Source organism: Convolutriloba macropyga, chromosome 4 (assembly GCF_964194025.1).
Source record: "Convolutriloba macropyga chromosome 4, txConMacr16.3, whole genome shotgun sequence".
NCBI lineage: Eukaryota > Metazoa > Xenacoelomorpha > Acoela > Convolutidae > Convolutriloba > Convolutriloba macropyga.
This window is the reverse complement of record NC_134471.1, coordinates 1,167,829-1,312,007: the sequence shown is the minus strand read 5'-3', so window position 1 is coordinate 1,312,007 and position 144,179 is coordinate 1,167,829. Positions and strand designations below refer to the sequence as shown.

The following is a 144,179-nucleotide window of genomic DNA, read 5'->3' as shown; positions in this document are numbered from 1 at the left end:
TAGAAAAATGCAAATACGGAAACAGCGGAGAAAAAGGGTAAAATTGAATCAAATGGCAAACCGAGAATAAATATTTGCAATCTCATATGAGTCCTTCGAGTTCTCATAAGGGTTTGAGTTCTTAGAGTTAAGTTCGGATTCTTAGCTCAGTCTGCAGCACCTGTTTGAGGAATTGAAAACAGTGAGAATATATCATTTTTGGCCCTATATATCAGTTCTTGATAAAAAGTACTGAAGCGGAATAGCTTGCAGGATATGAAAAATGTGACTTGTGCCACCTCTTATCTATTGCACCTTAATCCAATAATCATACTCATGTGTCAAATTCCAAACTTAAGTTCCATCTTGACTCTGGTCTTCCCTCTTTCACAGCTGAAGATTATCTTCAATGGTTCTCCTTAATTTACAGTTATCTTTAATGAGCCCTGAAAACTTTTGACAATGTATCCTATTCTTATAAGGTCTTCCAAGATAGCCCTCGATGTTTAACTAAAACTCATTTAGTGTAGCTGCTTTTTAATGTTCTAGTAGTTTCAGTGAGGAGTTAGTTAATGCATGCAGGTTGAAACCTGAACTTGAACCTTTTGAAAAATTTCATAATTTGTCAAGTTGCAACTAATCATGGACATATCTAAAACGCAGGCAAACAGAAAGAACTTGAGCAGTGCTTGTTGAGTGAATACTATCTCTATTTGTTCTGCAGAATTTTGGAATAAATATTATTTAATCATCAAAACAAGACGATTTCATGGTGTACATTTGTAATTTTATGCCTTCTCCGTAGACAAAGGAATCGTGATGGGTGACATAAATATATCAAACAAAAAAGGCGGTTGAAGTGACATGCACTAAGAAATGAAGTAAAAAAATAAAGAAACTAAATTGAAGTATTGCTTGCTATTATAGTTGAACAGCTTTAGATTAAAAGTCGTTAGCCATTGATTGGGAGCCTCCATTGCAGTAATAATTCAAGGCTGATTTTGGATTTCATGGGAAATCCGGAAAAAAAACTTAGGAACTAATGGGAAAAGTTGTTGGAGTTTTTGGTAGACTTACAGTGCAAAAAATCATTTTTCTCGAGACAAGATAGCATTTAAAACAGCACTTTGTGAAAACTAAATGTTCAATAGCCAAGATTTGCGTAGGTATAAATGAGTTACGAAATAAGGTTGATATCAACCGCATAATCTTTTATTGTTTAGAAGCCTTTATGAGACTAATTGAAACGCACTGAAGAACGGAAGAGTGGTTTGGAAATTTTTAGCGGAAAACAATTTTTTAAGAATACAAGGCCCGTTTTTTCGCCACCCCAACCGCGCCCCTCTAAAAATGGTACCTCCCAATGTCCGGTTTGCAGCAAATTTTGCCAAAGTCTGCACTGAACAATGAGGTACACAATAACAAAAACAGCGAGCTATTTCAGCTATACGAACGCATCTCATTTTGTCTCATTAAGACATACAAAAAATCAAAACTGATATTTTATAAGTTTACGAAGGAAGCAACTTTTTTACTATGATCATAAAACCTACATATCTACTGGTGGGCAGAACTTGGAGTTTCTTGGGTTAGACAGTCAGTTGAATGAGATTTGAATACTTATTGATAGATTGATTGAACAATTTTGAATTGTTGTGAACCATTGTTTAGTTTTCATAGAAAAATTATTCTTGAATTGTTGATGTTACCCAATTATATGTTTCTGGCTATCCCTTTACCAGTTGCTGGTATTACATTTTCTTCGTTAAGTCATTTATACAGAGTGAAGTTTTCAAGTAGCCCAGAGAGCAATTTTTTGGGGGATAACACATTACACTCACAAGGACAAGAGAAACCCCTAAACAAAACTTTTGGAATTTGAAGCCCTCCAACGAAGTCCCCCTATGAAAAAATACAAAATTCGGCATCCAGGATGCTCAATTTATTGATATAGTTTTTACTTATGTCAATATTGTACAAAACAGTCTGAGAGGCATTGGTCTGTGCAGCAAAAAAATAGCAGAACAAATCTCAAAACTGATTTCTAAGAATTTTCTATTTGATTATTGTCATTCTTTCTGACACTTACAGATAATTAGCACGGAAAATTTGGGTTTTTTCCTGTCCAATGAACCAGAACGATATAAGCGATAGAACCACTTCCGCGTCTCCAAGTGAAGGCAGGCGTAAATCTTTTGTATGAGGTATCAGAACTATTAAGTATAATTAGATTAGTATCAACACGAAACTCCTGCTTTGTAACAGTAAAAAAGGCATCACAATTGAGGATCAGTGAGGTACATTTTTTGAGGTTGTTCAAAGCTTTGATTGGCGAAAAAACTGGTAAAAAGATTTTGATTTCGGTGGGGTGGATAGGGTGCAAGAACCTGTAAAGTTTCTGACAGCAAGTAAGTTACATCCAAAATTAATTTTCATAGTTGTTGAGTTATTCGTATAATTGCAAAACTTTTTAACAATTTTTGGAGCGAGGGGCAGTTTGTTCAAAAAGTTTTGTCAAACCTTTGGTAGAAGTCAAAATTTTGTTAATTTTTGAATCAAATTTGGCAGGAACATGAAACCGGCTTTAATTCTATGTCGGATTAAATTGAGGGTTATATTAAGTATTAATGATTAGTTCGGCCATGTTCCAGCTTTCCGTATGCCAGTTTCCTGGAATTCATCCGACATTATCGCAACTGAACTTGATATTTAACTAACAGCTTAAGTATGATAGAAACATGCTTGTTATAACAAATACAATGTTTATTTATAATTTATAAAAATTTATAGTTTTTACAATTTATAAAATGTTTATTTCTGATGAAAATAAAGATAAAATGGAACTAATAGGCGATAATGCAAATGGGTTTTTTGTCAAGGGGGCACTTTGGCTCTGGGTTAAAAGTCTTGTAACTATAATAGTAGTCTACTTTAATAAATTTTCTTACAATTTGGTCCAAGAATTATCAGGATATCCATTATAACAATTAATTTGAAAAGTAGTTCCGAAATGAGATATGAATGAATAGTTTAGTGAGACTATACAGGCCAGACCCACAAAATTAACCAACTCTATTTTTATGTGAGATGACGCAACTTTCCTAACGGAAGAGAAAATTTGCAGATGAACATTAGAATGGAAAACGATATCACTTGAAAAACTCTATAAAGATTGATTTTGAGGTTTGGGAATGCAGCAAAAGCTGGTTTATTCATGGTGCGAACAATGTTTATATTAAGCATCTGTTATCACTTTTAAACTTTCGTCAATGTTCTGATTTTCGTAAACGTATGAAACTATGCAAGCTGAGAATGATTTTCCAAAAGTAAAACAGAATGCCGGCATTACGATTGGTGTTAAAAAATTAGAACTGTAGAGTAGATGTTATCGGGGATAAATTAGTAGAGTATATCCAGTCGTTTTTCATACTACGAAACGTTTAGAAATTAGTAATCGATTATTAGTTATAGAAAGCTGGCGTTGGGGTCTCTGTCACTAGAAGATGTCTTAAAAACTACAGAAATATGATAAACTTATCTTGTCTCTTTTCAATGCATGAGCAGGAAAATTTTTCAACGGAGTTCTTTTTACAAAATAATTTTATTTTGCGAAAAGACAGGTTTATTAATATTCATTTATAATTGGATGTGAAAACAATAAATTAGTGTGAAATTGCATGTTAGGAGGATTATCAAAATTTAAAAAACAATCTATAATTTATGTTGTCAGAAATCGAAATTTAAAGTCATTCCAAGCAACGTTGCTGTATATAGCGACTGTGGGATCATTATCAGAAAGTGTTTATTTTTTATTTTTGTTAAATTTTGCGTTACTTGAATCCTTGAGTAGACTCCAAAATATACAACATTGTGTGAAAAAACTGTTTTCGAGCGATGAGGTTTGAGAAATGTAGTACAAAATATCATGCCACCTGTTACTCTGTAGATTTGTGGTGGGATAGCTGTTATTAATGTAAACAGGTGACCTTTTATTTAATACCAAAAAATCCAAAAAATGTGTTCTGGTAAAGTGTCCTTTCTCTACCAGATTTTTAATGCCACTTTTACCTCCCCCCCCCAAGAACGTGACTTTCACTGCTAAGTATATTTTTTCCCTACAGGGTTACAATATTATCATACAAAACGGTAAGAGATTCATAATTCAAGGATCATTCATTATTCAAAACTTCAAAAAAGCAAAACGTCAAATACTTCATATATGCCAGCTCAAATATTCATTTTATGAAATATTCTAAAACTAAGTTCCATATTTTCTAATTGACAACATGCGATAAAAGCGTATTTGCAAAATTTTATCTTTCCAAAAAATTCAAAAACCTGTGTTCTAAGTTTGTGTAATATTTCATTCAGAATAAATGCAGCGAAATGTAGATAGTTTTCTTCTAGGGTGCTTAGCAAGAGCAATCTCAATTTTTTGAGAAAAACTTAAAGAAACACTTGATTTTTAGATCACGTGTGTTTTTTCCAAATGCTTTTCATATTTTGAATGACATTCACGTCAACAAATTTGAAAAAAACGGCTTGGCCCTATTTGGTTGGAACCAATTTTCAATACAGCGTTTTAAGTTCTGCAAACTAGATATTTTTTAAAAAATTATGCAATCCCGTTTTTTCCCGATTAGGACAATAATGCTTGTAAAGTGAAGACAAGTTTTGTTCATAAGAACATGTTGCCATGAAAAGAAGAAATTTAACACTTCAAACTGTAAGAGATTCATAATTCAAGGAACGATCATTATACAAAAATTCAAATCAACAAAATTTCATATTCTTCATGTATAAGAGCTCAAGTAATCATCTAGTGAAATATTCTGAAACTAAGATCTCTTAAACTTGCTTTTTAAACGATAATCTGGATCAGAAATTACGACAATTTTTTAATAGAAATTAAAATGCCTGCAAAATCAAGGGCACTTTTTGAAAAAAAAATTACGTTTGCATACCGGTTTTTTTGGAAATTACTACTATTGCAGATCCAGTCATAGAAATCACTCTGAATAGAAAATTTAACTGTTTTGAAAAAAGCAATGACCCTGGATTCATTGTCCTCATTAGTTAGCCTGTAAATTTTTGCTCAAAACTTTCGGGGATAATCAGGGTAAACAGGTGCTGGTTTTTTGTTTTTAGGTTCTTTTTTGATAAATGAACTCTGAACTTAAAGCTGTTGCCCAATAGTTACATATTTTCTAATTGGTAACATGAGATAAAATAAAAAGTGCAAAAATTTTAACTCGAGTGTAAGTTAAGATCTCAGCGTATGTTTATACTTATCTCCTTAAACACGTTTGTGAATTACTCTCACGCTGACGGTTTTGATCGAATTAACAGTTTTAGCATCAAGAAAATATAGATTGAAATCACACCAGTAACAAATGATATCGGATTACTTATGTGTGCATGAATAAGTACAACACGAAATCATTTTCAACAAAATAGAAGGTGAACTTTTCACATATCAAATTTTCTTTTTTTTTGTTTGAAGACTTTGCAAAATTTTACTCCCCGAGCGCTACGGCGTTGAAAACGGAGAAACTGCCTCAATTTTAAGTAATGTTTGCAAGCTGAAATCATAGAATGAATAGCACATAGAGCAAACTTTACTTACAAGAAATTTACCTTAACTCAAAACCTAAAATAGAAAACGATGCGGATTGTTGTAGGAATTTTTTGAAACATTTGAAGTAAAAAAATTGCGAAATTCACTTCCAACTATTTGCATGATTTTCGGCAGTTTTTGTGCAAATGATAATATCTATCAAAAAATGCACTTTTGTAGAAACATATTGGTTGGTTTCCTATTCCGTAGTATGGCCCTTTTAGGTTAAAAAACGCCAGCTCTAACATTCACAAGTTTGGCCATTTAAAACCGGCTCAATGGTGACAAAATTTGCTCAAGGTGACACATAATTAAGTACTTTTTGCAGATAACATTTTATAATTAGAACTTTCTTGCAAACTCTTTCAGCCGCTGAGTACGCTAAAACCAACGCAATTGTTACCACACTGCTTGTATTCATTATTATCCATTTACGAGACTACACGATTGATAATTTTCCTGAGAATTGAAGGGTTTGGAAATTGAAAAGATTCTTGTGTCAGCAAATTCAGTTTTCTATCCTTCAATAAATCACTATAACCAAATTGAATCCGACGCTAGTAATTGAATGGTAACTAATTGTAAATCAAAAATTGTTACGCCAAATGGAACAGAACTTAACACAAGTAAAGGCGAGAAAGTTTACGATAAACGAGCGCCCAAGAGCAAACATCTGTAATGCACTTGAGAGTTTGTGCGAAAGAACAAGCCAATTTCATCAGGTAATCTGAAGCTAATTTTTAATAACCAAAAAGTTACTTCGAATTCAGCTTGACTATTGAAGACACTTACAGCATCTGTAACATAATTTGGAGAAAAGCTTTTAAAAACTGTTGTGGCGATGGGATTGGCTAAGACGAGAAAAAATGTAAGAATGTAACTTGTGTCACAATTGAAAGGTCACTAGGACCTAACGGCAAGTCAATATCAGCACTGGCCACGTTTAGTTGCAATTCTGTTCTGGTTTTTCATTTCGGGCAAGTCTAAATGCAAGTCTTACAAATCATGGCCAAGACTTGGATAACACTTGCAAGTTGATTCTCAAGTCAAAACCAACTTTTCAAAAATTTGGACTGAAAATTTCGAATTTCGAGGGCTTTGCAGGTACTAATATTTACTTTCCGTTATGTCCGGATGCCTTCTTTCTATTTTCGACGTTTTTCTGGGCTATTTTTGACGTTTTGGGGGTTATTTTTGACAATTTTTGGTAAAGTTTGACGTTTTCAAGACTTACCAAGTCTTGGTCACGACTTGGATTCAGACTTGCACGTCGTGACTAAGACTTGTACTTAGACTGGCGAGTGTAAAAAGTGACATGATCATACCTCTGAATCAGCAATGATAAGACTTGCAATTTGACGTGTCCAGTACTGATATTTACTTGGCGTTCGCTACGGGCACGAAAGTGCAACGATAGTAATTTACGAAATTGTCTAGATAGGAATCTTATCCTTCAAAAAATCATTTTAATTTAAAACAAATGTGAAGAAATAAATACGAATACCTGAGTCCCAGGTGAACAATTAATAATTTAACACAATTAACAAGTTGAATAAATTATATCGCGGTCGTAGCGCGTGTTTTATACAACACGTAAGGTCAAAATCCCAAGAGATATTTTTCTACAGGTATTTCTAAGGTTTATGAAGGTTAAACTGTTTTAGAATGTTATAAAGATGATTCGCGTTTCCATTTCAAGCGATCGTAAAAAAATAATTATGCAAATTTGCGCCTCTATCTTTCAAATTGCTCTTTTTTGTGAAATAATTTACGTAAAGCAAAGTTATGCAAGCTATGTGCTTTTGAAAATTTGTTGATAAAAATATGTTGAAAGAACATTAATAGGAAATGGGTAACGAAGAATTTATGAACGGGCAAACATTTTCCTATTCATGAAATCATCAAGGAAAATGTTCACTTTTGTCAATATAATTTCAAGTTTGAAGGCAGGATTTGGGATTAATGTTTGATCTTTTCCGATTAATTTGAATAATTGAGAGAGCGGAAATTGCAGCATCAAATAGCATTTTAAATGAATCAAATCGTGCAATATGGAATACCATTTAACAGAAATTTCCTCAAAAAATTGGGGGGGGGGGGGGTGGGGGCATTACCTTTGAAACTATATCCCAGTTCATAGTAACATAATGAATCATGGTATTTCCATTCTGTGTTTTTACAATGCAAGATTCTGATCATGTCCTTTTTAATATATCAATTTGAAAAATCAGAGTACGAACTTAGTATCAGTGAGATAAAATCTTATCAAAGCTCATGTCAATTCTTGGGTTTTGATGAACAGGCACTTTTCGAATTCTGCAAAAATTTTCCGTGTATCATTTTACTTACTAAACTAATCATGAACAACACAATAAGCTCTTAATGAACAGCATATGGTAACTTTGAAAGATTCAAAAAACCAAAAATTGGTAAGGCAATAAATTTGACTCTGGACATTAAAAATGTGTCTTTTTGTATTATTTTTCTGGACTCAAAATGTTTGCTCTGGCATATTGCTACAATGTCTATTAGTACAAACAATCTTTCCCTAAGTTTAATTAATTTTTATTGACAAAGACGGAACTGGGGAGGTCTCTGCTCTAACACAGATATAATTTGGGAGCCTTCTTGTCAACTAAATATTTATTATCCAAGTAATGTACCATATGGAAATTGATAGTATGGATAAAAAGAAGTTTACAGATTAATTGTCTCATTTTTCCTCCTGTGCCAAATAACGCAAGCAGATTCGCCCAAGAAGATAAAAACTCGTAATTACAACACTTTTTCCTTTCTTATTAAATGGGATAAGATGAAAGAATAACCTTCGCTGGAATCACTATTAGGAAATTTCACATTTTCCAGAGAACGCTGACGTACACTTTTGCCATGAAACTTAAATTTTGAGGGTTTTGTGGACAACAGTGACAACTGTTTGAGCTAGCGTATTTGATTTCGCGAAAAATTTCAAATAGGATTTCAAATGAATCAAATTGTGCAATATGATTGTTTTTTGAGTGGAGAGGGCGACGGGCGTGAAAATTCAATATCCCAGAGATAGTTAGGTGGTAAATCACCATTGAATAGATTTACCGCGACTGGAGTCTCAGAGCATTTCAGGGCTGAACCAGCATATATAAATGATTTAACCCTAATTCAGTTCTGAAACATTGAATGTGAAGTTTAACTTAAGTTTCTTTATTCGAAGTTTATCCTTATCATAATAAAAATGAGGTAATTGAGTTCACTGAGTTTATCCTGTACAGTCTGAAATGATACTCATGCACCGAAATTACTTCTGAGCGGCATAATGTCATACTTTTCTAATAACTAGTAACTAGTAATAACTACAGTACTATACATGCCCTTTATACTTAAGCTAGTTAGTTGTTAATTGCTACAAAGCTCACTTAGTTTAGTGGTTCCGACTTGTTACAAAAATTACAAGTACGTGGAAGTTCGAATCACGGATGCAAAACTTGTTGGTGGCAATTAAGCTGAAATGTTATTTTTCATGCACTGGAAATCCACAAAATCCAGAATGTCTGGTGACTGATTCAGCACTGATTTGCTTAGCCACCCAACTCAAGGGAGTTCAATTCTCTGCACTAACCATGTGGAGAATAAGGTAGTTATGAAAGATTGAAAAGAGCAAATAGTAACGGGGAATAATTTTGACTTAGGACACTAAAATTGTGTTTTCATTTATGTTTTTTTTCTGGATTCACAATGTTTGCTCCGACGTATTGCTACAATGTTTAAATAAAAATAGTCTGGCTCAACGTTCAATTAATTATTATTAAAGAGGGAACTGGGGAGGTCTGTGTTTCAACAAAAAAAATATTTTGGGAGTCTTCTTGTCAATAAAATAATTATTATCCAAACTGTCGGCCAAAACATGGCAATCTATAAAATGGATAAAATGCAAAGTTTACAAACTAGCTTTGCTGATCCCTTACCAAATAAACACAAGAAGATATGTCGCAGAAGATTATTAGTATTATACTGCCTTTTCCAGTCTCCTTACTAGAGATAATATGTAAGACCAACCGTCAATAGAGCACGATTAAGGAAATTCACATTTTCTAGATTATACTGACAACCATTACACAACAAAACAAACATTTTTGAATTAAAAAGTAAATCTTAGGGATTTTGTGGGCAATAGTGACAATTTTGTCAATGAGCGAAGACTGATTTCACGAAACAGTGATTTTCACTACCAAATAAACACAAGAAGATTCGTCACAGAAGATTATTAGTATTATACTGCCTTATCCTTTCTCCTTACTAGAGAAATTATGTGAGAACAACCGTCAATAGCTCTTTTGAGCAAATATCAAACACAAAAAGTTAAAATTTATCTGGTATAATGGTATTAATTTGTTTTTAATGGCTGTTTGCAGCAATTAACTGCGGCCGTTGTGATTTAGAGTATTGAAGCTTCTCGCTAAACTTATGATTTTCGTTTCTGTATTTGGTTTTTAAACGCTATAAATTGTCGGTATGCCTGAGATTAAAGACAAGAAATCGTCAGTATGTTTATTTTCTTAGTTTCGAAATGTTCAGTTATAGACGTAATCGTTTGTCAGTTCGGTTTCTTGGATTCGGAGTGGTTCGTATTTATCATAAAATAAATCAACGGTCAATCGTTTAATCAAATAGGCAAGGCAAGTCCATTACTTACAATTTAGGTTTTTCGCCATTCACATTTAATTCATAGGTATTGTAATTAACAACTACCTTGGAAACAGTGCCATATTTTTTATGACACTTATCAGTATTAAATAATTTTGTCATATGTTTTTCTAATCATCTTTTGGAATGATTTCTCACGCTAACCTTAAACTTCTGATATCGTGAAAAAAATGAACAAAATAGTCATAAATTAAATTTCTAAAGAGGCAAGTTTTGTGATTTTCTTAGCAATTAAGCATACACAATTTCTTTTAAAGAAAGAATAAAATCTTGCGCCGCTAAAATACAGAGCTTGTTTAAGATCTAAGCAGGCCCTTATGTTGTTCTTTTTTGCTTGTGTCTGCAAGCAGCAATCATTTTAAATGTGGCAGCTTCTTATAGGTGTTTCCTTCTTCTGGAGTTAGTTATTCCTTTTTAGCCTGTAAAGGGTACCGCTTGCCAACCCACTTGTTAATGCCAATCGATGCCAAGCATTACTTGGTTAATGTCCAAAGATACATGTTCAATTTTGTCGGGCTTTTTCTTGACGGACCTTTACTATTAGAGTTGTTCCCTTGTGTGAAAACGATTGACACTCGGCCAATTTAGTCCAATTTTGATTAAAAATACCAATTTCCAATGGATAATGTACCTAAAAACGTAATGAAAGATAACTAATTAGTTATTAAGTTCAACAACTTCCCTCGCAATAATTATGGTCGATTTAGAAGACAATTAGCCATTACGCAGTTGCCCATGGCACTGTTCACAATAAGTATTAATTAATTTTTTTGGAACAGTACCATGGGTAACTTCAAAACTGCTAATCGTCTTATAAATCCACAATTATTATTGACAGGGACGTTTCTGAAGTTAATCACCAATTAGGTTTACTTTCATTTTGATACTTAGATTCTTTAGATACTTAGATAATACTCAACTTTGTCTGGCTTTTTCTAGACGGATGCTTTACTGTTTGAGTTGTTCACATGTGTGAAAACAAATAAAACTCGGCTATTATAGTCCAAATTTGTTTAAATTTACCATTTCCAACGGATAAAGTACCTAAGAACGTAATGAAAGATAACTAAATAGTGATTAATTTCAGAAACTTCCCTCGCAATCCTTATTATGGATTTAAAAGACAATTAGCCATTATGCAGTTGCCCACGGCACTGTTCACAAGAATAATTAATTATTTTTTTGGATCAGTAACATGGGTAACTTCAAAACTGCTAATTGTCTTTTAAATCCACAATAAGTATTGCCTGGGACGTTCTGAAGTTAATCACCAATTAGGTTTACTTTCTATTTGATACTTAGATTCTTTAGCCAGTGGAAATTGGTAATTAAAAACAAAATTGGATTAATTTAGCCGGGTGTCAGTCTTTTCTGAAAAGCAAATTTTATTTATTTCAGATTTTGTGGAAACAAAACCATTCAATTAGCATTCAATTAGCTCAAATCTTTTTGCCCAAATTTTATTAGTAATTATTTCAAACCGAACTCATAGGTTTAAATCTTTCAATTTGGTCTAAAATATTTACTAGTAAGTTTTGGGCAACAAAGTTTTGATTTAATTATATGCTCAAAAAGGTTTTGTTTCCGCAAAACGCAAAAGTAATGAAATTTTATTTCGGAAACTTGAAACGTAGTGCAAGCACATGTGAAAGCAAACCACTAATGATTTTGAAAATAATCTTAGGTTAAACGTGCAGAAACACCCGATTTATTTTATTAAGACTAACAACTAGGTTCATAGGGATACTTAGATAAAAAATCAGTCAAATTATTTTTCTTGCTAGTCAAGGTATGCGTCTAAATTAATCGAATTGGTTGTTCTCAGTTAAAATGCGAAATGAATTGTCAATTGCCATTCGATATAACACCGAAAAGCAGTTTTTGCATCATAGACTGAAAGACTATGACGACCAATGAATCAGAACGTCTAGAAATGAGCATTTTGCGAATGAAAAAAGATATTGTTGATAACTGTTTCAAGACCACATGCTACTGACAAAATCTGCAAAGATAAACTTTTTCTATCAATCAGATGCAAAATTCTCTCCGCTCAACTTTTTTCACAGAATCATACAAGGCAGTAATTTTGCCATTTTTACGAAAAAGAAAGAACACCTGCTATGATCTATGTTTTCTCAAAACAAAAAGCTCAATTTGATTGTACGCATAATCTGAAGATTGGTGAACGAACAGAAAAGCACAAGAAAAAAAACTGAAACCTAAATTAAATCAGCTTTTTTGTTTCAAATATCTAATATACGGAACTTTTAGCCAAGTCGAACAGCGCCAGAAATACATTGAAGATCAAAATACGCATGTGATTAAGCCATTTTTACGTACCGTAAAAAAGGAAAAAATGTTAACATAATCGAGCTGTAGGGGGAACAGACAAAACAATCCTAGACAAAACAGCCCGCATACCCAAATAGGACAAAAAATTCCCCAACTAAATATAGAGTCAATTATTTAAAAACCAAATGAACAAGAAACCCGTTAATTTAATCTCATGATTGTTATTCAATGAACAAATATTTAGTTGATTAAAAAATATTTTTTACTAAGTACGGTTTTTTGATATATTGACGACAATAATTTATGGTTTTTTTTCTCAGACGCCACTGGAATTGAAGTGAGAAACAATAAGAATCCAACTTTATTCACTACATGACAATAGGTTGCAGCAATCTTATACATTTCAAAAAAATTTAACTGTTTTTGCCCAAATTATTCTACCAATTAGTTTGATACTTGACCTTCAACATAGATGGAGAGTATAAAAGACAATTTTTAGGAAATTCAATCTGTCTTTTTAATATTTGGCTGAGGCTTACCTAAAATAGCTGTCTAGAATGATATACACTAAATAAGCATTCTGTTTCATAGTTTTCATATTACCTTTTTAATGTTAACTAAGCAATCCTTAGTTTCATAGGTTAAGAATTTGGAAATCAGAGAACAACACTTTGGAAGATATAATTTCCATAATTGGTTCTTAAATATCAATACTTGATGCCATTTGATCCTATTTGCCTAAATTGTATTTTCTTGCAAAATTATCGATGATAACTTTGCTTGACAAAAGTGTCTGAACACGAGAGAATAAAAATAGCAGAGCACAATAGCACGCTATTTTCTCTTCTGAGCAAATATCACAAAATTTGAAAGTTTATCCCGTGCAATGCTATTAACCTGTTTCAACGGCCGTTTGCAGCAATAAACTGCGGCTGTTGCGATTTAGAGCATTTAATCATTGCGCTAAACGTATGCTTTTGTTTCTATATTTGGTAAACCTAATAAATTGTCGGTATGCTTAAGATTAAAGTCAAGAAATCGTCAGTATGTTTATTTTCTTAGTTTTGAAACGTTAATTTTTAGACGTAGTCGTTTGCCAGTTCGGTTTGTTGGATTCGATGTGGTTCGTATTTATCATAAAATAAATCAACGGTCAATCGTTTAATCAAATAGGCAAGGCAAGTCCATTACTTACAATTTAGGTTTTTCGCCATTCACATTTAATTCATAGGTATTGTAATTAACAACTACCTTGGAAACAGTGCCATATTTTTTATGACACTTATCAGTATTAAATAATTTTGTCATATGTTTTTCTAATCATCTTTTGGAATGATTTCTCACGCTAACCTTAAACTTCTGATATCGTGAAAAAAATGAACAAAATAGTCATAAATTAAATTTCTAAAGAGGCAAGTTTTGTGATTTTCTTAGCAATTAAGCATACACAATTTCTTTTAAAGAAAGAATAAAATCTTGCGCCGCTAAAATACAGAGCTTGTTTAAGATCTAAGCAGGCCCTTATGTTGTTCTTTTTTGCTTGTGTCTGCAAGCAGCAATCATTTTAAATGTGGCAGCTTCTTATAGGTGTTTCCTTCTTCTGGAGTTAGTTATTCCTTTTTAGCCTGTAAAGGGTACCGCTTGCCAACCCACTTGTTAATGCCAATCGATGCCAAGCATTACTTGGTTAATGTCCAAAGATACATGTTCAATTTTGTCGGGCTTTTTCTTGACGGACCTTTACTATTAGAGTTGTTCCCTTGTGTGAAAACGATTGACACTCGGCCAATTTAGTCCAATTTTGATTAAAAATACCAATTTCCAACGGTTAAAGTACCTAAGTAACGTAATGAAAGAAAACCTAATCAGTGATTATTTTCGAAAACGTCCCTTGCAAAACTTATTGTGGATTTAGCAGAAAATTAGCCATTATGCAATTACCCATGGTACTGTTCACAAGAATAATTAAATAATTTGTTTTGGATCAGAACCATGGGTAACTTCAGAACTGCTAATCGTCTTATAAATCCACAATTATTATTGACAGGGACGTTTCTGAAGTTAATCACCAATTAGGTTTACTTTCATTTTGATACTTAGATTCTTTAGCCAGTGGAAGTTGGTAATTAAAAACAAAATTGGATTAAATTAGCCGGGTGTCAGTCTTTTCTGAAAATCAAATTTCATTAATTTTAGATTTTGTGGAAACAAAACCACTGGAGCATTCAATTAGCTCATATCATTGTTGCCCAAACTTTATAAGTAATTATTTCAGACCTCAGTCATAGGTTTAAATTTTTCAATTTGGTCACAAATAATTACTAGTTTTTTTTGGGCAACAAAGTTTTGATTCAATTATATGCTCAAAAAGGTTTCGTTTCCACAAAATGCACAATTAATGAAATTTTATTTCGGAAACTTAAAACGTAGTGCAAGCACATGTGAAAGCGAACCACTAATGATTTTGAAATTAATCTATAGGTTAAAACTGCAGAAACCCACGATTTATTTCACTAAGACTAACAAACAAGTTCACAGAGATACTTAGACAGAAAAATCAGTCAAATTATTTTTCTTGCTAGTCAAGGTATGCGTCTAAATTAATCAAAATGGTTCTTCTCAGGTAAAAAGCGAAATGAAATGTCAGTTGTCATTCGATATAACACCACAAAATAGTTTTGGCATTATAGGTTGACAGACTATGGCGACCAATGAATAAAAACGTCTAGAATTGGGCACTATGCGAATGAAAAAAGAATCGTTGATACCCCTTTCAAAACCACACGTCACCCTTTAAAAACCACACGTCACTGACCAAAATAAATAAAAAGATAAATTTTTCTATCAATAAGATATTCAAAAGTCTTTCCGCACAACTTTTTTCACAGAATCATTCAAGGTAGTCATTTTGCCATTTGTTGCGAAAAAGAAAAAACATCTGCTATTATTTATGTATTCTCACAACAAAAATCTCAGTTCATTTATAAGCATAATTTGAAGATTGCTGAACGAACGAAAAACTACTAGAAAAAAAGCTGAAGCCTAAATTAAATAACTTTTTGTTTCAAATAACTATTTTCTAGAACTTTTTGCCAAGTTGAACAGCGTGAGAAATACATTAAAGATCAAAATATGCAGCTGATTAAGCAGTTTTCACTCACCGTAACAAAAAAAGAAAAATAGATAACACAATCGAGCTGTAGGTTGAACAGACAAAACAGTCCCAGACAAAAGAGTCTCGTATAGCAAAATATTCCTAGACAAAAAAGTTCAAAGAAATAAGACAGAAGAGTCCCTGACCAAATAGTTGGATTTACATATAGAATTAATCAAATTCACAAAAAATAATCAAAAAACCCCTTAAGTTATTCCCAGGATTGTAATTCATTGAACAAATATTTAGTTGATTACAACATTATTTTCACTATATAAGGTATTTTGATATAGTGACGACAAAAATTTATGGTTTTCTTTCTCAGATGTCACTGGAATTAAGTGAGAAACAATAAGAATCCAACTTTATTCATTAGATGACATAAGGTTGCAACAATTTTATATATTTCAAAAAAAGTTTAACTGGTCGTTTCCCAAATTATTATACTAGTTAGTTTGATACTTGACCTTCTACTTATATGGAGATTATACCAGACAATTTTTTTTTAAATCAAACCGCTTTTTAATATTTTACTGTGGCTTATCTAAATTAGCTGTCTAGCTTGATATACACTAAAAAGCAATCTGTTTTATGGTTTTTAATTTACGTTTTACATGTTAACTCTGCAATCTTTAGTTTTTTTAGTTAACTGCGCAAGAACTTAGCAACCAGAGGACAACACTTTGGAAGACATAATTTTGATTTTTAGTTCGCAAATATCAATAAGTGATGCCATTTGATTCGATGTGTCTAAATTGTAACTTCTTGTAAAAATATCGCCAATAACATTGCTTGAAAAGTGTTCGAACACGCAAGAATAGTAACAGCAGAAAAGAATAGCACGTTTTTGGCTCTGTTGAGCAAACATCAAACAATAAAAATTAATAAATATCTGGTACAATGCTATTTTTTGTGTTAATGGCTGTTTGTATCAATTAACTGTTGCCGTTGTGATTTAGAGTTTTGAAGCTTCTCGCTAAACGTATGATTTGCGTTTCTATATTTGGTTTTTAAACGTTATAAATTGTGGGTATGCCTAAGATTAAAGACAAGAAATCGTCAGCATGTTTTTTTCTTAGTTTCGAAATGTTCAGTTTTAGACTTAATCGTTTGTCAGTTGGGTTTCTTGGATTCAGTGCGGGCAGTTTTTATTGTAATATAAATCAATGGTCAATTGCAAATCACGGGAACTCATGAAAAAATTGAATTAAGTAATTGAGGTCTCAGGAGCATATCAAGACTCAGTGAGTGTGATTTAATGAAGTGAAACCCCTCCAGCGTTGAACGCCCAGCGATAAGTCTGCGATATACAAAATTTGAAAAATAAACAAAAAAAATCAAAATTGTTGATTTATTTTTTATAAAGGAAGAAACTCAATCAATTTTGCTTTTTTCGGATAAATTGTCTCCCAGACTTATTTTTGAAAGTCTTGTGATATAGAAGCTATCATAACATTTGTCTATTTTATAAACCAAAAAAAGTTTTGTACAAAAAAGCTTACGATTACAAACGCTTCATACAAAACATTCCGAATTTTTCTTAGGTTCAAAACTGATCATACCTAATCTAAGAAACCAAAAACACGGAATCTAAGAGACCGGGGTAACCAACAATTTCTTGCTTCTGAAACCAAAGACTTCGAACAAAGCAAACGTACAGTCGATATCTTACGTTGAAAACCATACATACCGATATTTCTTAGAACGTTTCTGATTGGTCGTTCGGACTAGGGTAATCAATAGAGCGCGAGAAACTCAAAACTATTGATTGCAAATCGTGCGTGGGTCTGTCATCAATAGTTTTTCAAAATTTAGAGTTCTATAAGCACCAGAAAACTTATATAGAATTCTCGGTGCGAATTCACTCTTAAATAAAATTCGGTTACTTCGAGTATTTAAAGTTTAGATTTCTCGATGCGAAAGACTCAAGTCCTATTCAAAAGTGAGATTTAACAGAACAGATTCGCAACTATTATCTAGCTGATAAAACGAAGAAAACGCAATTAAAACAATTGTTTGAATAAAAAAATAAATGATCGCATGTTGATCCAGCAACTGGCAACACAGAATATTTCGTTTATACTAAGAACAAATTATGCGTCACCAAAACGAATATGATTATATGATGAGCAAGAAACCACGAAATGCCTGTCTGGATATGTGAACGGATTAATATGACCTTAATATACAAAAATAGTAATGACATTGAATGTAGGACGTAATTACAAACGAAATTGAATATCCGTATGACAACAATGTTCGAAAATTTTGAAAACAATCTTTTAAGAAAATTGGTTTTTTGGTCTGCTGAGGCCGTGAATAAAAATGCATTTTTGTCTTATGTTAGTTATGGACTGGACTACACAGTTAAGGATTGTTATGGCCCGTTATCAAGACAACGATATCGCTGCATTTCTATTTCACTTAACTGATTTTAGCATAGAAACATGAGGCTTCGAACTCTTTTCCTTTGCAAAAGTTATCAACTAAGTTGCTTACTTGCATTTCTTGAGTGGATATTGAACTCATGAAGCTAAAAATTTGGAAAAAAATCAAGTTAAGAATAAAATTAAGAAAGATAAGAAAAATTGTCGAATCAAATTTAACAAATTATTTGGCTTTCAGAGAGCTCAGCAATGCAAAGCACGTTCTATATAACAAGAATGTTGGCGCAGTTTAATTTCAAACACACTGAGTGACAACTAAAATTGAAAAAGGGTTGCTGACATAATTTGCCTGATGTGAACCTAACTTCGGTGCAGTATTGTAGGAACAGTCCTCTTTTTATCATGACAGTGGGTGAAGGAAGTGTATCACGTAATATATCATCACTGAATCAGAATATTTTCATACTCTAATTTTTGCTGACTATATACACTCTGATCATGGCATCATGGCACTTTTTACTAGTCCAGAAAAAAATAACGAGAATAAAAATTTTGTGATATGTGAGAAAACTTTGCTCGGTGCTCTTTTCAATTTTTGGATTTTCGTGACCAGGCACTTTGCGAATTCTAGAAAAATTTTTGGTCATAACATTTTCATATAAAAATATTGCATGTCTGAAAAAACTCTGATCATTGCCCTTTTCCTTTTCATGTTGTATCAAAATGGTAGAGAGTCAGTCTGAAAAGTACGCCGCAAAATTCACATTTTGATAAATTAAGTGTACTTGGTGATTTCATTGTTTTCCACGACACATGGTATCAATATTTCACTGGACAGAAATGATACTATCAAAATGAAATTCACTAATAAATTACTGTCCTAGTGATGAGTGAAAATAAAACAAGCAAGAATCTTGAATGCTGATTCAGAACTCGTAAGATTCGTGCAAAAATCTTACAAGACATCAATTCAAGCAAAAAATAGATCAGTGTAATATTGTTTTACAAAAGAACTATGGAGCAAATTACTGTTTACTAAGCACAAAAACCTTTTAATTAAATAATAAAACTGGACTAAAGACTGAATTATAATTCACTTGAAAAAAATATTCTATTTTCAATGAGACTATGCTAACAAGCTGCAGCAAAAAGATTCAAATTGGCAAATCTATAAAAAAAAAGAATTATTATTTTTGATAACAACGTCGCTAAAACCGTAAGACCTTACACCTGTAACTAAAAATGGTAAATAGTTTAGCTTGTGACTGTTTAGGAAGCCAATTGTTCTTGTCATTAGTGAGACTACGTTAAAAGATTGCAGAATAACACTAAATACAGACAGAAATCAAAACTTCACGAACAATTTTAAGCAAACGGTGTTGAAGCCATAAAACCATATAATTTTTTGCTGAAATTGTTATGTATATTTATTGACCTCCCTTTGTAAGTAAATTTGACCTGCCATTAATTCGGATTTAAATTTTTTTTGATCGTTAACTAACATAAAAAGACAAAAAAGCAAAAGTCGTATAAAATACATATACAGTGCCCCAAACAACCCAAATGCTTTTCGAACTATAAAGATCCTCAAATAGACCAAACTTAGTCGTGCTCTTGTTGCTCCTCCATTGAAACACAAAATGTTCCAAATGTTACCGAAATAGCTAACTTGACACAAAAGCAATTATATCAAATACAAAATATAATTTTTCATCCTTATCGAGTTATATTACCAAAAAAAGGATCATTTATCAACTAAAAACTTTACATAGTTTCTTCAATAACCACCTAGATACTGAGTTAGAACACTGATTAAGTGAACTCAGTGATAGGACTATAAAAACAACATCAATTGCTGGAAATTCCGAAAAATTCATAAAAACTGTGAACTTAACTCATAAAACACAATTTTGTTTCATTTGTTTTGATTGGAGCATGCAAAAAACCATTTATTAGGTAAACTTTCAACTGAAAAAAATCTGGTTTCTAATTGGGATGCAAAAATTGCTAAAAAAAACATTTCAAAAAGACAGACCCAAGATAACATCCCAAACTTTTTGATTGAAAAATTGAATAATTGTATCAAAGCTGGCCTTGCTCTTGCTGTCCGGCTGTTAAAAAACGGAATTGTTCTTAAATATTTTGTAATAATTTTTGCTAACAAAAATTTTATTACATCAAAAGAACTCTGCGTTATTTATAAATATTGGTAAGATAGTAAAAGCAGTTTTTCTGGACCAACCGTCAAACTAAACAAAGTGGGCCTAGTGGAAATAATTCATGCAATTTTCAGTTTAAAAAAGGAGACACTTTAAGGAAAAAAGTTTAAAAATGGAAAAGAAGGGAAAATGAGCTGAAGCTTCAAAAATTTTGGTGAAAATTTTTCCAAAACAGTTGGTTCTAGCAAGTCACTAACTCTTTCCTGTTTTTAAATGTAAAACCAATCAGATTATAGCTTACTTACATTTTTGTCAAAATTTAGCCAAGAGTGATCAACATTTAGGCGAGAATTTAGAAACATAACCGACTAATGTCGGGCGAATTGCTCTCAAACAACCGGCGAGCGGTTACTTTCGTCATTAGCTAGCCACAATTGAGTGAGTCTAGCTTTAGCTTGAATCGACCCGTCAATTTTTAGTTTTCTATCCTTGTTAGTAAACAAATCAAATAAAATTGATAATTCTAAAAATTGTAAAATGTTGCAAACTTAAAAGAAAAGCTTCCAGATTTCGCAGTGACAAAATTCAAAAACTTTTTTTGTCTCTAGAGTTTTATCAGGTAACCCATTTGTAAGAATTGAAAAGCTTTGTTGGTCAGTAATGATCGTTAAACTCAGAAAAGGACAAAAATATTCTAAAGTTTTGAAGAGTCGCACATTTTAACAAAATCTTGCTAATATTTGGGTTATTAATACCTTCAAAACCATTTCCTTGTCTCAAGAGACTATCCAGTATGCCTATATCAAGCTTTAAATAGTTTCACTGGCTCATAAAGATCTATAAACTTGGAACATGATAATAATTTTCCGAAATACTGAAAAAAATTGCTAAAACTGTTGTCATTAAAAATTTGATAAACATTCCATTAACTCTAGAAACTTTGCGGTTGATTATCATCAAGCCTTTTTGAAGGTCTCTAGGACCCTGGTGCCGGAGAAAATGATAACAAATTATTTAAAAAAAATACAAAATTTTGGAAAAATTGCAAATATGTTTTAAGAACTGCTAATATTAAAACCTTGAAAAACATTCCACTGATTCTACAAGCTATGCAGCAACCTATTATCAAACTCTAGAGGACGTTAAGTTGCTCTTGAGACTGGAGAAATCTAAAAACTGACCAAATCTTTTAAAAAACTTTAAAAAAAGTCCAAGTTGTATAAAAAACTGCTAAAATTTGAGATAATAAAAATTCAAAACTTATTATCAAACCGTAATGGAGATTTTCTCCTCAGCTGAAAACCTGATTCATGACAAAAAAATGTTGAGAAACATTTCATTACATTTAGTAACCCATTATCAAACCCTAGAGATAGTTCTTTGGCGCTTGAGGCGAGAGAAAACTAAATTACTACAAAAGTCTTCGAAAAATTAAAAAAAAAAACGATGACATATTTATCGAATAATTGCTAAAATTTGTGATAATAAAAAGTTCAAAACTATTCCAAGGCCTATAAAAATTTTTCAATGACTTACTACTAAACCCTTAAGGAGCTTTTCTGGCTCTTGGGTCTGTAAAAATTTGAATAATGAAAACTAAATGTCAAACATTTGCACGTTTTGTCAAAAAAAGCTTAAATTTGTGATGTTAAAATGTTGAAACCAATCCACTACCTCTAGAAACTATGTAGTAACCTATTATAAAACCCTATAGGAGGTTCCTTGACACCTAGTGCCGGAATAACTAAAAAAATGACAAAAATTTGCAAAAGGTTGAAAAAAATAGTTAAAATTAGTATACAATTGCGTGTTTTTAGCGATCCGTTGTTCGAACGTAGACACGGTGGGGAGGGGAGTGCACGGGGGGGGGGGCTGATGGAGAGGGAGGGGGGTCGGCAACAGTGGGGTGGGGGGAGGCAACAGCGTGGTGGGGGGGTTGAAGCAATAGTTGCAGGAGGGGGTCAACATTGGGGGGTGTCTTCAACCTCTCTTCCGCTCTTCACACGATAAGTATAAGTCCCAAAACAGTTTGAGCTGAAACAGAGCTGAAAGTTTCTAAGAGCACTTAATGCCCACTGGGCGCTACCTGTTATCCCGTTTTTGAGGACGAAAAGTCAAAAGTGACAGACAAAAAATCGGCCAGGCTAAAAATCGCAAAAAAAGACCGACAGGACTAATATAATTGCTACAAACTTCGTTTGAGAGCAATTGAAAATGTAAACAATACAACGGAAGTTGAGCTAACGTTCACAAATGTTCAAATCTCTGTAATTCCCTGGAAAACGCGAAATTTAAAAAGAAAGTGCCTTTAACTTGAAGTTCTATGCCTGACAATCTTTCTAATGATACTACTCACAATCCTGTACGATGAACATATCGATCGGCGAAAATTGACTAAACAAAAAAACAGTTCAGTACATTGTTCCGCACCCATCAAAGTGGGTCGAAACAAAAATTTTTTGAAAGGGTATCAAGACCTCCGAAATAATGTCAGTTAAAATATCTTAAACACTGAAATAGCAGAGAAAGTATTAGTTCTTGAACACTTGCCAAAAATATGCACTCTAATTCATAAAAACTATATCTGTTTAAAAAACTGTTCAACTTTATCAACAAAACTTGCTTTTTGATCAGCTCGGTTCAGATTCAGTACTTGTTTGTGTCTGCCATGAAACGTTCTTGAAACAACTTTACAAGAAGGCGGTTCATTAGGTATATCAAAATGTTATTAGTGATTGCACGGTCAACTATTGCCCAATGTTTGCTTTTTAAAGGTGGATTCAACCAACAAAACTTAGCACAATCTGTCGAAACAAGCCACCTTGTTGAAACTATAGTTACAGGAATATTGTGAGACAAAACTTTTTATTACTTCCTTCATTGATAAGATTTCAAAACATAATAAATGAATTTCTGCCGATGAAACATTGATCCAATAAAATATTGTAATAAGTATTTTTTCAGCTATGCGCTACGAAATCAATGTTAGATATTAGTTAACACAACACCTGGTCTATGTTGAATTTAATCAGAAGGTATGTAAACTGAAACCAGTAATGTCACTCAAATGTCTTCGATTCTTCAGAAGATCGCTTTCGCCAAAATTGGTCCCATGACAAGAAATGCAGCGATGAGGTTATCAGGAGCGCTGAAAATTAAAACTAAACTGGTCATTCATAACTTTCCCAGTGATTCTAGAATTTTTATTGTGTAAGATCTGATAAGATGCTGATCAGAAATCTTTATCGTGTAAGATCTTATCTGGTCATACACGATAAAAATTCTGCCCTATGTGAATTTTAATCTTGTAAGATAACAATTATTGTCTTATAAGATAACAATTCTGCAAAATTGAAATATTGTTTTATAAGATCTGATAAGTATCTTATCAGATCTTATAAGACAATAATTCCATTTTGCAGAATTGTTATCTTATAAGATCTGATAAGTATCTTATCAGATCTTACACGATAAAAGTTCACGTAGGGCAGAATTTTTATCGTCTAAGATCTGATAAGACATGTTTTAATGATTTCAATATAGCCGTATAACGTAGTCAAGTTCCTATGGAAGTAAAAAACAATTCGATCAATTAACCAATTCTGAAACAAAAAATTGTTTGTCAAATCTATTTTGGCGGCATTTTTATTCTGAGTGTTAACTAGGTACTATGGTTAAACTTAGCATTCCAATATAGTTTTGGTCTTTGAAGAAATTTTTCAGCCTAGTTTGATAATCACCGCCTCAGAAAAAGCCCCTAACACTCGAATAATCTTTTTACAATAATTTACAGGTCTCAAAAAACAATGTAAGTTGTCGCTCTGACACTTAAGTGTTGCATATTGTAGCTTTTTGGCTAACGCTTGAAAGCAACACTGAATTGTCTTCAATATGAAGAACATGCCATACTTAAAGAATTTTTATCGTATAACATCTGATAAAAATCTTTCTTAGATCTGATAAGACAAACTTTCTGAGTTCTGATAAGATCTAAGAAAGTTTATCTTACAAGATCTTATAAGATGCTTGTACGATCTTACAAGATAAACATTTTTTGTCTGGCAAAAAATATCGTGCTCGACCTGATAAGTTGTTTTACAAAGTCTTAGTCAGGCGACGCATAATCTTATAAATACTTATAAGACGATTTTGTAAGAAATTTGTAAGTTCGTACACAATAAAAATTCTCAAATGTCGGGGTTATCAAAATGAATATTGAAAATTCATTGAGTTGTCGCGCAACTGAAAGCATATGTTAATTTTAAAAAATGAATTATGAGAGTTTCATTTTCTTTAGACCTTTCAGAAGATTTCAAAATCTTTCAAACAGCCCCCAACCAATCCCGGTAAACAAAAAACGAATCTTTTTTAGAAAACGGTTTTTCCTAATGTTTTGGTTAGTTGGCTCAACTTGAAATATTCTATCCCTATTGTTTGAGCATTTTTGCAATTAAGTTAATGTTTATAATCAATGGAACCTTTCCGTGGCTTGAAACTGCTGTTGGATGATGTGCTCACTTCTCAACAACAACCATGAGTTTCACAACCAAAAATTTTTTTTGAATTAAGATCAGGAAAAAATAGAGAAGTTTTAGAGTTGAAAACCTGCATCTGTCCATCTCCTCTCCACTTGCAATCAACTTATCGTAATTCTCGATGGCAAACATTGGCTCTCCTTTCATGTTGCCAGCTGGTTTATACTGACACGTGACCATGAAGGTGTCCTGGCTAGAACACTTACCAAAACCACACCCAACCTCAGTAGTCGCCGACCACATCATCTGAAAGAAAATCAGAAAAATTTGAATGTTATTGGACATTTTTGGTTAAAAAGTAACCCTAGATCAATATTTGTTCCGAGCCACCTCAGTCGGGGGAGGAACTATAAACTCCAATGTGTTTTTGTTCTGTCAAATTTGGCCGATCTTATAATTTCAGAGTTAAGCTCAATGTTTAAATGGTTTGACAAAACATTTTTGTGAAAATTAAGAGTTTTCTTATGTTTTTCTCCCGCTTACTATGAGTTTAATAGTTCAATATTTTAGTGACCCAATCAAGGATGCCATCGGCCTCTAGAAGAGGTTTAAATGAACCTAGAGATTGCTTTCAGTTGTTATCTCAGGTCTCTTTTGACTTTGAAAATATTTGTTCTGAGAGAATGTCAATCAATTTTTGAACTTTGCCACTTTTTTATCTTATTTCTTTCAATTTCTTGCGTAGTCTGAGTAAAGTGAGTTAAGAATGTCTGTAGCAGAATTATCTTTAACTAATGATTTCTTGGTTTTGATAGTACGAGCTTTCAAAATTTTTTTGATCTTTGAGCATAAATGTTCAACTTATAGATTCATTTTGTTTCCTTGTCGAATTGCAAACTATTGGCAGGTGCAACATTTTTGGAGTCAAAAAGGTCCAACTGATTATGTTAATTGTTTTTGTCGAATAACTCATGCTTTAATTGGCTGAGACACAGTTCTTTTGCGAAATTTAATGTTTTTTTTTACTTTTGCCTGTTTGTCTTTCGTTTTGTTGTTGCACAACATTTATCTCATACTGATAGGTCACAAATGCTTCACAATGAATTGAGTAAAAATAAAGTTTTTTAAAGATTTCAGTTTGTACTTAACTTTAAGTCACTTACAAACGAATTTTTTAAGAACGAAAATGAAAAACTTTTTAAATTGTCTCCTTTTGGCTATCACTTTGGTTATCTTGTAAGTTAACTTCATTAGCAAGAAGTCTCGACTACTTTCTTTTGTTGATTCAAATGTTAATTTCTCTGTTGGTTATATATTTTTTACTGATAGCATCGATCATTTAATAAATTTTCGGATTCATTTTGATCAAAATTTGGGATTCATTTTCTTGTCATTTTGCGTAGTTCTTTTATAAATATGACCCGTTGACGTGAAACAAATATTAATTTACAGTTTTTGCAGATAACATCATATAATTATAGAGACTTCAACACTGGTGTTGTAAAACTGTTTGTGAAGATTTGACACCTGCCTGTTTTTTGATATTTTGTAGTGTTGTGACTTAGTCTCATTATTAACGGGCACAGTTGGCATCTTTAAGTGCTGCAATTTAAATCATCTTTTTTAGTTGAAATTTTAATTGAAACTATGTTTATATTTTTGAGCTTCGCCTATTTTTAGACCATTTGAGCGGTAGATCTGTGGCTTATTCTGTAAAAACAGTTCAAAACCAGTTTCCACTGAGCTATAAATTAATCTGTATAATGGTTTTAGTTTCAAATAATAGGTTCGCGGGTTTCCTACTACGAAATTTTATAAATTTTTTGTAATTTTTACGTATTAGTACAATTTACATGATTTTTCTTTTCATTTTAAACTATGACATTAATCGTTGGTCCCATTAGCTTTGAAAAAAACTGCACAATTGAACATTTTAAATGTTCTTAGTGACAAGCTTATGGCTTTGACGGCTTCAAAGCCATTTTTGGTCAAGTTTAATTGAATTTTGTAAATTTGCCGCCATTTGTCTTTCGTTTTGTAACCGTATCACGTACGCTGAATAATGAGAGATCTCAATTGCTTTCTACGGAGATATATTTGAACAATTTATTGAAATAAATTAATATCTAATGATTTTAATCACTTGGAAAATAATTGTTATGTATTTTTTGAACTTCGCCCTTTTTTTGTTTTTTTTTCGACCTGTTATCCATTTGCATTTAGGACCGGTCCCATATTTTGGTATTAAACTATAGTTCAGTCTGTTTTATTTAGGTTTTATCTGATGCGAGTTTGATTTGGTTATTATTGTTTTTTTTTAAAAAAAAAGACATCGATTCTTTGGTCTTAATTAATGTTTGTTATTTGGTTTTTGTGACTGTCTTTTCTAGTAGTCCTACTAACAACAAGTTTCATCGGCCACTTAACTTGGCATTAATTGTTCCATCAGTGGTTTGGTGAACGATATAAAGTTTTTTGGACGATTTCCATCTCTTTTTCATTTGGCAGCCAATTAAGTAAAAAATATGGCTGAGCGGGCTCGGAACCTTATGTGCAAACGCACATTACCGAGCTTCCTTGTTTCATTATGAAAAACTAGATGACAACGTAAACAGAGCTTTGGTGAAGATGTCGTGGTGAATGTGGTCAAACAAACGGTAAGCTGTGTGACCAAATTTCTGGAAGCAAGCAAAAATGTAGAAATCAGTTGAATCAAAACAGCAAAAGAAGTCTAATTAAACCTTACAAACAAAACCATACTATACACTGTTAAAATTAAATTTATTCAGAAAAAACTCTGAGTTGAACATTAGTTTCTAATATCAAACTTTGTTGATATAATAAAATTTATAAAACATAAGTTTCCGGTTTTCATTTTTGTGTACTGCATAATTGTCTGATATTGCAATAATATAAACAGTCTTTGCTGTTTTTTTAACTTTCTTGACTTTGTCCTTAAACATTTTTAGAGAAAGCTGCAAGAAATTGTAGAGAAATAGGTAGAAATTTTGAAAAAAGAGTTTCAATGACGAGCAGAAATAAACTCTAAGAAAGTGAGGGATAGTCCTAATGATAATCCAAAAAACGTAGCCGGTAGATTGCTTGAAAATAGCCACCGTTAACGCCCTTTGTGGTCAATCATTATTGAAACGAAAAAAAAAGATCAAAACAATTTACAGGCTATCAGTCTATTTGTTCTAATTTGCCGTAGAATTCTCTTTTTATTACAAAAATCTACTTAATTCAGCTTCCAAACTGATGACTATTAAATAGATCGCCAGATATCAACCGATCTAATGAATTTTGATAACTTAAAAAAACTTTGCCTTGTAGACCGGGCTTTACTTGACCGTTTAGTTTGATTTCGCAACTTTGCTTTTGACCATTGCGTAGCTGGTATTAACTACTACAATGCGCAACTCAATGAGTGAACTAGATTATTATCTATTTGGAAGAAATAGTGACTGAGGCAAGTCAGAAGTTAAGAGTGAAAGCTATTGCTTGTGTAAACGAAAAACACGGTCCAAAATTTTATTGAATTTAAAAACGGATAAAATGAAAATTCCTGAAGAGCTAGTTCAAGGAATTGTCACTGACTATTAAAACACTAGACCTAGAAACTAATAATGCTTGTTTTGGAAGTCAATTTAAACAACCGATAGAAACACGACAAAACATTCACAACAAATGTATCCAATTGGTGAACCTGAACAAAAATACAATCGAGAAAAAAAGTTTTCTTCAAACACATTTTTCTGATTCCACCCTATGATGAGAGTGAAATCCATTAAAGTTATGATAGAGATCACAGTTATTTCATAAAAAACCACCATGAGAAAATGGTACGTGAGCTTGGGTGTTGCAAATAAAATGCACCCAATAAATTGTTGGGGCTCATACTGAAAATTTCTCGAAAATTCATTAATAGTCCATGATGGCAAAGGGCGACAACCAGATTTGGATGCCCATTCAGGGATGGAGGTATATGCAATTAAAGACATTTATAACACATTTAAATCATTTTAATAGCAATTAAGAGAAACCACACAACCAACAGAAGTCATTTTGCCGCACGTGCAAAACATTTCCTCTCAAAAACCGCACAAAAACCAATTTTTCACGTCATCTTAAAAGCAGTTTGAAAAATAATCCCACTTTAAACCTACTCGGCTGTTTGCTCCTTATTGTACTTTGGCGTGACTAAAATCACCTCTCTAGTTTGAACTCTCACTGACATTAAAATAACGAAAAACTGCTGAAAGATCTTAAAGATACAATCCAAACACAATCCTAGCCTGGGTCGAGGTTTTCAGCGCAAAAAAAATGCTAGAATGGCGGTGAGTGCGACCAATTATTGCAAGAATTAAAATTGTAGCGCTTCTTTTAATCTTACATAATTTCGACGCACAGGTTTTACATAAAGTGTAGTGAATCTGAATGAAAATCAAAAAGGTGATACGTGAAACCACAAAATCTTCACCGCTAAAAACCTCTATTCTTTATTATTTTTACAACAATATCTCGACCTGGGAATCCCTCGAATTGTAAAAAAAAGCAGAGCGCCTAAATATTAGCCTTTGAGGGGCTGACGGTAGCTATCAATAAAGAACAGACAGTGTAAATTAGAAACATCGCAATTAGGAGTAACACCCATTTGTACTAATAATCAACTTGCATTGATTCAGTGTTGATTTGAATCAAACAGGCTAATTATTCCAGAGCTATACCTCGCCCCAGCATAGTTTGTTTTTGTATAATAAAGGAAAACACTTCTTATTAGTATTTACGTTTACAGGCTTAAAATGTTTTATTCTTTTTACCTGTGTGAAATGTCCGACATCTTCAAAGTCGACGCACAGGTCAAATGTCTGAGCAGGGTCACTTGGATATTCATAATCTTCTATCTCACTGTACCACGAAGAGCTCGCTTTGTCCCCCAAATCACTGTCCGAATAACTTGATCCAGTAATCATGTAGAGATTTTCACCTTCATAAATCAATACTAAGTCTCCCTTTTGTGCTTCTATAGACTAATAGACAGTAAGTTAAGATCCTTTTCGCAAAATTATATCAAAACATTAATAGAGTTTGTCTTCGATAAAGATGTCGTACCGGATCCAGTAGTCCCCAAAAATTTCTTAACAACCAAAAATTCTTTTCAAAAATTCTTGTGGTACGTACGACACAAATTATTTGCTTTTCAGTTGCTTTCACTGTTTCTCTTCCTGTTAAAGACAATAAAATTTTGATTGGATTGAAAAAATTTTCTAAGCTTAAAATCAAGATATGAGCAAAAAAAAGTGAAAAACAAATGTTGGATTTTTTCCCTTTGTGCTCCCCACTCAATACCTTATGTTCCCCCAGTTACAGAGCTCGTGCCATTAAAAAGTAGATCAATATTTATAATTATGGCACGTGCCTCTGCTGGTGCAAATAATATGCTCCTACTGGGCTAGGGGCGCAAACGGATAAAACCCCGAAAATCAATATTTTGTTATTTTTGTATATAACCTTAGCATTAACTAATTAGTCATCGTAAAAAGAGTCAATTTAATAATCAACGAAGATGACAAGTTTTTCTAAAGAAAATTGCTGTTTTTGTCTTCACCAATTTTTTACCGGTTCCGGAAAGAAACCCCCCCCCCCCGGGAAAAAAATCCCACTTCGTTTTAGATAGGAAATAAACACCCACGGAAATAAACCCCCACTTTACTATTAAAGAGCTGCGCATTTAGCGCGTTTGGCCATGCCTCGCGGGCCATGGCCATGCCTCAGCGGCCCGTGGGACTTGATATGAAACTATCACAACCGAACAAATTATCACAACCGAAATTCTACTTTAAAATGGGTGTTTATTTCCGTGGGGGTTTATTTCCGTGGGGGTTTATTTCCTAGACCCATTTTTTAATCACTTTTAACAATCATCAAAGGAATGAAGGGTAATCTTGCCAACCACTCATTTAAAAAATGTAGCAAATAAGTGAAATTTGACCAAAACATTTTTCTTACGATAACCGTTGCGTTATTGCATTGGTAGTTATCTTGAGAACACCTGAAAGCAGTGCTATGGAGGTAAAGGGTTTGAATCCCGTGTTGTGACTCAACTCTGCTGTCAGTTTCCGGTCATTAGCATTTTTCCATTTGTTACTGGACTCGGGAGTTCTGCCTCACCAAAACTAACAAGGGGGGTTAAGACTTAATTTATTCAAAATTTTCACTATTTTTTATAAACTATAGCTAATGCCTTCAAAAATTTTCAAAAAATTAATATCAGGTAAAACAAAGTAAAATAAAAATGGTTTTCGATTACTCTTCAAACCTGACATATTGCACTTTAATATGGGGTACAAACATTGTGCAATTTGAGCACCGTATCAGATTAATCATAAATCCGAATATCGGTTTTAAGCAAAGCTCACTCAGCAACGGTTATTTTGATAATCAACAAACTTCTGATGTGTTGTTCGCACAATGGTCAGTTCACTTTTATAGTATCGTTATTGTTGTTTGTTTTTTTTCCTTTTTTCCTAGTGCTGTGTAACTCACCTTTTCCACTTGCACCTGAGTGTATCATTGAACAACTGCCCCCTGTGAGCTGGTCATTGTAGGACTGGGCTTCACCCGCTGTGAACAAGTTACAGAAATCAGTTACAATTATGGGCAAATTTTCTCTTATCAGGTGGCAAGGAATTCCGTACGCAATTAATTACGAAATCAAATAAACTGATACTTGGTTTTTTTAATACCAATTTCCCTAAATTGGATGAATTCAACGCATTCGATAAATGTTTTTTGCATCATTTTTCTTAACTCTTTTCATCATTGGAATTTTTCGATAAAGAGAATTAGCAAATTTTTATGTCAAAATTTTAGACTGCATTTGTCTAGTTGTTTTGGGCTACCAGAAGTTAAACTCTACAACTTTTCTACACAATGCTTCAAACAATATTTTTCTACGTGTAATTACTCAATTTCTTCTTTTGACTTATTTCATAATGAATATGGTTGTGTGTTGTGTGGTCTCTGACAGTATTGCTGGATTACGCTTGTACTGACATGACATTTCACAAAAGATTCTTCGAATTCACTCAAACGAAACAAACCATTATTGTTAGTGATAGATCATCCCTCAAAATGCAAGAGAAATGTCAACTATGTTTAGTCGAAAACGCTATTGTTACTAATTCTATTGACCGTTTTCAGTTTTAAGCTATCAAATGAACTTGCATTATATCCTTTTTAATGTTTCTTATGTTTTCTCTTTAGTTGTTGAGTTTATGAAGTTAATTCATTCAGCGCTCGCTGATGAAGTTTTAGCACAGAGAAATCAGAACCAATAAAAGTCAATTGTTGCTTAGAAATTCGTAAAAGCTCTAATATTTTTCAAGGAGTGCAAAGGCTGCTTTCAAATATTATTAACTACAAATATTTCAGTGACTTAAGTTCAAATTCACTGCTCATCTAAAAAGAAAAGTTTATTAATGCTGCAAAAAAGTTGCTCGCTAGGCGCAAATTACAATGAAATTATGATAAATGTCAAAAACATCTTCAACGAAGTTCCTTTCATTGCTCTGACGGAGACCTGGTTTAAACCAATATCCAACCTATCAACATTTTGTAGGGACGCATAAACATATTTTAACATGTAGCCGACAAAGAGTCAAAGGTGGAGGTGTAGCAATCATGTTTCGTGAGAATACTAGCAAGCAGACGTTTAAAAAGACCAATATACCTGAACTACAAACTCTAACTCTCAAAACTACTTTTTCTGGTCAAACCATGTTCATACCAGTCGTGTATAAAGCTCCTAAATTGAGAGATCAAACCTTTCAAGATGAATTGATGACTCATTTAACAGCAACTGGGAACCATAGTAATGCTAACCACGTAGTTTGTGGGGATTTCAATCAAGATTTCAATAAAAAGTCTGCAATATCAACAGAGCTTATCGAAGCTTTCTCTAACCTGGGCTTTAATTTGAAATCAAAACCAAATTAAGCAACGAGAATTACGACATTAACAAGAACTACTATTGACATAGTTTTTGCAGATTTTGATTGCGAATCAAATTTTGTTAAAACTACCATAACAGACCTCTGTAGTATCGTAGTACGAACAAACGAAATCCTCAAAAATGACACAAACTCGAACAGAGAAAAATATATAGGAAGAAATTTGGTCGAATCTAAAAAAGCACAAAATGCAAGCCCTTTTGAATTGTAATCTGACAATTAACATAAGAGAGGAAAAGCAAAAATTGAAACAATGCTCAACACAGGAGGCCTTCCGTAAAATTGAAGAAATATTGACTGATACACTGGAGAAAGTAATACCTCCTAAACAACTCTCAAATAAACCAATCTGGAGATGCTGAATGAACAACGATGTGAAGAACTTTTGTCTGAAAAAACAAAAATGTTTTTCAGCGTATTTCAAATCGAACACAGAAAAAGACAGAAATGTTAATATAAAATAAAGAAACATCAAAAAGACCCTAGTCCGGAAAATTAAAAACAATTTTTTGGAAAATTTTTTCAGCAAAGATAACTATTCCAAAAAGAGACTCTTCTACAAATTTGTGACCAAAATTAAATTGGAAGCAAAAGTAACAAAATTTGATATATCCAATCTACCAACAGCAACCCAGCTAAACTCCCCTTTCGTCAAAATATGGCCAAGACTCGCCAAAAAAACAGCCAGTATTATAAACTTAAACCACGTGAGAGAAATAGGAAGCACAATATATCTGGAACCTTTTACGGAAATTGAAGTTCTCAAAGAAACCAAAAAAACTTAAAAACAAACTCAGCTTTGATCACATGGGCTTTTCAAGCAATCTTCTTAAAATTGTCCCGCCATCCAATTCCTCGTGTCTCTCTGATCAATTTAATAAAACGATAGATACTGTCATCTATCCAGATTGCCTGAAAGTTGTTGGAGTTATTCCTATAAATAAAGAAGTTCCTCTATGCGACCCGAATAATTACCGTCCAATATCACTCATGCCAGTAATTGGGAATATCTTTGAAAAAGTCCTGCATTCAAGATTAATGTCTTTCTTAATTAAAAAAAATGATGTTTCATAAAAAAAAATAACTTGGCTTAATAAGCAAAGGGTCAACAACAGATGCTCTGGTTGAGGTAGTTGAACGTATTTGTGAATTTAGATCTAAAAAATGAGTTGCTCACTGTACTTTACTGGATCTGTCCAAGTCATTTGATACTGTAAATTACAAACTTTTAATCATAAATTGTGAGATCTATGGACTACAAGGCCAAGCATCGAGTATCCTAACATCGTATCTGAGTAATCGGAAACATTTTGTAGATTTTACTGGTGAAATATCGAGCAATTTTAGGTGTTAACTGCGGTGTTTCACAAGGTTCTGTATTGTCCACCGCTTCTTTTTCTTCTATATATCAATGAATTGGCAAATTTAAAGAATCATGACGATCATGTACTCTATGCAGATGATACCACAATTATTGGGGAACTGAAAACCAATTATATACAAGACGATCTGACAGCAATGGAGTTAAGGATGTCTCAAAACAAGCTTACAATTAATCAGAGCAAAACAAAGGTTATCACATTTGGGCTAAACATTGCTTCTAAATGAAGTGGAATGAAGTCAAACTCGAGCAAACTTAATATGCAAAACTGCTCGGCTTTTGGTTAGATAAGGATCTCAAATACTTAGAACATTTGCGAGTCATAAAAAACAAATGCACTAAATTCATCTCTCTCTTCTATCAGACAAAAAAGTATTTATCAACCAACATGCTGATAAACATTCTCAAACCGTATATTCAACCCATCTATCAAAACGGAAGTCTTCCTTATGGCACAGCCTCAAGAAGTCATCTAGGGGCTCTTCAAAGACAAGAAAAGTATCTCGTTCGAATAATTTTTGGGCTGAAACGAGCCGATGAAGTGAGAACCTTTGGAAAACAATTTTCTATTCTATCAATATTTGAGTTTTATGTATACGAAATGTTTAAGCTACTTTGCAGAATAGTGCGCAGAGAGCATCATAGTTCATTTGTTAACAACTTTATATCTGCTTTTGAAATTAATAGATGTTTTTTTTTGATCAGAGAAAACTCAAATCACGATTAAATAAATATAAAATGACAATGGCTTACAAAAAAAGGACCACCCAAACACGGAAACGTATATCATTCAACTCAATCAGTAATTTCAACCGACAGATTTTGAGAGATACTTTTAGTGTTGAAAACAACACATTGAACGATTTCGTTCACAAGTTCAGAGATCTGTTTATAGTAGACTCACAGTATTTCACCAACTTATTTTGGTAAGCGCTTTTATGATTGACATAGTTTTTGCAGATTTTGAAGGCGAATCAAATGTTGTTGAAACTACCATAACATACCTCTGTAGTATCATAGTACGAACAAACGAAATCCTCAAAAAAGACACAAACTCGAACAGAAATACAAAAATATATAGAAAGAAATTGGTTGAAACTAAAACAGCACAAAATGCAAGCCCTTTTGAATTGTAATCTGACAATTAACTTAAGAGAGGAAAACCAAAAATTGAAACAATTTTCAACACAGGAAGCCTTCCGTAAAACTGAAGAAATATTGACTGATACTTTGGACAAAGTAATACCTCCTAAACAACTCTCAAATAAACCAATCTGCAGATGCTGGATAAACAACGATGTGAAGAACTCTTGTCGGAAAAAGCAACAACGTTTTCCAGCGTATTTCAAATCGAACACAGAAAAAGAAAGAAGTGTTAATATAAAATAAAAAGACATCAAAAAGACCCTAGTCCGGAAAACTAAAAACAATTTTATTCAAAATCTTTTCAGCAAAGATAACGATTCCAAAAAGAGACTCTTCTACAAATTTGTGAGCAAAATTAAATTGGAACCAAAAGCAAAAAAATTTGATATATCCAATCTACCAACAGCAACCCAGCTAAACTCCCCTTTTGTCAAAATATGGCCAAGACCCGCCAAAAAAACAGCCAGTAATATAAAATTAAACCACGTGAGAGAAATAGGCAACTCAATATATCTGGAACTTATTATTGAAATTGAAGTTCTCAAAGAAACCAAAAAACTTAAAAACAAACTCAGCTTTGATCACATGGAATTTTCAAGCAATCTTCGTAAATTTGTCACGCCATCCATTTCCTCTTGTCTCTGTGATCAATTTAATAAAACGATAGATACTGTCATTTATACAGATTGCTTGAAAGTTGATAGAGTTATTCCTATATATAAAGAAGGTCCTCTATGCGACCCGAATAATTACCGTCCAATATCACTCATGCCAGTAATTGGGAATATCTTTGAAAAAGTCCTGCATTCAAGATTAATGTCTTTCCCAAGTAAAAACGATGTTCTAAAAAAATAACTTGGCTGAATAAATAAAGGGTCAACAATAGATGCTCTGGTTGAGGTAGTTGAACGTATTTGTGACCTTAGATCTAAACACAAGTTGCTCACTGTACTTTACTGGATCTGCCCAAATCATTTGATACTGTAAATCAGAAACTATTAATCATAAAGTGTGAGATCTATGGACTATGAGGCCAAGCATCGAGTATCCTAACATCGTATCTGAGCAACCGGAAACACAATTTGTCAATTTTAATGGTGAAATATCGAGCAATTTAGGAGTTAACAGCGGATTTCCAGAAGGTTCTGTTTTGCGACGGCTTCTTTGTTCTTCTTTCAATGATTTGGCAAATTTAAAGAATCATGGCGACCTTTTACTCTATGCGGATGATACCACAATTATTGGGGAACTGAAAACCAATTATATACATGACAATCTGACAGCAGTGGAGTTAAGGATGTCTCAAAACAAGCTTACAATTAATCAGAGCAAAACAAAGGTTATCACATTTGGGCTGAACATTGCTTCTAAATGAAGCGGAATGAAGTCGAGCAAACTGAATATGTAAAGCTGCTCGGCTTGTGGTTAGATAAGGATCTTAAATATTTAGAACATTTACGAGTCATAAAAAACAAATGCCCTAAATTCATCTCTCTCTTCTATCAGACAAAAAATTATTTATCAACCAACATGCTGATAAACATCCTCAAATTGTATGTTCAACCCATCTATCAATACGGAAGTCTTCCTTATGGCACAGCCTGAAGTCATCTAGGGGCTCTTCAAAGACAAGAAAAGTGTCTCGTTCGAATAATTTTTGGGCTGAAACGAACCGATGAAGTGAGAACCTTTGGAAAAAAATTTTCTATTCTATCAATATTTGAGTTTTATGTATACGAATTGTTTAAACTACTTTGCAGAATAGTGCGCAGAAAGCATCATAGTTCATTTGTTAACAACTTTATATCTGCTTTTGAAATTAATAGATGTTTTTTTTATCAGAGAAAACCCAAATCACGAGTAAATAAATATAAAATGACAATGGCTTACAAAAAAAGGACCACCCAAACATGGAAAGGTATATCATTCACATTCAACTCAATCAGTAATTTCCACCGACAGATTTTGAGAGATACTATTAGTGTTGAAAACAACACATTCAACGATTTCGTTCACAAGTTCAGAGATCTGTTTATAGTAGACTCACAGTATTTGACCAACTTATTTTGGCAAGCGTTTTTATGAAATTGAACAATTTTTCTTTAAACTGACTTTTTTCGTTTCCTCGAGGTTTTTTCTTTAATCTTGTAATTGATCGACCCCCATTTGAAAATCTTGTATGGTGTCTGAAAACACTCTTCTAGCTTAATTGACGTAGGTGATGTATGGAAGATAACATACTCAAACGATTTTATCATTATTGTAAGTTTTTGAATAAAGTGGATGTTGGTTTAATTGGAATATTTCTCTGCACTCGGCAAGGATTTAGCCAAACTTGATATTCGTTATAAACACTGCTAGGGTATAGATTCATTCTTATTCAGTTTAAGATAGAAACGCACTAAAAACAAAAAAAAATCGATTCTTGATTCAGAAAGCCAATAATTTCAAGATTCGATCATCATGGAAACAAAAGCGTGAACATCCCTCAACAGAAACATGCATCTTGTATTTTAAGTAGATCGTTTGCTCTGTCTCAAATATCTATTCATGAGCGCCTGTATAACAAGAACTAATTCTGATGTCACTAAAGAAAGCAGAGCTGTTTGGAATAAAACTCAGTCCATTCACAAAAAATCACAAAAATGCACGGTCTGCCATTGCATTGATATCACCTCAGGTCAATTGTTATAAACTCTCTTTACTAGATGATGTGAAGGTCAAACGCTTCATTTTTCCAATCGTGAGTTTTTTCTGAACGTTCTTCTGATTCATGTTGCTTCTGAAAACTTCCCTAACCAGGTTCAAGCCACCTCGCATGCTTCATCGAAAAAAAAGGTAATAGAAGAAGACCATGCTCCACTCAGACATTCGGAGAAAAATCTTTAGCTCTACTAAAATTATCAGGGCTGCGTTAGCTTGACGCAAATAAATAATTTATGCTGGACTTTATCTTGACCCATGTTTTTGATGCTCGACATTAGATTAACATATAACCCTAATTGATGGTCAACTTTAGTTTGACACGAGTTTTTGGACTAGATCCCAACATTTTACATGCAATTTGAAAAAGGAATAGTGCATGAGTGTATTGAACAGTTATTGCCATTCAAATTGTTTAACGCTCATGAATTTTTTTCAAAAAAGAAAGGATATTTCTAAAATCAGCAAAAAATTGACAATTTTTGACTCAAAACAACAAAATTTCAACACAATAAACTCATTGCTGATTAAATGACGATGATTTCAGCTATACTAACTAGTTCCAATTAGCCGAACAAATTCGGAATATATCATTCTGGCACCAAAATAATTGGTCTGAAGAACATATTTTTTGTCTATGGCGAAATTCCAACTAATTTCTACGTTGGATTGCTTCTTGCAATTCTTGCGTGATGATTTTCGTGGATGTTTGCAATCCACAAAAGGAAAAGGAAAGTTAATAATGATCCCCAAAACTCGGGTTAGTTTTTGAACAAAACATGCTTGATCTTAAACCCACACCCAAGCCACCTCTGATCACAACTACTTGGGTCGCATACAGGGTTCAGAGTGCGACCGAATTTATAGGGTCGGTAAAGGGTTATGGTCGCACGATAGTCTGGACAATGGTCGAATTTTGGTCTGATCAAAAACCAAAGTATTCAGAGGATATAGTTAATTGAGAAGACAACTGGAGCCATGACAAAACCGTACACTGAATTGAACTAGGCGCTGCACCATGTACTTATAGTCAAATTTTTGTTTGACGTTGCCCCCATTCTAGAATTATAAAATCTTCTTATAAGTCGAGTTCTAATCCTGAGTGCAGGTGATAATGGTCTGTAATGCCACTTGGGAAGAAATTTGGCCGATGGTTTGTTTTTCTGCTTACCCAGAGAGCCGCTCCATGAAAGTGGTTGCAATCCAGCATTCGATCGATGACTGTTATGGACAGCCAACACAGTCCCACTCATGTCTCCTACCACAGTATTCCTGGAAACAAAATTCACTAAATTTAAATATGAACCGGACCACAAAAGTGGGGAAACGAAGTGTCTGACTAACAGCAAACCGTACGCACAAGTTCGTTGGTATGTAATTATACACTAAGACCATGGAGCGGTTTTACCTTAAATTTAACAAATTTTAATGTTTTTACTAAAAAAAGGAACGAGTTTGGTGGTATTGCTGTTTTGCAGTTTTGGAGTTTTTAAGCTTGAATGTGAATGTATTGCTTTTGTTTTTGTAGCAACTTTAAAGTGGACGTCCTAAAAACACTTAACAAAATTCCAATTTTTGATTAAAACGGGGGCTAACTGAACGGTTGAATTTACATAAAGAATGCGACACTTGATTGATTAAACACGTTACATCTGAAAACTGTTTTTTCATTAAAACTAAATGCTTTCAATTACCAAAAGACAATTGCCCCCCTAACAATACATAATCCGTCTAAACATTGTGCTCAAAGATCCATACAATTTCTCGGCTCAATTAAATTGACCACTAATAGCCATTGTACTGTATTTGGACAATGAAATTTATAATTGAAATTATACCTTGCTTGGACAAGTCTGGGAAAGGTTATTTTAATTTGAAACATCAGGTCTTTTAGCACGCGAATGAATATAACTTAATTGTGAACCATTCACCGCACTTAAAATCAGTTGACTCGTAAACAAAATACGTATCAGCAAACAAACCACATTAGTTGCGTACCAATATCTTTGCAAAAGTTTGTTAAATATATCTGCAAAAAGAATTCAATTTGTTTTTTTTTTCTGAACTGGCGTTATTGTTCAATAAAACAATAAATGCTTCTCTGCATAAACCTAAACATCGCCCAGAAAGAGTACCATAAGCGACCCAGTGGGTGTTTTGGCGTTGTGGATGCAAGTTTTCAACCAACTTCTAAATACACGAAAATGGTTTTGATAACCCGGGTTGACCCCATAATTCAAAAAGTTATAATATTACAACTTCATATTATGGCGTCTATGAAAAGTTGTAGTCATAGAACTTTCATAAAAAGGAGTTCTATGGAATTGAATTTTTATGAAAATTTTTTTTACATCATGAAAAGGAGGGAAATAGTATGTTTCAAAAAACTAACTTGAAAAAAAAATTGAAAAATTGAGTCTTAAGCGAACAGAGAATTATGAAAAAGTTGTAGTCATAGAACTTCATAGAAAAAGAAAAAATTTTGGAGAAAAGTGAAAAACACTTTTGCAAGTTAAAAAACTCCTTGCCCGCCCTTAATTATTCAATGAAAACCCATTGCATCAAATGAGACTGCAAATTACAATCAACAATGAAAAAGTTGTAGTCATAGAACTTCATAGAAAAGTTTTGGTTCAATTTTTTCCGTAAAAGAACTAATTTCTTCCTTACGAAGAAATGTCATCTTGCCATTCAAATTTTTGGCGCAGAACAGACCAGCGTATAGCAAAAAAGTATGGGACAAAGAAAATTCGATAGAACATGGTTCCAGTGTTTTTCCAAAAAAATTTTGGGGTAAATCGGACACCCAAAATTTTGGTTAATGTAGCTAATTCCTTTTTGAAATGACCAATTGATATTGCCAACGAGTTGTTTCGAGAAACCAAACTTTTTGAAGCGCAGTTTGTGTTTTTCAGCTGATATCAAACAAAGTTTTACCTCATCGAGAATTGAACCACCCCATCTCAATAATTTTGCTTACAAAACTCATCCATATAAGATTATTTATTTTTTGTCAATATCAAAAATGCTTTAGTTGTGATCTTCCACTCAGGTTCATCTCCAGGAGTGTACAATTAGCTCATAGCCTAGAAAAAATTATGCGTCAATGAAAACTTGATATAATATAGAATAAGTTACCTCCCAATAAGAATTTTTGATGTATATCGGACACCCAAAAATTTGGTTAAGGTAGCTAATTCCTTTTTGAAATGACCAATTGATATTGCAATGAGTTGTTTCGAGGAATTTAAATTCTTCGATGCACATTTTTGTTTTGCAGCTGTTATCAAGCAAAATTGTACCTCATAGAGAATTGAACCACCCCATCTCAATAATTTTGCTTACAAAATTCATCCATATAAGATTATTTATTTTTTGTCACTATCAGAAACGCTTTACTTGCGATCCTCCACTCGGGTTCATCTTCAGTAGTGTACAACCAGCCCATATCACAAAAAAATTATGGGAAAATGAAAACTCGATAGAATATAGAATAAGTTACCTCCCAATAAGAATTTTTGATGTATATCGGACACCCAAAATTTTGGTTAATGTAGCTAATTCCTTTTTGAAATGACCAATTGATATTGCCAATGAATTGTTTCGAGGAACTTAAATTCTTCGATGCACATTTCTGTTTTGCAGCTGTTATCAAGCAAAATTGTACCTCATCGAGAATTGAACCACCCCATCTCAATAATTTTGCTTACAAAATTCATCCATATAAGATTATTTATTTTTTGTCAATATCAAAAATACTTTAGTTGTGATCTTCCACTCAGGTTCATCTCCACGAGTGTAAAACTAGCCCGTATCACAAAAAAATTATGGGACAATGAAAACTTGATATAATATAGAATAAGTTACCTCCCAATAAGAATTTTTGATGTATATCGGACACCCAAAATTTTGGTTAATGTAGCTAATTCCTTTTTGAAATGACCAATTGATATTGCCAATGAGTTGTTTCGAGGAACTTATATTCTTCGATGCACATTTCTGTTTTGCAGCTGTTATCAAGCAAAGTTTTACCTCATCGAGAATTGAACCACCCCATCTCAATAACTTTGCTTACAAAATTCATCCATATAAGATTATTTATTTTTTGTCACTATCAAAAACGCTTTACTTGCAATCCTCCACTCGGGTTCATCATCAGGAGTGTACAACTAGCCCATAGCACAAAAAAATTATGGGTAAATGAAAACTCGATAGAATATAGAATAAGTTTCCACCCAAAAGATTTTTTGGGGTAAATCAGGCACCCAAAATATTGGTTATGGTAGCTACTTCTTTTTTGAAATGACCAATTGATATTGCCAATGAGTTGTTTCGAGGAACCAAATTTCTTTGATGCACATTTTTGTTATTCAGCTGTTATCAAGCAAAGTTTTACCTCATCGAGAATTGAACCACCCCATCTCAATAATTTTGCTTACAAAACTCATCCATATAAGATTATTTATTATTAGTCAAAATCAAAAATGCTTTAGTTGTGATCCTCCACTCAGGTTCATTTCCAGGAGTGTACAATTAGCTCATAGCCTAAAAAAATTATGGGACAATGAAAACTCGATATAATATGGAATAAGTTACCTCCCAATAAGAATTTTTGGTGTATAACGGACACCCAAAATTTTGGTTAATGTAGCTAATTCCTTTTTGAAATGACCAATTGATATTGTCAATGAGTTGTTTTGAGGAACTTAAATTTTTCGATGCACGTTTTTGTTTTGCAGCTGTTATCAAGCAAAATTGTACCTCATCGAGAATTGAACCACCCCATCTCAATAATTTTTCTTACAAAATTCATCCATATAAGATTACTTATTTTTTGTCACTATCAAAAACGTTTTACTTGCGATCCTACACTCAGGTCCATCTTCAGGAGTGTACAACTATCCCATAGCACAAAAAAATTGTGGGAAAATGAAAACTCGATAGAATGTAGAGTAAGTTTCCACCCAAAAAAACTTTTGGGGTAAATCAGGCACCCAAAATACTGGTTAATGTAGCTACTTCTTTTTTGAAATGACCAATTGATATTGCCAATGAGTTGTTTCGAGGAACCAAATTTCTTTGACGCACATTTTTGTTTTGCAGCTGTTATCAAGCAAAATTGTACCTCATCGAGAATTGAACCACCCCATCTCAATAATTTTGCTTACAAAATTCATCCATATAAGATTACTTATATTTTGTCACTATCAAAAACGCTTTACTTGCGATCCTACACTCGGGTTCATTTTTAGGAGTGTACAACAAGCCCATAGCACAAAAAAATTATGGGGAAATGAAAACTCGATAGAATATATAATAAGTTTCCACCCAAAAAAATTTTTTGGGGTAAATCGGACACCCAAAATATTGGTTAATGTAGCTAATTACTTCTTGAAATGACCAATTGCTATTGCTAAAAAAATGTCTTGAGGAGCAAGATTTCTTTGAAGCACAATTTGTGTTTTCAGCCGATATCAATTTCGTTCGACTTCACAATTGCAAAAAAAATATATCAGGCAAGTTTTTATGAAGTTTTTGTTTTTAATCAACTCAGAGCGTCTCGCGCAAATAAACAACCATCAACGGGGGTGGTACCCCAATCTACAATTTGGGTTTTAGTTCAAAAATGGGCTGTTTGATCAATTTTTACCACGAAGAGCTTTGGAACTTCTTATTTGTTTTTTTTTTTTTTGCGTTTGACTTCAAGTGGTCTGACAGTTGTGTCGATGTAAGAAAAGTACCCTCATTTAAATTAAAAACATTGTTAACTGCCTCTCCTCAAATCACATCCAATTAACATTCAGGAATACATCTGAGGGTTTTTTCGGAATCTACTACAAATGATTTTGTACGAGAACGGTTCCCCAACAATTGAAAAAAGTAGATCTTTTTTTAATTCTGTAGTAATTTTTTCTCTACTACGGATTCAAAGTGGTCGTCATGATCTCCAAGTTAAACAATCTAAGTACACTAGTTTAGGAAAAAAATAGGAAAAACGGAATTTTGTCTCTTAGGCTGAGGAAAAAACTTTATTCAATTTCAAAAAGCAAAAAAAATGTTTCGTCTATTTTTTGTAGATAATTTGAATTCTCTTTTTTTTTCTGAGAATCTCGGAGAATTAAAAACTGCTTTATCGAGTCAATCACAACGCTCGCTAAACATTCTATATCTTTTTTCTATTTTTGTTTCCTTACTTTGGATTTTCATCAATTATTCTCATTATGAAATTCGGAAATTTTATGTAAATTTTTTTCCTTGCAAATAGTTTCTATCCTTCTGTTGATTTTAAAAGTGGCCATCCAATTAAATTTAAACGCTGGGGTGTGCAACTTACCTAACCATCCATCTAATTAACTGTTAAAAACACATGTGAAGATCTTTACGGAAAAATTAATGTCCAAATTTGAAAAAAAAATCAATTATCAATTCGGGGTACGCTTCATGTGTTTTATGATTTCTTCGAAACTACTGTACCAAATTGTACAGGCATTGTTGCGTTTTGCTTACCCTAAACTTTCATTGCTTGCAGTGTTCATTGGTTCCTGAAGTCGCCCTAATCAAAAAGTTATTAGTGTTTAACTTTGAAAAAATTGAAATAAAATTTAATGATTTGAGGGCACGCCTATTGTTTCTGACGATTTTTCCTGAACTACTATGCCAAAGTGGCCAACCATAGTCCCATTTTGTTGATTGTAAGTTTAAATGTCTGCAGTCTTGAATTTGTGTCTAAATTGGCCTGCTCAGAACGTTATTAAGCTGTAATTCTTAAAAAATTTAAAAAAAAAATTATATTTTAAATACGAGTTCTTTTATGTTTGACAATTTCTCTAAAACTACTGTACCAAATTGGACGGGCATTGTTGCATTTGGGTTTATCTTAAATTCTTCTGTTTGCAGTGTTTATAGGTTTCTCACGTCGGCTTAATCAAAAAGTTGGAGGAAAGATCTTGTTTTATCACATTGAGAAAGGAACTTAATCTTTTGTACTTTTCCGACTTTCTCAATTAGTTTTTGACCAAAACGAGTGATCACTGGCATTATCTTTTTCTGTTAAGACGCTCTTCTATGGAATGGCTAGTCACATTGTTGAAAAATTCTTTAGAACAGTTATTCAATGATGAAAGCCGAAAAACAAACTCTTTTCTCAAATTTTATGGCTGAGTGGTGTTTTGCGCTATTGAATAAGTTTTTCGGCGTGTGTTTTGTGTTTTCTAGACAATGTTTAAGTTGCTGAAGCTAATTGTATCAAATAATGGGGTTAATTCAACAATTTTTCTTTTTTCACGATTTCATCGAATTTCTGTGGATGTTGTTTTATGTCAAAACACACAAAACATCATAACCTTCATGGTGAGGTGGGAAATTTTTTCCCACCTCACGATGAAGGTTTGCCGTGACCTAGAACGTAGAAGTGGACCAGAATTACACCCACAAATACGCCGGGAACGCTGTTTCACGTTGTTTTACGTCGGTTCCGGAGATCTTGGGCTTCGATTTTAGCCCAAAAATGGGGTACAGAACAGTATTTTGTTAATATCTGCTAAAGTACTGGACCAAATTAAACGGGAGTGGTCGCATTTTGTTGGCACTGAACCCCGCTTGCTTGCAGTATTTGGTTGGTTTCTCAAATCGGTCTTATCAGAAAGTTATTAATGCTTAAATTTGAAAAAAGTCGAATTTTTGGGCTGTTCTGGATGACCCAATTTTCGGTACAACAAAACAGCTGATTTGCGAAATGACTGTTAGTGTTTTAGAATCCTCAGTTAGTGGGGAGTATCCCCATATATATTTTCCATAGCGTTTTACGGAATTATGATAGTCAAATTTGGCTCTGAAATCAGGTCACCTCGCTTTTTGGGTCATTTGGTAGGGTACCTTTACTTTGGAATGACTCGTTGTAGAGTGAACCGATTTTGATGATTTTTTTTTGTTGGACCCAGCTTGAGCTAAGCTTTGTTTTGATATAGGTCTCGTTCCGTTTCGTTCAGCTGTTTCTGAGAAATTGGCCAGTAAACTTGCCCTCCGTTTTAGCCCCAGAAGCGGATGACACCATCCGGCACCAGTTTTGAAGCTTTGAATTTTGTTACTTCAAGTTACAAAATTAGTGTTCTGAATAGCCCGTCTAATGTAGATTCCGAATATGTATACTTTATATAGCGTTTTCTCAGGTTTAAATGTTCAATTTTAGCTCTGAAGTCAGGTCATATCGCTTTTTGGTCATTTGGTAGAGTACCTTATTTTTGCTATAACTTCTTACAGACTGCACCGATTGGGCTCATTTTTTAATATGACGCGTATCTCAAGCCGTGCTACAAACTGTACTAAAGGCGTTTTTTTTGTTCAGCCGTTTTTGAGAAATTGGCCAGTAAACTTGACCTCGGTTTTAGCACCAGAAGCGGTTGACACCATCCGGTTGACACCATTGACACCTTGAATCTTTGAACTATGTTACAAATGTTAGTGTTTTAGAATCCCCAGTTAGTGGGGAGTCTCCCCATATATATTTTGTATGTAGTTTTCCGTAGTTCGGATGGTCAATTTTAGGGATACGTGACCCGTACTTGTACTATTTGATCATTTGGTACGGTACCTTATTTTTGCTATAACTCCTTGAAGAGTGCACCGATTGGGCTCATTTTTTAATTTAATGCGTATCCCAAGCAGTACTACAGTTGGTATTAAAGACGTTTGTTTGCGTTCAGCCGTTTTTGAGAAATTGGCCAGGACACATACCCCCATTTTTACCAATTCGTGCCAGGTACATTTCGGACACCATCCGGCACCACCTTGAAGATCTGTCAGAAATCGATTTAAAGCTTGTTTATTGGTGCTTTAGCTTCCCTATATTATGGCAAAGCTTTCTAGCTATTATTTGTAATTTGTTTGACACATTGTCATGTCAAATTTTAGCTCTGGAGGTGGTGTATCTCTCCTCCATGATCATTTGGTACGGTACCTTCTTTTTGCTATAACTCGTTGAAAAATGCACCGATTGGGCTCATTTTTTAATATGATGCGTATCTCAAGCAGTGCTACAAACAGTATTAAGGGCGTTTGTTTTTGTTAAGCCGTTTTTGAGAAATTGGCCAGGAAATTTGACCCCAATTCGACCTCCTGTGGAGCGAAACAACACCTTGAGTACGATAGTAAACCTTGTTGTGGGTTCAATCCACGGTGAAATTTAGTGTGTTATATTCCCCCGTTAGTGGGGAGTCTCCCCATATATTTTTTACAGGTGGTCATAATGAGTGGTTATATGTTATAGTACAGAAACAGGACCCGAAATGGGTCATTTTGGTCATTTGGTACGGTACCTTGATGTTGGAATATCTCCTCGTAGATTGAACCAATTTTTGATCTGTATTTTGATTTGAACTCAGCTTGAGCCGTACTTGAATCCCTGTAAATAGCGTTTTGTTTCTTTCAGCCGTTTTTGAGAAATTGGCCAAGACACATACGGTCATTTTTACCTGTTAGTGACTGGTACGTTTCACGTTTCTATATGTGAAATGTTGAAATTAACGACTTTGACTGCACGAATAGGCTCAATAATGTTATTTTTTTAGGTCTTAACAAGGTCCCAGCCACACGGGTCGAGGTGGCGCCTAAGGGCTATAAATTAGGTAGGTTAGGAGAAAAAATCGTCAAAAGAAGTGTGGTATTTTTGTATATCTGTTGCTTGTTTTGTAAACCATCTAGCATAAGGGAGTTAGAAAGTCGTCGTAATATGCTTTGATGCATTGATCCAGTCGTGTGTACCATAAGTACGCTAGCTAAAAAGAGCTCAAGTTAATAGTCTTGTTTTCCAGATAACGATGTCAAAAGTACTAATAATTGGGGATTCGCACCTCAAAAGAGTTGCCGACGTTTTCCAGTTCCCTGATAACTTTACGATCGAGGCACAAGGAGGTGCACACGTAAATTACTGGCTGCAAAAGAAGGAGCTTATCAAGAAACACGATATTTGTATGTTGATGTTAGGAGGTAACATTCTTCTGGCAAAACCTAGTGACCCAATACAATACAAGGAGGAAATGAGAAGTGTTATTGGACAATTCACTCAGATCAGGAACTTTTGCAATAACTATGGTGTTCGATTGATAGTTTGGCAGATAATTAATCGCTTGTCATCTGTAAATGCAGGTTTCGACATCATCAGAGCCCTCAACAACCGACTTGCCGATAATAAACCTAAATATCATTTTCGCACCTTTTCTTTTGATGAAGATTTTCTACCCGATACAGTACACATGAGAGACTGGTGGTATAAACAAGCAGGATGTGATCTTGTTCGGGAGCTTGATAGTGCTCCTGATGCTAGGCCTGATCTGGTTGATTTATCTTTGCCCAATGTAAATTAAATTATTGTTGCAATTGGACAAGTTTATATTAACTTTGAGCCCTGTTTCGCAAGTCTGAGAATAAAAGCTTGTTATTTTCTGGTTTTCTTCTTAATAACCGTGTCTGAATATAACCACTGCGAGAGCGTTTCTAATGTTTAAATCTTTGCGGTCTTTGTTAGAAGCACAACTGATATATTTTGTTGGTTCACTCGATGTCCTATTTCCACCCGAAATTTGGGGGATAAATCCAATCTTTATTCAGTCTCACCCGAAAGCTGGGGAGTTCATAAACGCACAACATTAAAAAAGGGCTGTTTGGATGCCACTGGTTCACTCGTCCACCCGATAGTTGGGGGATGATTCTGAAAAAAATACCTTCTGAAATTCATAATCTTTAATTTAATCTGGTTCCACCCGATTGTTGGGGGATACTTCAATCTTTATTCAGTCTCACCCGAAAGCTGGGGAGATCATAAACTCACATAATTAAAAAAGCTTGTTTTGATGTAACTGGTTCACTCGTCCACCCGATAGTTGGGGGATGATTCTGAAAAAAATACCTAAAATTCATAATCTTTAATTTAATCTGGTTCCACCCGATAGTTGGGGGATACTTCAATCTTTATTCAGTCTCACCTGAAAGCTGGGGAGTTCATAAACTCACAGCATTAAAAAGGCTTGTTTTGATTTCACTGGTTCACTCGTCCACCCAATAGTTGGGGGATGATTCTGAAAAAAAAAACCTAAAATTCATAATCTTTAATTTAATCCGGTTCCACCCGATAGTTGGGGGATACTTCGATCTTTATTCAGTCTCACCCGAAAGCTGGGGAGATCATAAACTCACATAATTAAAAAGGCTTGTTTTGATGTAACTGGTTCACTCGTCCACCCGATAGTTGGGGGATGATTCTGAAAAAATACCTAAAATTCATAATCTTTAATTTAATCTGGTTCCACCCGATAGTTGGGGGATACTTCAATCTTTATTCAGTCTCACCTGAAAGCTGGGGAGTTCATAAACTCACAGCATTAAAAAGGCTTGTTTTGATTTCACTGGTTCACTCGTCCACCCGATAGTTGGGGGATGATTCTGAAAAAATACCTAAAATTCATAATCTTTAATTTAATCTGGTTCCACCCGATAGTTGGGGGATACTTCGATCTTTATTCAGTCTCACACGAAAGCTGGGGAGTTCGTAAACTCACATCATTAAAAAGGCTTGTTTTGATGTCACTGGTTCACTCGTCCACCCGATAGTTGCGGGATGATTCTGAAAAAATACCTAAAATTCATAATCTTTAATTTAATATGGTTCCACCCAATAGCTGGTGGATACTCCAGTCTTTATTCAGTCTCACCCAAAAGCTTCCGATGTTCCTAATCTTAAATTATCAATTCAAGGATATATGGTCTGAGCTACAATCTCTTCGAAACTGAAATTTGTTCTAAACAGTTGTTGGCAATTTCGACTCGATTTCTCGGAATCTATCTGATTGTCCTCCAATTTGTTTTCAACAACTTTCATCTTAACATTTATGCCTTTGCGAATGTTGCTTTTGTCGGCTTTAGGTTTAAGTTTTCTTACAACCAAAACGTTTTTAGGGGAGCTTAGCTTTGTATCGTTTTTTTTGCCGTACAGATAAAACGCGTCAGACTTCGTTACTTTTTGTTCTATTTTTACTCCAACGGTGCGACCAATTGGTCCAAAAATTTTAGAAGAACTATGTCGATTGCGGATAAAGCCAATGACTTAATCTTAACTGGTCCAAGGTCCACCAAAGGCAATTTTCCAACTAAAAGCTCTCTGTACAACTCACCAGGGGATGAGAAAAGAGCAAAAGGGCTTCGGTGGGTCTTCTATAAGAAATACGATTGCCATCCTTTTGTGCTGACTCACAACAGTCCGTTTTGGCCTGACATTTCGCTGGCTGACAAATTGTCCATGGTCAGAGGCCGAAAGCTGTACTTCAAAGCAACGTCATCAGGTAGATTCAAGGCATCATTTGTCAAAATGATGTCAGTCAAAGAAGTTGACAGTTTCGTCCGTGATGTGTCAACGAAGGTTGCGAACGCAAACAAAAGTCTGTCGGATATAAGTTCCATAGTGTTAGTACACACTTTTCGAGTTAATATCACTTTCCTACAATTTCCAGTTTCTTAGAAGTCTAACTTTGAAAATCTAGGTAATTAAATTTTTATAAATTTATTCAATCGAGGCTCAAATTTTGTGCCTTTTTGCTTGGATTCACGCTTGCCTAAGTAATTGCTTCGCTTTTATTGAAGACTTTTCATGTTTTGCCCCTGTTTACATTAATTGCTATTCAAAACTCTTGCATTAGAAAATTTTTCCTTTTGTACTTCAGTGAAACGAGCCTTCAAAACTGCACCATTAATGAAGCTCAGCCTTTACAAGCAGCAGCAGAAGAATTCGAGTAAGTTACGTTGTTCTGTTGGGCTTGTTTGGTGTTCTCGTTTGTAATCTTCCTAAACCTCGACTTTTGCTTCTGTCATGCATCCAGCGATATAGGCTTCGTTGTTATAAATCTTTTCTGTTTGAAAACATAAGGTACCGAGTAACTATAGTAACGGAGGGTTTTTATTGCTGCCTAGAGACAAAGAGAATGAGGAACCTAAAGAGAGTAAAGAAAAGAAGCGAAAGTCAATTCAAAGTCCGGTAAAGAGGAGCGTTCATTTTTCCAAGGACGTCTTGTCGGCCGAAAAGGATTATGAGAGTCCCTATATCAATCTGGCAAAATCAAGTTGCTCAACGCCATGCAATGAAGCTCCAAATTCTAATGCGGACACAGCTCAAGGAGAATACTCAATGAAAGATGTAATGGATTTCGTGACAAGCAAGTTTAATGAGATGCTGGACGCTCAGGAGGAGCACACTAGAAAACTAATGAAAGAAAATGCTATTCTTAGAAAGAAGCTTCTCGAAGTTTTGGGAGATGGTGACAAACCTGATAGCTTGAAAAGGTTGAAAAATGCGATCAAAGCCAATCGTGTCAGCGCCGATCCTTTGATGTTTAACGGAAAGGACTTGATGAGGTTCAAACCAACTGAAGATGGGCCGTCTGTGTTTGGCAGAACAATTGCTGCCGAAATTTTTGGGAGTGAGAAGAATTGTATGCTCGCTAAAGAGCGTATTGGTGTAAAAGTCAACAGGCGAAATAGCCGTGGACCTTGCGATGCAGCTCTTGAAGAGCTTTTTGTTGAGTGTGTGACTAGAAATTATTCAGACGATACTGACGAAGCCGTAAGCCGTGCTGTTGCAGGTGCCAATCAATATGGGGCCGAAATGAAACAAAAGCACTCTCTATGATGGTCATCACCAAAACATTGTCCTACTTTTAATATCGCCAGCTTTATAGCAAGCTACATTTTTCTAATTTGCGTTCCGTTTTTCGGCAAAAGCATATTTGGTGCTATTCGGTGTTTAGTTTTGCCTCTGAACTTTGATGTTTGTATGGCTTGTTGTAACTGTTGTTGATATCTATCATTTCTTCATGCGTTTCATCCAAGAGCTGTGTTGACAAAATTCAATTCAACCTTTTGCTCGATTTGCTTTTTTAATAAAATTAGATGAGAACAAGTAAAGAACAAACATGTTTGTTTGAACTTTTTTACAAAAAGCAGTGTTTGACAGTCTAGATGCACTTAGGTAACTTTAAAAAATTTGGTTTGTTTTCATGTTAGAAATGTCTAGCTGTGAAAGTTCATCGGAGGAAGATCAAATAGTATTGAAGAAACGTACCAAAATTGTATCAAATTTTCTATCTGAGAGTGAAGCTGAAGACCAAAAGGAATCAAGTGATGACGAAACTGAAACCAGTAATGATTTGCAAAGTACAATTTTGAATAAACAAGATCAAGATAATGTTAAAAATGAAGATTTTAAAGCCTTCAAACGTAATCCCTCTAGAATGGTTGATGAGCACAAAATGAGCTTGAAAAAATTACGGCAAGAGGAAAGGGCCAATGATGAAGAATTTTTCGCTCTCGTGACTTATCAAAAGACAGGTGAGCTACCGTCTGCCGGCAATACGACTGTTTATCTGCCAGTCATGCACGAGGGGATTAACTTAATGCAAGTTCCAGCCGGTAGCAGTGCTGCCAAGTTTGGGCGTCACCTGGGATGCGCAATGTATGGTAAGGGCGAGCTATGCAAGCTGCAATCACTCATCATTGGGGCTCATCGGCGTCGCAAAGACATTCGAACTCCGGTGCCTGAAGATGAACGTGCAAAGTTTGAACTTGTTGTGCGAAGAAAATATCCCAAATTCCCGGAAGCAGCATACAAAGACGCTCGCCATGCAGCTAATCAAATGGGCTTGGATATTAAACTCAAACTTCAGCGAGGTTCAACTGTTTGTTAATGTACTTCCTGTTCAACGGTAATAGCTGCTACATAATGATTTTGCGCTTGTTCTATTCTCTTTGCGTTTTGTAGTTCGGTGTTGAAATCTGATGATAGTAAATACAAACTACTAATGCTGTGCTGTTTTTGATAGGCATGTGAAGAATTTTGGTTTTTTCATGCGCCGGTTATCACTCGGGAATTTTGAACTAGTGTAATTGTTTTTCGTATATGGTGAGCTGCGCTTTTTTAGATAGAATAATGGATATCATTATCTTTTGTTAAAGAAATGTTGAAGTGCTTTAGCCTTGCGCAGGCTGATGCGCATGTCACTAAAGAAATTATTGAGGTTAATAACCATCCGGTTGAACCTTTGGTACAGATACTTTCGGCAGATGAATACAGAGAAGCATTGGGTAGAAATTTTGCACTTTTCGAGTTCGATGGTTTGTTACGTGACGCCTATCAGACTGCACTGGCAAACAATTTTTCTTTCAAACGGGACCGGTTTGGTGGATATGGTTTGTTTTACGTAGGTGAGAAAAGCTTTCAAACTAGGAAGTCAAGACCGTTACAAATTCTGCCATCAATAGTTGGATTTATTGAAAAAATTCCAAGTGAGTCATTGGCGAGCTTCAAAGACATATCAATTTTCAGAAAGACGGACGCCTGTAAGTTTGATCGAGTCATGTTAGGCCCTACTCGCTTTGCCAACCACTCTTGTAAACCTAACTGTCGTTTCGTTCTGAAAGAAGTCAATTCCCGACGATGTATCCAGTTGGAGATACTTTGCCCTATTGAAAAAAATGACGAAATAACAGTTAGTTATGGTAATGATTTCTTCGAAGAAGGGAATCAAGACTGTCTCTGTGTTCATGTCAATAGACATCAGACTAAAGTGTCTTTGGCTGAGAGGCAACGCGACTCCAGGCCTAGACTTATTCTGCTCAGTTCTCGTATCCGGCGAAGACGACAATCAGTTCTCCGGTCGAAACGTCGCAAGAAATCACCCAGACAAAAATTGGAAATGCGCAACTTTGCGGAGAGCAGTAGTTCATCAGATTTTGATCTATCACAGGATGATACCTCTTCTGATGAAACAAGTTCTTCGTTGGCTGATTTTCAACAAATAAACAATTTTGCGTCCTCGCCTAACAACAGTGTAGAAAATATGGCTCCCAGTTTCACGTTGAGCGCAATCATGTCTCAGATTCGTCCTCAGAAGATGCTCGTGATTCTGCTAATGAACGAAGCTGCACATTTTCGCAGCAGAACTTTGCGATCTGCGTGAATGAAATTATTGCCCGCCATGGTACTTCAGACGCTGAAGCTTCCGATTGGATAAAACTGATGCGGACTGCATTTCCCGAAAGCTACGTTCCCTCGCTAAAGTCAATGAAACAAAAAGCTGATGAGACCGTGAACTTGGCCTTGAAGACCACTCTATCATGTGATGAAGGCGAGTTAATTACATTAGATTTTAAATCAGACATTTTACTTGTTCTTAAGAGGAATCTCAATTCAATATATGAGTACAATTCTTCCCGGTGCCCCCTGAAAGATGTAAATATCCCGCCGTTTTTTGATTCGAGCAATAAAATAACAGTTTCGTTGTCAATGAATTCCGATGGTGTTAGGAATATCAATTCAAAAAAGCGATCATTGTGGCCCCTATGGCTTGGTATTCTTAATTTACCTCCGGTTTTACGATGCAAGTTTGCAAACATTATTCTTGCAAAATTATGGCTCGGTCGAGGTAAACCTGACTGGAATGTTTTTTTAGCCAAATTAAAGAAACTCTGCAAAGTGAGTCGTCAATTGAATGGAACGGTACTCTTTGGGAAGTCAATTTTGTAATCAAATTATTAGTGGCGGATTTGCCCGCGAAAGCATCCATACTTAATATGCAACAATTCAATGCCTATTTTGGCTGTACGCTCTGTTTGATAAAAAGCAAACCGATAGGAGAAGGCAAGAAAGGTTTATATTATCCTAACCAGAGGAACAAGATGCGAACGGCGGCACAACATGCAGCCTATATACGCTTAATACAGGAGCAAGCTATGGATTCTTTTAGAGGTGTCAAAGGGCCTTCAGCGGTGTCCACATTAATCGAAAATCTACCTCTCACTGCTCCTGTTGACTACATGCATCAGGTGCTGCTGGGTGTTACACGTGCTCTTCTGTTTCTTATTAGAGATAAATCGACAAAATCTGATCTCAACAAAATTCGCGAAAACAGTGCCACTCTTCAATTGACTTCTGATTTCAAGAGATCGGTCCGAAGTCTTGATGATATGGAGTTTTTCAAAGCAAACGAGTTGAAAGTTTGGCTTTTATATGTGGGACCAGCAGTTTTCAGGAGTTTCGTCAACGAAAGTTTGTACGAGAGGTTTCATTTGTTGAGCTATTCCAACCGTTTGCTTTTATTTTCTTCTGAGCACTGCCGCGTGGCTGAAAATCTTATTGAACGGTTTCACCTTCTAACTGCGGAAGCCCACTCAGACAAAGTATTTTCTGCGAATATTCATTCTCTCAATCATTTAGCGTGGCAGGTTAGGTGCTTTGGACCTTTATGGTGCACCTCTGCCATCATGTTTGAATCGGCAAATTACCTCCTACGTTGCAAGTTCACTGGGACAGTGTGTCATCACAGTTTTGGTGGACCGGTACTTAAGGAATAAAAATTCTTGCTGCGAAAATCCTCGAAAAGACACGCTATACGACTTGTGTCTGTCTCTTAGGGAGAGAAAATCTTTCAAACAACGGGCTGTTTGCTTGCATGAAATCCCCTCTGATCTCAAAGATCTTTCTGCTCAATTTTATTCCACGCGAAAGTTTGAGAATTTTACCTTTGATTCCATTTCTCATTCGTCGTGTAGAAACTCGTTCATTTCTTTTGTCTTTGACGGCGAGAAAAAATTGTGTCAAATTCGATTGTTCTTTACAATCGACAAACAAGTTTTTGCTTCTGTTGTGCTCTACCAAAAAAAAGCACAGACCTTCTCAATCAACGGCTGACGTTTACAGTTTTTATGAAGTCAGAAAATTGGAAAATGTACAGACTATTAGTCAGGATGCTATTATTGAAAAGCTCTTGCCATTAACTGTAAATGAAAAACTTGTTTTGGTACCTTTGGTGAATATCTTTGAACATGATTGAGCCTTAGTAGAAAATTTTGAACTCATAGTTTGAAGAAATTGAAAAAGTTGTTGCTTTTATTTTTGACTTTTCAGTGTTTCTTTTTTTGGTAAAATCTCATTTCTTTTTTTTTGTTTCTTCAGTGTCAAATGCCTCAAGAATACATTCGAAAAACAACTGCGAAATATTCCAATTCTGATTTAAATGCCGCTGTTAAAGATGTAAGAACTAAAGGGATTCCGTTGCTGAAGGCCGCAAAGAAACATGGTGTTCCAAGATCGACATTAAGACGCCACGTGTCAAAAGTTGACTTACAGCAAGGAAGGCCCTGCGTACTTCCGCGTAGTTTGATTAACAAGTTGCTGATCGACGTAGTCCTCTACGCAAAGTCTGCGCAAGATGTTAAAGAAGCAGCGTATAAGATGGGTCTGAGGTCAGGGGTCTCGATGCCTCCGAGTTGGACAAAAAACGAAAGAGCTGGAAATGATTGGTGGCAGAAGTTTGCGGAGAAGTACCTCTTTGTTCGACACTTTCTGCCTGCGAATTCCAATAATCCAAGGCCAGCTATAGCGATTATTTGTGGAAGTTGTTCAGATCGGTTTTTGCATGACATGGGTTTCTCATTTTGCGCTCAATGCTGTGATGTGATCTGCGATGACTGTGCTGTAAAAGATTCAAAAGTTTGTTGCCCGAACTGTGGAAAAATGAATGAGTCAGTCTTTTGACTTCAAATGTGACTTTAAACTATAAAATTTTTGTCGATTTGTATAATATGTGTTGATTGAATAACTTTTGGTACATTTTTTTTAAAAGTTCAATCACAATTTTCCCTTTGCTAAATCCAAATTTTTGTTGAACTTTTTGTTTTCTTGTTGCTTGTATTGCGCTTTTTTGCCCAGAGTTACTACTGTTCTTCAAAATAAACTCAAAAATTCTAATTGCTACTAAACAGGAATGGTTTCTTTTCTTCAGACGTTTGAATTGTCAATCCATTGATTGCCAGAATGTCTTCAAGTAACCCCATCTGCCCCTTCTGTTTGGAGGATGTGGGAGATAATGTTTTTGTTTTGCACAAAAGCTATCTAATTGAGCATGTTGGATGCAAGAGTTGTATTAAAGAGTGGCTCGAAAGTTTCTCAAGTCAGTTCTTGTGCAATGAGAGACCGACATGCCCTATTTGCCGTGAGGATGTTGACGAAATTTTATCCAACAACAATTTTGCATTATGCTCTGTCTGTCGAAGTTATGTCCCCAGGTTCTTTGTTGATGCTGAAAAGTCAATCTGTGGGGACTGCGAACAAGTGGTAGAAGTTTTGAGCGATTGAATACAATTTTGAGACTCGAAAATAACTCAATTTTTTTTCAGTTGAAAAATTTTTGCAAAAATTGAATTGTCTTCCTTTTAACAAGCTTTTGTTTTAACCAGAATGTTAGGTCTGTGCTAATTGAGGCAATATAATAAGCTAATTGTGTCTTTCAGTAGACCTTAATATAGGCTCCTTTCTATATGGAATGTAATAACTTGGAAGGTTTTGATTCGAGGTCAAGACTTCAAAAAGTAGTACATTAGAAATGCGAAGATCGGAAACGCATAATTTTTGTCTGTTTCAAATTTTCTTCTTAGTTCTTGACTTTTTGTTCTAGCCAGTTCAAAGTGGTAAAACAAATGTTCGTTAGGCTATCATTGGCTATGATGTGAAGAATTTTGCAAATTGTGATATCTAAAGTTGAGTTTTCCAATTTCGTCAAATGTTTCTCAAAACTCGTCTTTTTTTAATTATGATGACCCTGTGGGCCAAGGAGTTGTTGAATGTTGCTCATACTCTTTTTATTCTTTTTGTGGTGTCTCACATTCATATGGTTTGTGTTAATTCAAAAACTTTTGCTATTGGTTCAATATTTGAAAAATTGGTACATAAAAAGTTGAAGTTCGGAAACGCAAACATTTCGTCTGTTTTTTATGTTAATTGCCTACTTATTTCTAGACTATTGGGCTTAGGCAACTAAAAGTGATAAGAGAAACGTGTGTTAGGCTAATGGTGGCTTTGATGTTAAAAAATGGAAATTCAAGATTAGTGTTATATAAAGTCAAGTTTTGCAATTTCGTCAATTGTTTCTCTAAAGTCGTCTCGTTTTTCAAAAATTTGATGTAGCCCCATGAGTCAAGGAGTTGTTGAATATTGCTCATACTTTTTTTTTAGTATGCCCTATCCATATGGATTGCATTAAACCAAAAGTTTTTGCTTAGGTTTCAATGCTTGAAAAAATGCTGCATTACAAATGTAAAGTTTGGAAACGCAAAAATATCGTCTGTTTTCTGTTTAAAATGCCTTCTTTTTTCTCGACTACTAAGTCTAGGCTGCTCAAAGCGATACAACAAGCGTGCGTTTGACTAAGGTTTGCTATGAATCAAGAAAAATTCCTATAAGTGATATATAACATCAAGTTTTGCGATTTCGTCAATTGTTTCTCAAATCGTCATTCGTATTTGAAAAGTTTAATAGGACCTTCTGGCTCTAGGAGTTGTTTAATGTTACCCATACTGTTTTGCAGTGCCTCCTAACCATAAGGATTTTATAACAATCCGATATTTTTCTTTTGGGCCATTGCTTAAAAAATGGTTACACAAAACCGATGTAGGTCGGAAACGCTAATTTTTCGATCGTTTTTTATGTAAAAATTAGTCTCATTTCTTTACTACTGAGTCGAGGGTGCTCAAAGCGATATAACAAGCGTTCAATAGGCTAACGTTGGCCATGAGTCAAGAAAATTCTCAAAAAGTCATATATAACATCAAGTTTTGCGATTTCGTCAATTGTTTCTCAAAAAGTCTATCGTATTTAATAAATTTGATAGGACCTTCTGGCTCAAGGAGTTCTTCAATGTTACCCATACTTTTTTGACAGTGCCTCTTATCCATAAGGATGTTATAGCAACCCGATTGTTTTGTTTTGGGCCAATGCTTAAAAAGTTGTTACACAAAACAGGTGTAGGTCGGAAACGCTAATTTTTCGATCGTTTTTATGTAAAAATTAGTCTCATTTCTTTACTTCTGAATCTAGGCTATTCAAATTGAGATAACAAGCGTGCTTTAGGCTAGCATTGGCCATGAATCAAGAAAATTTTGCATAATTTATATATAAAGTCAAGTTTTGCGATTTCGTCAAATGTTTCCCAAAAAGCCAATCGTATTTAAAAAATGTAATGGGAGCTGCTGAGTCAATTAGTTGTTCTATGTTTCCCATACTGTTTTGGTAGTGTCTCCTATCCATACAGATGTTATAACTACCCGAGATTTTTCGTTTGGGTCAATACTTCAAAAATTCTTACATAAAACAGGTGAAGGTCGGAAACGCTAATTTTTCTAACGTTTTTTATGTAAAAAGTAGTCTCATTTCTTTACTTCTGAGTCTAGGCTATTCAAATTGATTTAACAAGCGTGCTTAAGGCTAGCATTGGCCATGAATCAAGAAAATTTTGCATAATTTATATATAAAGTCAAGTTTTGCGATTTCGTCAAATGTTTCCCAAAAAGCCTATCGTATTTAAAAAATGTAATAGGAGCTGCTGAGTCAATTAGTTGTTCTATGTTTCCCATACTGTTTTGGTAGTGTCTCCTATCCATACAGATGTTATAACTACCCGAGATTTTTCGTTTGGGTCAATACTTCAAAAATTCTTACATAAAACAGGTGAAGGTCGGAAACGCTAATTTTTATAACGTTTTTTATGTAAAAAGTAGTCTCATTTCTTTACTACTGAGTGTAGGCTGTTCAAATTGATCTAACAAGCGTGCGTTAGGCTAACGTTGGCCATGAATCAAGAAAATTTGCCAGAAGTGGTATATAACATCAGGTTTTGCGATTTCGTCAAATGTTTCTCAAAAAGTCAATCTTATTTAAAAAATATAATAGGACCTTTTGGCTCAATGAGCTGTTCAATACTACGCATACTATTTTGGCGGTGCCTCCTATCCATAAGGATGGTAAAACACCCAGAGATTTTTCTTTTCAGTCAATGCTTAAAAAATTGTTACGTAAAACAGGTTTAGGTCGGAAACGCTAATTTTTAGATCGTTTTTTATGTAAAAATTTGACTCATTTCTCTACTACTAACTCTAGGCTGCTCAAAAAAAAATAAAAAGCATGCGTTAGGCTATTATTGGCCATGAATCAAGAAAATTTGCCAGAAGTGGTATATAACATCAAGTTTTGCGATTTCGCCAAATGTTTCTCAAAAAGTCAATCTTATTTAAAAAATATAATAGGACCTTTTGGCTCAATGAGCTGTTCAATACTACGCATACTATTTTGGCGGTGCCTCCTATCCATAAGGATGGTAAAACACCCAGAGTTTTCTCTTTTCAGTCAATGCTTAAAAAATTGTTACGTAAAACAGGTTTAGGTCGGAAACGCTAATTTTTAGATCGTTTTTTATGTAAAAATTTGACTCATTTCTCTACTACTATTTCTAGGCTGCTCAAAAAAAAAATAACAAGCATGAGTTAGGCTATTATTGGCCATGAATCAAGAAAATTTGCCAGAAGTGGTATAAAACATCAAGTTTTGCGATTTCGCCAAATGTTTCTCAAAAAGTCAATCTTATTTAAAAAATATAATAGGACCTTTTGTCTCAATGAGCTGTTCAATACTACCCATACTATTTTGGCGAAACCTCCTGTCCATAAGGATGGTAAAACACCCAGAGATTTTTCTTCTGGGTCAAAGCTTAAATTTTGATACATAAAAAAATTGTGCAGTTCGGAAACGCAGATTTTTCAACCGTTTTTTATGTAAAAATTGTTCTCATTTCTTTACTACTGGGCTTTGGTTGCTCAAATTGACATGACAATCGTGTGTTAGGCTAACGTTGGCTATCGAATAAGAAAATTTCCCATAATTGATGTAAAGTTCAAGTTCTGCAATTTCGTCAAGAGTTTCTCAAAAAGTCAATTTTATTTAAAAAATATAATAGGACCTTTTGTCTCAATGAGCTGTTCAATACTTCCCATACTATTTTGGCGATGCCTACTATTCATAAGGATGGTAAAACATCCACAGATTTTTCTTCTGGGTCAAGGCTTAAAATTTGATAGATAAAAAAGTGTGTAGTTCGGAAACGCAGATTTTCGACCGTTTTTCATGTAAAAATTGCTCTCATTTCTTTACTACTGGGCTTTGGTTGCTCAAATTGACATGACAATCGTGTGTTAGGCTAACGTTGGCTATGGAATAAGAAAATTTTCCATAATTGATGTATAAGTTCAATTTCTGCAATTTCGTCAAGAGTTTCTCAAAAAGTCAATTTTATTTAAAAAATATAATGGGACCTTCTGGGTCAATTAGTTATTCAATGTTACCCATACTGTTTTGGCAGTGCCTTCTATCCATAAGGATTGTAAGGCACCGGCTTTTTTGTTTGGCGTCTTCGTTAAAGTTTTGGGGGCTAAAATTTTTTTTTTTTAAAAAAACGATTTTTTGTTAAATGTCCATCCCTTTGTGCCCTTACAGGCACCTTCTCCCATGTGCTGTATTTTAATTGTGCGTTGTTTCTTTCTTCTATGATGTTCTATAATGTTCCTGGCTTATCCGGGATTTTAGATTTTAGCTATATATCATGTCTTGGAAAAAAAAGAGCCTCCATTTTTGCTTATTCTGCAAGAAAAACAGTCAAAACTGTTTTCCCTTGTAGTTTAAGAAGCTCATGAGGACTCACGAAAAAACCAAGACTCTTTAAATGCCTCCTTTCTGTTGTTATGGAGAAGTAGTATTCATAGAACTTCCATATTATGGAGAAGTTGTAGTCATGAAACTTCCATTTATGGAAAAGTTTTAGTCATAGAACTTTCATTTATGGGAAAGTTATAGTCTTACCAATCTTTTAAAACTTTTTTGATTTATGAAGTCAATGGTCCATAATATGAAAGTTCTATGATTAAAACTTTTTGTCAACCCGGGAATATCTGCCTGCAAAATCATTCTTCATCAGGCCGCACGATACAAATCACCGATTTTTGCGCTCAATTTTAAGTTTTCAACAGTCCACTTTTTTGTATTTTTTGTTTGTAATTTATTTTTCTGTAAAGGGAGGGGTACCTTCGAAATCAGCCATTGAAAGGCCGTTTATCTAATCTAAATGCTTTAAGGAATTCGCCTTTTGCTCATCTTGATTAGAAAAGCATTAAAAAATATGAAAAACAAATAAGGTCTGATTTGCCAGCCTGAGAAGGATATCAAATACAAACTGTTACCATTTTTGTCAGTTTAAGGACAAAAATTACGCAAGTTAATTAGTGTTATTTATGGCTTCACAACAAAATATTCTACATTGTGTTTTGTTTACCCTTGTCAATTTTGACTTAAATTGAGCTTTGACTTGAGTATTGTTTTATAAATCTGAAACATCAGGTCTTGTACAATGTGAATTGATATAACTTAGATGTTGACAATTCACTGCGAAAAAAACTGAAAAAAAAACGCTTTAATTTTCTTGACCTGGAGTCATTGTTCAAATCGATATTTGGGTGATTGAAAGTTGTCAACCAAATTCCAGATACACAAAAATCGCCGACAAAAGAGACGCCAAAATTTGCTCCCAAATAATCAGGCATCTGTTGCTCGAAATTCAGCAATTCTTTCCGACAAAAAGGTCGACATAGAGATTTCAACAGCGTTTAAGGTATCAACAAAGTACTGTCAACGATTTACTACACTTCGTCGCGCCAATTACTGGCTTCCACACACAAAAAATTGAATCTTACTTAAAAAAACTCACGTGCACATATTAAAATGCCGAAAGTCTTCAGTGCCAGAAGTCAAAATGCCAGAAGTTGCTAGTTAGCCAGAAGTTGAATTTCGTTGACTTTCGTCATTTTAAAACGTGAGCGTTTCGTGTTTTAAGCATGGTTAAGTCACTCTGTAAAAGTCACATTGAAATTCTGTCTTAATATCTCGAAATGCTTCGCAGTTCTCCATAAACGCCAGAAGTTCGCAGTGACTTCAAGCAGAGTCGCTTAAGCATTACTTGAAAGCCAAGGAAGCAAAAATAATGAAGATTTAGAGCGGTCACTGAAATTGTTTGGTTCTTACTTTCAATAACTTATGTCGGGAGATCGCTGACAAGAAGAAGGTTATTCAAAATATCTGCCTACAAATCAACATTTTCACACTTTACGATACAAATCACTCATTTTAAACTCATTTTTACGCTTTCAAAAATCAATTTTTTGTTCGTCATTTTTTCGGGGGGGGGGGGGAGACAATAAATTAAAAGATATCCACTTCTCCGTTTGTCCCCCCGGCTTAGTGAGTGCATATTAATCGCACTCACAGACGCACGCGCCACATTTTTACATCATACTAAAGGTGATATAATGCACTGGATGTGGAAGAGCAAAAGGAAAAGATCCAAAGGTCCGACAGAACTAAACACAAACAGTGGGTTAATGAAACACTCGACACCAGCATTCTTTATACTTTTGGGTGCATATGATAGCACATTACATTGTAACTCTTTAGATTGTAGGATTTACAATGAAGTATTGCAATGAGCAACTAGTCTCGGGAAAAGTTCACAGCAGTACAGCATGTAAAAAAATAGCGTTGAAGAGATCTTCTTATACTTCCCGGAAAAATTAATTGAATTATTTGATCTCATTTAATAGGCAAAAGATTTTTGGATCTTTCCGATCGTGCCCCCAGTACCTTTTGCGCCCCAGTTACAGAGCACGTGTCATTACATAGTAAACCACTACGTAAAATAATGCACGTGCGTCTGGGGGACGCAAATAATATGCACCCACTAAGCTGGGGGCACAAACGGAAAAGATTCCATGGTAAATATACCATAATGGGGGGCACAAACGGAAAAGATCCTTACCATGATTGGGGGGCTATAGATTATCTGACCATTAAGCTGGGGGGGGGGGGGGGGGTGGGCTATAATGGGAAAGACCCCAAATAGTAAAAGGAGACAGGCAAACAAATTGACAAGTATTAGAAGTTCTTCAGGTATTTAAATTTCAGCAAAACATATAACTCAAGGAAGAATAATTTGGTCATTTACCATCCTAAGGTCAGTATTAATGGATCCAAATTGTAAACTTTATATGATGTTTTGATGAAATACACACAAAACAACAATACTATCGTATGAATTTTGCTATAATGCGCCAAATAGGACGTGGACTGAAAAGGCTCTGAAAATATCTAAATATCTGGATCTTTTCCGTTTAGTGCATATATTTTTTGCACCCCCAGAAGCACGTGGGATCTTTTCCGTTTGTGCCCCCCCAGCTTAGTGGGCGCATATTATTTGCACCCCCCAGACGCACGTGCAATATTTTTACATAGTGATTTACTATGTAATGGCACGTGCTCTGTAACTGGGGGGCGCATAACGTACTGGGGGGGGGGCACAAACGGAAAAGATCCAGCACGTGCTTTAAAAGGAATGGGTGCACGTTTTATTACTAACATTGTAACATGCTATATCTATATAACAACAAATAATTTGAAATTTGTAAAAGGGATCTGAATTGTAGGTATAGAAAAAAAGCTTAAATGCTCTACAATTAAGGTGTAGGTACTCAGCGCTATTTCAAACTTATACTTTTACTATTTAATGTCATGCTTTCTGGAGCATGGGGAGTGGGCATATCTACAGAGTGCCTGTGGATAACAGACAGAACCTCCCCTCGTGAACATAAGTTCATAATCTACCGGCGAAGGAAACAGGTCATGGCGGCACTGAGAGGAGGTGCATACGTTACCAATGTCCTCCTACCTGATCAACATGCAGCTGGTTGTTATCACTAAGCCCATTTCCACAGAAATGCACATCGCTCGTATTTTCTATGCGCTGATATAGCTTGTGACCGTTGTCTATGGAATTTTGGATCTTTTCCCTTTGTGCCCCCAGTACATTATACGCCCCCCAGTTACAGATCACCTGTCATTACATGGGTCTTTCCCATTATAGCCCCCCAGCTTAGTGGTCAGATAACCTATAGCCCCCAAAAAAACATGGTAATTATACCATAATGGGGGGGCTATAATTTCATGGGGGGCTATAATGGGAAAGACAACATTACATAGTAAATCATTACGTAAAAATATGGCACTTACATATGTGGGTTTCAAATAATATGCACCCAAGCTGGGGGGGGGGGGGGCACAAACGGAAAAAAATCTGGAATTTTCTTGTTTCACCTCATTTCGCATACCAATTTCAAGTACAACACTCACCTCCCCTTAATTACACCTCTCCACACCCTTCCCGGAGAATGTAGATTCTATAGGTCTTTGCCAGATTAAGCAGCAAGATGTAATTACAATCAATTCCGGGGTTAATTTGTTTTACTTCGCTACTTCTCTACTAGACAGGTGGAGAGGGGGTCAAAAAAGGCAACGGGGGGGGTGTAAACCGAATGCATATGAGAATTGAAGTGAAGTTCGGCAAAATTTGCGAGCTGCTGATCACTCAAAGTTTCCAACCATAAAATTCAGCTGCACGTGCGAAACGTAACGCATAAACGAAATGGATCTCCCGAGTGAAGGTTTTGCATACGTAAGAAAAAAATCTTCATTACACCGCAGAGGTGTACCCAAATTATCACGGGCAAATATGTCCGATGCAACGCGTGTATATCGTGTTCGTTTTTCCATTGTTAATTCAATGAAAATGGAACAATATTGCGGAAAGTAGCTACTTTAGCAGAAACCGGCAAAACGGAAGGGAAATTAGCATCCCGTGTTCGCAAAAATGTCCTAATCTTAGCCGCAAAATACAAGTACAAACTTTATGACCTATTTTCCGCGAGTCTTGTATCACGCATCTGCTCCAATTATGTATCGCTTTTTCGCACGCAACGTAGCTCGATTTCGCATATAATGCGCAATTAAGCCTGATTTAATGCGCGTTTTTGAGCGTAAAAGTGATTATTAAAGCTTTGTTACTACTAGTAGTACTTATTACTACTTTATTATTACTTATCAAAGAGTTCCTAGCCGCTTGATTGAATCTTCACCCGTCCCACATTGACAAACAAAGCCCTTCTTGAGCGAGGGATTTTTCGAAAAAAAATCAGTTTTTGTGGCACTGAGACGTACATCATCTTATTCACAAAATAGATTTGACCAGTGAAATAGATTTGGCCAGTGAAAAAAGATTTGGCTGGTCCCACATTGACGAACAAAGCCTTTTTTGAGCGAGGGATTTTTCGGAAAAAAACAGATTTTGTGGCATTGGGTTGTATCATTTTTTGAAGTACTGACCCCAAAGCAAAAATTTTTGGTTTAATGCAATCAATTTGAATAAGAGATACTACAAAAGAGGATGAGCAACATTCTACAACTCCTTGACCCATAGGTTCACATCATATTTTTTAAATTAGAGACGAAATTTGACAAACATTGGACGTAATCGCAAAACTTGACTTTCAGAATCTAAAGGCATGTAGTTCGCTCACCGAATTACAGCCGAAGAAACATTGTGATTAGTTTACAAACTAAATTTTTCGTTCAGTGAATTAAGAACAGAAAAAAAATAAATATGACTTTTTTCTGAAAAAATTCCTCAATATTTTTTGATTATCTTTTTCGGATTTTCAGGTCCATTTTTCCTTCTTGGTTAACAAAAACAACTTGGTTTCTACGTCAATGCCCCTACTTATAGTGCCCCTGAGTTTCCCAGTCCAGATATACAAACCCTCATTTGAGCGAGGGATCTTTTGGAAAAAAAACGATGGCTCGGCTTTTCGACTTTGTATTTTAAATTGTTTGTATTTAAATCGCTTTAAAGCTCTAAAAGCTTCAAATAAAACTTTAATAATGTGCTCATTAAGGTTTATTAAATCAGTTTAGCATGCTAAAAATGCGCGCTTTTTATAAGCTGAATTGAGGATTAGATATTCTTTTAATGCGAATAATAGATACCTAAATTGAGCGGAAACGTGCTACAAGACTTGTAACCTATTTTTCGATTTGAAAGCTTTTATTTCGCAAAACTGGCGGACTTCCTTTTCCAAAAAGTAAGATACAAAGAATGTCTCCTAATTTCAATCATTTTTTGTATCTAATTTCCGAGTGAATTATACCAAGGCGGAAATTTTGGGGTATACCTCTGCGGTGTAATGTTAGTCGCCCGAGGAGTGGTTTTGTGCCCAGATACGAGCGTGACTGACCGGGTCTGGGCGAAGCTTGAGGGGGACTAAGATTTTGTCGTATGATATACTTAGATAACCCAGGGGAGATTCCATCGGTCACCAAAACTTCGAGGCAGCCAGCATACTTTGAAAGATTAAATTTATTCTCAAGGAGTTGAAAGTCTACTTCTCGTTCTAAACTCAATTTTGTTTGTCTCTCAATCTATCAAACTATTTTAGGACACTAAGTGTAGGACAAAAATAGACCTTCACTTCTTTAAGTCTGAGTACAATTTTTCATACTGAGCTTCTTGCTGAAAAATTTAGTTCTTTTTAATTGCTCTTAAACGTAGTTCATAGCAATTATTGTAAACGTGTGTGTTTTTAAGCAAAAATTTGTCTTGAAAATTTTGACTTTTTGAGTGAATTTTACGCCCTTGACTTTCTGCCTTTCGCGTGATCTAAAACTCTCTTTGAATCACAATTTCAAGCAGCTGAACTTAATTGGCGGCAATTTAATACTAAAAGTTAAATGAAAAGTGCGCCGAAAAGGGTGTCCTTTTTTACTTTAAATCTTAATAGTGCTATATGTTAACCTCTAATGTGGTTATTTGAAGCCCACTATAGAACTTCTTAGTCTCATTTAGGCTCCCCCCCCCCGACTGAAGCAGGCTGCAATTGATTAGAGCTCCCACTAGTCGTTCAAGAGCAATTCTTCCGACGTTTAGTCGGTTATGTTTAGTGTTTGTTTTAAACAGTTGTGTTTCTATCTTGACTGGTTTTAATTTTAAAAATGAAATTAGCGGTTGACTTGTGATTTTAATTGAAAACCAATTTGAAAACAACCAGGCTGAAGCAGGCTGCAATTGATTAGAGCTCCCACTAGTCGTTCAAGAGCAATTCTTCCGACGTTTAGTCGGTTATGTTTAGTGTTTGTTTTAAACAGTTGTGTTTCTATCTTGACTGGTTTTAATTTTAAAAATGAAATTAGCGGTTGACTTGTGATTTTAATTGAAAACCAATTTGAAAAGAATATTTGTATCTTGGAAACCATACGTTAGACATGATTCGTTTCTATGAGCAAATATATAAGTCATTAAAATCCTTTTAAAATTGAATTTCTCGTTCTGCAGAACGGAAAATTTAATTTACTACCTCAACTTGTTTCTTAATTTACCCACTAATTGATTATTTGCTATTAGTTTGCTATTATTCCGCTTAACAAGCATACAACATTTATGCACAGTTTCGCAAAATTGGCGGACTCCCTTTTTGCGAAAAGTAAGATACAAAGGATGTCTCCTAATTTCAATCATTTTATGTACCTAATTTCCGAGCGAATATTACTAAGGCGGAAATTGTGGGGTATACCTCTGCGGTGTAATGTTAGTCGCCCGTGGAGTGATTTTGTGCCCAGATACGATTGTGACTGACCGGGTGCTGGGCACGAGGCTTGAGGAGGACTAAGATTTTGTCCTATGATATACTTAGAGAACCCAGTGTACGATTCCATCGGTCACCAAAAATTCGAGGCACTCAGCATACTTTGAAAGATTAAATTTATTCTTAACGAGTTGAAATTCTATTTTTTTCCTAAACTCATTTTTGGTTGTCTCTCAATCTATCAAACTATTTTAAGACACTAAGTTTAGGACAAAAAACAGACCTTCACTTCTTTAAGTCTGAGTACAATCTTTCACACTGAGCTCCTTGCTGAAAAATTTACTTCTTTTTAATTGCTCTTAAACGTAGTTCATAGCAATTATTGTAAACGTGTGTGTCTTTTTTTATGAAAAATTTTCGCTTGACAATTTTGGCTTTTTGAGTGAATTTTACGCCCTTGACTTTCTGCCTTTCGCGTGATCTAAAACTCTCTTTCAATCACAATTTCAAGCAGCTGAACTTAATTGGCGGCAATTTAATACTGAAAGTCAAATGAAAAGTGCGCCGAAACTGTTGTCATTTGCTACTTTAAATCTTAATAGCGATATATGTTAACCTCTAATGTGGTTATTTGAAGCCCACTATAGAACTTCTTAGTCCCATTTAGGCTCCCCCCTCCCCGACTGAAGCAGGCTACAATTGATTAGTGCTCCCACTAGTCGTTCAAGAGCAATTCTTCTGACGTTTAGTCGGTTATGTTTAGTGTTTGTTTTAAAGAGTTGGGTTTCTATCTTGACGAGTTTTAAATTGGAAAATGAAATTAGCGGTTGGCTTGTGATTGTAATTGAAAACCGATTTGGAAAGAATAATTGTGTCTGGGAAACCATACGATAGACATGATTCGTTTCTAAGATGAAATATATAAGTCATTAATGGCGCCTTCTAAAAATGAATTTACCGTTCAGCAGAACGGAAAATTTAATTTACTACCCCAACTTGTTTTTTTTTAATTTACCCACTAGTAGTTTACTTGCTTGTAGTTTGCTATTATTCCACTTAACAAGCATACAACATGTATGCACAGAGTTTCGTAAGACGCAGTGTGTTGCTTGTCACAATAAAATAGTTCACAGACACTTTTACCGACACAAACTTCGATTCGGAGTTAGTAGGTTGGAACCCAAAGGCAAATTCGTTCCTTGTTCGGATTATAAAGCATATGCCACACCATTGATGGTTCTTATGAACCATAGCAAGACCATAAAAGAATTCATCGATTTCTTGGATGAAAGCTTTTATAGCTGGTTTGCAGGATGCATCATAACGTAAAGCCATAAAGTTAAGGAATAAAAGATTTTTTTTAACAAATGCAGAAAAAAATTCGATGCCGGTTGTTTTTTTTTTAACAAAACCAGGACTATGTAATCACGAACTTAAGCGTCATGTTCTACTCGACAAGAAAAAATTTTCGAGCAAAAGCAGTGGAACAAGCTCTTTACATAACTCTCGTGATGGTACTGGTGCTTGTTTTTTTGTGAAACAGATTAAAAAAATAAACTGCAAAATTAACCTTCGCTTTGCTTGCAAGCGATGATTAAAATAAAAACTTCCTTTTTATTTTAAAATTTTTGTCCAGACGTACCCAGATTCACCTTGTATTCTTTTGAATGGAGAATTTAATTTAAGGGTTAACCTCGGAAATCCACAACCTTGCAAAACTGACAGACAAAACTTCAACAGAAAACACACACACACACACACACACACACACACAAATACGCACACGCGCACACTTCAACACATACTCATAAACAAAAGTGCAACCATACACAACACACACACACACACACACACACACACACACACACACACACACAAACACACACACACACACACACACACACACACACACACACACATACATACACAAATAGACACATATATACACACACTAACTCATACGCACTCACACATGTACACACACTTGTTCTCTTAGAAAAAACTCATAATCAACGACAAACAAATAACGCCGATAATTTAATACCAATATATCGAGAAAGTTTTCAAAATATAGCGTGTCCCATAAAGTTGAAATAAGCGAACGTTTCAAAAGCCACAGGTTAGAGTTCAAAGGTCAAAGTTCAATTTTAAAACGTGTGGAAAAAATTGATGAATGAAAACTAAATGGAGAAAACGTTGACGTTCAAATGAGCACATTGATGCTCAATTGCACGTTTTTGGCGTTTTTCGAACGTTCGCTTATTTCAACTTTATGGGACAGACTATAGTATCAAATGGCAAACTGTTTTCAAACACATCAGATCATTGAATTGGAAACAAAGTACTTAGCCTCATTTCAGCGTCTTTGAGTAATCGAACGCAAGTAGTTAGTGTAAACGAAACGCTATCGAAACTCAAACAGGTAACCTCCAGTGACCCTCGGGACTCCCCATTCAAGGATCGCTGCTAGTCCTGTTTTACAAACAACCTACCGTATGTGATCCCTTAAAAAGCAGAAAATTTTGGATATACTGCTGACTTCAAGGTCAAGGTAAGGAGTCAGGAAAAAGTGTTGAAATCAATGAGGAGGTAGAAATAACCATATCCTAATCAAATCCTAGCCGAAGCTCATATCCTGAAAGTCAAAATGCATTTAAATGCAAAGCTGCGTGGTAAAAAATTTTTATGAAAACCATGATAGTCTAGCCTATTTTAACCTTGAAAGACGATCTCTTTTCGCGATAAAAAAAGCATCTCGAAAGGCAGTAAATGGATGACGTGACTCAATGCTTACACTGGCTACGTTGTCCCTATAGCAAACTACGGATCGCAGTTATGGGAATGAAACAAAAAGCTGGAATGAAACAACCGTAAAGAGCTGGCATGAAACAACTTGAAAGGGTTTAGAAAATTGCCACAACATGGATCCCCATGTCTTCAAAATTTTACAAAAATTAGAGCAGAACGTTCTGACCTTCCATGCAGTAGAGGCTCAGTTGGAGGATGTTTGAACGCTTTACTCTAATTTTTGTAAAGTTTTGAACACATGTGGATCCATGTTGTGGCAATTTTCTAAACACGCGGATCCATTCAATGTATCTACCATCGCTTTTGAAAGGAGATTACAAATATAGTCTCTTCAACGCTGTGAATTACCCTGGAGGCTCGGAAAACAATAGCAAGAGTGAGAGAATTTTAAAAACAGAAGTCGAGGCTCGCGAAAACTGACCGCAGCTTCTTCAGATGAACTAAGATTCTTTTCAACCTGGTGTAAAACGTCTACAAAAAAATTTTAAATGCAACCATTCAATCAACTCCCATGAAACTGTACTGGCACTCCTTCCAAATCAACTACAACCAGGAATACAAATGCACATTGAAAATTTTACCATGATGAGGAAAGTGTAATCAATCAATTTTAAATTGAACCACGAAATCAGGTGAAAACCATTGAGCTGGCTCTAAATACTTCTCTACTACTACTACACACACATGCATACACACTTGCACACATACATACTCACACATACACACATACACACACTCACACATACAAACACATACTTACACCTACACATACTTCACACACATGCACACAAACACATTCCTCTTACTTTTTTCACTTTTTGACCTGTTAGGGTGACCATCAATTAGTGAAAACAAAATTTTTGAAGCGTGCATTACTCTAGGTTAATTTTGATTAAAAATATTTATAAGAATTGGTTTTCTCCCGACAAAACAATTTTATTCATCACTTTTCAAATACCATGTCAATAAATATGCTCACCACACCATATAAAATTTACTAAAGGTCCAGTTTTTTTAACCAACTATAGTCTTTTCAACACTATAACAAACGAACGTTTTCTTAGCGACAAAAAACACCAAAATATAGAGAAGTTCTGGAGAAATAATATATTGATTATATATCAAGATCTAAATGGCTACTCATCAGCTATGAAATCAAACTTAGATATTAGTTAACGAAGCCCCTAATTACAATAGCAAAACCTTATTAAAGCCTTTTTGCAAACAGTATTAAAACTATCAAGGGTAAGTCACTGAAAAGTCTTCGATTCCCTCAGAAGAGTGCTTCTCTTGCCAAAAATGGTCCGATGAAGATGACAAACACTATCTTTACACTTTCTGCTACACTCTCCGTAGAGCTGAAATGATAAAATAATAAAAATGCGGTTTAATGAACTACTTGAGAAATATGGGAAAACAATGAAGCTGTTTCCTCTGGACCCACCTCTGGTGCATGGAAGCTGTTTCCACTGGTGCACTAGAATATATAAATTGCAAATACTATAATCAGTATTTTCTTAACATTCAGCTTGCTTTGCGTTCAAGGCAACGAATAGTGAAATTTCTTTTTGCGCTATTAATTCAGAACAGTATCCTATCCTATATATTAAATGCATGGCAGTTTAATAAGGCACCATTTTTACGAAAAGCGAAAATGCATGTTTGAGAGGCCTCTGAAGTGCATGTTTTAGAGGAGCTCTCGAGCAGCATAGTTAAGAGGAAAGATCGCGAGAGGTGAAAAAGTTGTTCTCTTAAAAGGTAAATGTCCGAAAAAGCGCAGATTGTAAAATAGTCATTGACCGAAATGCAGAAAAAGTCAGTGACCAAAAAATACAGATGCCAAACACTTTATGCGTCGGAAAAAAACAGGGAAGAAAGAAAAGTCACTGACCTATAAATATTGTCAAAATTAATAATAGATGCAAAAAGAGGACAGTGTCCTAGAAAAGTTCTGATGGAAAACAATTTTTCAAAAAGCGCACACTTTTCAATCATCCCGTCGCTTTATTAACAGCTGCGATAGTAATACCTGATCGGAGCTATTAATGGCCTTTATTCGATTTTCATTATTTCGTGCACAAGATTTTTGTGGCGACGATATGAGGTTACATTACTCTTTTTCGGTTTCTGCGAAGGTTTGGTGGGCTCAGTGAGTTTTTCAATTTTTTCACTCATGATCAATTTGTCGTCTAATTGCTTTCCAGCAGTTTTTTCAACAATGTGTTTGCTTGCGGATCTGGATTTTCGATATATTAGTTAGACTTTAATTTCTCGATTTTTTGCTAGATCTAAATTTTGCTCTCTTGTAGATATTTAAGCATAGAAACATCTTTTTACTTTAAAATTAAAATTTGCACCGAGTACAATAAGTTTTTCAGGTTGCAATTAGCTCCGTACTTCTTTTCCAGGTTATTTCTTCGGATCTTTGTCTGTTGTTTCATTGCCTCCATAAACGAATGCATTATACTTCCTATTATAAACGGATTTAGAAGTTTTGCTCAATATTTCTGGATAATGCATTCCGCTCATTTTTTTATTTGAGATTAATTAACTTTTCAGGATTCTTATACAACTAATTATTCCTATACAAAAAATTCGTGTACAATCAAATAGCTTTTCATGATTTGTTCAAATTAATTCAGGATCGTACAAAAATTATCAGTTCCTGGTAATTGCATCAACGAAATTAATGTTTCTTCCAAATATTAGTGAACGTTTTTAAATGAATGTTAATTATCTCGCTTTTACGGACCTGCTAGTTGATGCTTAGACAAGCACCAGATTGCTGACAAATGTTATGGAAACAAAAATTTTGTTAACGTGAACAGGACACAGTTACACAAAATGATGTAATTGATAACAGCTGTTTAACATGCATTCTATATCCTCCAAATAATGGAATGCTTGTTGTCGGTTAATGGGAACGCAGAGACAAATCTTGTAATCGAATAGTTAAATTAGAAATAATGGTTGACAACTGTGGCGATTAACACGAAATTCAGTCCATATTTATTACCCCAAATTACCGCACTTTTACATTCATGGTGATCACCTTTAATTTATAACTTCCTTGACTTCTTATGACATCCGATCTTAACTAGCTATTTACTCTGATAATTTACTTCTCTAAAAGATCAAGGGTCATCATATCACACATAACAATATGAAAAGTTGGGGACAAGTCTAGTATAAATAGCACGTGTTAGCTCCTTGTTGCATTCACTCATTTCATAAATAACCAAGATGTAAATCAGCACGTGGATGAGGTACGTATATCTTTCCATACTTTAAACAATTAACATTATACTTTCAACACTCCTCCTATCATGTTAAGTGTTTGTTCCGAGAAGGACATCACGAAAAAGTGATACTTTGGTCCTCCCCAATGCTTTTGTAAGTGTGTCTGCCGGCATGCGATCGGTAGGTAAGTAGTTTAGCTCTAATAGTCAACTTTCGACTAAATTCCGAACGAAGTGCACTTTTAATGAAAAGTGCTTTGTCTGTCCATGATTCATCGAATTTTTACTAAGAGCAATACAAGCTTGATTGTCTACAAAGACGTTTACTGGCTGCTGGATTTCTAAATCTAATTCTCGTAATAGGTTTACCAAATGTACTGCTTCTTTACTGGCCTCGACTACGGCGTTAAGCTCAGCCTCAGCTGTTGAAGTAGATACACATTTTTGTAACTTGCTAGCCCAACTGATTGCACCTGAAATATTATTAAGTTTAAAACAAAAACCACTTGTACTTTTTCTATTGTCTATGTTGCCTGCCCAATCTGAGTCTGAAAATCCTGTTAACTCCAGTTTCTCACTTTTTCTAAAAACCATCTTCTCTGATTTTGTACCTCTTAGGTAACGTAAACACCCTTTTGCCGCATTCCAATGTCGCCTTCCAGGATTTTCAACAAACGAACTCAATAAATTGGCTGCGTGCGCAATATCTGGTCTAATTGTTAATGCCAAATAGTTCAAACATCCCACTATACCCCTATAATCACATGATTGCATTTCTCTATGCTCATTGCTGCCTATTTCTGGTGAATCTAATTTTGATAGTTTCAGGCTAACATCTAAAGGTGTTTCTAGTGTCTTTGATTCGCTCATGTTAAACTTCTCTAGTAATTTTTCTACATATGCTTCTTGGCTTAGCATAATTTCATTTTGTGTCCGCTCAATTTTTATATTTAAGAACCAGCTAAGATCTCCATAACTGCTAATTTGAAATTGCTCACTAACTTTATTTTTAAAGTTTTCACAAAAGTCTTCCTGCAATCCTAATATCACCATATCATCTGCCCAAAGACACACTAATCCTTCTATACCATTTTCTCCTTTCTTTATGAAAAGACACTCATCTTGAATAGCCGGCGTGAAACCTAATTTGTTGAGAAAAGTTTTGATTGTTAAGTACCAATTTCTACCGGACTGTTTCAATCCATATAAACTTTTCCTCAGCTTACAAATTAATGGATTTCCTTGTTTGTCAAACTTTCCAAACTCTTCGGGCTGTTGCATAAAGATTTCTTCTTCGATCTCAGCGTTTAAGTATGCTGTTTTGATATCCATTTGTTTTAACTCAGTGTTTTTATATACTGCGTAGCTTATCAGTACTCGAATTGTTGAGAGGCGTGTTGTTGGTGTGTAGGTTTCGTTGTAATCCCGACCTGGAACTTGGCTAAATCCTTTTGCTACGAATCTTGCCTTATACCTTGTTATCTCACCACTAGGACCAAACTTAAGAGCAAAGTGCCAGCGGCTACCAATGGGTTTATTTCCTTTGTTCTCTACCAGTTCCCAAACTTTATTTTCCACTAATGAGTTTTATTCTAACTACATTGCCTCGTACCAGTTTTTATCCCTAATTGCTTCATCAATAGACTTAGGTAGCAATTCGTTGTTAACAATTTCACCAAGGAAAGCTACCGGGTTTAAGTCTCTATCACCATCTGAATGATGCTTGTTGACTATCTCCTCCTTCTTTTCTTTGACTTCAATAAACATTTTGTTTTCGTTGAAGGTTACATTGCGAGATTTTCTAACCTTAAAGACCCCTTTGTCATTTGAAATACCTATCAGATAAGTCTTACTATTGTCTGAAGACCCTAAGAATATTCCTTTTTGAGAAGTTCTATCAATCTTAACACGAAAATTTTTTTCAACATGAACGAAAGCTGAACAACCAAACACTTTGATAGATTCTAAGTTAGGTTTCTTCTTGTACATTGCCTCAAAAGGTGTTTTCTGAATACCTGAATGGAAACAAAAATTTTTAATCTCACTTGCCATGTTAAGTGCATATGGCCAATACTCTTTTTCTAAACCTGACTGCTCTAAAAGACATCTAGCCATTGGGTTGATTGTCCCCCAATTCCTCTCAACCTTTCCGTTTTCTTGTGGTGTATACGGTGCCGAGAACTCAAGCCTAACGCCTTTTCGTCTACATAATTGTTTATGTCATTTGACACATATTCCCCTGCGCCGTCACAAACTAAGGTTCCTGGTTGTCCTACGTCTGCAAAAAATTGTTCAACTTTTTGAAAGGCCTCGTCCCTTGTCCTCAAAAAATATAGTTTCTGATATCTGCTAAAACTATCCACGAACCCTATTGCATACCTATGACCATCAACCGCTTCCGGTTGGATGGGCCCTAATATGTCGGTATGAACAATTTCTAAGACTTCACTTGCTCTTGTTCCTGAGTCTCTTGGTACTGGAAGTTTCTTTGATTTATTTAGCTGACATATTTCACAGTTTGCTAAATCATGCTCGTTTACTTTTAGCCCCACTGTGTGATCTTTTAATTTGTATATGTCCTCAACATTGTTATGACCCAGACGCTTATGCCACAAACTAAGGGGATCTCCATTTGCTAAATTGCACTGCTCGCCGTAATCAATTTTGTGCCAGATAAATAAACTATCTCTTTCCTCGAAAGGGAAAACTGTTCCGTTCTTAGTTCGTATTTTTAAAGTCACACCAAAGACGACCTCATTGCCTGTTGCTCTAAGTTTTGACACTGATATCAGATTCCTTGTGTTGTTGGGAACAAGCAACGCATTATTTAATCTTATTTTTTGCGCTAAACCATTGGAATCCAAAACCCTAATTTCAATTGTTCCTTTCCCACTAATTGAACTTTTGCTGCTGTTTGCATTAGTGATGGTACCAGAATACTCCTTGTCTATATCTATGAATAAACTCTAATCATATGACTGGTAGAACCTGAGTCCAAAACTAGCTCATTTGCAAGGTTGTTTTCCGACGTTTGAAAGAAGGAAAAGATCTCTTCTTCTTCTTCTTCTAAATTCTGCTCCTCAAATAAATTTTGCGTGCCCCTCTGGTTGGTTCTCCTGCTTTGACTTACAAACCTTTTCTCATATTTCTGTTGTTTTCTACAAAATTTAACTATATGTCCGTGCTCACCACACTTAAAACATTTCATTTGAGAAGCTTTGGTTTGTTCAGGAATCGTTTTCTTAAACCTACATTCTTTTGCGATATGTCCCATTTTCTGGCAGTTGAAACATTTCCGTTCCTTATTAAAGAATACGCTCTCTGTTTTGGTTTTTACATTTTCATTATCGAAGTTTATCAGGTCTCGTTTTATTTCCTCTAGAGTTTTCTCGTCTTTGCTGTATTTCACAAGTGTTGCGAAATTTTCATATTCCTTCGGGAGCCCTTTTAAAATTATTGAGACAAACATTTTTTCACTAATTCCTTCATTCACTAGTGTTAAGTTGTATATCATATCATCTGCTCTGGTGAGATAATCTACTATGCTCTCGCTTGAAGTCTTCCTAAGGCTAGTTAATTGCGCTATCAATTTGTGTAGCTGGGGTCTCTCAAAACTTTTGAAGCGTTTACACAGTACATCCCAAGCTCTAGTGCCATCACCCTTATGTGGTCTAAGAAAAAGAACTGATGTTTTGTCTAAAGCCTGAACTAACTCGTACCACAATGTCTTCTTTTTCTCTTCTAGTTCTTCCCTCCCTTTTTCTATAGCTTGCCTACGTTGCTCTTCCGAAGAGTTATTTCTAACAGCTGGCATATAATCTAGATAGGTGGCTTCTCCACTAAGAACTTTACCAAGTTTTAAAGAGTGCATACGGGCCTCAAACTGTTCAGCAAAATACAAGAAATCATCCTCACGCCCGCTGAATACCAATCTTTCTAATTTTGAGCTCATTGTTAGGCCTGTCTTACTTTCGTTTAATTTCCGTTCGCCTCAAATTAACTCTTTAGCTTTAATTGTTCCCTACTGAACCAAAGACTTATGATGCCCCAACTATGTCCTTTGTTTTTCTAAGCTAGTACTGCTCTAGGTAAATATTCTTTTGTAACAAGGGTCGGGCTGTGAAAAATCTTGTTCGGACTTAGATCAAAACTGCTTTCCTTTCTACGCGTGTTTGAATCTGCTGCCTGTTGGTGGCTGTGTTATAGGGCGACGAAGCGGTGAGTCGTTATGTTTATGTATCCAAAAAAATGCTTTTTAGCACCAGGTTAGCACTTGTTGTAATATGGTAGCACTTGTTAAAAAAAAACACTAAGCAAAAAGAGTTTGGTCGACTAAATTAATCTAGAAGTTGGTGTTCTGTTCGAGTTCTGTAGTATCCTTGACAAAATCGAAAGCAGGACATTGACATTGAGCCAGGGTTTTTCTGCCGCGATTAAGCACGATGGATGAGGATACCAACACCCTCCGAGGATAATGTACTGGAACTCTAATCCTAGTCCTATTTAAGAAGTGTTTTACCACCAACATTTGTGTCTTTCGACCAAACTTGTATCTTACAGAAGCACAACACACACAATTGAAAATGAAACAGTTGTTTAAGCTGAGCTGTTCTCAGCTATACTAAGCAATCCTGGTTGCCCGACAGCTCTGTTATACAATTGAACCTCCGCGCTCCTTTTTGATTCCCCACAACAGCTCCACTCACTCTTCTTCACAAGCAGAATCCACTGCTTAGCTACACACACTTAGCACTCCACGATTGAAGTCCCCCGACCAGGTACACAAGCTCTCGACTCAACAGATGAAGTCCCCCAACCAGCTTCACAAACTGCTCACTTCACAAGTGAAGTCCCCCAATCACTTACAAAAGCTTCCAACTCCACAATTGAAGTCCCCCAACCAGTCACACAAGCTTTCAACTCCACAACTGAAGTCCCTCAACCAGTTACACAAGCTTCTTACTCTTGCTTCTTCTGGTCTCACTTGACCACTTCTTGACTACAAGGCTTGTCTCTCCTTGTCTTCTCTGTCTTCCTCCCCCAGTGATTTCAGCGATCCTCTTATGTAGCAAAGAGGCGCAGCAACAACGTTTTTCTATTTACGATGGGGGTTGATTACTTAACTTAGAAAAGCTCTGGGCCCATAACCTGTCGGTTAATGGGAACGCAGAGACAAATCTTGTAATCGAATAGTTAAATTAGAAATAATGGTTGACAACTGTGGCGATTAACACGAAATTCAGTCCATATTTATTACCCCAAATTACCGCACTTTTACATTCATGGTGATCACCTTTAATTTATAACTTCCTTGACTTCTTATGACATCCGATCTTAACTAGCTATTTACTCTGATAATTTACTTCTCTAAAAGATCAAGGGTCATCATATCACACATAACAATATGAAAAGTTGGGGACAAATCTAGTATAAATAGCACGTGTTAGCTCCTTGTTGCATTCACTCATTTCATAAATAACCAAGATGTAAATCAGCACGTGGATGAGGTACGTATATCTTTCCATACTTTAAACAATTAACATTATACTTTCAACACTTGTAACGGATTCGGGGTGACAGCCCTTAAGGATGCGTAAAAAAAGGAAAACGAAAAAATTCCAGATAGATACATCCCCAGTGACCAAGAAACCATAATTGTGAAAAATCTGGCAAATTTATTACAGAGCTTCTGAACGAGTTTTCTGAAAGATCTGAAAGACAATGATCAGGTTTAGTACAATAAAAAATCGGCGTCGTTCATTGTGCAGATCTTAAACGATTAACAACCAATTTCATCAAAAAATTAAAAAGACAAATTTTTTAATTGAGACGACATATTAACAAACATTTGGTTAGCTAATAATCTCTCAAACAAAAATTACATTTATTCTGCTCAAATTATAAAGTAAAACTGTAAGATGACACACAGAATGGACGTCACAAAAGCAATCACTTATATCAAGCTGAAGCTTACAACTTAAAGTCTTGTTGGTTTTAAATGAATGACAGTGTTTTTCGAGGTTGATGAATATAGATGTAGTTGTTTCAACTTTGTTGCTAGCTTCTTGGATAATTTGTTAAGTTTCGGATTGCGTTTGCGCAGGAAGTATTTTTGCTGAAAACAATTTGTTGTTTTGCAAAAAGTTTACATTTTATTTGGGAAAAGTTCATTTTTTCCCACCACAAAAATCATTGAAAATTTTCACAATATCTTGCAGAAAACTGATTGGCTAGAATTTTTGAGGCATCCTGAACATCCCATTTTTTTGCATGGAAACTAATCTTGCTAATAGGAACAAATTTCAACATTTCTTTGAATTTTTTTACGCTTATTTGTTTTTTTTTATATCCTTCCTTTTATATTACATCTTCTTTGCCATTGTGATGGGACTAAGAGGCTCCTGAGCTCTTGATGATATTAGTTTTTTGTCTCATCAATCAGCAAAGTTTTCTATGCTAAATAAATAGTCTTTGATGAAGGGTTGTCACCTAATTTCTGCGTCCTATGAACTTAGCGTGCTTCCTAATTTTCTATCGTTATTTTATTTCGTAGAGCATTATGATTTTTTTATTATTTCCCAATTAATCGATGATTCAGGTCGTAAATGATTATTCCGTTCTTTGATAAGTGGAAACTTTTCCAATAAAAACTGCTATTTTGAATCACCATCTATCTACAAATTTGTCAATTATGTTTTTTTTTATTTTTCCGAAGAATTTTGTTTTCATATTATTGCTGAATTTGCTTAAACATCTATAGAATTTTATTAGCTCAGTTTTCTCGTGATTGTCAGACTGAGAGGCCAATAACAAAATAATCTATAGTGATCTGAAAGCTGTTTCTAAATGCACTATATGAAAGTTGTTGCTTTGTTTTGAGCATATCAAAATCACAATAACGCCAGTTTAGATTTTGTCTGAAAAGAAAAATAATACGTCGTCAAGGTTTTTTAAAAATTATCCAGGTTTACTATGAATTGGACTATAGTACAAGTTTTATGGCCAAATGTTTTGCTCGTTCGAACTATCTGTATGCTTAGTTGCTCAATATCTATTGCTGACTCAAACATTTACATCTAATTTCTTTTGATATCTAAATGTCAATGCCTCTACCTTGCCTATTTCTGTTTTTTGCAGTTACGTTCTTATAGCCAGTCAATTTGTGAAATATAAAAGGGTCATTGTTTCTATTAGGCTAACAGTTACAGATTTTTCATTCAAAGAGGACGTTACAGCTTTTAAGTTATCGCGATTGCATATAAGAGATCTCTTATTGAAGTAAAAATTAAAATTAGAGAATTCAGAAAAGGTCCAGTTTAGTTACATAGGTTCTTCTGTACATGATTCAGACACAGATATAAATGTTTGTAAGTTAGCGAGTTACCAATTTCGTATACTTTTTTCTGCACTACATACATTGGAGCCTGAATTAACTGAGTCCCATTTGAGTTCTAAGACACGTTGGTTTCAACTTTTTTTCGTATACGAAAAAAATTGGTACGAGTTACCAATTTCGTATACTTTTTTCTGCACTACATACATTGGAGCCTGAATTAACTGAGTCCCATTTGAGTTCTAAGACACGTTGGTTTCAACTTTTTTTGGAAATAAAGTTTAAACAGTTTTGCTGACCAGATGAGTTCCGTAATCGTTTTAGCAGTGATTTAAAAACTTCTCGCTGTAAATTGTATTTCGTTGCTGTATTGGAACTTTGTCATTGGAAGCCCGTCGGCTCGTTTTAACCAGTTTTTTCTTAATCCTTTTGAATCAGTGTTGGTTTTTGCGTGTTAACTACGAGGATTTGGAACCTGCATTTAGATTGTTTTTTAAATAGTTAACTCGGCATATTCCAAAAAAATATTTAAAATTAAAAATTCTCTAATTAATCTTTGGTTTGTCATTTATCCTACTTAGATAGTTCGCAAGCCATAACTTTCTTCTGTACTTTTCATATTGTTTTTGCACGAACCAAATTTGACAATGGCGCGGGTATTGAGTTCCAATCGTTTTGTTTTCACAAAAATATGGCCAGCTTTCAAAATTTTTGGTTTTTGGCTGAAGATGTAGATAACAAAAAAAAATTGCAAACAAAGCTTGCTTTTGAAGGCAATTTAGCTTCCTAGATAAGAGAAATTTCTATGACTATGCAGTCTTTTGATGTAAAACTTTCCTGATAACATTTTTTTTAAACTTCATTTAGTATATTTTCAAGTAATTTTATTTTTCCATCTTTTTGCGAGTTTTTTCTAATCATGCTGAAAAATCGGCCATTTTTGGGCAGTTTTGGACTCAATAAACAGATCGTAGTCCGGTAGAGTGAGCTATTTTATTCAGTTGCAGAATTTATTTTTGTTTTTCTGGTAATGTTAATAAAATTGCAATGTAATAAGATCTAGCACGAGAGATGCCAAAAGAGCAATAGATGACTGAATCAGTTTTAAAAAGTTGTTTTTGCAAACAGAACGAGTCTAAGTGCTAGCTTGCATTCTCTGGTGGTCTGTTGCCACCGACACAAAAATTGTTTTAGATTAGTATATAAGCGTTCTTAAGTTGTACCAAAGTTCAGGGGCTAATTCTGTTGCCTTTATGTAGTCAGTCCCATAAAGTTGCAACGCTATCGAACGTTTCAAAAGTTAAAGTTCAAATTAAAAACATACAGATATCTAGCAAAACCTGTCCATTTGCATGCCCCGAGCTTTTCGAACGTTCGCTCGCAACTTTATGGGATTTACTATATACAATTCATTTTTTAATGCAAAATTGTATAAAACAGTAATCCGAATCATGCCACTGGAGAAGATTTAGATACATTAAAAGTTTCAGATTCCAGTAAACTTGTCGCAGTAGCCGGACTTTTTCTACTACAGCACGTTATTGAAAAGGACTCAGATTCACTCAAAGCTTTAAAATCTGAAATTAAAGTTTTCAAACCTTTCATCAGATCACGCACGACAAAAATATACTGAGAGAAATGATTATCTGATCAGCTGTCTTATTACATATTACACGATAAAAATTTCCAGATTTAATGGGGATCAGATAGAAGGTTTGCTCATTCAAAGCTGGGGAAACATAAAACCGGACTACTGTGGAATGAAACTGAAAAGATAAAAGCTGCCATTATTTTCCCCTTATTTTATGGAGCTAAATTCCCTTCAATACAATCCCCGATTTTAAGCAGTGGAGCAGGGTAAGTCTCCGACCCGAGATTTCCTAGATGAATTCAAGATATTGTACAGACGGAAGATTGAATTTAGATTGAATTTAGATTGAATACCTTGAATTGTCAGCATCGCTACAAAAATCAAAATACTACTGCAGAATTCATTAATACTTAATGAGTTCCTCGAAGTAATATAAAATTTTAATGAGCGATGTCAGCGTTATAATACCAATAAAAAATCACTCATTGACATCCGAAATATTTGAATTAGTGATTTCACTTTTCCGATTTTATTAGGCTGATACTACTTTTTTTGCAACAAGAAAATTAAAAATATAACCATATGGTTAAATATAAGTAGTGGGGAAAAAGGGCCCCGTGCACAGCACCCCCCTATTTCACCCCTAAAAATACCCCACCTGTTTTTTTTGCCCTAATCGGACCAATTTTTTTCATATTAGAAAAAAATGGTATTTTCAAGCACTTTTCGACTCGTATTCACACTTCGTGCGAATACTCGTCTCAAAGTGCTTTTTTTTAACACTGTTTAATTTAGAGTACAAATCCAATTCAAATCTTTATCAGCGAATTAATCTTTATCAGTGAATTTACCAATCACGCTTTTCCCTCTTAAATATCTAAATTTTACAAACTGTATAAAAATAGTATTTACACTTCATTCGAATATTCGACTCAAAATGCTTTTCAACATTACCCTAGAACATAGTTCAAATCTTAATCAATAACCGCATCGCAGATATTATATTTATAAATGTGTTCTCTAAATTGATTTCTAGTATGACCGAATCTATATCTATGAAGGTAAATACACAACTTACATTTTGCATTTCTAAATCTAAAGAAAGAAATATGTTTATAAACATTACACATCTTACAAGTTTTATATATAAATCAGGATTTTTATAATGTTCCTCTAAATGCCCAATATAATTTTTTACTTTAACTAAACTATTACATATATAACAACTATATTCTAATTCTTTACAATTTTCACAACATTTTTTCCAAGGTTTATTTTTGCAGTTATTGCATTTCATTTTTATATTGTCGAAAAATTATAAAATTTTCCATTTTTCATATTTACCTTATTTTGACTGATGTTTACACAAAAATTTTTTTTCTTGTAATTTTTTACTTGATTTAGAAAAAATAATATAAAAAATAATTTAATATATGTTGTCATACAAATATTATAATAATATAATAATTTATTATTTGTTCTCATACCAATATTATAATTCAACGAAGTTCTTTTGCAAATTCACTGTTAGAACCTAAACTCACCATTACTATCTTTAATACCTTTATCATCAAATGGATCTATAGCTATTTATATTGTTCTTTTGTTTCTAAATTATGCCTTTTGCTATCAATAGTATAATTAGTTACATATTTACTTTTACCTTCATATATAGCATAAGTATAATCTTCCAAAAAAGAAATAAAATTAAAAAATCAAAGCAAAATTTACATTTCACTCTTTAAGAGCGATTCACTCTCATTCGGAGTGATCCCCCAGTAGAAAATATCGCTCTTTTTCACTCTTAAGGAGTGATTCCCTCTTTTTATAAATTTTTATAAATTTTTATATTTTTTATACTTTTATTTCAAATTATCTATACTTTTTAATAAATTTATATCTTCTTTTACTTTTTCTATATTTATTCCATTATTAATAAGAAATGATACAAAATTATAATATTTACATGAGCAATCTTCTTCATTTTGTCTAATGGCTAAAGTACTTTCAGTTCTAGAACTTTGTTTTTCAGTTAGATTTCTACTAAATCCTTTAGTTAGTTCTACACCGGGATGCTGTTTCTTTACATGGGCTCGTATCCCATCATATCTCACAATAGAAGCACAATATGGACAATTAACTTTAGCTGAAGTACAACTTCTACATGTATACTTACTCTCATCAAAATCAGTTAGTGGTTTTATATAATTACATTTATTACAATTTCTGATTGGTGTAACCACTTCGTGGATCTGCGGGGCAGTTGGGGTACCAAGGACTTCGTCCCTTTCACTGATTAATACTTCTGAGTTATAGTTAGGGTTAGGGTTAGGATTAGGGTTAGGATTAGGGTTAGGATTAAGATTAGGGACTGAGTTATAGTTAGGGTTAGGGTCTGAGTTAGAACTGGTGTTATAACTAGAATCAGAACCAGAACCAGAACTAGAGCTAGAACCAGAATCAGAACTAGAGTTAGAGCTAGAGCTAGAACTTGAGCTAGAACCAGAACCAGAACTAGAGCTAGATTCATTTTTTAAAGAACAACCCCATGGAGAAAAATCATTAGCACAAATAGCACTTATTGTTATATTACCACATATACATTTATCAATTTTATCTTTATGACATGATTCGTAATGATATTTTAAACAAGCAATGTTTCCACATTTATAGTTACACTCTAAACATTTTATAACCATTTATAATTGGTCAAATTTGCGAATTTGCAAACGAGTTTCACTCGTGGTTAACCAATTTGCAAAACAACTTAGTTGAACAACTCCGTTGAACAGTTTGGTAAACCACGAACAAAGTTCGTTGGAGAACCACGAGCAAAGCTCGTCCACTGATTTCAATTATACTCAACATATATATTTAGCCAATATCTCAATTACATCTTTAGTATTATCTTTAGATTTGATACACTCTGCTAAATTTTTATTTCCTAACGTATTGAGTATATTAGTTTTACATCTCTTATCTAAAATTTCTTCAAGGTTTAATTGCATTTTACTTTTAACATAATTTATAATTTCATTTCTAAATTCTTCATTATTTACATATAGACTGTTTAAATTCTCTCGTCCCTCTTTATTTAAAATCCCAGTATATTTATGAATGTAACAGCTTCGCTGATGGGTCTTCGACCATGTTTCACTATCTGTGTAACAGCTTCGCTGATGGGTCTTCGACCATGTTTCTCCATCTGTATATTCCCTTTCATGTTCCAGATCTTGATCTTGATCTTGATTTCTGCCAAATCCATAGTTCAATAATGTACTTGTTCTATTCAACATAGTACTCGCTGCAGTTGCCACATGTCCGGCATTTCTTACTGTTATATCAGGACTTATGAAATTATATATCATTAAGACTGAACTTATAATACCTAAAATAGTTGAAAATAATCTAAGACCGTTTGCTTTAACCACTTCCTGAGTTAAAACATCATTCTGTATTTTAATACCTTTTAATGTAAGAAGTTTATTAAAATAAAACTGATAATTATCATGACTAATAGTATTTCTATCTGTTGCATTTATCATGAGTGGTTTCATATATGCTATAAGTTTATTTATATCTTCTCTTCCTAACTCATCTTTTAAACTGAGAGCTTTTAAATCAAGGAAACCAACTCTTGAATCATATATCATTGTTCTATTACTATTAATAATAATAAAAGTATTTTCTTTCTTATTATATTTAATTATACCATAACGAAGTTCATCTGACATTCCCTCTGTACGATTATAATGGTTACTATTTAACTCACTAATTATTTTACTAAAGTCATGTTCACATTTATATATCTCATTAAAGTTTTTAAATAGATCAGATCCATTATAAGTTGTTAAATAAATAGTATCACAACTCATTCTTGCTTCATTATTTATTTGAGCTGGTTTATGACACATTACAATCATTTGAATATTATAATGTCTACCTTCAGTAAAATAATAGTCTATATCCTTATTTAACTTATCACCCATATCATCAAGTACTATTACACAATTTCGAAATTTTTGCATATTGTTTTTTGTGATCATATTCATATCACATTTATTAAATCCAGTATAAAATTTATTAGTCTCGGGATATATCCAGTCTCTGTCATCTTTACACACTATAACTATACTTTTTGGTTGATCAGTGAAACTGCTTCGCAGATTTTGTTTTTGATCTTGATTTTGATCTTGATTTTGATTTTGATTTTGATCCTGATCGGTGTAACCACTTCGCGGATCTTGATTTTGGACTGAGTATAATTTTAAGTATTGTCTAACAAAATATGTTTTACCCGTACCAGTTCCACCATAGACAATAGTGTGTAATGGTGACTTTTCATATTCAAATCTAACTAGACTCCTATTCATAAATCCACCAAAGCTTTCTTCTAGTTTTGCATATTTACTCGGTATTGAATCATATACTATAAAACAAAATATATTTAAGAAAATAAAAATTATAACCACGCTACCTGTCTCCATTTTTATAAATGAAAACATAGATAAATATAGACATAATTAGACTTATGGGTCTTCGACCATCCGTGTAACGGTTCCACCGATGCTTCGCCATAATTAGACTATAATTGGAGTTATATTTAGACTTATAATTAGAGTTATAATTAAACATTAATAATATATATAAGAAAATGCTTATCCTAACTTTTGAGGAATTCAATAATAAATTTAATATTGATAATAGTGCTATGAGTGATATCAGAATAAAAGATATAGGTAAAGATATAAGTCTAACACCAATTGAAATTGTAATGAGAGATCAGACTCCAAATAACGTAAGTGAACCCAACTCCAACATTATTGTAAATTTACATCCAACTGAAGGTACACATTGGGTTTTAGTTATAAGAAGAGAAGGTGGTCCAGTGTATTACTTTGATAGTTTTGGTATAGAAACTCCTCCATTATTCTTAGAAGAGTATGTCAATCTAGGCTCTAATGAAAGAATACAACAATATGATGAATCTTATTGTGGGGCTTATTGCTTATACATGATCTATCTTATTGATAGAGGATTTAGAATTAACAATGCTTTGAATATTCTAGTTAATCAATGTAAATATCCAGGAATGTATAATGAGTGTTTCTGTTTGGGTTGTAATGATAAAGTTAATGATCTACGAAGTAGCTTTGCTAATAATGATAAAGTTAATGAAAATCAGGGAACGGACTACGTCCGTGGCATGCCAACCTGCTTCGCAGATGATAATGATAATCAGGGAACGGACTCCGTCCGTGGCATGCCAACCTGCTTCACAGATGATAAAGTTAATGATAACGATAAAATTAATGATAACGATAAAGTTAATGATAATGATAATGTTAAGTTTAATGATAATGATAATGATAATGATAATGTTAATGCTAATGATAATGATAATGATAATGATAAAGACTATCTATCAGAGAAGTAGTTATAATCAAGGGGATAGTTATAATCCGCGAAGTAGTCCTAATCTGGATATATCACCACCAAGAAGTAATATAATCCAAACAAGTCCTATTGCCATTAATATAAATGATGATCTATATTCATGGTTAAATGATGATGATATAATTACTGAAGCCGCATTCCGAGATAACTTTAGATGTATAATATCTGGTCCTAGTGAATGTGGTAAGACATTCTTATTGAAAAAACTAATTCTAGCTAGTATATACTTTGATAAGCTATATATCATTGGACCTACTGGTGATCAGTACCATGGTATAGAAAGAATAAACCCAAAAGCAGATGTTGAATTTATTAAAGATATAAAAGATTTACCATCTCCTGATAAACTACCTAAAGACTTAAAGAAACTAATGATATTCGATGATGTTAGAGCCAAAGAACCAGTTATTAATGAATACTTTTGTAGGGGTAGACATAATAATTGTAATATGATTTATCTTAATCAAAACCTGTTCTCTCTGGATAGGCAGAGTGTTAGAGAGAACTGTAATCTATTTATTTTATTTGAACAGAGAGGTAAAGCCCTCATATCTATATATCAAGATTTCTTTAATAATGTGGAACTTAGTTATAATGATTTTGCTAATATATGTAATAAGGTATGGAAAGAGCCTTATAATTACATTGTCATTGATATAACTAAAAATAAAAATATTAATGGTAAACTAAGAATTAATTGGGATCGGAGAGTTTTGTAGTTTAGTTTAAGTATCCACGAAGTGGTTACACCAATCAGGGAACCTGCTCGGGTTACCACGAGCGGAGCTCGTTCGCAGATAAGTCTAAGTCTAAGTCTAAATCTATGACTATGTCTAAGCCTAAGTCTAAGTAAAGTCTAAGTCTAAGTCTGTAACTAAATCAAACAGACCTTCGGTCTGCTAACTATATTAGACCAACGAAGTTGTTGCTGGTTACACCAGATCTGCGAAGCAGCTTCACTGATGGGGCTTCGCCCAACTATTTACACTAGATGTAAATTAAAACTTAATACATCACCATTAAAGTCTATAGGTCTTCCATGCTCATCTTTAATATGAAACTCTATATATTCTATTCTATCTTTAGTTACATTTTGATATAAGATATTAGTTGGTATAATATTTATCAAGTAACCTGGTGGTTCAGTTAGATTAAAAGTATTTAATAAGTCTGTATCCTTACCATTATCTTTAACACCAGATATCACATTACAATGAATGTTAATATTACTAAAACCCATAATATCAACAATTTTCTGAGATGTATATTTACCTTTATTATAAACTATTTTTCTAAATCCTAGTAATGGGGCTATTGAATTTTCTATGTCAAAGTTAATTGCACCTTGTTTTACTTCCATTAAACTTTTCATTGTATTCTTATCAATTTCTATTATAACATTACCATTAGTTTCTTCTTTTATTAATTCTGCTATTTCATATAATTCATATGCACCTGGTGTAATACCTAAAAGAGGGGTATTTGACCATGTTTCACCTTGGGTATCATATATGAGTTGATTGTTCATTCTAGTCACATTAAACACTGAGTTATAAACTGATAATCTAATTAAACCTAATTTTTTTTTATTAAGTATAGGTTCACTAAAGTTAAACTTTTCTGTTGGCTTTATCATTCTAAAGTTAAGTGTGTGTTCTTCCTTAGTTTTAGTTAAAGCTTCATGTATCTTTTGTAGTTCCCATAAGATTAAGTTATCGGAGAAGCCGCTTCGTGGATCAGTCATTTTTTATCTAATAAAAATGGATTTTAATTTGGATGCAACTTATGGTTATAATAATGATATACACAAAAGTAAGATTATAAAGTACAAACCAAATAATCTGGCAACAATGAATACAATCAATACTAACATTAATATTATACTCAATAGAGAAGAGAATCATTTAAATATACACGATTCATATCTAGAGATAGAGTTTGTTGTATCAGATGATGCTGGGGGTGTATTTGCTAATAATGCTAATATTAGATTAGTTAATTAAGGTATGATGGCATTGTTTAGTTCAGCTAAACTTGAAACTAGTGGTGGTAGGACCAATGAATATATAGATCATTGTCATCCTAATCTATTGATGTATAAGTTATTAACTAGTACTGATAATGAATATGAGAGTGGTTTTGTTAGAAATCAAGGTAATAGAGATAGTCAACTGAAAGGTGATCATGCTGCTGCCGAACGAGGTCATATGTATATGATGGTTAAGATGAGTGATCTATTTGGTTTTGTGAATGATTTAAAAAAGATTATATATGGTTTAGGATTTAAACTAATATTAAAAAGAAATAATAATGATAGAGCTCTATATAGAATTAATGCTGGTGCTGATGCAGTAGCTAATGATGGTAATATAGAAATTAGAGATATATCATGGTGTGTGCCTAGTATTGATCCTAGTAATGACAATAGAATTATTGTACAGAAAGGATTAAATAAAAAGAATAATATAGACTTCGGTTATTATGAAAGAAAAACATTTTATAAGAACGTATCTAATGCTACTAATTTCTTGTTTGATCTAGGTATGGAAAGTGGTATGGAAAGACCACAATATATAATAGTTGGTTTTGAAAATAATAATGTTAATGAACAAACTCATGATGCAAGTACGTTTCATATAATGAATGTTACTGAATGATATTGTAAGATTGGTAGTGAGTTTTATCCTGAAGATAGAATGAATATTAATTATGGTACCAATAATTATAATGAGGCTTTTAAAGAGATTGTTAGCTTTAATAAAGATTATAATGGGCTACCATATAATATAAAACCGTATATAAATCATAGAACATTCAAAAGTAGTTATAGAATATATGTATTTGATACTAGATATCAAAGTGATCATATAGGTCCACAACCAATACAACTTAATTTTAAATTTAGTGCTGCAGTTGCAGATGTTATATGTCATGCATTAGTATTAACTAGAAAGGTTATTAGTGTTAATAGTGATGGTAACAAGATGGTTGATATAGTCTCGTAGAGACTAATTGGCAAAGCCACTTCGTGGATCAGTGAAACTGCTTCGCAGATAGCCAGAGGCTTATCATATCATAGATATAATTATAATTAAAGTCCTTATCATTATTTCCTACTAGTCTTAACAAAACATTTAGCATAAATAGTATCTAATTTCTTTTTATTCTCTAGAGATAGGACTCCGTCCATCCGGGAACCGGTTTCACCGATGCTACGCCATAAGCCTCTAGCTTCAAGTTTAGTCTTCGAGCTTCGCTCGCGGGCAGAGCCCGTAGGCTTAGACTCAGTCTTAAGCTTTGTCTTCGAGCTTCGCTCGCGGGTGAAACCCGTAGGCTTAGTCTTCGAGCTTCGCCCGCGGGTGAAACCCGTAGACTTATTCATAACAACAAAAGGATTATACTTTTTAACTTCCATTATTTTTTATATATAGAAATGAGTCTTTTAAATAAGTTCAAAACCAATTCATATTGTGTTGGTGGCAGACATTATAGTGGCACTAATAACATAAGAGGAGCTATTACACCAAAAAGTACTAAAATGTTAAGAGGATCCTGCACTAAATGTGGAAGGAATAAATCAATGACAGTATCTGATGCAACAATAGAAGCAGAGGGATTGAAAGATTTCTTTAAAAGTGTTGGTAGAGCTACAGTTAACTTTGGAAAGAAAGTTGCTAATAATCCAATAAGAGCATTAGAGATTGCAAGTAAAATAGGAACTGCAGCGGCATCTAGAAACGCTAGAGCTGCTTTATCAGCCACACCTGATTTAATTAAATTTGCAACTACTGGTGAAGGTATAAAGGTAGTACAAAAAGGAAGAGGTTTATACTTAGGTACAAAGAAAAGATAATTATTTGATTATGATTATATTTATGTTTATGTTTATGATTACGATTATCGGTAAATATTTATACTAATATTATTATTACTAAAGACATTGTTATTACTAAAAACTAATAACTTTAGTTTAAAAAAACACTTAATTTATTTTTCTTGTTCTTCTTATAATCCTCATATACCTTGACTAATTCATTATATTCATCATTATCTATTTTATTATCATTCATTGATTTAGTATATAGTTTATTAAATTTATCACTAAACTGTTTAGCTAGAATATACATTTGTGAATACTTTATAATTTTATTTCTTATTTTAGTATTAATTGTTTTTGATAATGAACCACAAACAGTTGCTGTAGCAAAAGCTGTGGTTATAGAATAAGGTAATCCTATACCTGTTAATGCAACTGATGTTGTTGTTGCTGTTGTTGCAATTGATGATAATAGTATTTCTGTTATCTCAGCTACGTTAATATAATTTTTTATATCTACTTAACTTCTTATTATAATTATTAGTTTCAGTTTCATAATAATTTCTAATATGTTTTATTGTTGTTAAATTTATTATTAGCTCGAATCTTTTCATTTATCTGCTGTTCATTGACAGCAGCAGCTTCGCGCATCAACCGTTCCGATACTGATGATAAATCTGGATACAGTAAGCTCTCACTCGGTGCTGTTGGATCAGTGAAACTACTTCGTAGATTGGTCATTTTCATTAGTGAAAAAACTTTCTATTTCTTTCGTTATATCTTCTTGTTTAAATCCATAATGCATCTCAAGTCTGTCTTTCTCTTTATTATCAAGTAACTTACTTCGTAAAAGTATGGAAATTATATATATTACTATAACACCTCTAAGAGATTTATTGTATTCTTTCATTTCCCTTAGACCATTAGTAAACATATCATCTAAATGTATGTTGGTAACATTCTGATTAAACTTATTATAATCAATCTCTTGTTTTAATTGATTATATTTAGAGATAGTATCAGCAGCAACTTTATTACAAAAGTTAACAACATTTGTGACTTCATTTGCTGATTTAATGAATTCTTTAATTAGATTTTCATTAACTTGTGTTTCATTTAGTTGTAACTTTATCAAAATCACCTTTTCTTAGTTCAGTTATGTTTCTACTTAAAATTTCTATTTCATTAGAAGAGGATAATAAGTTATTGTCACAATACTCTTTATTAACCACATCCTTTTCATCTAACGGAGGATGTACATTTGTAATTTTATAGGTATCCTTCATGTCAATATTATCATTATCTTCTAGGAATAACCCACGAGCCTTACTTAGTGTTAGGTTGTTTGTTGATGTTAATCCGAGAAGTGAGTTCCCTGATTGATTTTTAGCCTGATTGAATCTGTTTCTTGTCATTATTTATTTTAAGAAATATATTTAATGATTCCAAAACTTCATTATTAGATTCAAAATCAAACTCAGATTTCAATAGTTCCTGTTCATAATGTTTACCTTCTATTATCTCTCCATTAATATCTTCTATCTTATATGTTGGTGGTTGTGTTTTTAGAACTTCATTAACTTTAAACAGTTCTCTATTCCAATTAGAAGTGTAACCTTTAGAGAAGATATTACGTTTATCTGCGTTTCTAACATAATCACCAACTTTAAATTTTGGCTTAATATTCTTAAAATTAAAAGTGTATTTAACCTTATCAGGATTATTAGAAGCATCAACTGGTGTCATATTAATTGTTGAATGAATGTTATTGTTATATGTTAAGACTGCATCATTTAATATATTTACCCAATTAACATCACCATTGATGAACATAGGTTTATTTATTATGTGTAATAATGTTCTATTGAATCTCTCTATAAACACAGCTTTTAAATCACTATAGGTAGAATATAGTTCTATCTGCGAAGCGGCTTTGCCGGTTCCATATTCTTTAAGTAAAGATTTAAATGTTTTATTGTAAAACTCACTACCTCTATCTACCCATTACTTTTCTGGTTTTCTACTTTCAGAGCCACCTTGTGGATTTTCGCCTAATACTAATTTAAAGCCATTAGTTATAGATAAACCAGATTTATTCTTTAATGGAATAGCCCATGCATATTTTGTGAATATATCTATAACTGTTAATATAAACTTATAATTATTATTGTATTTACTTAAAGATGACTTATCAATTAAATCAGCTGACCATGTTTCATCTTTATATAATGGTATTATTCTTTCTCTTCTAAACTTTGTTATTTGAGGACTAAATACTTCTTTAGCTAGGAGTTGTTGTTCCATCATTATGGGCATAGCCAGGTGTTTACCCTTCATTTACCATAGTTAAAAACAAAATTATCTAGTTGTTCTTGATTAATAATATTCATAGATAATAGTTGCTTAGATATATCTAGCATTTCGTCATATAATCCATCATGACCAGCTTTTTTTTCTAGTATTAATAATTCTAGTCTTTCTACTAAATCATTGACGAAGTCACAGCTACGCTGATTTAAATGGCAACTTGGTTGATTATTTGGGTTGCTATTTAGTCCCCTACCATATACATCATCTTTTGCCCCCATTATACCTTTTATTGTTCTATATCTAGCACTTTTCTAATCCCCTTTTCCTAAATCATATCTAATATCCTTTAAAAACCTTTTTATTTTGTTTTCATCTTCTTCGATATCATCGTTATATGTTACATTTGGGTTAGTGAGAAATTCAATAAATCCTTCTGAGAATTCGTATATATTATCCCTAACTAAAAATGCACCCTGCTCTAGGGTTATATCAACACCATTCATTTTGTATCTTCTAGTAGGCAAATCTACAAGATTTAATTCTAATTGAGGATTAGTTTGAGAACCCATTTTATGAAGATTCTTGGCTATCTTTGTATCAACAAAAACTGGTGCTATTTCTTGAGTTTCCTCTATGGTCCCCTTTAACGTTTCATTAATCTTAGAAGTGTTTTCACTGATCTGGGAACCAGCTTCCTGGATCCGTGAAGCGGTTTCACCCATCTGCAAAGCAGTTTCATTAAACTGGGAACCAGCTTGCTCGATCTGCGAAGCAGTTTCACCAATCATCTTAGTTTGTTTATCCAACTCTTGATTTTGCCAATCTATTGCTCTTAATGTTTGTTCATTATGAGCTAGCCATGTTTCATTGTTTGCATTTAGTGTTTTAGTTAAAGGATCAAATAACTCTTCTATTTCACCATAATATTCTTGTTGTTTTAATTTATCTTCTAATCTATTCTTTCTGTTTTGTTTTTCTAAATAATTTAATTCTATAAGTGTTTCTAGTTTAGTCATTTTTGATATATTGAAAAATTATAATCATAAAACTAAAATGGATAATAAAAATAGTTTCTCTCTTAACCTAAAAAGATGTTTAGCTTGTAAAAGACGTTGTAATACTATAGATGAGTTTATTGATCATATTAAGGAACCAAATCATGATGATATAATAATTTCAACATATTCTAAATATGTAAAACAGGAAATTTTAAATCCGTGGAAGATAATAAAATTTCTAGAATATAATAAAAAGATAATAGCTGAAGCTACAATTAAGGAAGACATTATGGGAATATATATGGCTCAGATGATGATTTATAATATACTAACTACCAACCCTATGGATGTAATGAAAGAATTAAATTCATAATTATTTTTTATTTATACAACTCATTATAAAATACAATAGCAGCTTCAATTAACTTTCTATCATCATTAATAGTTAGATCTTGAATATTATTAATCAGTAGATCTTTGTCTTTGTCTAGCTCTAGATTTAGTTTTATCGGTGAACCCGATTGGTTTACCACAAGCGGAGCTTGTTCGCGGATCATTTTTATTAAATCTCTTTTGAATAGATATAGATTCTCATCAAGAGGATAGCTAGTAATATTATTCACATAAAATCTTTTATCATCAAAGTTATTTAGACTTCTTTTACTAGTTTTTATTGTGGTCATTTTATCTCCTACTTTTTGTATTCTACACTCATCTACAACTCTTTCTTTATCATCCATTAAGGCGTTATAATAGTCTTCATGTTTAGCATTGTTCTCTTTCTTTATTCCTTTCTCTTTTGCACAGAAGTGTTTAAAGCTATAGGTCTTTGGTTTTAATACTATGAATTCTTCTATCTCTTTACTTCCTAATTCATGTTTAAATTTGCCTGGTACTTTATTATTGGTTTTGATTGGAACTTCGAGATTGCTTAAGTCCATATATTTATTATCAATACTACCTTCAGTAAAACTTAATACAAAACTATCAGTATCCATATAGTGTAGCATTAGATCTTTAAGTGATGGTTGTAATACATTGTAAAAGAATTCATACATGTGGAGTTTACTAAGTTCTAATACAGTTGAGCCTAAATATATCGGTTTATCATATTGTATTTCCTTTTTATAGAATTCTATTAGAGTATAATTATCATATCTAATTACATCTTTACATGTTGGTTTACTAACAGCTTTAAGTATTTCATAATCATCAGTTAGAATCTTAGCTTCTAAATACTTTAATGGATTCTCACAAACAAGGAATTGTTCATTAGCTTAAATATATCTTTCTCAGGTTCAGTTTTAGCTTCGGCTCTCATTTTAGTATTAAGCTCAATATAGTCTCTAATAATATAATCTTGTTTAAATTTAATTATTCTATGGACTTTAGTAACCTTTATACCCATCTTAACAACAAATTTTAACATTCGATAGTGTATTGGATATTCATATTTATTATTCTGATCTAATACTAGTTTCTCACTTTTTGATGAAGTTGAAGGTCTTTGTTTGCATCCTAGTTCATTGTTCTCTACTTCTCTTTTATGGGGTAATGATTGGAATTTTGCTGTTTTATCTTTACATTCATTGGTGTATTCTAAATCACAGATAAGCCAATAACCATAATCACTATCATCATCAGTGTTTAACACTTTGTCTATGGTTATGTCACTAAAGCTGAAATCTTTATATGGTAGCTTTTGCATTAGTGCGTAACCATATAAGTTATTAGCATCGATGTACCACAACTTTCTGTTTTCATTTTTGTTTATTTTTCTATTACCAAAAACACTGCATATACCACCTCTCATTGCTCCAATGAAGTCTTTTAGCATTTGTTCATCTTGTATTGTATCTAATTCAACTTCACTTAGTTTTAGAAAACAGTCGAAGCTGTAACCTGGTAGACTAATATAATGTAGAGGATTGAGTTTATATGTATTTATGTTTAACTTAACAAATAGATTGAAGCAGTGCTGTAATATAAATATATCATTTTCCATGTACTCTAATGTTAATTCTTTACCCGTTTTATTACTATTAGAATTATTAAAGCTATCAACATCTGCTTGAGTTGGTAACTTAGTTGTCAGCGATGATCTAAAGTCTTGTATTGATAGATTACCTAATTTATTATTATAGCTATTCTCATCTTTAAAGTATTCATAAGGGTATAATGTTTTACTTTTAACACCATAAATATTTGCCATCTTTTCAAGAGACATTGTCATGAAACTATAACTATCTATAAACTTTAAAACACCAATTCTAAACATTCTGGCTTTACCATTAGTACTAGGTAATATATCAACACTTCTCTTACTATTATTCTGATTAAATAGCTCATTAAATAATAGATTGAAGTCGTAGCCTTTACCATTATGAAATATTACTGGAATGAAATTTTGTTGTCTATAGTTTAAGTTGCAAATATTACAAGCTGGGCCTCTATATCTACCAGTTTGGTGGCAGTGATCTCTAACTTTATTAATACAAGGTTTATTACAAATATGACAAATTTTAGTGGTATTATGATACTGTTTATCTTCTTCTGTAAATACCATTGTTTTATTAGATTTAATACTATGTGTTGATTCTATCTCTAATAAATCTTTAACAAAATCTTTAAAACAGCTAGAGCCAAAATATGAAACATAGTTAGTATCTAAGTTATAGCCAGTAGCTATAGGTACATGCTCAGATATTTTATATGTGTTATCCCCAATCTTTTGATCTGTTCCTTTCATGTAACATTCAATATCGGCAAAGATAACATTCTTTACTTCTTGTTGTTTATGTTGATTCTTGAATTTGATTTGTTTTAATTTAGGGCATACAATCTTTGGCTTGATTTGTACAGAGCATTCATGAGTTTCATATTTATGTTGAGAACTAAACCAATAGGTGCAATTTTCACATAACCAAAACTTTGCGTGTTTAGCATTAGGTCTTTCTAATAACACCTCTATATTTTTAATTATAGCACAATGTTCACCCCACGTTAGTATTCGAACATTCTTACGATCTTTAACAAAATCTATGCATTTCTCTAATAGCTCTACTTTGGCTGAGCCTGGGATTGGTCTGTAAAACCAAATATTAATATTATACTTATTTTGAATTTTTGTTAAATAATTATGTGCATATTCATTATCTTCCCAGTCATCGACTAGGTTATCAATATATTTATTTTCTCTAGTAGCATTTCTGGCCGCAGGATGCAATGCAGCTGTAATACATAATCGTAGACAGTTAAATTTATTGTTCCTAATATTTAAAATCGCATTTGTTTTATCTTTTAGGTCTAATGGTAGTTCTATATAAGATCCTAATGATGGTTTAGTCCTTTCTATACTTATTTGCATGTCTGTTATTCCAATAAATTCATAATCATATCCACGGCCTTCATATATTTCTTTAACATGATCAAGCCATTGGTTTAGATCTAATCGATGATCTTTAGTCATATATTCATCTGTTCTAAAGTTTATATTAACAGTCTTTTCTTCTTCTGAGTCTCTCTTTTTATATAAACAATTAGCAGTAACTTTATATTTATATGATTTAAATGGTTTGAACTCGTCTAATATGTAATCTACTGGTTCATTAATATCCTTGATTAAACTATTATTAGATTTAGTAATATATAACTGTCTTTGATTAAAGCTAGATTTAATATTATAATTTTCGTCTAAGCTAACGTTTTCTCTCCAATGTTTATTCATATGAGTTTGCAAACCAATCTGATTTTTAAACTTATTGCCGCAAACCCAACATCCGAGATTCTCTGATGGAACTTCAGATTCGGGTTCGGTTTCAGTCTTAGTATCAGTTTTAGTTCCAGTTTCAGTTCCTGGTCTAACATAGAGTAATCCATCGTCAGAATCAGTGAAACTGCTTCGCGGATCAGAAGCAAACATTTTCTCTAATAGTTCCTTATGTTTAGGATCATAAGATTGATGTTTATATAACTCTTTCTTCGTTTCAAGTTCTAGATCACAGATATCACAGAAGTTTATACTCGGGACACTAGTTTTAGTTGAGTGGGACATGGTGTATTTTATTGGGGAAAATTTTATAATTTTTCGACAATATAAAAATGAAATGCAATAACTGCAAAAATAAACCTTGGAAAAAATGTTGTGAAAATTGTAAAGAATTAGAATATAGTTGTTATATATGTAATAGTTTAGTTAAAGTAAAAAATTATATTGGGCATTTAGAGGAACATTATAAAAATCCTGATTTATATATAACTTGTAAGATGTGTAATGTTTATAAACATATTTCTTTCTTTAGATTTAGAAATGCAAAATGTAAGTTGTGTATTTACCTTCATAGATATAGATTCGGTCATACTAGAAATCAATTTAGAGAACACATTTATAAATATAATATCTGCGATGCGGTTATTGATTAAGATTTGAACTATGTTCTAGGGTAATGTTGAAAAGCATTTTGAGTCGAATATTCGAATGAAGTGTAAATACTATTTTTATACAGTTTGTAAAATTTAGATATTTAAGAGGGAAAAGCGTGATTGGTAAATTCACTGATAAAGATTAATTCGCTGATAAAGATTTGAATTGGATTTGTACTCTAAATTAAACAGTGTTAAAAAAAAGCACTTTGAGACGAGTATTCGCACGAAGTGTGAATACGAGTCGAAAAGTGCTTGAAAATACCATTTTTTTCTAATATGAAAAAAATTGGTCCGATTAGGGCAAAAAAAACAGGTGGGGTATTTTTAGGGGTGAAATAGGGGGGTGCTGTGCACGGGGCCCCTTTTCCCCACTACTAATATACTTAAAACAAACAATAATTCAAATCATTCTAACAAAAATATAAACATCAATCAATTTTCTTAAAAAATCACATCACATTATAAAATTTGCCTCTGATTGTTTTTCTTCCTAAAAGCTCCTACGGTACTATTCAAACGATTTTTTCATGTTGAGAGAGCAAGAAGTCATTCAACTTTTTCTTAAAAATAGAAATTAGCGCACTAGCTCTTGACAAAGTGTTAGAGTTCCGTACCTGCATCTAGCCATTGACTCTCCACTTGCAATGAGTTTATTGTAATTATCTATGGAAAACATCGGCATTCCTATCACATTCCCACTTGGCTGATACTGACACGTGACTATGAATGCATCTTTATGGGCACACTTTCCAAAACCACACCCAACTTTTGTGCTTTTCGACCACATCATCTGAAGAATAATAGAAAACAAAAATAGGTCAACTAGAGAGATCTGTCTAGATCAAGGGCATCTTTCAGAATGGCGTAAGAAAATTTTATTTCTAAAATGCGGGGATCCAGAACTCAGCTCGTTTATGAAGTTTCACATGAAGGCCATAAATCATACAAAACAACTTCGCATTTAACACATTGTTGCGAAAGTTAGTAAAATCGCATGAAAATGTGAAAGAAATTTAAAAAAAGTATTTGATAAGATAAAAGATTTAGTTTTCTAATTCAATATCAATCAATCAGTTTTAATTCTTGCCAAGTGTTTCATGAAGCAATTTTATTTCATGGTAGCAAAAAACGATCATATTCAGGAATTTTCCGATTTTCGGAATCTTGTAGATTTGGATATTCTAACGAAGGAGGAGGCTCGGTAATGTGCGTACGCACATAATGTTCCGACCCCGCTCATCCACAATCTTGACTTAAATGGCTACCAAATGACAAAGAGATAGAAAACTTCCAAAAACATCCGTATCGTTCCAAAAACCACTAATTGAATACATTATGGCCACGCTAGAGGGCCGATTAAGCTTGTTGTTTATAGGACTACTAGAAAAGACAATAATAAAAATTAAATAACAAATATTAATTAGGACCAGAAAATCAATGCCTAATAAAAAACCATAAAATCAAACTGTCTTCAGATAAACAAAACAAACTAACCTAAACTTCATTAAGAAATATATGGGACCTGTCATCAATACGACTGGGTAACAGGTCAACAAAATAGAGTAAAAAAAGTGGGACGTTCAAAAATGCGTTTCTGTTTTTGAAAACAATTAATTTCAAACTGATTAATATCATGCGAAATTAAATGAAACCCCTAAATTCACTAAACTCACCATAAAATATTCACTTGTATCTACATAGCAAGCAGTTGCTACCTGTAATTATCCAGTGTACGTCATACGAATACCAAAAGAAGATAAATACCAGCAAAATTTAAAAAAATTCAATTAACTTTGCACAAAAATGGCAGTGAAGCCGTTAAAACTAATAAAATTGACACTGAGAGCATTAAAAAATCAACTGCACCAAATTTCGAAGCCGATGGGACCCACCAGTAGTGTTACAATTTAAAACCAAAACAAAAATTCTTTAAAATGTACAAATTTATGACAATCTCAAATATTTTAAGAAATCTCGTAATAATAGTAGTACCAGAGCCGAGAAACAACTGCTTGAATGTAAAAACGGAAAACAAATGGAGCTATAGCGCTCACTGAAAACGGGTTGCGACCTGTCTCTACAGATACTAAGCCATTAATCGACCGTGAAAAAATTAACAAAAATGGCGAAGCTCAAAAAATCAATTTTTTTTTGAAAACATTTTTTTCAAAAGTCAATAGACATCAGATTTTAACGAAAAAAACGAAACGGTTTAAGGATCAACACCTCAGGAAGCCAATGGACCTCTTATTACTGAGACTAAGTCATGAGACTACAAATTGATAAGAAAAACAGACAGAAGCCAAAATTTTACAAACATTTTTTTAACACCACAGTATTCAAGGCACTATACTTATGGCACTACAATTATCAAGGCACCGTAATAGGAAGTTATTTGAAAGGAATTTAATTCATCGCGTGCTGCTTATCTGAACGTCAATGGGTCTTTCTTATAAAAGGACTAAGTAGAAATGACATCCAAAAATTGAATTGTAAAGAAATATCGAATTTCTTTAATGAAACTAAATGGTGGAAGCCATCAGTCAATACATTTAAAACGCGAAAAAATAAAATTTGAATTAACACAATCAGTTAGGATTTTGTATGAGTGAGGTTGGGTTACATGGTTACTAAAATGAAAGCGAAAAGGAGGCAGTTGGAAAAACCTTTTTTCTAAAGTTGATTTGAATCAATAAAACAAATAACTATAAACTGAAAACATGAAATAGGTTCAGTTAACTAATCTGGGGAAGTGAATGACACCTATGTTTATCAGTTTAAGTCTTACAACATAAAAAGACCTTCATAGGCAGAAATAAATAATCAACTAAATTTTGCGAGAGAACTGTAACTCAGAATAAAAATTTAATTAAAACAAAAAAACAATTAACATATTTAGATACGCATCATTTCAACGCGATGTGTTTTACATCTACGCCTTCCTTCATTTGCACCTGTCAGTTGTGCGATAATTTGACGAGGAAACAAAATGAACGTACAAAAATGAGCAATTGCGCTCAAAAATCAAAAAATTAATTTGAAAATTCATAGTATCAAAACTCAAAACGAAGAAAACATTTGTTAAATATAAAGTCCTTACAGACATTTATTTAGGAGAAATAGTTTCTGCCTGTTTTTACTAAGAATACGCCAGAAGTTGAGAAAAACAAGGTAAAATAAAGGCAAAGCTCAAAAACTCATCGACATTTTCTTAAATCAAATAAATTCATTGTCATAAAAGACATAAGATAACGACTGCAAGCATTATCTAGGTTTACCTATACCTCCTAAAAAACGAATTGGGTCTTACATTGGGGAGATTAAGTCATTGAACTACACAATTATAACAAAAAAGGAAAGCAAAACTTAAAAAGTCCATAAAGTTTTACGAAACCAATTGGGCAGAGCCGTAAAAAGTATGAGCATAACTCAGAAACTGTCACATATTGTCACTGGGCACCATTTCTTGTAACTAGTGTCTGTCAATATGTGAGCCCTGATTCGAAATTTTTGTCAGTAATTTACATAAATGCGCAATTAGTTGATAAAAAATGCCGCTTCCCATTTAATTCTAATTTTTTTTAACGGTAGGTGTCTATGTTGAGATCAAGATCAGTCCCAATGTTGCTGCGTGGGTAGGAAAACGCTCAATTGTTTATATGATTCCGAAACAGATCATATTCTAAATAAAATTTTTCAATGTATCAGAAAAGAATAATGCCTTTTGTATAATTATCGAGTTTAAAATTGAAAAAAACTTGCAAAATTACAATTCCAGAAGACTCCTAACGCAAACGAGTGTACAAATAGCTCGTTTTTAGGATTTTACGAAGAATATGACGGTTTTAAGGTGTTTACTTTCAGCGAATTTAAAGAAAGTGGTCATAAAAGAGCGTACTCGGTCCCATTTTTGACGAAGAAAAGTCTAAATTTTAAAAAAATTAGCATACATTTTAGCCAGAAAACTCGGAACGAACAATTCAGCAACCCTTCTCTATCTTTAAAGTTATCTAAAAATCAATAACACTACTGTTAACAAATTTTTTATATTTTAGCAAAATTGACGAAACTTTGGTCAAAAATATGGAAAATGTGCCAAAAAAACGGAATACCATCTGCTATTCACAAAACTTTAAACCTCGCTTTATAACTCCCTATCTCTAACTCCTTGTAAGGAGTAAAATTTGAAAAAAAATCTTTTTTAATTCCATATTCTACGCTGGACGAGCTTTCTAACGATACCACTCAACTCTACGACGATTATATCAATCGGCCAAAATTGACTGAACAAAAAAACCCATTTGATTACATAGTTCCTCCCCCCACTAAAGTGGGTTGGAACAAAAAGTGAAAGTAATTAATTTTGTGAAACGCAACTTCTTGTTTGAAATTTTGAAAGCTCTTGTTGTCACATTTATTATTGATTGGCTGATAGCAAGAAGTGATTCGCTGATATATATTATTACATTGAGCATAATATCAAATCAAGAAGGTAACCCTCATTTGGCTAAGCACTGTTACAGATTTCTTTGATTTCAATTCCCCCAAAAAATTCAATCAATCGCAACATCAATCAAATCTACAAAACACAGAAAAATTATCATCAATATGAAAAATTTGAAAAGAACGATCTCATTCTCCATCGGTTATCAAATTCCAACAAGCTCTCTCAATCTCCGGGTAAAAATCAAAAGCAATCACTAACGGTAGTTCAATGAGTTCCAGGTTTGATCAATTAATGGTGAGATTCTTTCTATAAATAGTAGCAAACTGGTATCCGCATCGCATTTTTTTCAGTCTTCCGATTGATTTCATGATTTCGAACGCCTAAAATCTGGATTATCCTATTTTGCCTGGATAAGTTCTTACAATAGTTCTTACAGTGAAAATTGAAGAAGAACTATAGAGCTCACAAGGTTTTTAAACGAGACATTATAGAAGGTAATTATGGTCTGGCTAGGTAACTTGCCAAAATGTGCAAAAATGATGTTATAAGGTACTTTTGGTTGGACGTCATTTTAAACGAACTCATCAACCTTGCTGAAATTCAGGAACTGTATTGATGTAGATCTTAAACTTACTGAGCCCTATACAAAAATTTATATACTCAGAACTTTGACGGATAGGTTAGGGGCATGTTATTTTTTTCACCTGTGTAAAATGTCCGACAGCATGAAAGCTGACGCAGGTGTCAAAAGACTGTTTGGCGTCATCTGGATATTTGTATTTGGATATTTCATTGTACCAGGAAGTGCTCGATGACTTGCCCAGTTCACTGCCAGTGTGGTGAGACCCAGTTACCATGTACAGATTCTCACCTGCATACATCTGCCTTTTGTAATCTACCTTCCAATTGGAGTCATTACATTTCAATTTCAAGTCATTTATTTTATTTTCACAGAGGTCAATTTGAGGTCATTTTTCACAGAGGTCAATCACAGAGGTCATGTAACTGATGCAAGCAAGGTTTTTGCCAAGTATACGTGAACCCATAAAAACTTGACCAGTGGTGATGTCAAAAGCTTGAAGGCAAAACAAAAACTTGGTCTTTATAAATCTCAATTTATTCGGAAACAACTGAAATGTGATTTATGAATTTTGTCAATGATGTCGAATTTTAAGTAAAGTTGTACAGCTGGTGGACAATATTTTGACTTTTCTTCTCGACAAATAGTTTTTTCTTTCAAAAAGTAATTCGGTTGTTCATTTCGGGATTTGTTGTTTTCTATTTTCCCCTCATTCGACTCACCTTTTCCTTTTGCATTTGAGTGTATCAGAGAGCATTTGCCACCAGTGAGTTTATCATTGTAGGCCTGGGCTTCGCTGGCTGAAAAGAACGGAAAAGCTTCTATTATCAAAAATAACAGCAAAATATTCTTATTAGACGCCAAAAGATCAGACCCGAGATAAGCGATTGAGGGGCGATAGTTGAGGTGAGGAGAAAAGAAGAGGTTTATATCATCAGAAAGAGTAAAAAATTAGTGATACATAGTCATAGAAAATCGGATCTTTACCGTTTGTACCTCTTACTTCCGCTGGTACTTTTTACGCTCCCCATTAAAGAGCACGTGTCATTAAATAGTATATCATTGGGTAAATTATGCCACGTGCGTCTGAGGGGTGCAAATAAAATTCACGCAATAAGCTATGAGCACAAACAAAAAAGAACAAAAACCAAAAACTTGAAATAATACTCAACAACTTTCTGCAAGCAATCGAACAATAACTAGTTTGACGTTTCGAGAGCGTGTACAGATATCAAGAAAACAATTTCTTCCAAAACTGAGGGCTGGTTTTCAGTTGACAGGTATCTCGTTTATTTTGTTTTGCAGGAGGGGGCAAGTTCATGACAGGATTGGGGTTCAAATAAAAGATTCATATTTTTTTCATATTTTCAGCTTCTTTTCTCATTATTAGCGTCTACCACAACCAAATTGTTGAGTTATTTACCTCATTTTGTAACAAGATTTCACCTTTCTTTTCTTAGTGCAATCTACACGTCAAACATAATTGCAAACTTAGCGGATGAACAGGCAGTACCCTATATAGAAATGTCAGTCACCAGAAGTTCAGAAGTGGAAACTACTTTCAGCTGCAAATTTGCCGTAATTAGATTTAACTCAATTGCTATCTAATCCCTCATTTTAATAATCAATATTTATAAAAGTGTATTAGTCATATTTTCCCGCTCACTTTGCTTCATTTCGGTTCAACTTCCCTTGAAAAAGTGCCTTTGCCGCTGAACGTAACTACTAATCCCATTTATGTGGAAGTATTTTCAATTTTAGTCTTTTTAATTGGCGTGTTACAATTACTTATACGAGATAAACGAGCAAGACAAGAGGCTGACATTTGTGTACCAAATACATGTAACAAATTTATATGTACGGCGAAAACGTAGACAAGATGAAAAATACCTAATTGGTGTTTTTCGTTTCATACACGTTCTCACCTTTCATGTCTTTTATGTATTTTACATTGCGGGCCAGCACCCTTACGAAAAGATTTCAATTACTATTGCTATTTTAAGGAAATTTCGGACAAAGACACCATTAAGTTTAATACCAATTAAATTGTTCCATTTGTTACGAATGTTGGTTTTCCTGACAATAGAGACTTAACATAGCCGGCAGATTGCCGAAAAATAGCCGCGATAGACGCTTTTGGCATTCCATGGAAATGAAACAACTAAAGAAATAATATATACAGATTGACGACAAGTCCTCTAACAGACCACTAGGATTTTCGGGCAAAATTTTTACTGTAATTAATTTGAGACACATACGCTCTATAAAGAAAAAGCCCAGCTAGAGCTTTTTCAAAATTAATATTTGAAATCAAAAACTCAAGACTCCAATACTCAGGAATTAGGGAATATACGTTTTGCAATACTTAGATCTACACTATTGATCTTCAACTAGTAAATGTTTAATAAACTCAAAGTTCCTTACTTGAGTTCATAAGTCAATTTTTTAGTGAAATAAGTCACGCAATTTACCTAAAGACAGAACAAATGACGTCACGCACACAAGAAATAACTGAAAAGCAGTAGAAGTAGCTGAAATTGAAAAAGTCAATGGTCGTAAGACTCATCGATGAAGACGACGAAATAAAAATTAAAGCAGGTCAAATCCTGAAATGCAATCCAAAGAATTGAATGAAAAACAGAGAACTGATGTACCTGACCAGAAGATCAATTGAACAATCCTAGACAAAAAAATATGAGTCCTTGGGAAGTTAAATTACTCAAACAAAAAAGTGACCATTGCTAAAACTGCTGGGGCTTTCAAATCGAATGCCAAATATGACACAATTCCATATACACATGAACTTAAGCACAAGCATTGAAAGAGATTTATTCATTCGAGAAAAATGATAAAAACTTCAAAAAAACTGAAAAGTGTGAAATAAACAAAAAATTTTGCTGCAAAAAAATGTTTAAAGTTCATTTTTTGTCTCTGGAGTTATTTCCAGTAAATTATCTGCAGGAATTAAAAAAGAAATTAAAATTTCAAAAATTCAAATTTTCTTAAAGTATTGCAATAATTCGTGATATTAAATAGTCGAGAAACATTCCATTGTCACCAACAACTATGCAGTAGCATAATATGAAATCCTGAAGGAAGTTTTCTGGCTGCTGAGTAAAAAAAACAACAAAAGACAAACATTTTAACAAAATTTGAAAAAAATAGCAAAATTTATTTCGAAAACGTTGCCTAAATTCGTAACAATAAAATTGTGAAACATAGTTCATTGCCATCAAAATCAATGTAGTAACCTATTGTCAAACCCTAGAGGAGAATAGTTGGCTCCTGAGGCAGGAGAAACGTAACAAAAAACAAAAATTTTCAAAAAAAAACTTGAAGAAATTGCATGTTTTTTTTTTAAAAAAAAAGAAGCTAAAATTCGTGATGTTAAAATATTGAAAACCAATTTCTAACCGCTTTAAACTATTCAGAAGCCAATTATCAGACCCTAGAGGAGGTTTTGTGACACCTAGGTCTGCAAAAACTTAAAAATAGACGAAATGTAAAAAAAAATTGAAAAAAAAACCGTAAAAATTATCATAAATTTGTGTGTTTATGTTTGGAGTGTCAAATCATATGGCTGTTAAAATGGTGATCGAAAGTGATTGTGTCTTACAAAAGACCTTTATCATCTTTTACTAGCCTCAATTTTAAACTGCTCCAAAAAATTTAGAAAAATGGCAAAAAAGAAGCGCGAAAAATTGCGAAACATTTTGGACTCAAAAACTCCTGAAAATGACCTGAATGACGGCAGCTTTGCCACTCTAAGCTCTTGAATGAATACTAAATGCGGCAACGAGCCCCGAATAAAATTTGATGCCGGCTGAGCTTTATCTGTTTATCCCGTTTTGGAAGCTCAAAGTCAAGAAAAAGGGTGTGAAAATATGTTTAAATTATAGCCAGACAAGCAGTGACAGACAATTCAAAGAATTTTCTTTGACTAAACAAAAAATTAGATCTAGATAGGACTATGAGTGAGTTGGGAAGACCATTTCTAAAAAAATCAGATGAAAAAATTTAAAAAAAAAACAGAAAATCAATGTCAAAAAGCCACATGTGAACAAAAAACCACCAGCGAGAAACTGAAATTTGGTTCAAAGAAAAAAAATTAGACCTAGAATGAACAATGTATGGATTTCGAAAAACCATTTAGAAAAAAATCCGATCGGAAAAATTGAAAAAAAAAGCAATAAAAATAAAAGTGAAATTGCCGCATGTGAACAGAAAACCACTAGCGAGAAAGCGAATTTTAGTTCAAACATCATTTTCTCACTTTACTTTAAAACTAGAGTTAAAAAATTTCACGCCACAAAATCACTCGCTTTTTCGCTCCACTTCCTGTTTCGGCGTGACCAAATTCACTACTCCAATTTGACTCAAAAAATCATGAAAATCTGTGAACACATCTTAAAAAAAAAGACAGCGCCCCAATACAATTCAAATTTTTTGAATTGTAAATAACCATTATTCCCCAATAATAGCTGCTATCACTTCGCAGCTATTAAAAACAAACTTGAATAAAAGAGCAAAATTAAAACAACGCTATTAGTTCAAACATGAGTCTCGTTGAGTCCTCTTTGATTTTTGGTAGAGTCTACAGTTTAGTGTTTTTCAGATCAGAATGATGTCTCGGTTTAGCGGTGACACGTCAAGACGCTATTAATAAAACAATTTACAAAATCTATTATTTAACACTATATTGTATAAATAGTATATAATTAGTATAATTGCTCTTTAGTCGCCATATCCCACACTAAGTCCTTCCTTGCATGTGTGAAGAAGGTTTGTGGAATTGTAGAATTAAAATGGCAGAGAAGATGGCTCGTAACACAATTTTTTTACGTGACTTTTCTCTGCTTACCAAGAGAGCTGCTCCATGACATTGGTGTCAACCCAGCATGTGAGCGGTGTTTGTTGTGGACATCCAACACAGGGCCACTCATGTCGTCACACACTATTTTTCTAAAAAGCAATTAACGCCTAATGATGATAACCGGATCGGGGGAAGCGAAAACAAGAACAAAGCAGTGTTCGAAAACAAGGTCATTTTTCCTCGTCCATTTAGGAGCTCATAAATTTCATGTTTATATTCAATATAATCCGGAGAACAGCCTCCTTTCAAGGAGATGTGAATCAAATTTTAAGCATACTACTTGGAATTAGTTTGCAAAACGCTATTTATCCGTCAAATAAAAAAAACAGTAGTTTCTTCATCTTAACAGAAAATCTAAGATCGCAGGAATAAAAATCGCAGTTATCATACAGGAAATAAGTTTCTACAGCTGTCCAAGATTTCGTTTATCTTTTAATCCCATATGATCTTAAAAATTCTGCGTAACTATTGTCCAACATCTTGTGATTTTCAGGATGTTCAAATATCCAACAATTTGATCAAATTAGCTAATACCATGCCCTTATTCGCATCACAATTTTAAGTCGTGAATTTTGTGCTCAGAAAATTGTGATTTTTGCCTACAAAAGTAGGTAGGTAGTATACAAAAAAACTGAAAAATAAAAGAGAAACCTAAGAAAAGTTACCCACAAACATCACCAACAAAAACTGTCCTTTATCTCTATATTTTGTACGGATAGTTTGAAATAACTCAATTGGGTATAGATATTAGCTAGTTGACTGATACACTATGGTACCAAAAAGCTACGTACAGCGTGATTTCTATTTTAGAGCATGATTCCTGCTTCATAAGCATGATTTACGCTAAGGCGTGAAAAATGGCGTGAAGTTTAAAATTTTTAAGAGAAATTTCATTCTCCTTTTCTCCACTTAAACAGATAAGACGGCTAAACTGCTTTGTTCTTTCACCGTTTGCTAAGTTGTTACGCTACGAGATGTCGGATTATCTAGGTCTAAAATACAAAAGCAACTCAACTTGAAGTCACTTCCAGTGCACAGTATGCATACAATTGTTACTAGAAAAATAACAGTTTCGAGGCACGAAAATCGAGCGAAAGACCCCAAAAGACCCCTAAGATACAATTTTCAGAGGTACAGTTAGACAAACTCTCAAAAAATGTGGCGGAATTGTTAGTTTCTCGAAGAACTGGAACGAGACTTCTTGAACAAAAAAAACACAAAAAATTGAGTTCGGGCAAACGATCACTTATGTTTTGGGGTGCAATACAGTCAGATGAACGGAACTGGCTTGTTAAGTGTCCAAACAAGCCAAACGCTGTCGGTTATTTGGAAATTTTGAAAAATTACGAAGAAAAATGCATTTCCTGGACATTATTTTTCATCAGGATAATGCTCATGTGCATAAATCGAATATTTTGGGCAATTTTTTCCAAGAAAACCAGTGGAAGGTGCTAGAATGGCCAGCATACAGTCGAGATCTGAATCCTTGAAAATTTATGGGCGAATTTTAAGCAACAATTACGAAATCAGACAGTTGTTTGGGGAAATTTAGGAGTGAAGTGTATGAAATTTGGAATGAAGTTGACCCAGGCGTTGTGAGAAAATTGTATGAAAACTATAGCAAACGTCTGCTAGACGTCAAAAAATCTAAAGGTGTAATAACGCGTTATTAGAGAAGAAAATTTGAACTGAAAATGTTATATTATTTGATGTTTGTATTGTTTTTTTTAAATCTTTAGGAGTACGTAGCTTTTTTGGTACCATAGTGTAATTGTTAATTTGAGTTCTATGTAAATCTTATTGAGATCAGTTCGTGAATGACTTTCAGTCACCCTATCAACCTGTCACTTTTTTAATGAAATATGCCCTTTTTGTAAGATACAGAAAGCAACTTGAGAAACAATCCGAAGGGTGATTGCAACGACTTATTGCAAAACCTAAGAACAAGTGAATAATAAAAAAAGATAGCAGTATAGGTAAGGGGAAAAATAAATTAAAGCGGGATATGTAAACAAGCGTGTGGGGGTGTAGATTTTTTAGGGGGGGGGGGGGGTGGGGTGGTAAAAGGGGGCCAATGGGGGGTTCTAAATTTTATCAGCTCTTTTGACTGTTAAAATCAAAACTCAATAAATTGTAATTAACACGGGAAGGGGGACAGGATAGATCCAAATAACAGTCACAAATTTATGCGACTATCGAGAAGAAATCAATTTTCACTGTCTTTCGCTCCAAAGTTTCATGCAGAGATCATTTTGCTTTAGGTTAATGCTTTGCTCGGAGAACTTTTTACAAAATACTCTAATCCCAATACGATGTGTGGCACAATCTCTGTGGTTAATCAATTTAGTGAGTTAATGAAGTGACCATATGAAGCAATGAGAGACAGAAGTTTGATATAATATCGCCAAATAGTACCATTGATTAAAAGGAAATCAGAATAATTGGATCTGCGTTAATTATAGTGATTTAATGAAACCAGAATTCTCATTAAAATGAAAAACCGCACGAAAAACGAGATCAGTTTAAATTAATTCTTGTTATATCGGTATGAGGAAAAATTATATGGTTGCCCAAACATCCGGTCCAATGCTAGCACGATGCTCCACGCAGAGCTCAAAGCTCCAACTACTGTCTTTCCAGATCATGTTTTGAGTCTTTCAATTCTCCTTGCGAAACTCAAATCATTGGATCATAGATTTGTTGGGTCTAGAATAAAGCTATGCGTTAGTGCCTACCTGTTCAATAGAAAGGCGATCGTAAACACCAGAGATAACTCCACGAAGCTCAACATCGCTTGACAATTCTTTATTCGGAAGTAGTTGGATTCAGTTTCTTAATATGACTGCAGTCGGTAACCAAGCGCACATACTCCTAGTACAGAATGCGTAAAAACGACATATACTAGTTGGAAAGAGTCGGTGTGTTCCAATTCCAATTTAAAAGTCTTTTGCTATTCTCGGTTCAAATTACATGAGAAAACATTGGTAATCCCAAAACATTTGATAACTATTGGTTTTTAATTTTAAATAAACAGCATACCGGGACTTGGGTCTCAGAGCATTTCAGCACTGAACCAGCAGATTTCAAGAGTAAAAACGATTCAGTTCTGAAGCATTGCATCTTCAGAAAATTTTTAGTTTGTTTTTGAGCAGTTCTTCTTCATTATGATTATATTGAGATCATAGAGTTAGCCCAGGCTAAATTTATCCTGTATAGTCTGAAAATTCTTCGTACCCCAAAAATAAGTCTGAGCAGAGTAATGTCATACTTATATATGTAGGCTAGTTTGTATGCAATTACCACAAAACCTATTTAGCGTAGTGGTTACGACTTGCTACGCAAATTAAATGTTCGAATCGCATATAAAGCAAACCTTGTTGGCGGGAGTTAAGCTGAGCATATTATTTTTCACGCAGTATATTTTACTCAAATATCAAGACTGGCGCGTGTAAATTGGGACATGAACAGAGTACTGGTTATTCTAAAAAAAAACACAATATCTCTATTCTCATTCAGCGCTGATTTACTCTGCCACCAACCTCCGGGAATTTATTTCTATCATAGTTTCTATCGTCACTTATTAAAAAAGTTCTTCCAAAGTTGCAAAATCCTCGTTTCCTAAAATGTCATACCATAGAACGTTAAATTTTTCTGATCGTTTCAGTAGTAGTTCGTAATAATATTAAAAACATTTTAGTTAATAACGAGAAATAACCACAATGCCATAATTTAAATTTCAAGTTCAATTTTACTATTTAAGTAAACGATTACATCAATTATTTGCTTTTCCAAAAAAATACAAATTTTCTTACGTATAAAAGCAAAAAAAGCAACAAGAAATATAAATTAATGATCAAACTCAGTTACTTCAACCCTAACAAAATTTTATGAAAGACTTCTGTTGGAGCAAATAATAAAGCATTCGGACTACAAAAAAATAGTAAAAATTAAAAATAACAAAGCACAAACGGTTACTTGATACATATTAAAGGAATTTGGTCAAATTATGACTTCCAAAAAATTTGACATTTGATGTAGAAAAAATAGAAAAATTGTTCATTGGGAATTAAAATCTAGCAAATGTTAGTTCCATTTAATTTAAAATTCAATCTCTCGAATCGATCAATGTTTGTTTGAAGATATTTAAGCTTAGTTATTTATAATGAAGCCACTTACAAAAAAACAGCTTAACAAAATTGTTTGCCAGAAGGCATCAGCGCTAAAATCCACATATATGGAACGTCATCAAGGTATCTTTTAAAAAACAGAAAAAATCATTTTAACTTGTCGTTTTTCTGAATCGGTTTTCAGAACCAACAAGTAAATTAATTGAAGCATAAAAAATTGTTTTCTTTGAACCAAATACGGAACTAGACGAGACTTTATTAGAAACAGAAACAGAAAGCTTTCTGTGGAACCTTCAAATAAAAATACATCCGTCATTAAATTTTTCAACAGATTCGACCAGAAAAAAAATTCTAACGGAAAAAGTTCTATTTAAATGAAAAAAAAAACCGTAATTACCTTCAATGAGCATAAAAAATTCCTAGATATACAACTTTAAGTCTAACTGGGTAAACCGCTCAATTAATAAAAACTAATAATCTTTCATTGGCGATAAGAAAAAAATAAAGCGCTAAAAATAATTAATGAAAAGTGTGAGACAGGAAATGCTTAACAGATGCAAACAAGCTACAATAGACTACGGAATTAGAGGATTTAAATAAATTTTACTATCACTTTTTCAGAACGCAATAGATCGAACCTTAGTGTTTTTGGGCAATAAAATGTTAAAAAGATGCTTTGCTTGATTTTTAATTTCACTTCGTGTTACATTGACCAAGTTGGTATTATATTTAATTAATTCAGATTTAAAAAACTTCCAAGTATTAAAAAAGTTCTTTTTTATTATCTTATTAAAAAAGTTTTTCCAAAGTTGCAAATCCTCATTTCCTAAAATTTCATACCATAGAAAGTCAATTTTTTTTATCGTTTCAGTAGTAATTTATAATAATAATAACATTTAAAAATATCGAGAGATAACCACAAAACCATAATTTTAATTTTGGTTTCAATTTCAATTTTCCAATTTAAGGAAACGATTACATCATAAATTTGCTTTTCCAAAAAATACAAATTCTCTTACGTATAAAAGCAAAAAACAGCAAAAAGAAAAATAAAATAATAATCAAAATCAGTTACTTCAACTCTAACAAAATTTTTTGAAAGCCTTCTTTTGGAGCAAATAATACAGCATTTGGACTACAAAAAAATAATAAGAAATAAAAATAAACAAAACAACAGTCATGTCTCAATACGATACTTTCTTTAAATCAAAGAAAACAATTCAAAGAAAAAAACTTGCACTGACAATAATTTTATGAGTACCAAAACTAGTCCATTATTTATCTTGGGCCATTTTTTTGAGAAAATTAAAAAAAAATACGGCTTCCGGAAAGTTGCAGAAAGTCATTCATTTTCATAGTGTTTTAAGAATGGACTGACAATGTCGCACTGGACAGTCACAAATTATGGCGTTCATCAGGAAACTTTTTTGGGTCCCCTGATTATTGTACATTATGTATTTCAACAAAAAAATAAAAAACAGTTGTAATGATTTGCAGTTGGCAGATAATCCAACAAATGTGGGTCACGGAAAAGCCAAAAAAACAATTGGAAACGATTACTTAAAACATATGAAAGGAAATTGGTCAAATTATGACTTCCAAAAATTTGACATTTAATGTAGAAAAAAAATGAAAAATTGTTCATTAGGTATTAAAATCTAGCAAATGTTAGTTCCATTTAGTTTAAAGATCAATCTCTCGAATCGACCAACGTTTGAAGATGTTTAAGCGTAATTAATGATGATGAAGCGACTTACAAAAAGCAGCTTAACAAAATTGTTTGCCAGAAGGCATCAGCACTAAAATCCCCATATATGGAATGTCATCAACGTATGTTTTAAAAAACAGAGAAAATCATTTTATTTGGTCGTTTTTCTGACAAACTCTCAGTTCGGTTTCGTTTTTTTCAATACCTACAATTGCATTCGGTTTTCAGAACCAACAAAAAAACTAATTGAAGAATAAAAAATTGTTTTCATCGAACCAAATACGGAACATGGAACCAAAAACTAGACGAGACCTTATTAGAAACAAAAAGCTTTCTGCTGAACCTTCAAATAAAAAAAACATCCGTCAACATTTTTCCAATAGAATTGACCGGAAAAAATGATTCAAACAGAAAAAGTTCTATTTAAATGAAAAAAAACCGTAGTTACCTTCAAAAAAATTCTTACCTAAAAATACCTATAAAAAATTCCTAGATATACAACTGTAAGTCTAACTTGGAACAACTCAATTAATAAAAACTAATAACCTTTCAATGGTGATAAGATAAAAAAACGTTAAAAATAATTTATGAAAATAGTGGGACAGGAAATGCTTAACAGACGCAAACAAGCTTCAATAGACAACGGAATTACAGGATTTAAATAAGTTTTTTATTATCAGTTTTTCAGAACGCAATAAACCGAACCTTAGTGTTTTTGGGCAATAAAATGTTAAAATGATGCATTGCTTGATTTATAATTTCACTGCGTGTTACATTAACCAAGTTGTTATTACAATTTCGTTGTTTGAGATTTAAAAAAGCTTCCAAGTTATTCCTTCATTTTTACCCTAATTATTTTGAAAATTCACAGTTAGAACTCCGGCAAAATTAATAAATTCTGGTTTACAGAATTGGTCAAAAAGACGATAGAAGAGGTTAACAACCTTCCCGTTCTTTTCTGACCAAATCAACGTCTTCAGTAGTTTTTGTGTTTTATCAAATTATCTGGAAATTGAGTGCCCTGTAAATCCCGTCCTTTCCCTTTAATAAGAGAGCCCTTCCACCTCCTCTATTCTTGAAAAACGTATCCCGGGTCAACGATCATACAACTTTCTTTGATATCGTACTAGGTCATATATGATTCTTAGTAATCATACTAGGTCATATATGATTTGTATGAATTCTTGGTAGTTATATAAGGACCATATATGATTTCCTAGAAATCATACAAGGATCATACAAAAAAAAATCAAAGACTAAAAACTGTATAATTTTGATTTTCCATTGAAGTTGAGAAAATTTCTTGGATTTCATACAAGGTCATATATGACACATAATACATTGACTGGTGCCACAAATTCTCGTATAATGTAGTCAGAGGACTTATTGTTATATCGCATTTGCAATCCACATTTGATTCTTTGTGTGCGCTAAAATAATAACTTTGTGGTTTAAACGTATTCAGAAAACGAATATGACGTGATATGCATTTTTTTCTTGACTAATTTTTTTTATAAATGAGCATTTATATGTATAAACTGGCCTCAGAGTATGTCAAAAACTTTGTTAATTGTTTGGACTTACTCTCTTATTTTGTGCCCAACTTGAATTTGATATTGTACGTTAGGGTCTTTTGGCGGATCACAATGTGATGCCGGGGTATCATATATGTGATGCCCTACCGAATAAAAACAAAAAACATAAATGGTTAAAGATTTTCAAAAAAAAGATGTATGATTTCTTGGTAATCATACAAGGATCATATATGATTTCTTTGATTTCATACAAGGATCGTACTAAGAAATCAAGTATGGACAGTATGAAATCATATATGATCCTTGTATGAAATCAAAGAAACTTCAACCCGGGATACAAAACAAACCACATCAAATTTTTGACCAAAAAATGTGGAGACGCAAATTGACTTCTTTGTAGTGGAATGCAGCTCAAAATTATCAAATTATTTTTAAAAGTGCTGGAAGTATGTTTACAATCTTGTGGTTTCAATGATCTCCAAATAGAGAATTTAAGAGAAGCAACCTGAATTAAGTCCGCCCAATATGAACCAAATTTGCTAAGCACGAACAATTCTAACTAAAATGGGGAAAACCATTCGTATTTGTTTTAAAACCAATGGATTCAGTTTAAAACAAATCCGTCAAATTAGGGGATTGGAAAAATCCTAATCCCGTTGCAACAACTGTGCTCCAGGTGCGAGATGTAGGGAGTAATGTCATCTCAAAACATAAGAAATGCGATGAATTCTTGACAGCCATGAGGAGAAATTTGATCTTTTCATTTGAGCCCCCCCCCCCCCCCCTCGCTTAGTTGGTCAAATACGGAAAAGATCCGATGCGCAAAAGCTAAAAATTCTTAACCTTTTGTCTAATTATTGAGCAAATTATGTGAAGTTACCTGAACAAGGCAAAAACCCTGATATTAGAAGGGTTTTCTACGATCAAAGCCAGGAATATCCTTCTGCCAATCCGGAATTTTTCAAGAGAGCTTGAAACGGGAAAATATTCAGTCTTTGAGGGTAAGGAGGCGAGGAACACTGTGTTTGTTCAAGTCATGGACCCCAGATAAGAGACCCACAATTTACCCTAACTATACCATAAGGGCGCAATATTGAGGGGGCTGGCTTTTTTAGGGCATTTCCGTTAACCCCCCCCCCCCCCCCCCTCCACGACAATTATACTAGTATGTTCTTGGAAATTTGGGGGTGGGGGACTCTACGTTACATGGTCACTAAGCTGGGTGTCTAAAAGAGCCGGTCGCTGTTGGTTGTAATGAGAACTGAGAAAGAGGAAGAATTTTGAAGCTTACGATGATTTAACGTAATCAAATCATCGTACGCTTTCTTGATTATTCAATCCAACAAGATTTATCACTTGAGCCAAAAAGACACTCACTCAGTAGGACAGTATATATACCACATTCGACTTTGTTGCACGTGCCAAAACTGTTTTGAGTATGAAGAAAATGGATCTGCTCCGTTAGTGGTTTCTCGACATTTGGTACAACCCAAGTTGGTAGATAACTAGTTGAGTAAATTTCACGTGCTATCAAATGATGCAAAATATTATGCTACTGAAAGTCCAAAAGAAAATGGTGTCTGCTAAATGGTTTACATTATTGTTCCAACATTTTTTTCAAAAGTTGGGGTATATATATATATATATATATATATATATATATATATATATATATATATATATATATATATATATGCGAGCCCGGATCTTAGTTCCAGAAGGAACCAGCGCTGAATCATAGAATTTCAATTCTTGGATATTACTATGGCCATAATCTGATCATGTCACTTTTTACCCTGACAAGAGAAAAATACAGAGACTATGTTTTCATCCCACTGAAAAAACTCTGAACAATATTAATTTTAATTCTTGACTTTCTATGTTCAGCATATCCTAGAATCCTTAATTAAGACTGCGCATGGTGTCTCAAGGGCAAAAAAATTCTCTTGCGTTTGCTGGTTTTTTAAAAAAACTACTGGAAACAGTAAAAGTTTCCTTTCATAGAAGTATATATAGGCTTGAAAAGATATCAATTTAACGAAATCAAAAATTTGCCATCAAGGAATCCAATTATTGGCCTCTAGAAGGAGGGATGACTATGTGAAAAAGACCATGAAGATAAAAACTGAATGACTAGTTTATTTATTATTATCCTTTTAATCGAAAAACAAATGGTAATAGTGAACGATCTTTTCAGCAGTCGACCTCTCTTAAATTTATCTTCCTTAGTTTGCATTTGTTTTTCTTAGTTGCTCTCATCTGCCTCATCTCTTATAATCTTCATCAAAATTTTGTTTGTCGATCCAATTAATCACTATCCATTCCATCTTCAAATTTCATTTTCGTCCGTAGCTGTGGACGAAATGATTGATTCGTAAAAAAGACAAGTAGTTCACTGGTACCTAACTGCTTTTTACCCACTATTTACCCTGGATTTTGTCTGCGATAGCTAATTTGTTAATCGTCACGTGTGCCACATCAAATCGTCACTAAAAAAATTCGATATTTTAGTCGAAATTTTTAATTGTTACTATGAATTTTGCATGATCATCGAAATGAGTCAAAATCAGCATAACATGTCCATTGAAAATTCATGAGAAGAAAGCAGTCTGTATTTAATCTGCAGATAATTGAAGTCAGCAAATCCTTGAGATGCTATGATTAAGTACTGATTTGACAAGGCGGCTCGGTAATGTGCGATCGCACATAAGGTTCCGACCCCGCTCATCCACAATTTTAACATAATTGTCTACCAAATGAGGAACAGATGGAAAAACACAAAAAAATCAAGTAATTTTCAAAAAAAACTGGCGTATGAACGAAAAGATAGCCTCCAAAGCAAATAACTCAGTGGAGTAACAAATGATGCATTAGATTAATGAGATATGCCGATATTCAGAAAGCGAGCGAAGACGAACGGTAAAATCAAACAACAACAAACATTAATTACATCAAAAAATTTGTCCGTTTTAAAAAACAAAACTTAATAACAAAGTCAAAACAGCGTCAGATAAAACTGAAAATAAACAAAATAACTTGTACTTCTCCAAAAAAATGGTTATTCACCAGTTTATAATAAAGCTTGGTAACAATTAGACAAAAAAAAGAACCGAAACTTTAAAGTTAGGAAATTCGCTGAACTTTTTTTTAAAAACAATTAATTTCAAAGTAATAAAACTATTAGGAATCAACTAAAATATTCCATAGGTTTAAAATTGCCAATGCTTCTATAGAAGGGAATTAAGTACTCTTGGTACTCAAAATTTTATGCAGTTACAAAAAGAACAACAAATAGACAACAAACTAAAAATCAATTAAACCTTGCCAGAAAATGCTTTGGAAGCCGTAAAGCCATACTTTGGCCCCCAAAATATGTTCGAGTGCACCTTCGTCAAACACCGTGTATTATGTGACCGCTCATTAATGAAAATAAGCAACAATTAGACAAAAAAGAAAAAATGCAAAATTATGTAATACTTGTTTTTTTTTCGAAAAAAATTTATTTCCAAAGACATAAGAGCCATTAATTACGAAATGAAAAATTTGAACAGGTTCGTCCATTCTTCCAAAGGAAGCACTTGAGACCTGCAATTATCCAGAATATGTCTTACGTCTACAAAAAGAACGTCAAAATGACAAAAATCAAAAATTCATTTACTTTTTTCTGTGAAAATCCCGTGTGTAACTAAGTAAAGTCATTACGAATTCTGTTAAAACAATAGATTTTGTGACACCAATCCCTTTTGACTCCTCTCCTTGAAATGTATTATGTGACCTCTCATTAATGAAACTTGGTAAAAATTAGACCAAAAAGAAAAAAAGCAAGGTTATGTAACACTTGTTCTAATAGAAAAAAATTTATTTCCAAAGACATGAAAGCCATTAATTACAAAATGAAAAAGTTGAATAGGTTCGTTTATTCTTCCAAAGGAAGCCCTCAAGACCTGCAATTGTTCAAAACAAGTCTTACGTCTACAAAAAGAACATCAAAAATGACAAAAATCAAAAAATAAATTACTTTTTTTTGTGAAAAACCCGTGTCGAAGCCAGTAAAGTCATAACGAATTCTTTAAAAACATAAGATTTTGTGACACCAATCCCTTTTGACAGCTTCCTTTGACAAATTTAATATCATTTTTAACTTTTAATTAACAAGACCAGGTAACAAACAGACAATAAAGGAACAAAATTGCGAAATTGAAATGTTTTTTTTTTTTCATTTTGGAAAACAATTGTTTTCAAAGTCGTGAAAGCCATTATCTATCTTCTAATATCAGAACATAGGATCATCTACTCTTACAGGAAAAGTCAATCAAACCGGGTCATTGTACAGGAAATTAAATACGACTAAAAAGACAAAGTAAAAACGACAGTTAAAGACAAAATTTAAAAAAAATCAATTGAATTCTTCGAGAAAGTACTGTCGAAGCGGTAAAGAATAACAATCTATATATTTAAAGATTTAAAAATTATCAATTGTGCGTTATTTTGAACTCGAAAAATGTGATATATGAACTGACGATAACGTGATAATTTGACAAAACTAGAAACATGAAAAATGGGCAAATACCTAAAAATTAAAAACAAATTGTGAAATCTAGTAGTATCAAAGCCAGAACACCATAACTTAAGGCGTAAAGTCGCAATAAGAACTAAATTTGAATTCAGCAGATAGAAGGAGCACTCTTTGATTGCTGACACTAAGCTACAAGTTGACCAAATTAAGAGAAAAATGGAGGCAAATTTCAATGAGCCATTTTTGTTTAAAAATCAATTATTTTAAAAGTCAAAACGACCATAAGCTTTCAAGCAATCAACTAGATAAATAATTTCAAGCTAATTAGGAGGCCAATAAGACCTATCACTAGTGAGTTTTGATTTGAAATGTTCTGTTATTTAATTAAAACCGACTGACGACAATCCGAGTCATTTTTGAATTGTAACGGTCCCAGTTTGGTACAGAACTAGTCCTGCTAATGCTGATTGTCCATTAGGAATATTTAGTTTTTGACAAATCTTTGATTTAGATATTTTGTTAGTTAAAAAAATAAAAAAAATGCTGCGTTTTTGATAATCAACGAATAATGTTAGCAAAAAACGGCAAAGTTTTATTTACAGAGCACTCTCACAAGGAAGTTGAAGTGGAATTAGCCCCCTTTTCAGTCTACAAAGATTGTGTTAGTGTTGTTTGGTTGTGCACTTCCTGCAAATTTAATCAGAGTGGACTAAAGAAACTTATTTCGCGCTGTTTTTGATGAAAAAGTCTGAATTTTGTGAAATATTTAGCCGGATTTTGTGACAAAAAAATTCAATGAAAATAGCCGACAAAAATTGTTGTCTTTAAACGTAAAATCGACAACTTTTTTGAAAAATTTTATTCAATTTTATCAAAATTGGCGAAATTTTAGTCAAAAATTCCGAAAAAAGGTGAATGAAATATCAACAAAAAAAAACCCATTTGAGTATATAGTTCCTCCCCCCCTTAAGAGGGGTCGGAACAATAAGTTACAATTGGAATTTCATGAATCAATACATCAGTACTGGTTTACTATGACACCAGAATCCGGGAGGCTGGCTTTTTCTCATCAGTCAAGTTTTCACTTTTAGTCTCCGCTCCGCAGAGAAAAAATAATTACAGCAATTTTAGCCCTCAGGACCTAGTTTCCATATTTACAAAAAATAATATTTATTTGAAGAAAGGGGGTGGGACTTTTGTTGTCGTAATTTGTTGTCGTAATTTTAGAACGGTTAAAGGGAGACTTTTCAATTATACATTACATTTTCAAGCATAAAAATGAACAAATTAAACTGTATGCCAAAAAAATTCCAAAAAACAAGAAAAATTTCGTTTTTTTTTCTTAGAAATTGTATAAAAAGCATTTCTATCCATTTCGCTGTTCTCTGCTGGTTAAAAACTATTGTTAGGAACCATTTTCTCATCTGTATCAAACAGATACAGCAAAAAAACAGCTCTCAAAACAGCAAAAGTAAATTTTAAAAGCAGAAAACCAAAAGCAGAAAAATGGGTTCTTTTCTAAATTCTAGAGAGAATTTTGAAAAACGTCTTCTCATTTAACCAAAATTAACCATTTGAGTACATTCAAAACCTTTGATAGTTAAAAAAAACCAGCATCATGAGAACATCAAATCAATCGAATTCATTATTGAAAAATAGCAGAAAATATTTGGATATATTCTGTGTTGGCCCCCATGCTTATACCTATTACGCCCCCAGGCGCACGTGATATTTTTATATAGTAAAGTGCTATAAAACAACATATAATTTAAAACGTTTGGGGTTGTCAAAAAAACACTGGGGGGGGCAAAAAGAGCGGGTCCAAATATTCTCTTATGTTTTTATATACATACTTTTAACGTCAGAGCAGATAGTTCGTACTATTCTTCTCTGGTATAAATAAAATAAAGGTTAAATTGAAACATGTTCTCGTCGATTGTTAGGTTGAAAAATTTAAAACAATTCATAATTCTTTTTGAAAATGAGAAAATAATTTTTTACTTCTCTGTGCTTTGAAATTTCTCTTCGAACTGATATTTTCCAGCTTCCGGGCGTTTCTGTAATTTGAAAAACAGAAATCTTCATTGAACGCAAAACTCCTCAAATTTACTTGCAACAAAATTTCCTCGGAACTACTATATGAGAGACTTTACAAACAACTTTCAAATATGCTTTATATTTAAACAAAAAATAGAGGCAGAGTGCAAAAACAAAACTCGCCGCCCAAAAGAAAATTTTAAAATTCAAACAGTGTCTTTTTGGCATCTGAACTTTTAAAAAAGTTCGTCAAGATTCACTGGTATGTTGTTTTTTTTCTGTGAATTATTAGGTGTGGACTTGTTGACAAATCTGTATCGCATTAACCGTAAAATTGACACTAAAATCAGAAATGAACTTTATGAATTATTTTCAAATATTTGTCATTTTTGATGTTTAACAAGCATAAATCATCCATTCCTTTTTTCAAAAAATACGCAGACGTGTTCTAAGTTAGATTTTATAAACATATTTCTGAATTTTTTTAAAACTGCAATTCTTAGCAAAATTTTTGATCTTATGTAATTTCTAAAGTTTTATTACCTCTGAATTAGAAAATTTTGCCAAAAATTACGTAGTAGAAATTATTCAGGACACATCTGCAAAACTTTTACACGTCTGAGTATTTTTTGCATGAAAACTAAGGGGCAGATTATGCTCAAGAAACACAAAAAGTGACAAAAATTTTTCGAATAACTTCAGAAGGTTCATTTACAATTTTAGGGTCAATTTTACTTTTACCACGACACTAATGCATCAAGATTTCCACACCTAAATATTTGCAAAAGCAAACCAGATTTAAATAATCGGTGACAAACAATGTGTAAAGTTTTTGAGTTTAAAAGTCTTTGAATTTAAGAATTTCATTTTGGGTTTTGGGTGCTGATTTTCGTATTTGTGTGTGTGTTTGTGTATGCATCCGCGCTTATATGCCTGTACGCAGCGGTGTGCGTTTTTTCCCATTGTTTGTTGTATGTTGGCAAGAGAGATGGAGAGAGAAAGACTGTTAGTGTGAGAGATAGTTCATTCAATTGTTAGACACAAATAGAAGCAGAGCGCAAATAAAGGCAAAAAGAAAGAAAAATTTAAAAAATCTACTAAATATTTGCTACAAATTGAGGCTTCAAACGTGTCTAGTGCGACAACTCTGTTTTCAAATGTCGCTGATAACACTCTGCTAGACTTTGAAAATTTAATGGTTTCGAAATATCGAAATTGAAAAAAATTACAGTTACCGATACAATTGTCTCACAAAGTCCACACCTAGTTTTATAGAAAAAAAAACAAAGAACACCTAAAATAACATTGGCGAACTTTGAGTAGTGACCAATTGACAAAACAATGTCTTTTTAGTATTGGGCTTTGTATTTGTGTTGTTGTCTGTTTGTGTAATGTGTGCTGTGTGTGTTTCTATGATTTTTCTGTGTCTTTCCGATTGTACCACTCTTACTTTTTGACAGTTTGTTCTTTCGAACGGCATAGACAGCATTTTATGTTCTTGCAAACAGTATAGACGGCACAGTTTTTATTGTTCAAACAGTACAATTAGTTTGCGCTAATGCATATAAGTTGCTTTTGGGTACACCCAACAGTTTCTCTGGCAGAATGTACATTTTTCTGCAACTTGGAACATTCTGTGCAACGCACCGACTCGTGCGAACCTTTTTGTTATATGTCTGCCAATTAGCAACCCCCCCCCCCCCCCAAAAAAAAAAAAAAGGGGGGGGGGTTTAAAATGAGAACACCTGATTTGACCAGCTCACTTCAATTTTTTTTAGCAACGTTTCAATAAGATATGCCTAACAGATTCAAACACGGAAAAGAATCAGGACAAAATAACTTATTATTAAATTACCTTAAAATTAAGAAAAAAATAACCTTATACATTTATAAGGTTATTTTTCCTAATTTTAAGGTAATTCAATAATAAGTTATTTTGTCCTGATTCTTTTCCGTGTTTGAATCTGTTAGGCATATCTTATTGAAACGTTGCTAAAAAAATTGAAGTGAGCTGGTCAAATCAGGTGTTTCTGGTCAAAAAAAGACTAGACGTCAATTTTTTGCTTCATTTAATTTACCCACTTAAGAATACACTTAAGAATACCTCACTTAACTTTAACTAAGTTAATTATGATCGATATAAGCTAAATAATGGTTAAAATTACTGTGACTTCAATTTAATTGAGTTATGATAACGAAACCTACACAGAACTTCTTAAATTAACTCCTAGGTTAAGTTGGTTTCATATGTCAAATTTAGATGATCTTGAAAACTTAACATTTCTAGCACGTAACTTCCGAGGTCTTACCAGAGTAACAATATTGTACACGCACTTTCTTATACACAATTAAGATTAGACAAGTTTAACAATGCAAATTGATACTACTTTGTGGAAGCTAGATAACAGAGTGTAAAACATCAATGAGTGAGAAATCTAGAATGCATTTTTCATTTACTTTCTGAAAATTGTTGTTTTTACCTTTAGAGGGACCCCCTAAACACACACGAGCACACACACACGCGCGCACACACACACACACACACAAACCCACACACACACACACACACACACACACACACACACACACACACACACACACACACACACACACACACACACACACAAACACAAACACACAAAAGCACAAAAGCAACACAAACACACACGCACACACACATACACACACACACACACACACACAAACACACACACACACACATACACATACACACACACACACACGCACACACACACAAACACAAACACACAAAAGCACAAAAGCAACACAAACACACACACACAAACACACAAACGCACACACACACACACACACGCGCGCGCACTCGCACACAAACGCGCGCACACACAAACAAAACACACACACGCACACATACATATAAAAACACACACACACACACACACACACACACACACACAGCGAGAGAAAGACACACACAAACACACACAAACACACACACACACACACACACACGCACACATACATACACACACACACACAAACACACAAACGCACACACACACACACGCGCGCGCGCACACACACACGCACTCACGCACTCGCACACACACGCACGCACGCACACACACACACACACACACACACACACAGAGAGAAAGACACACACAAACACACAAAAACAACATACACATACGCAAACAGACATACACAAACACGCATACACAACACACACATACACACAAGAAACACAAACATACACGTACAAACACACACACACAAACAAACACACACACACACACAAGCTTTAATTTATAGCCACCATTATTTTAAAAATACCATGAACGGTTGGGATATTTTTTATAACTAAAAAGCATGGATGGCAATTTTCAGTTCTTCCCATTATAGTACCCCCTATAATGGGAAGTACTGACAATTACTATCCAGAATTTTCTCACAGAGAACAGATTCAATGTGAATTGTAAATTATGTACATACCCTAGTCGAGATTACACGCCTATCTTGTAAGATCTTGTAAGAATCTTGCAAAAAGTGCTTATCCTGTAAGATCTTGCATCTGCACGCTTATCTTGTAAGACATCTTTTAAGATCTTACAGGATAAGCGTGTGTAAGCCTTCTTGTGAAACTTGGCTATCTTGCAAGAGGTCTTGCAAGATCTTATAAGATAGGCGTTTTCTGAACACATCAAAAAAATTAAGAAACTAAAAGAAACGGAATAAAAATTTTGTTTTGATTGTTTGACTAAAAGCTGTGAATTAAAAGGCAAAATTATGTTAAAAATTATGGTTCCAATGAAATTTATTAGTTCTGCACCCAAGTGTTCAGATCCATGAACGAACTTTGTTGCTATTTATATTTGAGAAAACCACTGACAAAATTATTGGAAAATTTTTCTCGAGTCGAGTAATTCAAATACTTTATTTACGGTGAAGTTGATATGAAATTTTTTGTTCAGGCCTGATAGCAAAAAAGATTTCCGGCACAAGAATTTTAGACCCTGATTTTCTTCTTTAAGCTATATGACAGCCTCAGTAGAAGTGCCATTCTGCTATAGAACAAGATTAAAATGGATTGGAAGATCGACAAAATTGACCATTTACGATTTTCAACAGTTGCGTAATTAAACAGTGAAAAACGTTGTATTATCGCAATGTAAAACGCATTATTGACTTTTCTGTAGTACCTATATTTTCTATCACTATAAACTGGTTATTGACAGTTCGTTTTTGAGATAATTGCTTCCTAATTTGGTTTTAAAATGAATGGAATCACAGAAACGTCTCATTAATTGAAAAAAGTCGAATAAAACAAATTATATCATAAGCTGGAAAGCACTGGAGGCTTTTTTGTCCCCTTTTTTACTGCTTAATAGGTAATTCACACTTTGTGCGGATAGAATAAACCAATAAAACGATCGTTTGAAAAATTTTTTCGAGACGAGTAATTCAAATAATTTAATTACGGTGAAGTTGATATGAAACTTTCTGCTAGGCCCGAGAGGAAAATTGATTTCCAGCAAAAATGTTTTAGACCTCGATCCCCCCTCTCTCTCTCTCTCTCTCTCTCTCTCTCTCTCTCTCTCTCTCTCGTCTTTCTCCCCTCCTCTCTCTCTCTCTCTCTCTCTCTCTCTCTTTCTCTCTCTCTCTCTCTCTCTCTCTCTCTCTCTCTCTCTCTCGCTCTCTTTCTCTCTCTCTCTCACACTCTTTCTCCCTCTCTCTCTCTCTCTCTCTCTCTCTCTCTCTTTTAAATCAACTTTTGAATATTTCCGACAATGTTATTGCTATATTGTTTAAATTTTGCTGTTATTTTATTTAATTTGTTTTATTTTGTTTGGGGATGAAGTTGGGCCCGGTTTTTTTACCGAATGCTCTGCTCAAGATGTCCTATGGTTGTTTGTAACTCCGCCGTAGCCGGTCCCCAGCGCGGATGAAAAAGAAGGAGGGGAAAACCACCAAAAAATACAGGAAAATCTCAAAAAGTTGGTTTTTAAATCAACTTGAGAAAATTTCCGACAATGTTATTGCTCTAATGTTTAATTTTCTGCTGTTACTTTATTTAATTTGTTTTATTTTTCTTGGAGATGGAGTTTGAGCCCGATTTTCGTACCGAATGCTCAGCTCAAAATCTCCTATAATTGTTTGTTTGTAACTCCGCCGTAGCCGGTCCCCAGCCCGGATGAGAAAGGAGGAGCGGAGCACACCCAGAACATATTGGAGAAATCTCAAAGTCAGTTTTTTTGAAACCAACTTGAGATAATTTTCCGACAGACGTTTGCTATTTTATTTAAAAACCATGTTGTTCAGGTCCCGGCGATTAAAAAAGACTATCTTGCAAGAATCTTACAAGAGAAAACGCCTATCTCGTAAGATTCTTGTAGGAAAAACACCTATCTTGCAAGAATCTTACAAGTGAAAACGCCTATCTTGTAAGATTCTTGCAAGAGAAATTGCTTATCTTGTAGGACTCTTACAAGATTACATTATCTTAAGAGTCTTGCAAATAACGCCTATCTTGTGAGATCTTGTATGAATTTTGCAAGACTCTTGTAAGATTATACAATTTGGTTCAAGAGTCTTGCAAGATTCTGACAAGATCTTACAAGATAGGCGTGTAAGCTCGACTAGGGTATGGACCTGCTGAGACATTTGAAGACATAATATTTTTAATTTTTCATCGCAACTTTGATTAGTCAAGCTTTTATTCTGTTTCCAGAAAAATTGACTTCTTCCTTCAACTTGCCACTCTTCAAATAACTGTTTAGCCGTTGCTTCTCCAATTTCATCCTCAAAGGTTAATCTGACAACAAAAATTATATCAAAACACCAAACACATTAATTTGAGATTGTGAAGAAAACGGGGTGGAAAACCTGCAACAAATACACCTCAGCAACCTAAACGGTACTTCAAAAGATCTTGTTTTTGTTTTGTGGATGCAACATTATTTTCTGCAGGTGTTAATAAAAAAAAGCTCGTAGACACACAAAAAGAAATATTTAACACAACTAAGCTATTTTTACTCCATTTTGAATTTTCAGTTTCATTTTAATTATGCATTTCTTAATGTAATTTCAGTTTTCAGCGCAAAAATGGGCACAACAAATTTTTGGAAAGACATTGACATAGAATGATCTAACTAATATTAAACCTCAGAGGCCCGAGTTATTTTTGATTGTCGTCTAGAGTCAAATCTGCCAGCTTTCAAATTCTGCAATAAGCATTGATTGCAGCTTAACTTATTTTGGAAGTCTTCAGTAGAAAGTAAACGATGTGGAAATAGCCAGCAGTAATGGAAAGTCTGCTTACTTCACCAGTAATGCTTCAAGAGACCCGAATGAAATACCAAACAGTACACGTTCAACATAAAATGTTTTAATAATCACGGGAACTCAGATTTTTCGAGCCTATGTTTGGAATATGAACGCGTTAAACAGCTCTGAATAAAAAAAGTGACAACAGAAATCATAAGCAGTAAAATATAAAAATGCCTTTGGTTCATGTACTTTTTTATTTTTGTGGATATTACAACAATCAATACGTGTTGTAAACGGGAAGACAGGCAAATGCCAGCTTACACCAATAATAGACCAAAGAGAATCACCCGAAAAGTTAAGTTCGTAAAGAAACTGTGATAACTCCTGCTGTGGAGGTATGTAATCGAGTCACGAATGCGCTGTAGATTATTTAAATTGGATTCGAGGCGGGAGTCCAATGTATTACTAAATTGTTGGAGTACTACCTTTAGTTTTACTCTGCACTAGTGCTACAAATGTAGTCCTAATGAGATGACATGGAATTCCTTCTCAAATCCAGATAGGATTATTCTGGGTGCAAAACTGCGAAGATTAAGAACAACAGAATTATGGGAAATAAGTTTAGCGAATGAATATTAACAAAAGTGGGAAGTGTGAACAACTGAAAACCTGACTTATTAGTCGGAGGTAAAATAAGCTTAAGTGAAATATGGTTAGAGATGACTTTTACTAAGGCAAGGACAAACTTAATATAATTTAGTACAAATCAACTGAATATGGTACAACCCTACCACATATCCTCAACAAATATTAGACTGCATAAGTGTAAAATTTATGATAGTAATAACATATGTACTAGTTATTATAAATAGTAGATAAGTTTGAACAATAACAATCCCACAGATTAAATGCACGAAAGGTGAGGCGATTAGACAAGAGAAAATTAAAATTAATGTAAATCTATTGCGTTTACATTTAACATTACGCGTGAAACATAAATTATTGCGCAATTGAGATGCGAATCCATCTAAAATTTAGCAACTGTAAACCCAACACGTTTACAAAGGAATAACGAAAGAAAACAGAAAAGATCGTGCAATTGTGGCACAATTCCAGTATTAGATTAAATTAATGATAAGGGATGAATAATATGAACTAAAATTAAATGACTGCAAGAAATTATTCAGTCTTAAATGGCATAGTTTTTTCAATAGTTTAAATTTGATACTCGGCGCCAAGGACGCTCATGCTAATCTCTCTTGCATAATCGTCTTAATCATACTCTTCCCGGGACCCATTTCCGATCGGTGGAGGTGCGGGAGGACTGACTACTGGCAGCTCAAATGACATATCGGGTGAAGGTGGTTGAAGCGCCTCTTCTTGGATTACCGTCTCGATGACGGGATTGGTTTATTTGTTGTGCTTTTGCACTGGAGCAGAGTCGCCGCTAACCGAACACACCGAACTTCCGAAGCCAAAATATTCTGGGACCTTTCGGGTTCGTTTCGATTTAGACGTGGAAGGCGAGGCGGTTGACGAGGTGACTGATGACGCGGCAACTGATGAGGCATTAGAGGTGTTCAATGTAGTGGAAGACTGATGCGATCGATTTTTCCCCGTTTAAGGCTTTATAGGCTTGCGTGAGGACATGGCTTTAGAGATGTTGCTGTTTGCGGACAAGAGTCCCGAAGCAGCATCAGACTGAGTAGGTCGGTGTCTGATCTTGACTTCCGCCCGATATTTCTTCTTCAGATCTTTTGTGTGCTGAGCGATCTTTTCCTCAGTTGTATTATCGTCGGGGAGAGGACGTTGTTGGGCCTACTGCAAAAGGTCAGTGTTGCGCTCGGCACAAGTCCCGAACTTGGCAATGTCATTGTTGTTGACTCGAACTTCAGGATCTCCGGGTTCCTTGATTACAGTTGTTGTCGGCGAAGTTCTCACAACAGCGCTACCTGGGGCCAACGTCTCCCAGAGTCCTCGGAGGTCCGTCTTTGACCTTTTTGAACTACTTCGGGCTAATTTGACTTCTAAAGATCACTCTGACTGCGGTATCGGGTTATTTAATTTGGGGTGCATAATGATTCGTGATATAGATTTATTTTTGTCTCCATTGTGCGTCCGTCCTGCGTCGACTTGAGCTTTTTGCATCGCCTCCTCTATAGGAATGTCACTGCGATCACCAGTCACCGAGCCATTGTCATCTAGTCCTCCACGGGAACTGTGTCTGCGTCTAAATAGTGGTGAAAATGTTTTCATATGATAAATTTGAAGACTTTGGTATTGTACTAATACTATTAGTGGTGTGTTTGGATATCTTCCAAAATGAGCTTGGAAATGTGTTACTTTTGTCGTCTTTTGTTTACATACACTTAATTGATATACTATTAACTTTATTGCTTCTTTAATTGTGAATGTATTATTTCTATTGTCTAATTTGATGCAGCTTAGACGGCTTTTAACTGTTTGTATCAAAGGCTCCACTAATCCAATTGCTCTAAGATCGTTAGCAGGAGCAGTGATAATGTTAATATTATGTCGTTTACAGAAATTCTTTACCTTATATCCAACTAAAGAACGTGCTTGATCTAACCTAATGTTTCGGGGAACTCCATGTATTTGAATATATTCATCTAAAAGTTTAATTACTTTAGGCCCGTTAGCTTTATTAAAAACTTCTACTGTAGGGTATTTAGAAAAACGGTCAATACATGCCAGGAAATGTATATCTTGATCTTTTTCATTCGTAATAGGACCACCGAAGTTAATTTGTATTTCTTCATTTGGTTCTGAACAATTTAATAACGGCTTTCATTCCGACGCCGGAACGATGGGTTTGAGGTTGTTACCAAAATCAGTACACGGCTTGCACTGGCCAGCCTTATTGAGGATCTCGCGGTGCATGTATGGCCAGAACGCATACTTCCCTAGGGTAATCACACCCCAACTGCCCGGTTGAGTGAAGTGGAGACTTTCGAGAACAGCGCCCTGAATTGAGTGTGGTATTGCCACACGTTCGTCTACGCAGACGCAGCCTCACCTCACATGTAGATCCGTCCAATAGGAGAAGAGATAGGGGTTCACCTCCTTGCATCGTTGGGCGTCGTTTTGAAGGATACAGTCACGCACTTCTTTGAGCACTGCATCCTTGCTCGTTAAGACAGCTAGGAACCATTTGGTGAACAATTGAGTTAGGTTGTTCTCGAAGACCACTTCTTTTGAGAGTTCAGGGTTTGGTGAAGGTTGGCCATCATTAGAGGAATGCGTTGAAAAGACTGCCAAATTAGGCGTTGACTGGAAGCTTACCCTACTGTTGGTAGGAAGAGTTTGAGGGTTTGACTTCGGGCTACTCATTATTGCGTTAGAATTTGAGTGTATTTGTGTTATGTTTGTTTGCAAATTAGAATGAGTTTGGAGTTTAAGTTGTTTCTGTAAGCAGGTTAGAATTAAAGCGGATTTGTGCCGAGTTATCAAGAAGCAACGGAGTTGTATTACGATTAATGGCAGAAAGCAAATTGCAATAGTTTGTTGAGTGAGGACGTGAGGCACGTCTGGAATGTGTGTGATTGACGCTGCTACAGTGCTGTGATTGGCAGTTTTGTTGAGTGGTGTTTACATAAATTGCTGCAATAGCGTCACGAATGCGGGTAATTTTTGCTACCGCAAATTCCTCATCATATTTGTTTGTAGCTTTTGCTTGTTGATTTGGTTGGCGAGAAATGTAATCTACCAGTCCCATTTTTGCGCCTGGTATATGTTCGATATTAAAGTCAAAGGGTAAAAGGCGGTCTACCCAACGGGTTAAACGACTATTATATGATTTGTTAGATCGGTGTTCTTTCATAATAGAAAAAGGGCTCGATGATCTGTGATGATTATGAATGATTTGCCAAATAAGTAACATTTAAAATATTATACGGACCACACAACCCCTGATAATTCTAGTTCATTTATGCTGTAGCGTTCCTCATTTGAATTCAGGAAACGAGACGCGAATGCAACCGTATGTCAACCTGTCGGTGAACGTTTTTCTAATGCTGCTCCTAATCCAGCTCCAGATGCGTCGCATTTGATCCGGGTTTCCAAGTTTGGATTATAATGTGTGTTTTCTGTTCCGTTTGCGACTTTATTTTTAATTGCTTGGAAGTCAATTTCAAGTTCATCATTCCATACAAAATTTGTATACTTTTTAAGCAATGGTCAAAGTGGATGGCATAATTGAGACAATTTAGGGATGAGTATGCCTAAGTAATAAACTGAACGTAAGGACGACCGTAATTGTTTTAATTTTTTAGGTGCTGTTAAATTTAAAATTGCTGCTGCTTTAGTTTCAAGTTTTTGGAATTTTGGTGGTATGTCAGTTAATCCATAAAATCTTGTAATGAAGCGGTTTGTACCACTACCCTCGCCATTAATTAAATTCAAAATGCAGTGCCTAGCTCTTTCCGGGTCTAAATTAATTTGACTGCATGCGTGTTTCAAATCCAGTGTTGAAAAGTATTTTGTTTCACGTGACGCGTTTGTGTTTAGATTTTGTTGGATTGTGTCAATTAGGTTGTCTATATTAGGCATTTGATATTTATTTTTATGAATAGGTTTATTCAAGATTTTTGAGTCTAGGGCTAGTTTAACTGTTTTATCTCTTTATACCGTGATAACAATAGGTGAGATGAAATTTTTATCTGAACAACTGTTTAATTTTATAATATGCTTTTCTGCAAGTGGCTTTTTAAGTTCGTGCATCTCTGGTTGTTGTACCCAACAGCTATCTTTACAATCCGACACTACTGTTATTGCGAGGCTTTTATTAAATATAGTGGAAACGCTTTCCGAATTCAATAAAGCTTTTGTACTGGTATTCCCGATGCAAATGTTTAAATTCACTGGCTCCAATTCTCTAGTGTTGTTATTGATGGAGATTGTAGCAACACAATGGTCATCTTAATCATCTTAATCTAAATCGTAATTTGCATCGTAATTACTATGTTTTTGGAGCAATCTATCGATATGGTTGACTTGCTCTCCGACCGTTGCTGAACTACCCACCGTTGCTGCCTCGGAAATGGAGTCATCAACAATGTTTACACTAGGTTTCGGCTTGAATGGATGTTTAGGTTTTTTACACACTTTCGCAAAGTGATTAACAATTCCGCAGTTTTTCCAATTCTTCCCACGAACAGGACAGTTTTGTCGATGAGCGGCTGACCACCCATAGCCACAGTTTGGACAAATTGTAGGTTTCACCAAATGGCTCGTTGAAGGCCGCGATCTGTTCCGAGAACCTTGTATGTTGTTTATAGATGTGGTCGTGATTTCATTTGTAGTTTGATGAATGGCGGCTCCAGATATCTTCAACTGGTTTTGTATAACCATCTCAATATTCATGGCCACTTGTAACGCTTTTTTAGCCGTTCTCGTTTCTTTCAGCAGTTATCTCTGAATCTCACCGTCTTGCATATTCGCTATGAAAACATCACGAATGACGAATTCTTCGTGACTTCCTAGATCGCAGTTCAAAGACAGTTCCCGGAGACAACCATAGAAATTTTCCTTTTAATTGTTTCCTGATTAGAAAGGTATAACGATCGAAAGTTATATTTCGTTGCTTTGCAAATACCTGATCTAGACTCTCCCAAAGATCCTGTGTAGTTACCCAATCAATCTGGATATTTGGTTCTTGGGAACCAAATATTCGACTTCTTCCATCCCGAGACTAAGATAAGTCAGAGAAACAGCTTTGTTGTCGCAAAACTTCCAGGGCTTGTCGCCGCACAATATTCCTGTGAGTTCTTTTTGCTGACGTCTATTCAGCTATGCATTCTTGAGTTGCTCGTTCCTAGTTTTTCGATCTCTCTCACTTTGAGTCGTACTATTTTCTACATTATTTTCGTAGATGGGTTCGGGAGGAAGAGTGACTTTGTCTGGAGAATCTTCGCGAAGAATATCTACCAAAATACCCTCTTTTGCCAGGATAGCCAGTTTCAACATTATCTGCCAATGATCCCATCTCAAGGGTGGTTCTAGAGTTGGTTTCTCCCAAAAGGGTTCGATTCCAAGGAGTGCACTTTCTTTGACCGCTGACTGCGCCATGTGATACCTCTTGCTGTGGAGGTATAAATTGAGCCACGAATGCGCTGTAGATTATTTGAATTGGATTCGAGGCGCGAATCCAATGTATTACTAAATTGTTGGAGTACTACCTTTAGTTTTACTCTGCACTAGTGCTACAAATGTAGTCCTAATGAGATGACATGGAGTTCCTTCTCAAATCCAGATAGGATTGTTCTGAGTGCAAAACTGAGAAGATTGAGAACAACTGAATTATGAGAATTAAGTTTGGCGAATGAATATTAACAAAAGTGGGAAGTGCGAACAGCTGAAAACCTGACTTAATAATCGGCGGTAAAATAAGCTTAAGTGAAACTTGGTTAGAGATGACCTTTACTAAGGCAAGGACAAACTTAATATAATTTAGTACAAATCAACTAAATATGGTACAACCGTACCACAGAAACGAAAGCCAAATTTTAGTTTCAACAACACTTTGGCATTAACAAATCGACCATACTTCAATTCCAGTAGTAACCACGACAGAGTTTGCAGATCTAAGGCGTTGTTAAGTTGAAATTCCTATTTCTGTCTTTTAATAAAAGTCAAAGTCAGAAAATTCCGACATTTGAAAGCGAACCTTTGTTATTTATTTCTCAGATTTATCTTGTTTTTGAGCTACTTGGTTTTTTGTCAATGTTGTTGATGCTAGTACAGAAATCAAAGAAACGTCTTTTTGGGAAAAATAGCTTATTAGAGCCCAGAAATCTGATTTAGTATTGTTATCACTACGCATTTTATCCTAATATGCTTATCGTTCCGACTCCATCATATGGGTGGGAGGAACTTTATACTCAAATGGGATTTTTTGTTCAGACAATTTCCCACGATCGATATATTCATGGTAGAGAGTTCTGAGTGGTATCATTAAAAAGCCCAGCGTAGAATATGGAATTTAAAAAGTTTTTCTGAATTTTTTGTAAGAGCGAGTTATCGGTGTTTAAATTTTGTGAATATTAGACCAATTTGCGTTATTTTTACTCACATATTTCAAAATTTTTGCCTAAATTTTTGTCAATTTTTGTACGATCTGTAAAAATTGTTCACAATAGAGTAGTGGATAAAACAATGAAACCAACCACCCGTAAATTTTGACCCTTTCTCCTAACGCTAATCGCGCATGTCAAATAGGGCCAAATTTTACTGCTTGTTGGTTTCCTTGTTTTATCCACTACTACATATTCACTCTAAGTCTAACATTAAATTATGAAATGGCCTAATTCTAGAAAATAATAATAAGCTCGTTTGCAAATTCACCACTTTTTCGTTTTTTTACACTATTATGTTAAAACTTTCAGCATATTCCTCGAATCTATCTTTGGTATGTGTATATCTATATCTATGTAAATAAATACATAATCTACACTTAAAATTTTTAAATCTAAATCCACTGATGTGTTGATTTTCATTACACATAATACAAGTTATAAATAGACTAGGATCATTATAATGTATAATCATATGATTAATATAATCTCTATTCTTAAATTAACCCTTAGAGATATAACATTCAAATAAACTATCTAAACATTTATCACAACATTTTCTCCATGATTTATCTTTACAACCACTAAACTTGTTAGATCGACCAAATAAAAATAACATTAAATTTTATTATCGTGATAGATGTACATATTGGTTTGATTCATAAATTAAATACAACAAACATGAATGTAACAACTCTTTCAAACCCGAGGTCGTTTGTCCTAAGAAGAAGAAAATTACTTTTATAAATGAACACAAACGTCAGAATATAAAAAAATTTATAACTGCTGATATAGAATATTGCATTGTTGAAGTCGCGACTACTGGCTGTAAGTATGTAATAGCTGAACACATACCAATCAGTGTGGGTTACATCTGGCAGTGTAATTTCAAATACTAATTCGGTCTCGATTGTATCAAAAGGTTTGCTAGTGATCTATTAGAAATAGAAACTGAGAATAACTTCAAGCGCAACAAACAAATGATACTTAATGAAGAAGATAATTTATATTGTCATGAAACTGGTAAATATAGAGGACCAGCATGTAGAATATGTAATCTGAGGTACAAACAACAAAACTTCATTCCCATAATATTCCATAATGGCTCTGGTTATGATTTCAATCTACTATATAGTGCACTCTTTAAAGAGAATAATGATAAAAGAAAAGTAGATAACACACCACCAGCTGCTGGTAAGTCTAAGATGTTTAGCATCGGTTGTGTCAAATTCTTAGATAGTTATAACTTCTTAGCTATGCCTCTAAATCAAATGGCGAAGATATACCGATGTAAAACTAAAACATTATATCCATCTGAATACTTTGGTTTGCACTTGTATGATTGAGTTATAGGTAATCTAAAAATAGAAGACTTCAAATCCTCTCTCTCGACTAAATTACCAACTCAATAAGAAGTAGATATCTTTAATATAGACAACAGTCATAAAACTGGTAAAGATCTAACTATAGAGTATTTACAAAATGATGTGGAAATATTAGAATCTGCATGAATGAATATGTTGAACTAAGTGTGAAAGAATTCAAGCTCAATCCCCTACAATATGTAAGTCTCCCAGGCTATAGTTTTGATTGTTGTTTAATGTCAAGCGGTGTAACATTAGATACATTACAGGATGAACAAATGCTAGATGATTTTGTTGGAGCAAAGAGAGGGGGCATATGCGGTATAATGGGAGTTAGCGATAGGATAGTCAACAATGGTGAAACAGGGATGAAGTCCAATAACAAAAATATCTGGTACATTGATGCAAACAACCTATACGGTTGTCTCAAAATCATAGACAGTTAAAACTTCTTAGCTATGCCTCTAGATCAAATGGCGAAGATATACGGATGTAAAACTAAAACATTATATCCATATGAATGCTTTGGTTTGACTCGTATGATGAAATTATAGGTAATCTAAAAATAGAAGACTTCAAATCCTCTCTCGCGACTAAATTACCAACGCAAGAAGAAGTAGATATCTTTAATATAGACAACAGTCATAAAACTGGTAAAGATCTAACTATAGAGATTTTACAAAATGATGTGGAAATATTAGAATCTGCATGAATGAATATGTTCAACTAAGTATGAAAGAATTCAAGCTCAATCCCCTACAATATGTAAGTCTCCCAGGCTATAGTTTTGATTGTTGGTTAATGTCAAGTGGTGTAACATTAAATACATTACAAGATAAACAAATGCTAGATGATTTTGTTGAAGCAACGAGAGGGGGCATATGCGGTATAATGGGAGATAGGATAGTCAACAATGGTGAAATATTGATGAAGTCCTATAACAAAAATATCTGGTACATTGATGCAAACAACCTATATGGCTATGCAATAATGCAAAGCTACATTATAACGGCTTCCAGTTTACTACTACTACTATTCTTGATACTATTTTAAAAACTCCAGATGATAGTGATCATGGTTATTATATAGTTTGCGATATTGATTATACTGATACATGTAAAGATAGAACAGAGCAACTAGAATTAATGCCCGATAAGAGAAAGATAAATGATAATGAATTGAGATACCGAGAAAGAGAGAAAGGCAAAACAAAAACAGAGAAATTAATCTTAGACCAAAACAACAAAACAGAATACATGGTTCATTATAGGATGTTAATGTTCTATGTTATGATGGGTGTACAAGTAACTAAAATACAAAGAGTAATTAAATTTAAACAAGATTATATATGTAGAGATTATATGCAAAACAATACTAATAAAAGAGCAACAGCTAAAACTGAAGCAGAAAAGGATGTAAGGAAATTAATGAACAACTCCCTATATGGACGAATGTGCATGAATCCCCTACACTTCCTTCAAAGTAAGTTCTTACATGATGAAGAAAAGATAATTAAAAGTATAAGTAAACCAACATTTAAGAATATAACTAGATATAAGGATTACAGCCAAATTGACTATATTAAAAAAATAGAATATGATTCTCCAGTATATGTAGGTGTTACTATTTTAGAATTAAGTAAATTATACATGTATGATGTATTCTATAATATTCTTCAACCATCTCTCAATGATCTACAACTCCATTATATGGATACTGATAGTTTTGTATTAAGTTTTAGCGAGGGTAATGTCGACAATGAACACATGGACCTATCCAATCTCCAACCTCCAATTAAAACTAATAATAAAGTTCCAGGCAAATTCAAACATGAAATGGGAAGTAGAATAATAGAAGAGTTTGTGGCACTAAAACCAAAGACATATAGCTTTAAAGATTACCCCAATAAAACTAATGAGAAACGAATAAAGAATTGTAACAATGCTTAACATGAAGAATATTATAATGCACTAATGTATAACACAGAGAGAAGTGTAGATGAATGTAGAATACAAAAAGTTGGTGATAACATGACAACAACAAAAACAAGTAAGATTAGTGTAAACACATTTGATGACAAAAGATTTTATGTAAATAACATTAAAAGCTATTGTCATGATGAGAATCTATATCTATTCAAAAGAGATCTAGTACATAAAATCTGCGAAGCAGGATGGGGAAGGGCAAGACTTGTTACACCAGCCAAGGCCACATCCCCTTCACCGATTAAGAATGCATCAGTGAAACTGCTTCACAGATCATTAGATGGAGACAAAGACCTATTGGTTAATAATATTCTAGAACTAACCATTAATGATGACAGAAAATTAATTGAAGCTGCTATTACACTATATAATGATTTATTATAACCATAAAAAATGACTAAACTAGAAACACTTATAAAATTAAACATCCTAGAAAAACAAAACAGAAGAGACAGATTAGAAGATAAATTAGAACAACAAGAATATTATGGCGAAATAGAAGAGTTATTTGATCCTTTAACTAAACACTAAATGCAAACAATGAACACAATCTAGCATTAAGTGAACAAACATTAAGAGCAATAGATTGGCAAAATCAAGAGTTAGATAAACAAACTAAGATGATCCAGAAAGCTGGTTTCCAGATCGGTGAAAACACTTCCAAGATTAATGAAACGCTAAAGGGGACTAAACGATAAAGAAAACTCAATAAATAGCACCAGTTTTTGTTGATACAAAGGTAGCCAAAATTCTTCATTTAATGGGGGGTCAAACTAATCCCCAATTAAAATTAAATCTTGTAGATTTGCCTAATAGAAGATATAAAATGAATGATGTTGATCTAACCCTAGAGCAGGGTGCATTTTTAGTTAAGGATATTATATATGAATTTTCAGATGGATTTATTAACTTTCCTACTAAATCAAATGTAAGATATGATGATAATATTGAGGATGATGAAAACAAAATTAAAAGGTTTTTAAAGGATATTAGATATGATGTAGGAAAAGGGGATAAGAAAAGCGCTAGATATAGAACAATAAAACGTATAAAGGGGGTAAAAGATGATGTATTTGGCAGGGGTTTAAATAGCAACCCTAACCCAAATAATCAACGAAGTTGCCATTTAATTGGTTTAGTAGAAAGACTAGAATTATTAATACTGGAAACAGAAGCTGGTCATGATGGATTATATGATGAAATGCTAGATATATCTAATCAACTATTATCTATGAACATTATTAATCAAGAGCAACTAGATAATTTTGTTTTTAACTATGGTAAATAAATAATGATGGAAGAACAACAACAACAACTATTAGATAAAGAAGTATTCAGTCCTCAAATAACAATGTTTAGAAGAGAAAGAATAATACCATTATATAAAGATGAAACATGGTCAGCTGATTTAATTGGTAAGTCATCTCTAAGCAAATACAATAATAATTATAAGTTTATATTATTAGTTATAGATATATTCACAAAATATGAATGGGCTATTCCATTAAAGAAAAAATCTGGTTTATCTATAACTATTGGTTTTAAAATAGTATTAGGTGAAAATCCACAGGGTGGCTCTGAAAGTGGAAAACCAGAAAAGTTATGGGTAGATAGAGCTAGTGAATTTTACAATAAAACGTTTAAATCTTTACTTAAAGAATATGAAACAAAACCATATTCTACTTATAGTGATTTAAAGGCTGTGTTTATAGGGAGATTTAATAGAACATTATTACATATAATTAATAAACCAATTTTCATCAATGGTGATGGTAATTGGGTAAATATACTAAATGATGCAGTCATAACATATAAAAATAACATTCATTCAACAATTAATATGACACCAATTGATGCTTCTAATAATCCTGATAAAATTAAATACTAAGTAAAATCTACCAAAGCAACACCAAAATTTAAAGTTGGTGATTATGTTAGAATTGCAGAAAAACGTAATATCTTTTCTAAAGGTTACAATTCTAATTGGAATAGAGAACTATTTAAAGTTAATGAAGTTTAACAAAACCACTAACATATAAGATAGAAGATATTAATGGTGAGATAATTGAAGGTAAACATTACGAACAGATATTATTAAAATCCGAGTTTGACTTTGAATCTAATAAAAAAGTTTTAAAATCATTAAATATAGTTCTTTCGGTAAACAAAAACAAAGATGACAAGAAATAGATTTAGCCAAGCAAAAAGATTCACTGGGCGCTGGTATCATCAATCAACAAACAACTTAAAACTAAGTAAGGCTCGTGCGTTATTCCTAGAAGATAATGATAATATAGATATGAAGGATACCTATAAAATTACAAATGTACATCCTCCGATAGCTGAAAAAGATGTTGTTAATAAAGAGTATTGTGACAATAACTTATTCTTCTAATAATAAAATTCTAAATTATCTTCTAATAATAAAATTGATATTTTAAGTAAAAACATAACTGAGCTAAGAAAAGGTGAATTTGATAAAGTCACAACTAAAACATTACAACTAAATGAAACACAAGTTAACGATGAACTAATTAATGAGTTTATTGAATCAGCAAATGAAGTCACAAATACTGTTAAGTTTTGTAATAAAGTTGCTGCTGATACTATCTCTAAATATAATCAATAAAAACAAGAATTTGATAATAAAAAGTTTAATCAAAATATTACTAACATACATTTAGATGATATGTTTACTAACGGTCTAAGAGAAATGAAAGAATACAATAAATCTTTAAGAAAAGTTATAATACAATATATAATTGCTTTAATACGTTAGTTGATAATAAAGAGAAAGCAAGACTTGAGATGCATTATGGTTTTAAAAAAGAAGATATAATGAAAGAAACTGAAAGAATTTTTACTAATGAAAATAAGCAAAGCTATGACGGAGTCCATGACCAATCCAACATCACTGAATGAGAGATTGCTATATCCAGATTTGTCATTAGTATCAGAACGATTAATCCGCGAAGCGGCTGAGAAAGAGATAAACTAAAAGATTCAAGCCAATAATAAATTTAACAACAATATTAACATCATAAAAGATATTACAAATTATTATGAAACTGAAACTAATAACTATAATAAGAAGTTAAGTAGATATAAAAAGTACATTAACAAAGCTGAGATAACAGAAATACTATTATTATCAATAGCAACAACGGCAACAACAACATCAGCTGCATTAACAGGTATAGGATTACCTTATTCTATACCAACAGTTTTTCCTACAGCAACTGTTTGTGGTTCATTATCAAAAACAATGAATACTAAAATAAAAATTAAAATTATAAAGTAATCACAAA

The 144,179-nt window shown here is 33.7% G+C and overlaps 1 protein-coding gene across 8 annotated transcripts; it reads right to left on the bottom strand.

The window, feature by feature from the left end:
• Positions 1 to 23,175: 23,175 nt before the first annotated feature.
• On the bottom strand, positions 23,176 to 119,125 carry LOC142338193 (ancylostoma secreted protein-like). Of its 8 annotated transcripts, none has more exons than XM_075387834.1 (13): positions 119,004 to 119,056; positions 118,507 to 118,645; positions 112,992 to 113,127; positions 110,245 to 110,345; positions 106,106 to 106,183; positions 105,508 to 105,674; positions 100,971 to 101,146; positions 83,703 to 83,720; positions 39,175 to 39,275; positions 31,308 to 31,385; positions 29,582 to 29,748; positions 24,892 to 25,067; positions 23,176 to 23,434 (listed from the first exon to the last, which is right to left on the bottom strand). In XM_075387834.1, exons 3-13 carry the CDS (start codon positions 113,045 to 113,047, stop codon positions 23,368 to 23,370), a joined length of 1,185 nt encoding a protein of 394 aa, XP_075243949.1. In that variant the 5' UTR covers positions 113,048 to 113,127; positions 118,507 to 118,645; positions 119,004 to 119,056; the 3' UTR covers positions 23,176 to 23,367. The 8 variants fall into 8 exon arrangements, with proteins under 8 accessions (XP_075243949.1, XP_075243947.1, XP_075243948.1 ...); XM_075387832.1 differs by lacking the exon at positions 119,004 to 119,056 and adding an exon at positions 118,846 to 118,996; XM_075387833.1 differs by lacking the exon at positions 119,004 to 119,056 and adding an exon at positions 118,889 to 118,980.
• Between the last annotated feature and the right edge of the window lie 25,054 nt (positions 119,126 to 144,179).

Coding starts and splice junctions, on each gene's coding strand:
- LOC142338193 (XM_075387836.1), bottom strand. CDS start 113,047: ATGTTGAGCTTCGTGGAGTTATCTCTGGTGTTTACGATCGCCTTTCTA. Junction 29,749..31,307: donor CTCAGGTGCAAGTGGAAAAG/GTGAGTTACACA, acceptor TGATTTATGAAG/GTGAAAATCTCTACATGATT. Junction 25,068..29,581: donor ATGTCGGACATTTCACACAG/GTAAAAAGAATA, acceptor ATTTTCTTTCAG/ATGATGTGGTCGGCGACTAC.